The 141,613-nt window shown below is 51.8% G+C and overlaps 2 protein-coding genes across 5 annotated transcripts in view; one reads left to right on the top strand and one right to left on the bottom strand.

Moving 5' to 3' along the window:
• CLIC4 (chloride intracellular channel 4) overlaps window positions 1-19,253 on the top strand; it is a 33,149-nt gene extending 13,896 nt beyond the window's left edge. For both annotated transcript variants that reach the window (XM_055799733.1, XM_027782051.2), the window contains exons 2-6: window positions 5,049-5,158; window positions 10,802-10,927; window positions 12,274-12,380; window positions 14,000-14,181; window positions 15,010-19,253. In XM_055799733.1, the coding sequence (XP_055655708.1) occupies window positions 5,049-5,158; window positions 10,802-10,927; window positions 12,274-12,380; window positions 14,000-14,181; window positions 15,010-15,174 (690 nt within the window). In that variant the 3' untranslated portion in view covers window positions 15,175-19,253. The remainder of the gene's footprint in view (window positions 1-5,048; window positions 5,159-10,801; window positions 10,928-12,273; window positions 12,381-13,999; window positions 14,182-15,009) is intronic.
• Window positions 19,254-53,634: 34,381 nt separating this feature from the next.
• RUNX3 (RUNX family transcription factor 3) lies at window positions 53,635-114,099 on the bottom strand. Of its 3 annotated transcripts, XM_055800279.1 has the most exons (6): window positions 113,832-114,099; window positions 94,107-94,351; window positions 92,941-93,097; window positions 88,093-88,197; window positions 69,457-69,621; window positions 53,635-57,306 (listed from the first exon to the last, which is right to left on the bottom strand). In XM_055800279.1, the coding sequence occupies exons 1-6, from the start codon at window positions 114,082-114,084 to the stop codon at window positions 56,783-56,785; spliced, it is 1,449 nt and encodes a 482-aa protein (XP_055656254.1). In that variant the 5' UTR covers window positions 114,085-114,099; the 3' UTR covers window positions 53,635-56,782. The 3 variants fall into 3 exon arrangements, with proteins under 3 accessions (XP_055656254.1, XP_005234187.2, XP_055656253.1); XM_005234130.3 differs by lacking the exon at window positions 113,832-114,099 and having other exon boundaries at window positions 94,107-95,712; XM_055800278.1 differs by lacking the exons at window positions 53,635-57,306; window positions 69,457-69,621; window positions 113,832-114,099 and adding an exon at window positions 84,628-85,706 and having other exon boundaries at window positions 94,107-95,718.
• Window positions 114,100-141,613: the final 27,514 nt, after the last annotated feature.

Raw genomic sequence — 141,613 nt, 5'->3', positions numbered from 1 at the left:
TACTTTATGTACTTCAAGCGGATAACGCTAACTTGATTTGGTAGTGAGAACTGAAAATTGGCCCTAATTGTTGGAAGGTTGGCATTATTTAGGAATAAAGATTTTTAGACTGGTTTTAGAAAAAAATTGAAATAAAACCTCCAAGTTTCTTGGTACAGAATGAGTATAATCTTGTTAAATTGACAGATAATCTAGGTTGATGTTAGTATAGAGAAGTCAACATTTAATATTTTCTTTACTCTGATGGTGATGAGGATTAGACACTGAAGATCACCTGGAATACTATGGCCTGAATTCAAAGACAAAGCAATGACAGGTTTCTGGCTTCTAATAGTGGGCTTAAGCAACACTGCTACATGATTACCTCCCTGCATGACTAAGTCATACAGAATTTCAGAATATTCTTGTAATATTTAAAGGTTTACAGTTTACTGTCAGCACAGCTGTATTCCAGTGGAGAAAACTGGTCTCAAAACTGACTCTCGCAGGAACATCCACCAGACTCGCCTCCCTCTGAAAAAAATCCTGATGTGATTGAAGAAGAATAATGTGTTGTTGTTGATGATGGGTTGTAACAGATCAGTGCTTTAGCTTTTGGTGCATCAAATAGAAGAAGATAGAAAACGGGCCTCTCGGGCAAACAGTTACATAGCAGAATTCCTTGGCTCAAAAGCACTAAAGCCAAAAGTTTCTTGGCATTCTGACTGCATTCCTTTTCCAGTATGTGCTCAGAATAACTTGGGATTTTTTGGAGCAGAAGTGGGACAAATGTTTGAATGTAGACATAAAAGTCTAGGCTCAGTTTAGCTGTTCACTGCAGCTTTGAAAATGCATTAGGTTTTGTTCGGAACACTTTATATTAATGGACTGTGATCCTTGTTTTTCTGATTAAATAATCCAAAAAGCCTGTCTTGCTTAAACAAAAGCAGATGCTGTTTGTTGTTTGCTCATTTTGAATGTTACACTTGCGTTGGGAGAGAAGCAAAGTTTTGGTACCACTTGGCATTACAGTGTAAATGCATTTGACCTTTTTTGGCCCTCATTGATCACTTTGGTTTTGGCTTAGGTAAGCGGACCTTAATGAAAGCCACAGTTTGGTGCTACACCTTAAATTTTAAACAATTTTTCATTCAGTTCTGTGACGTAAAAGTAGCTTTGCCTTGGGTTCCTGATGGGCTAAGATATTTTTTTTTTTAATTAGAATAAACAAAACTGCCTTCTGAATTTGATTTTGGTTTATTTCAGTGGCAATTCTAAAACCTTCCACTAAAAATAATAAAGCTTCATGGTGGAATTATATTGTATGAAAGAAGGCATGTGGTTTAATCCAATACCCTAACTTTCTTTCAAACTGTATTGTTGTTGCAGTTGATGGATCCCGGGAAGTCTGTCTGATATAAACATGTTTAACATCTGTCATTAACATTAATTTTTTTTTCCTGTGCCCTTGGAACTTTGCTGGTGAAGGGTCACTACTTTTCCCTATCACATTGATAGGTGGCAAAACCTGGGCAGCCTTGATGTTATAACGAACTCCTGAGTTCAGGAAGAACCCTGAAGTTTTGTAATAACAAATCTTCATATTTGGTTCTGTCTGCAAAGAGTTTATTTTGTGCATAGGGGAACCATTTTGCTTTTTCATCTGATGCTATCACCGAAAGTATTTTGGTTCTCTGCTTCTGAGTAATGTCTTACTTTCTATATCTGATGATGGATCATAGATCTTAAAAGCTCTTAATCAGCCCTCTGCAGTGAATTTTTTAATTCACAACTCACAAAGGAACAGCGACTTGTAAGAACTAGTTGTCTTCCAGATGCATGCCTGTTTTACATTAGGACACTATTCATGCATTTTCAAATATTGGCTTGAAATTAGTGGAGCTGACTAGGTCTTATCTAACTTAATATTCCCCTCAGGCAATGTCTCCATTACGTTTGTTGATGTTATGGTACTGAAGCTAAGCCTCTGGACTTCATTTGGTGCTGAGGATCATCTGTACATTGATGGCAGGCAGTTGCATCCCAACGATTCTTTCTTTATTATTTATTTATATTATTTATTATGATTACATGCCTTTATTTTTTCTATTTAAAGGTTTCCTTAGTCTGTATCAGATGAGATCTCTGGCAATGTATGTCATATGGCTTCAGCTCTGGCCCCTGGTTTTGCGGTCAGAAGTGCTAAATAAAAGGTGAAGAGGGAGGAGAGCTGATTAGGTCATGTACTGACTCCTGGAAGCATGGCTTGTGCAAGCAAACAGGCTGAGGACCTGCTGAGTGTGGCAGCCGGCGGCAGCTCCAGAGTCGCTAGAGAACAGCGGTGTGAACAGTACCAGTGAGGTGCCTCAGGGCTTTATGCTCTTAGGGTGTTGCACTTTGGTGAATGCCCACATTCTTCCTCTTACGTCATAGTAAATGTGTGGGAGCTTTTCCATCCGAGGAAGTGAGGTAAAGCTTAACTGAATGGGGACATGCATGCCTGTGCCGTTACTGCGCCGTAACTCATGTGCTTTGGTTTAAGTAGCATTGTTGAAGTTGCCATAAAACTTGAAGACTGAGGTCAGTTCTGAATCAAAGAATTGTTTCCACTTCAGAGTGTGAATTAGCCCAGGCAGTACAAAACGTATTTTCCTTAGATGGAATGAAGTGTTGTTTTTTTCAATATTGTTTTTTCAAAGGTCGGTAAGATCTTGCATGTAGTAAAAAAAACCCCAACCAACCACCAAACCAAAAGAAAAAGTAGATAGATTACTATAAATCTACATTGGCATAATTTACCTGCAGGAAATGTTTGTTCCAGTGTAAACACAGTGATGTAACTGTAGTGGAAAATTCTAAAATATACATTGCTATCTGGAGGGATGGCATTGCAGTTAAATATTAACATCCATAAAAGCATACAGCTATTGGGAATAGACTGCAGAGTGAAGTCTTTCCTTATGTGAGCATCTTGTGAGGTAGGAACACATCAATCCATATAGTAGCTAGAATCCTTACAGCACAATAGAAAACTGTGGATTGAGCTAGTATAAATTACAATGCCTAGAGTAACCAAATTGACTGTTTTATCCTTTTTATAGCTGCTTTTAGAATTTAGTCTCCTGACCACTTGAGAAGTCACATGTCAGTTTTTAAGTCAATCTAGTATCATTAATCCACTGCAAGTTTTACGTTCCTTTCCAAGGACAGAGGTGGCATTTTGAAATTCATGGCAGAAAGACAACTTCTTTTTTCTTTTGGATCTTTGTTGATGACACTAATAAAGGTTTGAAGAAAAAAGTCTCTGTGTATTCTCCACAGCAAAGTATTCAGAAGAATAGTCAGCTCTGACAGGAGGGATATTTGTAGAAATGAGACCGTAACCTTGAGGCAACATAAATCAATTTATGAATACTCATTTTCTGGTATTCATTGACAGCTATTAAGGAAATCAGCCTTATCTGCAGAAGCACCGTGAGTTTTTAAAAAAGAAGTTTCTGAATTTAACACAGTTTCATGGAAAATCTGTTTTCCTGGTTTTTGAAAATCCTGCTGTTAGAAAATCCTACTGTTACTCTTCTTAACGTGCAAACTTCATTCTCCTCATTGTGGTTCCCAATCCGTGTGTGGCTGGGAACTGGCAGAGAACTGAAGAAAAAGTGGAAGAAAAAGTAGTTCCTTTGCCTGAGTGTCTAGGCCTTTCTCTAGTTCTGGTCCTAAAGCTTAGTTCTTGTAAACTCTTACCAACCAGATACTTATAGTCTGTGCTTGGTGAACATAATTGTTTTCTGTCATTTCTCTGAGGAGTACAGCCAGCATATCCTACAATATGTTTTAAAATGGCCTAGGGAATGGGTAATAGTAATGATAGAAGAATTAGCGAGGCTTTGAGAATTGTACTGATAAAAATTATTCCTGGAAGTACTCAAATAAAATGCTTTGAAACTTGCCTAATGTAGAGTACATGTCAAGATAATCTGACATATGTGGCTGTTTTAACTAGTGAACCGGTTTTCTTTTCAGAGGGTTGAATTTTATAACAAGATTCAATGTTTTGCATGTCTAATTCTAGCCTAAAAACTAAGATTTTCCAACTCAGCAATACATACTTCATTGTCAGAGCAATCATGAGATGCATGCCATCACTGGGAGCTCTGGAGCGGCTTACTGTTGCTATGTATGGACCTTTGTTGTGGTAGGACAAAGACTTACTGATAAATTGCCTATAAAAAGTGCCTTTGGAATATAACTTTATTGTCAGTGAAGTCTCTATGTACTTACAGTTAATGTCTTTCCTTACAACACCTGCAATACAATAAAGATTCATAGTTCCTGGTTGCAGTTGGCTCACTGTAGCACTACACAGCAAGAGATACAAGCAATAAACTGGAAGATGACTATGTTTAATTAGCTATGCTTTATAGAAGGAAAAAGAATAGTAAAGAACAAAGAACAACATTGACATTGGAAAACTGCCATCAAAAGGTGGGGCTGCTCAGATGGGTACGATTAGCTGCCCTTTCTTGACTATTAAGAGCGGTTGGATCATCTTCAGTGTGAAAGATAACTTTGTCTGAAATGTTGTTTTGCTACATTTTCTGAGCAGCTGTTGGAGGACATGACAAATAGGTTAGTTGACTTCATAAATATGCAGATTTCACTGTAATAAAATCCTCATTGTCTGTAGCAAAAAATAATTAGAAGGTGCAAGTATTAAAAAAAACCAAAACAAAACACTGCAGAAGTCTGTGCATACCTTGAAGAGTATTTCAGTATTCTGAGGATGTTCATCATTGTGCATTATAGGGAGATACCTTCAGGATATCTGGTCTAGATGTGTCAGCTGGACTTTGAGAGCAAAGGAGTGTTCCTGCAAGGTGATACTAGGTTTGGCTATAAGCTTCTTATAAGGGTCTTCAGAAGAGTTAGTGATGTGAAGGCTGTACAGGCAGTAAAACCCATGGTCTGTTACTGAGTCTGAGTCTGTCTTTAAAGATCTTTCAGTAATTGTAAGCGTGTGTAGGTGGCACAGTCCTGCCTTCTAATTAATGATCTGTTCTCTTCTGCAGGCTGGCAGTGATGGTGAAAGCATAGGAAACTGTCCTTTTTCTCAGAGGCTGTTCATGATTCTTTGGCTGAAGGGAGTGGTGTTTAGTGTCACAACGGTTGACCTAAAGAGGTAAGAAATACCTGGTTTATCTGACAAGCAAGAGCACACAGCACACTTGGTGTAACAAATGTTTGTCTGGGGCTTTTCAAACTTGCATGGCTTATTTTCTGAAACTGAAAAGAAAATCTGTCCTCATAAATACTAAGAGGCAACCTTGATGTAAATGGGGCATTCATTGATGGTTGTTTACAAGTATCTGTAACCAAAACGAATGGGTCTGATAAATTCTCTTGAACTTGTTAAATACCTGTACGGTTATTTAATTCCTGTAAAACTAATAGCTGACATGAAGTCTAATAACTGAATACTGACTTACTAACTTCACACCGAGATCCCACAGGTGAAGACTGCTAGATCATCCAATCTTTGATCAAATCTCCAATGAATATCGGATAACTGTCGCAACTAATGTACAGCCTATTCATCTTGAAAGATTTTAAGATATTGATTATTATGCAATAAGAATAAAAAGTGTGAAAACATCTGTCCATGAGGTAAATATGAGTGAGACAGAAGTGAAATGGGTAGGAATAAAATCTAAAATATTCTCCCTTTGTGTAGTGTTAGCCAGATATGTCACAATGCTGTGTGTCACCTAAACTGGAACTTCTCCATCTAAGAAATGAATATCTTGGTGGCTAAGAAGGGTGAGATGTTAATCCATGAGTCTTAATTTCCTAAATTGGGTATACTTTTATTAGAAGTGGTAATGCTAAATTCAGCAGAGGCCTTATATTTGTTTTTTTGTGTGAAGTAATGTTTTCACGGTGCTAATGTAATGTTAGTTACTGAACTCTGGAGAGAGGAGAGACTGCCAGTGCTTACAAACTTCATTTTCAGAAATAAAGCCAACAGAAATATACAGTGCTCTCCAGCGAACCAAGTGTAAAACATGTTAAGAAAGAAATCACCCTGCTAGACTTAACCTTTTCTTGTAATTTTTTTGAAGGAGGTGACTTGTTCCAATTTTTAAAAATCACTGAAGTTGCTGCTTCAGTGCTGGCAACTAGTTTTAAATACTTCCATGTGTAGTAAGGCTGAGGCAGTCCACTCAAACGGAGAGGGAAAAAGCAGCTTTTGTCAACTGTGTATGCATTTGTAGCAGCTTAAAGATCTTCTCTGGCCCATGTGGGATTTTACTGCAAATACAGTTGTTGCTGCCGGCGTGCACAAACCAAATATATCATATCTTCCATTTAGCACTGCATGTGGTGTGTGGAAACCTCAGGAGTAAAACTTGTGCTTGCGTGCTGTTCGTAGTTTTGGACTTCCGTTAATTTTAATGATGGTGTTATTTAACCTATTGCAGTTATTGGGGGGGTGGGGGTGTGAGAAGAAGGTTGAAAGAGACGTTTTCTGCTTGGAAGCATTTTTACTGCTGAATAGTCTGAGAGATACCATTAAAATGCCAAAGATGCCTGATGAATTGGTTTTATTTGTGTCCCTTTGGCAACTTTGAGTTAATTGGTTGGGGGCATGGGATGTAAGACTGACTTTTAGAACTTAAACTAGTTGCAGATGTTTAAAATTGTCCTTTCTTACACAAGGAAAGCTAGCTTTTCTTTTTTTTTTTTTTGTATTGAGGAGGGGAAAACACAAAATAAGTACAAAATTAACAAACTTCATGGGAATAGGTCAAATAAACTCTTTTGTTGTATACTGAATGTATTTTCGGGTGAAGGACTGCTGAAGCTAATTCAGATTTGAATAGATGTTGATACAAACTTAATTTCTTTTAGACTTTATTTAAAGCTTCATAAATACAAATCCAACCTTCTGGATTGTCTTAATACCTCCTTGTAGTGTTGTTTGTAGAATATCCAGTTCAGCCAACTGCTCAAGTGGAAATGCTTTATACCAGATGGTGTTTCTTTCACCTGTTAGAATTAACAGAATGATAAAGGTACTAGATGTTGCCTTAATACTTCTAATTGTGTCACAAGGAACTGCTTTTACAAGTACATTATTCAATCCAATTGCCCTCTCTTCTTTTTGTTCCTGTTAAAGACACAAACTTGTGGAAGAGCTGGATATTGATGGTTTTAAGCATCTGAATTTATTTTGCTAGCCAAAAAAAAAGAAAATGAGCTTACTTGGAAACCATGCTTCTGCCTTATAACGTAATTTCTACACAACAGTAAGGCAAGCTGTGTGAGGCTTAAGGTCATGGTTGGGTACAAAAGTTCGCAAGCAAGTAACTTGGGCACAGGAAAAACTGAGTCTGGTTTGACTGATTCTGTGGCGTGTATTTTCCCCATCTATAACTGCATTGGACATCATACTGTGCTAACAAAAGAACATTTTGCAGTTCTCAGTTCTACTGTTAAGACACAAAAATATGCACATAGGCAAACGAAGTGGGATGTACCACCCTTTCAAAGAAATCAGGCATTTCTTGCTTCTGTTTAGTCAGACAGAAGCTTTATTCTTTCCCTGTTCAGAAGGAGCATTTCAGTGCTCAGAGATTTGACTTGTTCTGGTGACTAGAACAGAGTTGCAGTACATAAATCATTTGTTGGGCTTGTTACAATATTCAAGGCCAGGCTTGCATTCAGTTAAGTTTTGAAATCCCATTTTAAACATATTGATTGTGTGGTTTCACAATTATGTTGACAGCCAAAGATTAAACAAAGAGATTAGTAAATACCAAAGACTGTCCAGAGGTGAATACAACTTGAGCAGTATAAAATACTGCTTAGGAACTGGCAACGGTTGTTTTTTATTGCTGGCATTTCACACACACACCCACACACACCATGTTATTCTTCAGACACTCATTGGAGTACTTGTGTAATTTATAAATCACTCTAGAGCATGTTACGTTTGGGAGCTGGCTTTTATCTGATCTTCAAGATAGGATTTGAATGCTAGTTGCTCTTCTGGTTTGTGGTAAAGCCATGAAATATTTATACCTTAACTCTGGTGTTAAAGAGCCTGCCCACTTAATTAATGGTAGTCAGATATTTAAGTATGTGGCCCTACCTTCAAATACTCCAGTAAACTTTGGGGCAGGTACTAGTTACGGAATTGTTTTGAGTGGTTAGGGAATATTCTTTTTTTAAACAAAGCTGTCCAGCTTTATCTCTGAAGTAAACTTCACCATAAAATTTTTAATTGCCTTCCTGTTTGACTGTTAAGGGAAGCTGTACTCTTAGCCTTTTAAGGCTATTCCTGTGTACTCCTGGTACTCCAAAGACTGTGGCTTGTTATGTGGTAAACCAGGGTTTGTTTATGATCTACTGGCAGCAGCAGCAAACTGGAAGTCAAACCCTGTATTATGTTTGGGCTTTGGCTGTGGGCTGTTAATCTCTGCTTTCTTTTTCTTGAAAGACACAGGTGGTCTAAGTGGAGTGGCAAGAGGGGTTAATAAAATGCTCTGGGATCCTTGAGATGAACTCTGATTCTTTGGGAAACTTTTGGTTAGTTCATTAGTCTGTTTCTGAAATAAAATCTTTTCTTTGATAGTATTAGTGCAAATCTGGTAGTCTTGCCTGTGTTTGTTTTTAAAATAACATTCCTTTTGAGGAATTTTATCTAGCCAACATGCGAAATTGGAAGTGAGCCACGATGACTTCCTGTAATTGTTGTGCGTTACAACACTGTATTTAAATGAAGAGTTTAAATTACTTAAAGCATTAACCGATGGCAGACTTGAAATCCTAAAAGTAAGAGGTTGATGGCAAGTATTAGTGAGAAATAACTTCTTAGAAGCTTATTGAAAATGATAAAATTCTTGTATTAATAATAAACACCTGCTTTTGGCCAGGCAACGGAATTAACACTGTTACATACGAGATTCAGTTTAACATACGCTGCCAAGTGCTCCTATCTGTTGTTGGTACACTTTGGCACTATAGGCTGTTGCTGTGTGGGCAGGACATGAAATTCTGTCAGGGGTTTCTTAATTTTGTAAGAAATGGAGCATTTCTACAAGATCAGCTTGTAAACTGTGCTTAGTTTATGGAGCCTATGAGTGCTATCCCTGGAAAGACTGCTTTCTCATGCTACCCCAACTGACCATGTTTGTGCTTATTACTCATCTAGTTTCCCTGTCCGGTACAGTCAGGAGGTTTTCTTGAACTGTAGTTCCAGTGTCCAGTAAATCCAGTTTCTGGATGCCTGATGCTGGCTGACAAATGTGGCCACATTGTACAAAGCACAAACCCAGCTCAAAGGTTACGGTCTGGTTTGGATTTGTTCAAACAGTAACAGAGGGGCAACTTCCACCCTGGCAAACTTTCTGCAGGAGCTGATATCTTTTGTTGTTCCTCACCCAGTGTAATGTTAGCAAAAGGTGGCGGTCATCCTGTAGTGTGTGCTCTGGTCAGCTTGACAGAAATGTAATTGTACAGTCGTGCCTCACCTGGATCGTGTGTACTGTCGGATGTTAGGACACAGGGGTGGCTGGGGGAACTAGGAATTGCAGACTGTCCTCTAAAACGTGGAGAAGTTCTTGGAGAAGTCAGACAGGCTGTGTCCTTCTGAGTAGTCATCCTGGACTGCAGTTAATAGCTTCATCAGAGGGAGATTTTAAGTGCTGCTACTGAAGAAGTGCCGAGCAGTACTGTAATTTTATTTCTGCTTGCACTGAGGCAGTTGCACTAGCATGGGACTAATACCATGATGATGTACTGGGGAGAAATTGGCTGCAGCTTTTTTAGATGGTGCTTTAGATTTTGTAGCTTGTAATAGATCCTCATCTCATTATTGACTTCAGCTTTGCATCTGAATCTGCTGAGGCAGCAGATGTGAGAGCTTTACATTAAAGAGTAAGTTAGGCATTTTGGGGTGAAGGAGTAGGTAGGTGTATATGCGCAGCTAACACGTAGGCTCCTAGATAAATGCCTGCAGTGTTGTTCCTTGTCACTTCAGCATCAAGGCACAACTAGAGAAGAGAAGCCAATTGCTTATAAAATAGACTGGCTTAGCTTGCTAAGTATGAGAGAGGAACTGGAGTGAACAACGGGAGGTACTGCCAAAACTGACTTAAGATTCAGAAACGTATGAGTATTTTAGCTTGATTCTGTTTCTCTTGCATCTAGTCATACTAACGTCGAGGATTCTCCTCCCTTTGCCCAAGTGTGCTGCTCTTATTTGTCAATAGCTTTTTTCACTGGAGGAAGCTTTAAGCATCATTTTTAAATGCTTAATTTTAAGCATCTTGTCACCTTGTCTAGAACCAGATTCTGTGTGCACATAATAAATGGCTTATACATAGTGCTCTATATCAGACTTGCTTATTTCCAGAGAAGCTCTGTGTAAAGGGGGAGGATTATCACTGAGTGCAGATTATGCTATATATAAACTGTACTACAGATCTTGGGAGTGTGTTTGTGTGGTATGTATATCCTGCCCCCCCCCCCCCCCCCCCCCCCCCCCCCCCAGTCAACAGTAAATTGACTTGAGAAAACATATAGCCCGAGATAAGAGGAAGCAGTTGTTTTTAAGTGTTTGAAATTAATTGTTATCAAGTATATATTGAAAATGCTAATTAAGCTCTAAAGTCGCTTTTTAAATAGAAAACTGGTGATATCTTTTTTAAAACTGCAAGTATGTGAAAACCTCAGGCAGTGCTTTTGTGATGGTAGCAATGAAAGCTAGGGTCGTGGAAGTCCCATGCTTACTTTTGCGTTGGTTTGTATTTCACCCTAGAAAACCAGCAGACCTTCAAAATTTGGCTCCAGGCACTCATCCGCCCTTCATAACTTACAATGGTGAAGTGAAAACAGATGTGAATAAGATTGAAGAGTTCCTGGAAGATGTTTTGGCTCCACCCAAGTAAGTGTTAAAATGATGATTTGTCACCTTAGATTTAAACAGAGTGTTCTCTCAGGGGTTTTCTGCGCTAATTAAGATGTTCTTCAGCATCAATAAACTGAAGATAAGACATTGAAAATAGCTTGGAGTCCTTGCTTGTCATACCCTTTCTCCCTCTAGCTCCCTCATCTTTATGTTAAAAATTTTCTTGTAAAGATTATTGTAAAATTGGCCTTTGTAGAGTTCTGTCATTCTTCCTGCGGTTTTCAGACTAAATGACTTTTCCTTTTGATGACTGGGGCAGGCTATTCTGATGCTGTGTCTACATAATATAAATCAAGGTGAGCGTGCTAGGCGAAACTTAGGCCTAACTCCGTAATAAACTGTTGTGGGAATCTGTTTTAAGGAGATATGTGGTGTCCTTTTGGAGACTTGTATTTGCGGTCATTCTCCTAGAAGTAAGGAGTTACTTAAGTCTTCAAGAATTTGGCGTGTTCTCACCAGGAATGTCAGTGAACTTTGTATTTAATGTTACATTATTTTTTTAACTCCTTCCAGCTTTCTATAAGCAGAGGGGCAGTTGATGATTGTACAGAACCAGTGATTACTAAATGCAACTTGGAAATAATTTTTTTTAAATTAATTCCTTCATACTAGGAATAGTGATGAGTCCTGGAGATTGATTGTGTAGTTTTTGGAAATTATGGTAGAATACTGAATACTTTTTAAAATAATTAGATTACACAGCACAAGCGTGAGAAATGTGTTCAAACTTTCTCTAAACTGTCGGCTTTCTTCTTCAGCTGGCAAGCAGTTGCAAAATGTGGACACTGCCTTTAGCAGACTGAACTGTTTTGTCTTTTTAGTGTGGCAAGACTCCAGTTTTTTTCTTAAAAGATTTGGAGCCTGTGATATTCTGGGAGAGCTGATATTAATTTAAATGAAAAAAAAATCTCCAGTGAACAGAGGATGGACAAGAGTGTTTAATTTGTTACGTGTTTGGTCCCTAACTATATTTTTGTTTACAGAACTGTGATGAGTCCCCTTGGCAGCACTGCTGTGCTAAAGGGAGCTTGCTCCTGTGACCCTGGGCTGTTTCAGACCCTCTGTGCTTGAAACAAATGCCTGATTCAGAAAGCAGAAACATGCTTTGGTATTCCTCTGAAAAGTGATTGAAAAGTGCTGGGCTTAAAAAAATCTTAAATAGAAGTCTATGATACTACACTTAAAAACTGAGTCTGAAATGGATAAATTGGTAAATACGTAATGTAGAATATTTTTAAAAAGGGCCTTTTTGTGCTAGTTAATATATTGATGAACATTATTCTGCTAAATGTGCTGTAGATCTATTCCTTTCTACTTTTTAGGTACCTAAAACTTTCACCAAAGCATCCAGAGTCAAACACTGCTGGAATGGATATATTTGCCAAATTTTCTGCATTTATCAAAAATTCTAGACCAGAAGCTAATGAAGGTGAGTTGCTTGGGGGCTGATAGCTGTGCACACGTTGTTTCATTATTTTGTGTTTTTCAGAGCAGCTTTACCATGAAGTGTCTCCCTGGCAAATTTTGCTGCCTGTTGATGGACACTTGAGGAAGTGTCATGAATTAGACCTGTGGTTTAAAGTTAGTGGTCAGAGACAAAGATTTCAACGCTTCCCAAGAGAACTTCAGTTAGCGTTCAGTTTCTGATACGGGAGATAGCCAGCATAACAAACATGCAGGCTAATATTGTGTCATAGTTCTGTTTCCACATCTTTTCATACCCCTTTCTCAGCTCTTGTCTCAGATAATTTTGGGACAGGGTCTGTATTTTCTGTGCTTGTTAGAAGAGCACTGGCCATTGCAGAGTTCCAACTAGTGTATCTGTGCTTTATTTAGCGTATGTCCCATGTTTCACACTCAAGTCTCAGTCCTTTGATCTTCCTAGCTACATACATGTTATTTATCACCTGAGATCCCACTCTGGGGTTGTGTTGGAAGGGTAGGAGCCTAAATGGTTCTCTTGTGAAAAAAAAATATGCTAAATTTACTAAAATCCTTTTTAGTAGGATATGCATGGTTTGTAAATATTCCTGGCATTGAAACTTATGCAACAGCCACTCAAAACTCTTGAACTAAGTAGAAATTATTTTAATGTCCAGAGCCAAATCCCACGCAGAATTTGTGTCATGCCCCAGCAGCTGAGTTTCCATGCATTTGCTGTGAGGCCTTTCTGCACACTTGATTATTTGACCTTTCTAGGACTGAGGGCTCCCATTCAGAACCCTGACATAAGCTTAGTTCACGTCACTTTCTTCAAAGGATTAAGACCTTTCTGTGTGGAGACCACATAGTAGATGGATGTTGGGACATCAAGGAGAGAGAAAGGATGCACAATTAGACTTTGAAATAGTTGAGTACAAACCTTTTGTCCTCAGTGTACTTGCAGAGCAAACTTAAGTCAGGGAATCGAATGCCTTTCTGCTGTATTTCAAATGGGGAGGTGCAAAATACTTGCAAAAATTCGAGAAATGCTTTTGCCATTTTGTGGGGTGTGCTGCCCTCTGCCGCTGTATTCCATAAACCTCCTTGGTAGTCTGCCTGTTTAGTTGTGGCTGTTAGCTGAGCATGTGACATTAAACAGATTATGTTTAAATTAATAGAAACCCTAGCATAGCTTAATTCTAATTAGTTTAAGCCAGTTAGGAATAGTCTTAAGAAACTGACATAAGCCACTTTTAAAACCAAAAATAAACACTTGTGGACAGTCTTAGAGTATATTAAATTAGTGCAAACTCATGTATAAACCAGATTTTAAATGACTTGCATCTGTGTGATACTTAAAGGGATTCTAGTTCCGTTTCAGTGTTACTAGTGTCCATGAAGGCAGCTCCAGCAGTAGTGTTGCCACAAAAATTATATGAGGGTTAAAAATCCTTCAGTATGTGGTCTGTTCTGGGCCGTACAGTGATGCGGATTTTTTAATATTTTTTTCCAGATCTGTTACTAATATCTAATTGTAATTGTACACTAATATGTAATTGGCTCTGAAAGTTGTGTGCTGTGGTTTGGCTTTCTTTTTGGTTCTTAAAAGTGTTCCTTTCTCTGTAGCCTTAGAACGTGGCCTCTTGAAAACCCTCCAGAAACTGGACGAGTATCTGAACTCTCCTCTTCCCGATGAGATAGATGAAAATAGCATGGAGGATATTACAGTTTCTACCCGCAAGTTTCTGGATGGCAATGAGATGACATTAGCAGACTGCAACCTGCTACCCAAACTGCACATTGTCAAGGTAAATGCCTAGTATATCGCATAACATGTGATGATGAAGGACAAAATGCTTATGGTTTATGACATTCTGGAGTCCAGCTAATTTCAGCTGTTTGTAAGCTCCCATGTAAATTTAACAACAGTATTAACAGTCCATGAAATGACAGAAGATTTGGGTAGTTCACAAGGGCTTTAGTTTGGGGATAGAGCAGCTGAGTTCAGTGAAGGTGTGAACCAGTGGACAAGTTGGGCAGCAGATGATAAAACGGCACAAGCCAAAACCCATTTTATTGCACTGACGAATGTGGTCACAGGAAGTTGCAAAGCTTAAAAGAATGAGGGCGAAGAAGGAAAGTGAAAATCGTGTGACCAGGAAATGTTTGAAGCAGATGTCTTCTCACATCTGTCTGTTAATGACAAAGTAAATGACACAACGTGAAATACAGAGATTGCATTATTTTTAATTTTTTTTTTTAAAAAAAGTAGTCTGAAGCCTAGAAAGAGGAAGCCACCTAGAATAGCTACAGGAGTGATGTGCCTATATAATCGTGGTTTGATTTCTTTTCACTGTCTCCGATGATCTTTGTCAGTTTTGTACTGCAGATGGAGCCACAGATTAAGTTTCTGCCTGGGTGCAGAAGTAATTAGTTTGGTGAGGACAGTAATACAAATGAAGCAAGGCAGTGTGCTGCCAGGTCCGGGATATCCCAGAGGGGCAGGTAACTACTGACTTTAGAAGTGACTCTTGAGTGTACGTGTTGGAAGGATAACTTAGCAGGAGCGTGACAAGGACTGGAAAAGTGGTTTAAGCTGATTAATGTAAATTCATAATCTATTTCTTTTTTTCTAGGTGGTGGCCAAAAAGTACCGCAACTTTGAGATTCCCAAGGAAATGACAGGGATTTGGAGATACCTGACAAATGCTTATAGCAGGGATGAATTCACCAATACCTGTCCTGGAGACAAAGAAATTGAAATTGCTTACAGCGATGTAGCCAAGAGACTCACCAAGTAAACACCTGCAAAAGAGATGACTTCTTGCATATTCCATAACAATGCTTCTAACAGACTGCTCTTTTCATATAAGATAGCAATTTTTTTTGCATGAACTTGCAGTTATTCAAAGTTATGGTGGATAGACCAGGTACAGTAATTACCTAAAGTTTTCAGACTTAATTATAGGCTTGTTTTTCCTTACCTCCTTTCACAGCAAGTTTGAATATCATTAATGCAGTTATGTTAATATTGCACTGGGGTAACCCTTCAGTATGAAGGGTTATCTTGCCCCTACTGCTTTCCTTTGCAAACATTTGGTCCCTGTCTATGAATTGGTTTAGGATGCTGTCTTGCTATATGGTACAAGGAATATTTATGTATTTTGGAATTTATTGCTTTTCCAGAAGATCTGTAGACAATTGTCATATCCATGACACGTTGAACTGTACCTGCTTGTCTATCCTATTTACATATAGAAGGGAACTTATTATCCAAAAGAGCCATTTGCAGAATATTTGGCAATGTTTTTTTTAAAAAATACTCTCTTGGATTTGAAATCACAGTAGTGGTTGAGAATGGACTCAAATGTAAAGCTTGGATTTGAATGACCTCAGACATCAGGAAAGTTTGAATCTAGGCTTTAGTACTATAGCAGGCAGCTTGCAGTTCAGAGTTAGTGTTTAGTTGTGTCTTCAAGAGCTTGATGAGATTAAGAAAAACAACAAATTTTTAAAAAAATTGGCAATCTATGTTTGTCCCCAGTTCTGAGTTGCAGCAAATGAATAATTGTCAGGATGCCCTTTACCATCATGAAATCAGAAGAACTGGATGCTTGCCATCTGTTCACCTTAAAAATTGCAAGTGGCTTCCTTTTTGGTAGTTAAGAGCCTTTATTTTGTATAGGTCTTTCCGGTGATACTTACTTACAGAATCCGTGCTGTCATAAAGTACATGTAAACATTAGTGTCCTAGTTGATAAATAGCTACTGTATATGGTGAATAGCAGTGCAATGATTAGTGATGCAAGACTGAATGCTGATAGCAATTAAAGTGGGAGTCTTTCTGGGAACTTTTTTAAGCTGTTTCTTTCCTGAAGAAAGCTAAAGTGACCTTCAAAGATAACATTTGCCTTAAATTATAGTATGCATTTTTTCCTGAAAGGAAATCTATTAATTACTGTTGTAAAGAAATGGTGTGTGAAATCCAGTCTTTTATGTTGAATTTTTCCTAATTGCTTGTCTGTGCACCTGGAATTTTGCATAATCGTAATCATTGCACTACTATCGTCTTTTTACAGCAACACTGAGGAATAGCACTACAATCTTTTTAAAAGCAATTTTCAAATATTTCTAAACCAGGGAATAGTTTTCTTGTTTAAAATCATTGATTTTGATGCATGAAATAAACTACTAGGTTATTTTTAAAAGACCATCATAAACAACTCCAAAGAATGCTAGACCTTATATGCCTATTTTTTTGTAAAGATACTTTTATATTTAACTGATTTTAGAAGCTGGAAAGTGCTATTCCTGGTAGGTTGTTCTTGGAATATTTAACATTCTGCAATAACATGGAAATGCTCACGTAAACACTTTTATACACTAATTATTTTTTTTTTGTAAGCACTGGCTTTGTGAAAACCAGCCTGACTTTTCTAAGCATCCTGCTTTTGCTACTTTATATACCCGTGAAGTTAGTTTGACATAGAAGAGGTACAGTACAAGATCCATATTTGTATAACATGGCTTGTGGTGCCTTGTCTTGCCTTTCTAGAGCTAGAATTCCAATATAAAGGCAGTTAGCAATCCTGTTACGTGTCTTTTGAAGACAACCATAGATACACTTAGACCCTATTATGATTTATTACAGGGGTGGTAGGGCACAGAAAGAAAATTCTGCAGAGCGACCTGGTTAGGAAAAACTTAACTGTAGCCTTTTAATAATTACTGTATTCTAATGTCACGTTCTCATCCTGAATAAAGTTTCTCAGCCATAATAATCCTCTGTAGGGGTTCAGTCTTTGCTGCAACGTGACATCTAGGAGGAGGAACAATTTCAGCTTTTTTTGTTAGATAACAGCATTTTTAATGACACAGAGTGAAAAACTCCAGCCCTCATTGCTTTGGTGCTCTTTGCCATTGTATAGTTAGCCTTTTTTTTTTTCTTAAAAAAAAAAAGGAAGCAATGTGATTGTGGGCATATCTTTAAGTTTTTAATTCTACTTTAAAACCTAGATCAGGATGGCCCTTGGAAGTTGTCTGAGGTTGTGATAATTGCGCCTCATTCCTTTTAAAAGCAAATTAGCCATTGCGTGCACACTTTAGTACACCAGGTGATTATGTGCATGTGAGCATGAAAACACTTTCATGCAATTTTCTAGTGTGTGCGCTGCCTGCATATCAATGCACACAAAACTTAACTTGTTAAAATACCAGGCTTGTTGTCTTTTATAGATAATATATTCTCTCTACTTTTTAGGCAATCTTCAAACAATTGTAATACATTATATTCAGCATTAAGTATTTTAATGATTGTGTCTGAAAGCTTGTAAACAAAGTTAAAGCTCTCGCTGGAACTAATGTATTTCTTATCTCAGTACGATGGAGTATTGAACGTCGGAGGCTTTCCCTTATGGGTGTAATTCAAATGAGGACCAGGTTAGCAATTTCTGAGGCGGTTACCATATGATAGCTGTTAACTGTCCTGTGTGAAAGGAGTTGGTATCGTTTAGGCTTCCTATAGCACAGTTCTGTTGTGTTGTGGCAGAAGCTGGCCAGCCTCTTGCTGGCTTCAGCAGGGGCCAGGAATCTAATGGAGAACGAGCGGCTTTCACCTCTGTAGGTGATCCCTTCAGAGCAGCAGAGTCGAGCTAGGGTGGTGTGTAAAAGGCTTAGCGTCTGGTGTGGGTAGAGCACTTTCATCTGGCCCCAGTCACCAGCGTTACGTTAATTAAAAAAGCCCTTTCATAACTATGTAAATTTTTGACTTCTGTCAACTTGTTTACAATCTGATCTTTAAATGCATTTTTAATTTCATCAAACAGCAATTAATCTACCCCCTGTTTAAATTTAAAATGATGCTTCTAGCCCCTTCTACAATTTAAAAACAGCAGTTACCCTTTCAAGTAGGCATTCCAGTTTGCAAGTTGGTTGCATGTATTAGCATGCTGAATAACTTACTTTATTCTCAAGCTGAAATATGCTTAAATTCCCATTAAAACAGGTGACTTGTGTATTTCCTGAACATAAAGGGAAAACCCATCATCTTCACCCAGTTTTTGTGTGGGAGAAGAGATTATAGTATATGCATGATTATTTTTTTTTTCCCTCCGTAACAAAGCTTTCCTTCTTGATGAGATTCCTTACACATAAGAGCTGTCTGTTGAACAAGAGGCATGTGAACTCCTGAAACAATTTCATGCACTCCAGAGCTTTCCCGTCCGTCTACTGTTCACTGCTGGTCTTCTGTGTAAATATCCCACACGGACAGTCACAGCCGTGTAGCTTGTACGTTTGCATTTTCCCATAAAATTGGTGTTTTTTCCGCAATGGGCATGTCTAAACTGATTGAGAGTTGCATGCAGTTCCATGATAAGAAGAGAGATGTAATCAAGTTTTTATGCTAAAATAGCAAATTAGCATTTCGTATCAAAGGAACACAGACATGAATAAATTGAAGATGCTTGAGCCAAACCCACTGATGCCTATCTCAATGTAGAACAAAAAGTGGTGAAGTACAGTCAACTATTTTTTTACTCTTTGCCACTCAGAGTACTATCTGAATACATCCAATTAATATTTTCAGAAGAAGGCTTTATCCCAAGTGAAAAATATTTAATCTGCCTCAGAACCTGTGCCACCAACATTTTGTTTCTGGAGGGGGTGGGGGGGGATGGGAGAATAGTGGAGCAGAACAGGATATCGAAACTCCCATGACAGGACATCAAGAATTGGAGCGTTGTTTGCAGAAATACTTGAAGAGTTCATACAATTTATTGTAGTTTGCTTATGTCTTTCACTCTCTGGAACATCTTTTACAGATATACCAGTATACTGCTGGCAGCTATTGTTAAAAATAAAATTATATTTTCACTACCAAGCAGATCTTTCTCTTATTTCTGAAGACTACAGTTCTCTCGTGTAAGTTACGACTCGAATGTGGTGTGCTAAACTACAGAACAAAACTTCTTAGTAGTAATTATATTTTCAATTTTTGGCCTTTGTTTTTTTCAGTGGTGTCATGATTTGAGGCAAATACATGTTGTTTCTAGTAATACAGCAAACTGTTGTGCCCCTGAAAGTTAAGAACGAGTTGAGAAATAATGACTTCTCCTACAGAAATTATGAAAAGTGGGGGTTTTCAGATTTTAAGTGGAAACTCTTAAGAACATTAATTTTGGTAGCTGTTTTTTCTGTGGAATACTAGGTTTTCGGAGTTTAACTGTGAAAATTGATTAAAAAGACATCAGAAAAATTCGCATGTTTGGTTCAACTTGTTTCCACCCAGGTAATCCACTCAATTGCCATTTCAAGAGTCAAGACTGAATTGGTCCCATCTCCAGGTTTTAGGGATTTCAGACTCGGCGCCTTTATTCTGAGTTTCAGCCACGTTTCCCTACTGTCTTTTGCTTTCAAATATGTCTCAACTAGCCATGGTAAACACCATACACCCTTGCTTTTAATATGAGTATGTTAACTAGGTACTAGGTCTTCAGAGCAAAGACCACCAGCCACTAGTGGAAGTTTTCTTTAAAACTTCCTAAGCATTATCATGTCAATCTCTTGTCTGTCTTAGGAGTGTTTGAGGTGTATCTGGGGTCTGACTTTTGTTTTTGAAAGGAAATTTGTGGAATCCAGAAGACATTCCTGGAGCTTGTAATCAGGGATGCCATCGTCTGAGTTTGAGAATGTGCAGGAAAGTAACAGACGTGCTTGTGGTAGTAGAAATCCAGCAATTAAGCTCTTGGTAAGCGTACATACTTGTAGCAGTATATTATTTTATTGACTGCGAGGCTTGTGATCGGAGGTGGGTTTTGCAATAAGATTTGCAGTCAGTTTGTATGAGTGTGGTCACATACTTCCATGAAATGCAACGGGGTAGACCAGAAGGTAACGTAACACGCTCTTCAGGTGAAGAGCATGCTGAGAGGGAGTAGTCTTGAGCTGTGAAGGTGATGCTTGTCCTGCCTGGCAAAGGCAATAGTCTTAGGATATGCGAGAAGTATTTTATATAATGGCAATTTGCTGCAACAGCTGCTTCTGACTAGGTAATCACTTTTATATTTTTTGCTAGATCATGTTTTTAAGACATCTCAAGTGACTTCCAAGTCTGGTGTGGAAGTTTCCTCCTGAAAGTCCTAGTGAGAAACAGCTGGATTTTGACTTCAGTGAAAGTTACGGAACCCCCTCCCAAACAGTTCTGTTGAGCTGCTGACTGAGCAATGGAAAGAATGTAAGAGCTTGAGGGAAGCTAGGTGAGGCTGAACGTTTCGTACTTGTTTCTGACCTCTGCCATTCGCCCTGTTCTCAGGGACAGCACTGATCCAAATAATTTTGAGCTTGGCTTGATTCCAGGTTTCATAGTTTTGGCTTACCTCTCCAAAAATGTTGCCACATTCCCAAGGAAAACTGATCTAGATACTTGTAATGAACTTCAGTGGTTTAGGATCTGGACCACCTAAACTCTGATAAGTAGTAATTATGAAAATAGTTGATACCTGTTCACCTCAGTTGTAAGGACTGAGAGCAGCGCAGTGTGAGAACTGCAGTGACTACTGTGAAGTGTTGTGCCACCCTTCTCCCTCCTCCCAAATCAAAAGCTTTAGCTAGATCACAATTATATTTAAGGGATCATTTTCCTTTTGTTTGTACTCTGCCCTCTGCCCTGTTCTCAGCGTAATGATACATTGCAAATTGCTGTCAGGCTCTGGTACCAAGGGGGGCGGAGGGCGGCAGCGGCGATTTAGTGATGCTGAGTGGCTGATTCACCTTGAGATGCGTTTTTAATGGCACTAGGTTTGAAGTATCGGCACTGTGTTTGGAAATACCGTCTTAGATCCTTAGATACTTTTGTGATGTTTCACTAAGAAGATCCTAGAAATTAACTAGCATTTTGTTAGCATGGTTCCATATTTTACATAGGGTATTACACACATTTCAGAAGATTGATCTGATTTCTTTTGGTTCATTCCTTTAGCAATTGGTACACTTTATCAGAGCTCCAGTTTTCTTATTGCAAAGAGGCTAAAACATACTATTTGCCAAAAGCTTCAATAGTGTTAATTGTGCTGTGGAAATTCCAGAAACTATTTTCTAATTGCTTCCTCAACTCAGTTTTCATATAAACAGCAGCAAAATACGGTAGCTAAAAGGGTGAGGAGACCCTGGAAGTATCGCTGAGTACTCACTGGTGTAGGAATAAATCAATTTGTCAGAGAGTAGCTGAGATTTTTATGGAAGGAAAAAGAAACCTGGACAAACCTTTGTATTCAGTGGGATAGAAAAGGAACTCATTTGACGTGGTTGCCCGAGGGCTTTTGGACACTTGCTACAGTGGAAGCTAAGTATGAGCTGAATGTCTAAACATTTTTGCTGTCTCTGAAAGTCTCCAGGAGAAAGGGTGGATGTAGTGACTCATGAATCAAGAATAAGTTTAACTGTAGTGGTTCCCAAACCCTTCTGAGTGGATCACAGGTGGTCCAGGAGGCCAAGGAGCGCCTTTGATGGGCTTACATGAAGCCGGGGATAGCGTTAACAGGCTGAATGGTTGAACTTCTCAACATGAGAGGTTGACTGACCTTTTAATCACAAGCGTTTAGAATTGTTGCTCGAGGGCTTTACTTTCTTCATTGAATTCATTCTGCAAAAGCAAGATTCACCTTAAACTGGTGAATAGTTCACACCCAAATGCTTGGGTTTGCGGTGGTCTCCAGAAGTCAGTAGGCATAGTGGTGAGGCTTAAAGCAGTTTAATCTCTGATGAAAAAAATGCAGGAGCACTGGCAATAACAAAGCTCTTTAGTCTGGGTTAGTATTTTTCCAAGACTGCCAAAGATGTGTGGTGGCTGAGCAACTTGGGGTTGCAGTCACAGCGTTCAAATGTAACCAGAGATCGGGGGAGGTAAGTTAGTCAGGTGTCCTAATTTCTGAAAAGTATTAGCTCAAGATGACATAAAGAGCCTAGCTTTTAACCGAGAGAGAAATGAAAAGTCTGGAGGTAAGCAACCCTTCTCCCTGTGGATCCTACTGCACTTGGTCTTGCTGAATTTCTGATGAGCTCTCAAGCTGGTACTGGATGGTTTCCAGAGCTAGAAAAAGAGAACTCATGATTCTTTGACTCAAGAGAAGAACTTCTGTGTTCTTACCACTGGACAGAGAGATGAAAACAGTTGCTAAACAAAGATCAAACGTGAACTTTATAAATAAACAAACAAAACTGATGCTAAGGGACGTCTCAACTCCTTTGCCTACGGCAAAGGGCTTGGCAGGACCTAGAGAATGACTTTGTCAGTTTGCACATGGAATTCTTATTTTAAAGAGTCTGATTAAAGTGATACTGCTGCTCTTGATGAGTTTGAAGGTTATGCTGGTTAAAATGGCATTCGCTGTCCACACGCTGCTGAATGCAGGTTAGAGGAGAAAGTATTTACAGTGCTGAGCTCTCTCGATGTTGAATGTGGCAAAAATTTAAATGTGTGATTTAAAAAAGCTGATTGTGAGAAGCTACACTCAAAGGCAGCAGGTTTGATAGTGTGCCGAAAAGGAAGCTTAGTCATCTGCACAAGGCGCCAGTAAGGCAGAGCTCGGCAGCGGAGCGGTTTGTGATGTGCATTTCAAGCCTCCTGTTCTAGTCCTTCCCATAGGAAAATGGGACTGTGGGTCGCAGAAATGGGTTGGCTCAGCAACTTGTAAGAAGTGGTGGTTGGAGTGGGAGCAGAACTCAGAAGCAGATAGCCATTATTTTTACCTTTTTTCCTTCTCAAGTTTGAAGAGTGACGTGAACTGGGAACAGGAAGCTTGGTCAGACTCTTGCCTGGCATACAGACCTAACAGTCTTGACTCCCCTTCCTGATCCTGGCAGTATCTTCCATCCTTGACAGCTTCTGCTCCTGTTTCTCCTTCGGTTCAATAACCCTACTGCCTGCCACAGCCTTTGCTGTGTGATGCTTTCATCTGGATGTGGAGCACAGCTGCAGCTGGCTCCTGTTTTTAATTCAGAGCAGCCTGCTCCAGCCAGCTGCAGGCAGCCCAGCGCCCGGTAGCTCCCAACACAGCCTTCTCCCAGAGGCCCCGCTGCTCCGTACATGTCATGCCGTGTGCACACAGCTTTCTGAGGCAAACTTGAAACTCCTGGATACTCCTGCAGTTGTTGTGGGATGCTGGGCAAAAGACGAAGATGCTCGTCATCTTCCCCAACAATTTACTGCCCGAGGCTTGAGTCTCATTACAGACTTACTGCCTTTAAACAGAAAGCAGTAGAGCTGGGCCCTGTGAGCAGCTGACAAGTCCAGCTGTTGCTCTGTAGCTGTACAGCCATTGGAGGTTGTTTCTGGGGTGAAGTTCTTGTTGGGAAGAGTCTTGAGAAGGGTGGCCCTGACTCCAGGGGCCGTGAGTTCATTTCTTGTCTGTTGGGCAAGCTGTTCCCATTTGTAGTGTCTCGGTTTTGCTTTCTTGAAAGGCAGATGATTTCCTTTAAAAGATTTTGATAGTGTTTCCCATCTGTAGCTACCAACAAGGAAACTGAAAGACGACAGTATCGTGGACTATCTAAACGAAGACCCTTTGGAGGGCAGAGCTCAGCTGATGTGCTCGCTCTCTGGCAGCAGAGCTGGCCTGAGCACACGTGCAGCTCCAGACAAGTCACGGCACTGCTGCGCTGTGCCTGGTGTCAGGAGGCTCATGGGGTGAAGAGGGGAGCTGAGGCTGCTGTAGTGGAGAGGGGTGCTTGTGGACAAGGGCATGTGCCCTAAGGAAATCGGCTTTTGTTAGCTCTGCTGGTCGCAGTGACTTCTGTTTATCTACTTTGCTGGCTCAGGGGGAATGAAGTTACATCGGTGTAACAAAGCTACGTTAGCGTTCATACCGATTCTGTGGCTTGTAGCTGTATTTTCTCATTTGATCTCGATGGACTGATCTGTATCCATGGGCTCCTGCTGTGGATATGTTTGAAACCAAACTGAATGATGAAGCTGGTGCTTTTCTTCTTGTCATTCAGGGCACTCGGACAAATTAAACTGCTGTTGGCTTGCTGGGTGGCATTACCTGTGACAAACGAGCAAGTGAAGCCAGGGTGCACCAAGTAAGGGCATCGGGTAGGAAAATTATGAGAGTTTTTACAGCTCCTGCTTGTGTATGTTGGTTTAAGGTATAGGCAGGCATATGCTGCTTCAGCTACTTCATAGTTTTAATTTCCTCAGGCAATATTTCTTATAGGGACTGGGAGTTCCTATAGTTTGTGTTTTCTTGTTTGTGTGTTCTGGTGTTCTTTTTTTTTTTCTTTAAAGCAGCGGTTGACTCTTCATCTTGCTGCACCCTCTCGCCTAAGAATCAGATATACAACAGCACATGCACATTTACTGCAGGCATCGTGCAAGAGGTTGGTGGATTTGAAATGTTCCGTGTGATATTTCTTCAAGGGGACTGACTAATTTCAGAGTGTGTTGTGGACTTGGAGCCGCAATGCAGTACAACTTGCCATGGGAAGGAGCGTGAAATAATGCTGCTCTGGCCATTGGGTGAATTCTTCGCTGCTGTGTTACTTAGGGAGAGAAATTTTGCGCACTCGAAGGCAACTGACAGGATGGAGGTTGTCCTGGGTCCCAGCTGCCTGCCCTCCAGGTGTATAGTCTGTGACAGACCAGTTCAGTTAGTCTGAGATCCTTTTGTGCTAGTGGGCAGTGAAAGATGCACATGAGCAAACTTTCTCACAGTGTGACTAGCCCACAGGGCAATGCAATCCACAGATATTAGTGTGCAAAATCCCTTCTCAGGCTCCCTCTGTCCTTCCTCTCCAGATGAGGCTTTTCTTATGGCTAGTTACTCGTTAGATCAGAACTTGCTCAGCTTTCCCATGAAACTTCCTGGTGCAGGCTGGGTTTTGTAGTGGCTACTGCATCGGTCTGAGCCAGCCGGCGTTTCATAGCGTCTTTGGGAGTGAAGGATTTGGGGAAGTCTGGGGTAAGGAGGAAGGTGCTGCTGTGTAACGTGCTGTAGGTGAGGAGAAACCTGCTGGGAGCAGCTGAACGGGGGCTCCTCAGGGCAGAGCCCTGCCTGTGCGCCTCGAGAGCGGAGACGCAGGTGCTTGACTATGGGTCCCAACGGTTAAGCCTGTGCTTAAGGAGGGAGAGGCTCCTGAAAATGTTGGATGGTTGTAAGAGAAGGATCCTGAGTATCATAGTGCGACTCAATGTATTGGAAGTCTTTGAAGTCTTCTCCTGACATCCATCCCGTACCAGCATCTTTCATCCTTCGCCAGCGCTTCCCCAGCTGAAGCTATTAAAGGGAAACTACAGAAGCCATAAATCCTGGCTGTTAACATCTCCAGTGGTAAGATTTCACAATGAGCCCAAGTTGCTGCAAAAGATAAGAGAAGGCCTTGAAACCAAGGCAAGTTGTGACTGGTTCCAAGAATAGCTGAGCTTCACAGCTTCGTTGGGGGTCCCTCCAGGTTACTGGCTTCTGGGTGCAGTAGCTGGCTCTGCTGCTGACTCTCTGGGTGCCCTTGTGTGAGTCACCCAGTGCGCGTCTACGCTGTGCAGCGCAGCCTGGAGGAGAGATCCCCAGCTCTGACCTGACCTGAAGGGGTAAAGCTGTGTCTGGGGTGCTGTATCTAGGTTAAACCACCCAGCTGCAGCGCTGTCCTGCTGTGGTTACGCCGCTTCCAAGGATTGATTTTTATCACGTCCACAGGGAGCTGAGCTTATGCACCCGTTTCAATGGAGCGTGGGCACATACCATCCCCCCCTCCCTCTCTGCATGCAGAGGGTGGAGTACCTCTCCCAGAGTTTGCAGAAGGGCCAAGAAGGAATTCAGGAGTCCTGATTCCCCAGGATCCCTGCTTTGGCCACACCGCCTGGTTGGAAGAGGCAGTGAAAGGCGAGGTCTCTTTGTATCTTTACGCTGCGATAGTAGCCGGAAGGCTCCCTGCTTTATCGGGAGCGTTGCTTCCACAGGGGGAGAAAAACACAGCCTGAGCTGCCAGACAGCAAATAGGAGTGATTCCTGGGAACGTTTCCTTGAGTGAATGGGAACGTTGTTAGTGGGCAAACTGGAATCAATGTTACACTCATAATTTTATTTACACCCTTGCTGCGATCCTGATCTCTGCCCAGCCTAGAGTGTGTATCTGTACAGAGTTCACTTCAGTATAAACACTTGGCTCTGCAGAACGTGTCAGTACATCAAATTGTCTGCCAGGCGCCTTCCTGAATGATTCTTTTTATGGGAGACTTTTTTTCTCATGTCTTCTTCACAGCACTAGTCTAGCAAGTCTCCTCTTTCTAGCAGCAGGCCAGGAAGGAGCCATGGGTCTGAAGGGCAAAAAGTCCAGCTACCCACATGAGAGGGCTGGTGGCATCGTGGCAGAACGGTCAGAAGGTCTTTGACCTCTCCATGGCAGAGGCACTGTTTTCCCATTGGCATTGCTTGTTCCAGCGGTTCCCACCCGCAGCGGCGTCGGGAGAGAGAAGAACCTGCCTCTTGACGTGCCGAATGTTGTGCTGTGGACGCAGCTGCTCCTAAGCCTCCAGAGGAAGGTGGTTGTTACCATCTTGGTGAAACAGCTTTGGCTGGGTAGCTGTGAGGGACCCTGCCACAGCATCCGTGCTGGAACACAGGGCTCAGCAAGACCACAAAGGCTTGGGCTGGACTCGGAGGGAAAGCAGTGGCACGGGGGGACACACGCAGAGCAGCTCATGTCACATCTGGCCAACGTCCTCGTATAAACGTCTCAGACCTGCAAGCCACTCGCTTGGTCCTGCCAGCTTTGTTGGCTTTGCTCTGCTCACTCTCCTCCTCCAGGCATTAAAATGAGCCTAATAATCATCCTTTTGATTTTCTGGCTCTGAAGTCTTCCCCAGCATCACCACCTTAAAACTACCCTTCTTGTGGGGAAATTGCCCGCTGTTCCGGCCACGCACTGCTCCTTGGGGTCATGCTCTCCCGTTCCTGTCACATGCTGCGCTCTGGGGGAGCTGGTGGCTGCTGCTGTGTGCGGAGAGCAAAGCAGATCCACTCGGATGCCGGAGAGCTCTCGTGTTTGGCGCTAACGCCCAGACAAACCCAAGGCTTTGAGGAGGCAAATGCTGCGTCTAGGAATTCAGATCAGCAGCTGTTAGTGAAAACCTCAGTCAGGCCAAGAGGCTTTGGAGCTGCTGTTGCCCTCCAGGGATGACTTTGCTCTGTGTCAGGGCATTCGCGTTGCTCACTCAGACCTGCTTGGAAAAGGAAGCCTCAATATCAGCTACACTGATGAGATACTTTGGGTTTTTTTGTTGTTTTCTGAGCTGAAAACCAAATCCTCAAGTGTTTGCTGCCCTACTGATTAACTGGAGATAGGATAAGCCCTTCCAGGTGCTGTGTTAGTGCAAACGTGCAAACAGTCCCTGCCTGTTGTTGCCTGTTTCGAGTGGATGATGTGGATCTTGGGGAATCGGGACTCCTGGGTCTCCTCCTGGCCCTGAAGTACTGCTTTATCTTCTGCGTGCAGAAGGGGTCCTCAGGGCTCTGGAAAGCCCTGTTAGACCAAAAGCTTAATGAACTGCTGTGAACTTTCCTTTTCTGTAGCACCCATGCCTCTTACAACCTCTTAATTTCTGCAACAAGGCAAGGCAGCAGTAGGGGGGACGCGCAGGAAGAAGCCCTGGCTATATTGGGAAGATGGAGAGGAGAAACAAGCCCTGGAGCTCCTGCATCCTGAGCTGGCAGCGTCCCTACAGAGCCATCCTTGCTGGGACATGGGGCAGGCAGTCCCACATCCCAGAGGTGCTCGCTGCTTGGTAACATCGGGTTGGTTTTGGTGGGGAAAGGGCCCTATTTCTGTGTGCATGGTTAGGAAATACTGTCCTGGTTCTCCTGGTCCAGAGGAAGAGCTGTTATGATCCAGCTGGCCTGTGGAGGTCAGCCTCAGCTCAGGGAATCTCTCTGGCAGCTCCCAGGGACCAGTAGGGGGGCCCAGCTCCTGCCCCTCTGCACCCTGCCAAAGTTGGGGGCCATCTCTGAGGCAGCACCTTTCCCCCCACCCAGGGTTCGGTGGCTCTCGCTGCCCTCCTGCGACATCCCGCTGCTTTTACTTGGTGGTCTAGGCAGGACAATACAGAGACACTGGGGAGTGTTTCTGGAGAATGGATTGAGAGCGGCCCTGAGGAGGACTTGGGGGAGCTGGTGGATGAGAAGCTCAGCCTGGCCCGGCAGCGTGGGCTGGCAGCCCAGCAAGCCACCCGTGCCCTGGGCTGCTGCATCCCCAGCGGCGTGGCCGGCAGCTGGAGGGAGGGGATTCTGCCCCTCTGCCCCGCTCTGCTGAGACCCCCCTGCAGCGCTGGGTCCAGCTCTGGGCCCCAGCATAAGGACACGGAGCCGCTGGAGCGGGGCCAGAGGCCACGAGGATGCTCAGAGGGCTGGAGCATCGCTCCTGTGCGGGCGGGCTGGGAGTGGGGCTGTCCAGCCTGGGGCAGGGAAACCTCCGGGGAGACCCTCGAGTGACCTTTCGATACCTCAAGAGGGTTTGTAAGGAAGATGGGACAGATTTGAGTAGAGCCTGTAGCAACAGGACAAGAGGGAATGGTTTTAAACTGAAAGAGGGTGGATTCAGATGAGATACTAGGGATAAATTCTTTGCTGTGAGGGTGCTGAGGCGCTGGCCCAGGCTGCCCCGAGCAGCTGTGGGTGCCCCGTCCCTGGCAGTGCCCAAGGCCAGGCTGGACGGGGCTGGGAGCACCCTGAGCTGGTGGGGGGTGTCCCTGCCCACAGGAGGGGGCTGGATGGGCTTTAAGATCCCTTCCAACCCAAACCCTTCTGTGGTTCTATGATTGGCTTCTGGAGAGATGGAGAAGACAGGCAATGAAACAGCCGTAACGCTCTGTGCTGACCCCGTTTTAACAGTGTGAGTGCATTTGGGTTTGACTTAAACATTTGTCCCCGTGTTGTAGGATCTGTGCTGCATCTCCAATGACTTCTGAGGGTGCAGGTCAGAGACAGCCACAGATGGACATCGGGACTCTTGGTGTTTTCCTGCACTTCTGGTGTTTTTCAAGGTCCCTCTTCATCCAACAAGCGAAGAACACTGGGCACAGATGAGTGTTTGCTGTTGTATGAGTCCCCATTCTTAAAACGCCACAAACCACTCAGCTCTGTAGCCAGGACAAAACAGTTCTAGATGTGGGATAGTTTTTGAAGGACCCTTGGGAGCTGAAGGCTGTGTGATGCCTCACCCCAAAGCCTACCCAGCAGGCCGGTGGGACAAGCGCCTCTTCTTATGGCATTTTAAGACTATCTCTTTCCCACAAGGCATTTCCTTGGCCCATCCCTAATGGATCCCCACTGAGGATCCTGAAGTATGGTTGGATACTTGGGTGGTTCTTGCTTGTGCTGTCTGTGCGGTGCCCAGTGTTAATTAGCAGAGCTGAGTTTAGGCTCCTGAAATGACCTCTGCTGCTGGGCTCCAGTCCTGCCCACGGGATGTGGCTTTTGTGCCACTTTAGGCACTAATGACAACGATTGTGGTCATTACAGGAATTGGGTTGCCGGAGCTCTGAAGCAAAGGTCCCTGGTTGCAGGTGTGCAGCGAGGCTTTAAGGTCAATGGAGAACCGATGGAAAAGTACCTCTCACTCCTTGATCTTTCCCGTGGTGCCTGTCAGCCCCTCCTAGGAAGGCTGTAACAGCGAGATCTGAAGGTTTCATGTCTCTGTTTGCCTGGCAGTAGATGGGACAGGTACTAAGCCCAGCTTGAGTTGGCACCTGATGCTGCACCACAAGCCCGTGCTGCCTCTGCCACCTCACAAGGGCCATATGGGAGCCCCATCCATGCAGAAAGACATACTTTATTTATTTTTTTTTAGATGTTGTATTAGCCTTATCTATGGCAATACACAATTATCTGACATGGCAAGTTTGGAAAAACCAAAGACAAGGAGTCTATCAAGCCTTTCTCTGATTGTGTTCAATGCTGGACGTTGATGGTGCCCTTCAGCATCATACCGTGGAGGATAAGAGCCCAGTGTAGGACGGTGTTGACAGTCCTGGCTGGCCCATGCAGCAGTGGTTGCTGTCGATGCCCTTTGCTCTGGCCCCAGCGATGATTTGGGATACCAGGTTTTCCTCTGGGTGTGTAGTGAATTCCCCTGGTGAAGGTCCAGGAGTTTCCCTGGAACTGGGCACTCCGGTGTTATCAAAGCAATAATTCTTCCCACTTCCCACCTAATCAAGCAAGGAGAGCTTATAGGATGTGGGTGCTGTCAGTAACTACAGCACATGCTCCAAGACTCCACTGCTCTCCGACTGGGTGACTGTCCTCACTTGGTGCTCCCCGGGCTCCATCACAGCCATTAATACATGGAGAAGTTGGATTCACGTTTTAGACGAGCTCATATTCTTTGCTATTAGCAGGTTTCTATAGATGCCACAGAAAGCATGTTATTAAGGCAGATGAAAGGCCAAGGAACGCGTTTGCTGTGCTTGTGCATGCCCACGGGGTAAGCTTTCTGCCCCTCCCCCATTTTTTTTGATTGTATCCATCCTGCATCAAAGTCGCTCGGAGAAGCGAGCTCCCCCCCCAGAAAGGCCCTGCCGTGGTGGTAATGGAGCAAAACCACAAAGCGTTTTCGCTGCTTGTGAAGCACCAGACTGATCGCCAGGCTGAGCCAAGCTGACAGGTTGATCTTTTGCTTCCTGCAGCCTGTTGTTCCACCAAGAAAAAAAAAAAAAAAAATAGGCAGCCCCCCCTCCTTCCTGGAGACTCCTCCACCTGCCCCGCTCCTTTGCTGACTTGTGCATTCCTCCTTCCACATGTTATAAAGATTAATCGCGCCAGTTGGAGCTTGGTGCGACTGGGCAAGGCGAGACATTCCTCTGTTGACATCGCTGCTTTTGGCTAAGGGAGGCCAGAGGGTCTGGGCTCACCCTGGCCAGTTGGTGTGTGGGCAAGCTCCTGGTGGGGTTTGGCCGCTCCTTGTCTCGGGCACAAAGGGAAAGGAGCCCCCCAGGATGCACCCGGTCCCTGGTGGGAGGGGGTTCTCTATGCAGGATGCGCGGCTGCCTGTTGCTGTTGCAGGTCCCGTGGTTTTTGCTCTGGAGAAGGAAGGGGCAGCCGGGCCCTGAGCTGGGGGGCAGCGGTCTGGGAAGGTCTAGAGATAAATGTGACTCTTCCTGCGTCAGGAGTGGGCGAGTGTGGCTGTGCCGTGGGGCAGGAGCAGCTGCGTTCCGGCAGCAGGTAAAGCAACATCTCCGTAGAGCAGCGGGGAGCCTTGGTGAAACCGTGGCCAAGGGTCTTGGGTCTGCTGCTGCGGCGGTGGCCTGTCCCCGTCCCCCGTGATGGTTTGTGCTGGCTTTGTAAGTGCTGGAGGCTCTTGTGCAGGCTGAGCATCGCTGCTGCAGCTCCCCCGCACCTGAGAGCTTTGAGAGCTTTTGGCTGAACCTCTCTCCAGACCCAAATCAAGCTCACGGCTACACTGGATCTTCTTTCAGATCCATCCATTAGGATCTTCAGCCCTAAAGAGAGGAATGTGGCTCCTGGGAAGAGATGGGAGCAGCTGTGCCGGAGCTTTGGGAGAGCAGAGCCTTTCCCCAGGGTTTTCGCTGCCTCGCACTATCCTGTCCTGTGCACGTCTGCCCCAAGCTAGGAAGTCAGCTGGAGGCTGCAAGGTCAAACCTCAGAGGTAAGTGGCTACTTCTGGAATTTCATAGAAGAGAGAGCAGGAGCCTAGAGTGGGATGCACAAAGATGCACGTCATCTAGAGAAACAAGGACCGGGAAGAGGCGCAAATCTCCCCCACACAGCTGGAAGCCGCAGAGGCGAACTGCTCTCCGGGAGAGGAAACCTGAGGTGCAAATCCAGGTTAGATGTTAGGAAAAATCTCCCGTCATCTCGGCAGGCTGGGGAACCGCCACCACGGAGGGTGAAGGACATGTTAGAGCACTCCAGACAGATGTTTGTCTATGTAAACACCAGCGTGCCTTGGGCGAGGGAACAGGTTCCGCGGCTCCCTGGGCTCCAGCCCTGTTTCTCTGGGATTTGTATGCACATAGTCGCTTGTGAGCCTGTGTGCTTGTCCCACCATAAACACGCGTTTTGGATCTGGAACAAAAGTTCACATACATATTGCTTTTGTTGCGTTTTGTCATCTATTTCTAGTCTCGTTGAGTGCTGCAAAAACAGCTTCTGGGTATGAGAAGGATTATACAAATGAAGCTGTTGTAGGACTGTAATTTCAGAGATTTTTTTTTTTCTTACCATTAGATTTTTTTCTTTCCTTTTCCCTTTACTAAAAAAACCTTCTTTTGTGCACTTTGGACTGAGCTTGTCATATTTCTTAGAGTCTCCAGTGACTCCTTCATAGTACAGACTTTCTGGAGTCCTCCTTGTTAGACCAAGAACTGCATGATTCATTGTGTGCTGGAGATTTAATACTGCACGTAAAACATTCCCGGTTCAAATTTGTTTTCTTTCTTTCCCCCCTCCCCTCTTTTTTTTTTTTCTTTCTTTTTTTTTTTTTTTCTTGGCTTCTCACTTACATCCTGGATTTTTTTTTTTTTCATGAGATATAAAATAAATACCTTCCCAAATATGTCTAGTAGGAAACAATCCACTTGGAGTTTTCAGCTGCTGTTTTAAGGCCTTAAACCAATTTGGTGCTGTTCAGCTTTCTCAAGGGATGGGTGTCTGTGGGGAAGCCCATCTCCCACCTCTCGTGCCCCTCTGAAGATGCACGTCATGTCGTGAGCAGCTCGGCCTCTACGTGCAGCCGGGCTCCTGCATTTGGAGGTGTTTTTTGATTACTGAAGACTTTTGGGATTGTTTTTCCAATGGTGAGATGTAGATTTTTAGTGCCAAAAGGGATGATCTTGGTTATTCAACCCGGCTGAATCCTGTCGTTTCAGGTCACCAGCCCTGTGGTGGCATGTCCCATGGTGGTGTTAATCAGCAGGTGGTTTGCTGGGTCTGTCTGATGTCACCTGTGTGCCCAACGCCATTCCAAGAGCGGTGGCTGGGATCAGCTTCTTCCAAGGACAAAGTCCTCTGATGGGCGGTTTAGTGATGACCTGAACCTGGGAAGAATTAGTTAAACCCTTTAATTACAGGATGCCTTAAGCTTGCCTGTAGTGAGGTGTATTTGTCCTGCCCAGGCTCCTCTTCATCTGCATTTTTGAAATGTATGGTAATGAATTCAAGTCCCTCTCAGCCATGACCTGAGAATCAATTTTTCGAAGGAGCCCAAGGGCGAGTTTCCCAGGACTTGGTGCTGACCATGGGCTCTTGGAGTCGCTCTTGGCCCTTCCCAAAGCACTCGAGGAGCCTGATTTCCAAAGGGCCCTCAGCACCCCAGCAGTTCCCATCACCCTTGCTGTCCAAGGTGCACGTCCCCAGGGTGCAGCATGCTTGAAAGAAAGTCCTGCTCGCTTCGCTGCCCAAGGACGTGCTGCCTGGAGCAGCGCTTGCAGCAGTGATGGAGCCAGATCCCCTCTGGCTGGGGCAGGTTAGCTGGGTGGAGCAGCACATGAAGACACTGACTTCTTGCAGGCCAGGAGCACCCCTGGTTCTGCACCGTGCCCTGGGGACGCGTTAGCCCGCTGGGTGCCGATGATCTTCTGCTCTTTCCTGGTAGGCGCTTGCCTCCATCCCGCTCGTTTCCCGATGGAGCGCTAGTTTGCATCGCAGTTTGGTCTCGGGATGTAAATCCCATGAGACTTCTCCTTAACGTGGCGATTTGGGCCCATGGCGGAGCTGTTGTCTCTGTGCTTGGGTGACTTGAGCAGCTCCTCCATGTGTGTGGAGATATTTGTACAGCCAGGCAGCGTTCCTGCTTCTATTCCTTGTGTAAACACCTCAGGGGTCTAATGCAATTCCTGGCTGCCATCGTTTCTCTGCTCGAGGAACTGCCTGGAAAGGCAGCGATAATCGTGCAGGTTTTGCTTGACTGATGTGTGCTGGGACAGGCTCAGGTTGGAAACCAGGGCTGTCTGAGCCAGCCCACAGCAGGATCACGGGGGATGCTGCCATCAGCCCCACATCAGGCACCGTCCCAGGTCACTGGGCCAGCTGGCACCCAAAACCGCCTTTGCAATGTGAATGTCTTTCCATCCAGGAACTCCTCTCCTGGCTCTCCTTCTCCAGGTGACCCCAAACAAGGCCTTTGCAGCACCTCAACCTTGGAGAAGCAGGTTGCCATCCCTCTCCGAAGGGCTTTCGGCCACCCTGTGTGACCCCTGACACCCCTGTGCTGGAAAGCCCTAGCTCCTGGTCCCACACCAGGCTCCGGACACCTAGGGAAAGGGGGGTCCTGCCCCACGGTGCAACCCAAACCTGCAAAAACCAGGGGAAGGAAGGGAAGGTGATGAACGGAGACGTGGTTTGTACCAGGTCAGTGACGGACCAGAGGTGGTAGGTGCCGTTCCACTTTTTTCTTTAGCTTTGTCTGGGGTCTCGGCTTCTCGTTAGCCGAGGACAGGGTGATCTCAGGGCCAGGGCCACCCTCGGTACAGCCAAGAGGTCGTGGCCCAGCGTGGTCCTTCTGCAGGTGCATCTTCTGCATCCCTGCTGGCCTCACTGCCTTCTCCCGCGCCGGCGGGACCCGGGGGCTGCAAACCCCGCCGGCCGCCGGCGCAATCAGCCAGCCATCGCGCCGTGGAGCCTGTGGATGCGGCGGTTCACAGGCTGGCTGGGTGCAGGAACCCAGCGCCGCTTTCATTCACCAGCCTGTAAACACGGTGGTTCAGGCGTTGCTTCAAGTGTGGTTCAGGCATCGCCGCTGTGGGGGCTGCAGCTTCCCGGCTGGGGTGGGGCCGGCAGCTGGGGGCTGTAATTGCTTCAGCCACCCCACTTCAATCCAGCCCTGCTCGTGAGTCAGTGCCCCGAGGGGCTCGGGGTAACAGCCTGGGCTCACTATATATAGTTGGTGGGGCTGCTGGGAGGCGATTTGGGAACCTGCCCCTCCCCCCCCCCCCCCCCCATTCCCGAAGTAGGGAGAGATACCCCAAGACGGGGAGTTACACAAACCTGTTTTCCTCACCACCAGCCCCAGACAAGGAGCCCGTCTGTGGTCACTTGTTGCCGTTCAGCCGTGGCTGAGGCAACTTCTCAACCCACTTGAATTCACACTGAAGACAGCGTCTGCCGGCGCTGTCTCGTGGTGCGTGGCTCGCGCGTTTTGTCCTCCCACCCCCGAGGTTCACGTACTGGTGCCAAGCTGGGGGGGCTGCCTGTGTCCCCCCGCTTCCTGCAGCCACGTGGCTGTTCCCGTGGCCCCACAGCAGTGCTGGTGTGGGGGACTGGGTGTCCCCATCATCCCCTGGCGTCACAGCTGCTCTTCATCCCCTGCCATTCCCACTTGCAGAGGGCAAATATTGGAGCTCCTCCACCAGCCGTGGCTCCTGCAGGGCCATCGCTGCCCCAGGTACTGCTGCCCTTTAGGGCTGAAGCTCCTGAGCACCAGCAGGGAGGACCCAAACCTCCACCCCACCAAGGTGATGGAGAAGGTGGCTTTAATCCGGGGCTGCCCCTGTGCCCGGCTTTGCTGCGTTGGTTAGCACGCCTGGCTGATGGGAGCGATGTAGCAACTCCCCAGCACACATGTTAGTGGTTTTGAGGGCTAAATTGGACCTTGAGAATTAGCAGCCTTGTAAGTCAACAACAACATGTCCTAATGAATGCAAGATGTCCCTAGGAAATGAAGGCCCCTCCGCTCGACTGGGATCCTGTGACTGGGAGAGGACCAGTAAACAAGAAGGAATGCTTCAATGGGAGATGAGCAGGAGATACAAACTTGACATCTCGATATTTCCAACACGCCCCACATGTGGGTGGCGGCGAGGGGAGCGCAAGCCATGTTTAGTTGTGAAACACGGCAGTGTCTGCCGCCCAGCCGGCCCCTGCGTCTCCCTCGGGTGGGGTGGGCTCCCCAGCCTGGGTGGGAGATGCCAGATCGCCCCTCCTGCCCCTCACTGTCCCCGTGCGGAGGGGATGAGCCCCAGCAGCCCCCTGCCCTCCTGCGCAAGGGCCGCCTCTCCTGCTGCCCCTCTCCTGAACCTGCCTTCGGAAACAGCCGTGGCCACCGTGCCTGTCCTCGGGTCCGTGGGTGATGGGGCAGCCCTGGATGCGGCTGGTGCCGTACGAGAGGGCTGCGAGTGGCTGCTGTGGCGAAGGGGAGGTTTGTGTTTGGGGATGGAGTTGCAGGGGTCTGGGCATGCTGGGGGGAGGGGACTGGGGTGCAGATGCTGTGGTCGCTGCCCTGCTGGCACAGGAGGGAGCGGTGGGTGAGCTCTGTGGGGGGGCACAGCCTGCAGCAAGGTTTGGGGGCTGCTCCTGGGCCATCTTCCCCCCACCCTGCTGCTGGGGGCAGGGGGACAGGGGTGGTGACCAGGGCAGAGCATTGGAAGCAGCGGGCTCAGTTCAGCCCTCCCCTGCTGCAGGCTGTCCCCAGTGGGGACAAGAAGCTGCCAGCTGCTGCCTGTCACCCTCAGCACCCCCCCAAGCTTGCCCGGCCGTTCCGAACCCTCCCACCCCCAGCCCCGACACCGTTTTCCCCATTTAACTGCCCCACATGGGAACGCTTCCCCCTCCGCGGGTTTGCAGCCTTGCTGCCGCAGCCTCCCTGGTGCTGGTGCTGCTCTGGATTAGGGCTTTAATCCTCCCACCACCTCGGCAGAACATTTTGTCGGTCGCCCGATGGCACATGCCATGGACACGGGGCTCTGCTGTGTTGGGAAGCAGCAGGGGTGTCTGTCCGTGGCTCTGGGCCTTGGAGCATTTGCTGCGCCCGGCACCCCCCGCTGTAACGCGTCCCAAGTGTGCCCTGCATGAGGGCCAGCGTGTGCCGGCGTCCTCGTGGCGCGACGATGCTCGCAGGCATGCCAGCTCGCTGGGGTTTGAGCCTTGCTTGCAAGCACAGGCGATGCTCAGGGGTGACCCCGTGCCTCGAAGGAACAGGCGCCCTCCCCCCGCACCCCCCAGGGCAGTGGCAGTGGGATTTTGGGGTGTGGGTGGCCCCGAGCTGCCTGGGAGCGCTGGGGTTCATGCTCTGCACGTGCGGCCGGGGTGAGCAGGTTGCAGCAGCCCAGGCTGTGCCGCCTCTCCGCGTGTCAGCCTGGGCCAACCGCCCCAGCCTGCCCGGCCAGTCAGTGAAGCGGCGACGTGGGGCTCTGCTGGTAAAACCGCTCCAGGAGAAGATCGAGGAAAAGGCCAGCTTGGTTTCACCGCCATCTCCTCCTCCTTGCTGTGAAGTCACCGTAGTTTCAGGTGGGTTTAACAGGTGATTTATATTCACCACCCATTGAAGGCAGCAGTTGCTGCTCCGTCCTGCAGGCTGAGCTGCCTCGCAAACCCCCATGGGTGAGCGCACGCTGCAGGGAATTGCTTGTTGACTCCAAACTTTCCTCTGCTAAATGCTCCCGGTTGGCTTGCAGGTTGCACAGAGGGGCTCATCCCCCTGAATGCCCACCCGCCCTGGTGCCCAGGGTGGGCTCCTGGCCACTGTTGGCTCACACCAACCCTGAAGCTGGTTGGGAAGAAAAAAAGCTCTGAGTTCCTAATGCCTCCCTTGGTGCGGGCAGGCACCGACCGGCCCAGAGCAGCCGGTGCCGAGTGCCCCGCTCTGGCTCATGGAGCGTGGCCAGCGGTCGCCCCGCACCAGCAGGTGACTTTCTGCTGTGGCCATTGGCGTGAGCAGCTTGTGGTCCCTGTGCCGACCGCGTGGCCGGAGCAAGCAGCTGGACCTGAGGGGTTCCCCTGGGAGATGGGACCTCTTGGGTCTCATCCCTCAAACCAACTCTTTTCCCAAAACCCGCAGGAGCCTGACACCTTCAGGACCTCACCCAGCTCCACCAAACCTGGAAATGGGCTGAAATTGTCCCATCGCTTGGTGTTTCCCATCCCGATGCCTCAGGATGGTCGTGGGGGTGAGACCCAAGAGCCGGCAGCGGGTCGGGATGCTGCCGCCGTGCAGCCCATGAGCGGGAGCAGGGAAAGGAACATGGGAACGGCGGCGTTGCCCAATCCACGCGCATGGAAATGAACTGCTTTGTGTGCAAAAAAAAGTCATCGTTTTGCAGAGGTGCTGGGTGTGTGCGCGTGTGGGTGTTCAGACTCTGCAGAAGCAACCTTGGATGCCTGGAAAAATCTTTTTTATGCATTTAATTAGTGGTAAATCCGATTTACATGTGAGATGCCTCTTGGTCTGAATCTGCTCGTTGATTAGCAATTGCAGCCAATTTATATTGTGGACTTTGTTTGCCTTAGACCACAACAGCACTACCTGAACGTAACAGATCTTTTTGCCTTTGCATTTCAAAGCCAGGCTGGGACCGGGGTGTTCTTGCACAATCTGCTCGAGCTGCCCCGGGCTGGGCCATGTGCCCGGGCGGGTTGGCCCGGGCTCCCCCCGCTGCCGGTCTTGCCCCCCCTGTTTTTCCGAGTTGGGGTCGGTGCAGCCACTCGGTGACAGCTCAGCTCCCTGGTCTGATGGGTGGTGGGTCTGGCCAAGGAGACCCAGACCACAGGGCTGTGGGCACCAGCAGTGAGAGGGGATGAATGGGGACAGATGGGGACAGATCGGGATGGCTGGGGACGCTGGGGACCACGCTGCTCCCTGGGTGCCAGCTGATGTCTCACGCAGACGTGCCGCTGCGCTGTGGCCCTCAAACCGAGCTGGTTTTGCTGTGAAATGGTGGTGCTGGGGGTAGTGGGGGCTTCTCCGAGTAGAAGAAGTCTTGCTGAATTCTGGTGTGTGCAGAGGGGATGCCAAAGCATCAGTGCCGGGACTGCGTGGTTGGAGAGAGGAGGGGAACGAGGATGCTCCACGGCTGGGTGTACGTGGGCACAGCTGGAGCGATGGTGCTGGGGTCGGTGCATCCCTCCTGCCTTCCCGCTGGGACCTCCGCATCCCTCCTGCCTTCCCACTGTGCCTTTCCTTGACGGTGCCAACCCTTCCTTGGCCACAAGCTGGGCTGGGCTGGGACCCCCTGCGGCTTCTGCCCATCTTGCCTGCCCGAGCGCTGCCGGCGTGGTGGTAATGGCCCCGCAGAGGCTGCCTGGACGTGTGTGTTATTTCCTGTGGTCAATGCAAACCATTCCCAGAAACCAGCAGCATGTGGTTTTTGGTTCAGGTTCCTTTTTTCATCCTCTCTCCCCTCCGGTGCCTGCGCTAATAAGCTGGGTCCCGACCCCAGGTCACGGGGGGGCAAGGGGGGAGATGGGCTGCCCTTTCCTCTTTTCCTGGCAAACACCAGCGAGTTGTTGGGGACACTTGGGGACAACCTGGCCACTCTCCATCTGCCCCATCCACGTCTGGGTGGTGGGGATGGGTCCCTGCGCTGGGAGGTGGGGGTGGGCGAAGCATGGCTGGTGTGGACCGAGGTGCAAATGTGAGCCCCCAGCTGCAAACCCCTGGGGTTTAGGGCCCAAAGGGATCTGCCCTGCCACCAGCTCCTCGTTCCACTCCTTGATGTAGCCGGCAGGGTTCTGCAACTGTTTCTCCATCCCTTGGAGCTGGAGCGAGGAGGGGGCTGATGGTCAGCAAAGGAGCCAAGGAGCTCCCCTTTGATGCCCAGTTTTCCTCCTGCTGCTGAAAAGCCAGGGTCAGGATCAATTCTGTATTTCCACCTTCTTTTAGAGGAAACGGGGTTTTTTGGGGTGGTCCCAGAGCTGCGCAGTGAATAGATGTGGTGTTTTGGGATGTCCGAGCCCAGTGGCTACTGGGTCTAATGGGACCTGGAGCAGCTCAGCCTGGCCACCGGCCCTACGAGGACCTGGGTGACAGCGCGTGCTCCAGCCCACTCAGCATCCAAACAGGCGAGGAGGAGAGAGGGGAGCGTTTAACCCAGTTCTGCAGAGACAGAGCGAGATGAAAGCAGTTGCCTGAGGTCATTCCAGAAATCTGGGGCAGAGCTCAGATCCCAGCGTGCACCTTCCCCATCCTTCCTCCAGCCCCAGCATGGCCAGTCTGCGGCAGGTTTGTGTCTGCTCATCCTCTCCCTTGGTCTTGTCCATCGCTTTGAAACACTCGTGGGCGCTTTCATCTGCACCGTGCCAGCTCTCGTTGCTCCAGGCCAGCATCTCCTCCGCTCCCAGGAGCTGGGCCGGTGGGCATGAGCCCTGCCTGTCCTGGCAAGGGCCACCAGCTCCTTCCAGCCACGGGAGGGGTCAGCCCGCACCTGAGCCAAATCCTGCAGTGCTCTTTGGGAGTGGGTGGGAAAGGCGAGTCCTTGTCGCCTCAGTTAAAGGGGTGCCCGAGGTGGGTGGGGGGCAGCCCAGGCCCTTTTGCCGAGCTGCAGAGTGACGGGGCTTTCTCTGGCCCTGGTGTCCGAGCGCTTCAGGCACTTCTTGGGGACATGGCTGGGGGGGGGGGGGTCAGCACCTTGTTTGGCTCCTGTTAATTGCCCCTGCTAGGCTGAGTGGGGCAATGGCTCACGAGTAGATGTGCCCCTCTCTGCCCTGAGCCCACATCCCCTGCAGGGAGAGGTGGGCACCGACAGGGAAATGCCGGGCTCCCTGTACTCCCCCGAGGGTGATGATGCTCAGGGTGGGCACCGACAGGGAGATGCCGGGCTCCCTGTACCCCCCGAGGGTGGTGATGCTTGGGGTGGGCTCCATGTCCCCAGCTTCCACGCAGTGCCTGCACCCGAGCGGCTTGTCCAGCTTCCCATCACTGCCACGATTCTCACTAGACGTGGATATTCCCGTCGGCTGGGAGCGGCTGCCTGCCTCCTCCAGTGGAGCGGGTGCCGGTGCGTGGTGCTGACCCTTGCCCATCTCAGCACAGCTCTGCTCGGCAGCGATGCTCCACTGGCTCCCTCCGTGCCAAAGCCACGGGAACCGGCCGCATCCTGCCTGCCTGACTCAGCGAGGTCCCAGCTGGCCCCTGCCAGGCAAACATCCCTCCCTGGTGGGAGGGAAGACTGGGGCAGGGGAGGGAAAGAAGCCTTCCTCCCCCGGGAGCTGCAAACCCGGTGGAGATGAGTAATCCCCTCCCTCACCAGCTGTCCCCAGTCTCGGCGTGCTGGGAAATGGCTTCTCTGCCAGGCTGGTGGCCCTGGAGTCAAAGGGACCAGCAAAGCCACCGTGGTCCAGAGAGGATCCCTGCTCCTGACTCCACATCCCTACTGGCTTCATTCCCGTGGGAGGTTTGGATGCTCCTGCTCCTCTGGGAAGGTGGTTTGGACCTCCACGACACACGTCCGTCCCTCAGCAACGTCCTGGCTGACAGATGCAGGTGTCCAAGTCCTGTCAGTGTTTCTGTCCATCGCTCAGGCGAGGCCAAGGCTGCCGTCTGGGCTTGAAGGGGAAAAAAAAGAGACGAAATGGCCGGTCCCAGCCCCACCATCCTGGCACGGATGTGTCCTTCCTGGTCAGCCGAGCCTCTGCAGGGCAGGTTTCTTACCAGCATCTTGCTGGGCACCTCCAGCATCCTCCTGCAGTGGCAACCAGCGCAGAGGGGCTGGAATTTTCTCCTCCTTCTGGGTCCAGGAGGTTGGTTCCAGGTACAGGGATGATGCTGGCTCAGATTTGGCCCTTACCGAACGAGCAGGGCTGCGACAGTTGGGTTTTTTTTTCCTTCCCCCCACTTTTTCTTGTTTTAAACAGATATTTATTTCCCTTGTGGTTTTGGCAACCCAAGCATTATTGTACCGAGCTCGCTGAAGCCTGGCTGACCCAGGAGGGAAAGGCAGAGCCAAGCGAGCCAGTATCTCCTGGGCATCAAACAGTGGCTTTTTGGGGCAGGGGCTGAGCCGGTGTCTTGGTCCATCACCCATGCACTGTGGCTACATGGTCCCCGAGCATGGCTTGTAGCCGAATACATCGCGACGTGTAACGTGGGAAGCGAACCCAAGACTCTGATTTCGGTGACAGCAGCGGGGTGGGAACAGGAGCGAGTTTTGTCTCTTGCGAAGCTCCTCATGCCAACACAAGGGTAAAAAAATTCTTCATGTGCGCCAGAGCTGGGCTGTTGCGCAGCAAAAAGCTTGTCCTAAAAACCTGCAGCCTAAGCAGGTAGGACGGGGAGGGCTGTGTGCTGCCTTTGCACTCCCGGGGAGGGAGAGCCTTGTCCAAGCCCTGCGGGAGGTGGCTGTGGAGCCAGAGCTGCCTTCTGCCTTCGCCGAGGATCCGAGGATCCAGGGAGCGTGGTTGATCCCTGCCTGCCCCTGCCCTGCCTGCGGGCAGCACCTGAATCCTGGGGTTGTGGGGCAGAAGAAAACCAGAGACCCCCTCGTACCTGCAGCTCCCAGGGTCCCCTTTGAGCAAAAAGCCTGGCTGGCATTTTTAATACATTGTTTTGATTTATATTTTTTTTCCAATTACTATTATTTTATTTGCATTTATTTTGCTTTCCAGACAAGCTTCAGTCAGTGGGGTCACTGGTATTTGTAGGCTGCTCTGGTGGAAATGAAACTGGACTTTCGGTGTCTGGCTTTTCCTTGCCAAAGCGCTGGCTCTGGGCAGCACAGATTCCTCCCTGACGCCTCACCTGGGGCTTCGGGCTGCATTTCCTTCCAGCCGCTCATTTTTCATCTCCAGAGCTGAAGCTCTTAGTACTTTTGTTGGCAAATGCAAAAAAAAAAAAAAAAAAAAAGAAAAAGAGAGAGGAAAAAAAATGAGTCCTGTAAAAACAGCTGATTCAGATCCGTAGTATCTTGATGTGGCAGAAAGAAATTATTTCTTGCATGTGGGCTAAGAAAGGCTGTTTGTCCAGGAGAACGGGGGCGGGGAACGGCTTCCTTGATTCCTTTTTTTTTTTTTTTTTTTTTTTCTTTTATTTAAATGATTGAAATCTCCCTGCTCACTCGATGGGCAGGAGTTGTTTCCTTTAGCAAGGAGACGGTGCTGGGGAAACGTGCCGGGACAACTGTGCTGGCAGCTTCTCCCGACCATCATTGTCCCCGGGCCCCCCAGCCCCGCTCTGTCCCTGGGCACCCATGGGTGGGCTTGCCCTTCCCCCCCAGCCCCTTTGGTCTGAGAGTGGAGAGAAGCCAGCACCAAGAGCCCCAGCGGTTTTGGAAGAGCCCTGGCAGCATCCGAGTGATGGATGGAAAGGAAATAACCAGGAAATATTAGGATTAGTTATAATATATAATAAAATATAATCTAATAGGTCCAAGCCTCGCAGTCCCACAGGGATGCAGGTGGTGGCTCGGGGCGGGGGGGGGTCCCAGCCAGGCTGGCACCTGGTGGGCATGACCCTGCCAGGCCACTTGTCACAGCCAGCGGCTGGGGGCACCTCGGACACAAGCATCTCGCTGAGAGCGAAGCTCTGCCCCACGGAGAAAGGGGTCGGATGGTTCCCTGGGGAGTTTATCCTTCTCCAAAAGTCAGAGGCAGTTTGGTGCAGTGCCCTGGGCAGGTCAGGCCCGTGGGGACGGGGCAGGATGGAGCTCTGCCCACCAAGGACCACCGGCACTGGCGGATGCCTCCCCATCCTTGGGCTTGGGAGAGGTTCAAGCCCAGCATCCCATAAATTATTATTATTACCCCCCCCCCCTTTTTTTTTTTTTTGAAACCAAGAATAAAAATTCCTTTGCAATTGTGAAGCAAGAGCCTTGCAGGGCTTCTGCAAATGTGAGTTAAAGTGACCCCAGCTGCTGCCGGCGGCGAGAGGCTGTTCCGTGAGCAGGCAAACCGAGTCACCCAGTGAAGCAGGGAGTCTCTGTCCCCTCCGTCCTGCTTGTCCCCAAATCCTGCGCAGCGGGAAGCTGGTGCTGAGCCTGATTTCCAGCTTTTTCCTTTAGGCTCAATTCTTATTTCTCCCTCAGCCCATCCCGGAGCGGGGATTTGGTCCACAGCCTGGACCACCAGTCCCTTCCCAAGCAGCCCCAAGCTCTGCGTTAGAGCAGCAACTTTGACTCAGAGGGTGAGGTTGGGGAGCAAAGAGTTAAAATTTATTCCATCCACCTGTATATTTTCACAAGCCTTCAGATAGCAATCAAGAATGCAGGAAACGGTGTATTTAAGGGGTCTGAATTTGCCAAAACTGTGCCACAAGTCAAATTTTTAAAGCAAAGTTTATTTGTAAAGTTACAGAAGGCTGAAGTATCTCCTGTGAAGGGGTAAGTCTCTTCAAAGCTATGGTGTTTTTTTTTGTTTTTTTTTTTTTTCTTTTTCCATCTCTGCTTTTTAAAATGATTGGGCTCAGGAAGAGGGAGAGGATTCATGAAGAGGGGCTTGGTTTTAATCTAATAAGTATTTTTTTCCCCCCCCCTCTGTAGGCAAGTGCTAGAGCTCATCAGATCAGCCCTGCGCCGGGTTATAGAGGGGCCTTTGACTTTGACTTTGACCCGTTTCAGCTTGTTGGAGCCACGCAAGGGACCCGCTGGGGCTCCGAGATGCTCCAGCTCCAGGGGGGCCCAGATCAGCATCCCCCTCCGCTGGCTGGCCAGTGGGATGCTGCTGGGTGCAGGGCCAGCACATGTGCAAAGGCTTTGGTGATTAACCCTGCGTGCTAATTAACAGGGAGCCTCGCATCTGTGAAGGCTCCGCGAGGGTGTTTTACAATCTCTTTACGTGCGGCGTTGAAGTGGCAGCCACAGAGGCAGTAACTGTGCTCCTAGTGCAAGGGTAACACGTTACAACTTCATTATATGTATAAAAAAATTAATTATGTTTGTATTTCTTGTGGTAGGTAGGAGCTGGGCAGCTTTTATTTGGCTGCTTGTTGCCCGGGGGCTCTCTGGGGGCGGGGGGGGGTGGTGGCTGTCAGCATTCACATCTTACAGCGAGGAGCAGCCACATCGCCGTTTGACGATGCCTTTGGCTCCCAGCACTGCCCATGGTGCAAGGGGAAGGTATCCGTCCTCTCCCGCTCCGGAGAGGAGGCAGCCGAGGTCGGCGGCACCTTCTGCCTACGTGAGCTCCGGCAGGCAGGCACGCCTGAGCCCGGCTCCCCCCCCCGCAGCCCCAGCACCCCGGGCAGGGCGCTGGGATGGGCAGGGACCACCACCCCCCTTGGGCAGGGGCTGGGGGAGCTGGGGACAGCCCGGGGAGGGGGTGGGGGGCAAGGTGAAGCTTTAACTCCATGGTGCTTCCCACCCTTTGATGCGCTGCAGCCTGGCAGCTGCCTGCAGGCAGAGCGGGCTTGTCCCTGCCTGCAGAAGAGCCGGCAGAGCCCCGTGGCCAGGCGAGGGGCCCACATCGCCGGCCCCCCCGGACTGCTGATCGGCCGGACCCGCCGGCTGTGTAGGGATGTGACTGGGGGAGCACCTACAAAACCAGCCACAGCTGCTTTTCCGAAGGCGTCGGGTCAGCGTGGCAGGGCTGGAGTGACGATGTCCTCGGGGTTTGGCATCCATCGCCCGCGCGGCGGCGTGTGCACGGCTCCCTCGGGTTTATTCAAATCCCTCGGCTCCCTCTAATCCCTCTGGAAGGAACGGCTGATAAACAGGGGCAGGGAGCGCTGCAGGTGATCCCTCGGCGCGAGGCAGCGGGGCCGGGCACCCGCGGTGGCACCCTGCCACCACAGACTGGGTGGCCCTTTCTTGGGTGGTGGCTAATGACTCTGGTAATTGAGATGAGGCTTTAATGCACACCAGCAGGTGAGCTGACATAAGGGGATGAGGAGGGGGGAAGAAGCAGCGATAGGGGTGAACGCGGTGTGTCTGGGTGCAGCGGGCGCTGCTCAGCCAGCCCGACCAGTTGAACCAGCCCGTGCCGGGGCGCCGCGTTTCGGCACAAGCCACCTAGGGCTGGGCTCGCACCTCCCTGCTGCCGCGTGCCCTAACGTGGCACCGGGATGCTAAGGTGAGTGGAAGCTTTGGGGGTTTCTTTCCTGCAAGAGAAAGCACGAAGCCACCTGAAATGCCAGCTTGGCTGGGGTTTGCACGGGGACGGCGGTGCCAGCTCCCAGCAAGGATGCCGTGACGTGGCCCGGCTTGGCCGCAGCCAGCACCGCGGCATGGCCCCCGAGGACCCGGCTGGCTGAACCACTGGAAAAAAGCTCTTTGCAGAGAACAATGTGGGCAGCCAGGCCCCGGGGATGCGGGGCACAATGGGGCTGCGCTCAGCGGGGACAAGCCCTGGCTCCAGAGGGGACACGTGGCCGTCCCAGCCCAGCACCGGGGTGGGAGCGCGGCATCACAGGGCTTCGTGGGCATCGCTGCGATGGGAGGGGGCATCTCCCTACAGCTGCCTCCAGCCCGTTAAACCTCACCTTCCAAAATGCAAAGGCCAGAAACCGACTTTACAGTCAGTGCAAAAGAATTAAAACAAAAGGCTGATGCCACGTAAAGGGGAGTTTAGAAAAGCCACCAGCTGGTGCGTCCAGGAGCAGTGATGTAACGCAGCAATAAAATAATCTCTTTCGGCAAAGACAATGATCTCCACGAAGCCAGCGATGACTTAGAGGGTTGGAAATGCCTCTGTGCTCCCTAACGATGGTGCTCGGGGAGGTACGTGGGTGCCTGCAAGTGCTGAGTGACCCTGCTTTCTCTCAATGAAAAAAGATAAAAAAAATAAAAAAATCCCCCTTTAAGAAAATTCCTGCAGCGTTTTCCACACATTTCTCTTCCCTACTCCCCACTCCCCGTGGATTATCTCCTCTGATTCCAAAGCCACAAGAAAATATCATCATATTTCTAAAATGAAACCTCAAGGTAAATAAAGGCAAGGGTTTGCATCTGCACTCAATGCTCACCACTTCTATCGCCCGGGCGGGGGGAAACGCCAGCGCAGTTTTCTGCCGATGTAAGATAGAAAGGTGGAGAACATTTTTTAAATGTTCTGAAAACATTCCATCATCTATAGGAATCAAAGCCCCATTGAAAGCTACAGAACCCCTCACATTCAAGGTTTTTAATGAAAACCAAATTTTTTTTCATGCTCTGTGTTTTTCTTTGCAAGGATTTCCAGGGGAATACAACTGAAGCGGGGGGCAGACTTGGGGAACTTGGCTGGATTTTCTCCTGACCCAATAGGGCTTTCTCTGTGGTATTTTTTTTTTTCTTCTTTTTAAAATGGTTTAAAGATAATATGGCCTTCGTACTTTTGGACTTGTCAGAGTGCTCTCTCTTGCCCAGGATCAGGGCTGGGTTATTTTTCACTGGAAAATAAATGATGGGGCAGGGGCAGGAGGGGAGATGAGGGTCTCGGTTGCTTGCTGGGAGAGGAGGGCTCCCAAGGTCAGGCTGCCGGGCTACGGGCAGGAAAACAAAGACCAAATTTTGGGTTTACTGTTTAATGGTGTGGAGCTGGGCGAATCCTGCCGCAGTGAGAACGGCCAGGCAGCGCCCGCCTTCCAAACCTAGGGAAAACATCCCACATGCTGTGAACTGGCCAGCCCTGGGAGCAGCAACCTCCCCAGAAAGTAGCGGGGTTCTGTGTCCCCCCAAAAAAAATTCCAAGTAGGAACCCAGTCGCTTTGGGTCAGCCAAAAGGCTACTGTTAAGAAACACCTTCTTTTTGATTTGGGTGGGGTTTCCCCATTTGCTTTTAGTCTAACGCCACTGGAAGTGAGCCCTCCTCGTGCTGAGGATGCTGGCGAAGAGGGGCCGGCAGAGCTGCCCCGACACCCCCATCCCTCAGCAAGCACCTTCCCTTGGGTCTCCCCTTGGCCACAGGCACCCCAAAACCCCTCCGGCGCCGCTCTGTGCCCTCGGTGGGGTGCGGGGGAGGCGAGCGGGGCGCAGTGTGGCTGCCCACCCAGGCAGAGATGCTGGTGGCTTGGCCGGGGGCCGCGGGCGCTGGACCACACAGCTCCGCAGCCGTGGGAGGGGGGGGCACGGGGAGCCCTAAAAGCACCCGGCAGCAGGCAGGGCCAGCCTGGGGACCCCCAGGTTTCGCAGAAACATTTAATCCCCTCGTTAACGTCCCCCATTAGAACAATCCATTCTTTCACTCTGGCTTAAACACCCAACTTTACTTTACAGCTCATTTCATTTATGACTGAGAAATGAAATTACTGTATCGATTTCATGGCAGACAGTGAAAAAAAACCTGGGTGTTCCCAGTCGTAATAAACCCACCGGCTGCAAAGACAAACAGCAAAACCTGCCAAGGGAGGGGGACGGGGCTGCAGGCACCCCAGGGACGGCCCCAGGACCAGCACCTCCAAGTCCCCTCTCTGCAGCCAGACCCAGGTCTGCTACGGTTATTTTCCTCCCCATCTTAAAAAATTAGCTATATATGTTTGCAGGGACCCGAGGGGCTTTGCAAGTTGCTAGAATGGAAAGGAAATCTGCTGCCTGGTAGCACCGGTGTGAAATATCCCTCCTGGAGCTCAGCCAGAGCCCAGGCTGGGGCTGGGGAAGGGGTTCACCGGATCACCAGAGGGGAATCACCAATGTGTAGTGATGGAGAGCCTGACCTGGTCCTTGGCCACCCACCTGCCCGGCATCACCATGTGGGCAGAGCCAGAATTTGGGTAATCCAGCCCCAAAATGTCACTGGTGGTTTATTGTCACTCCTGCGTCGCTGCGGGGAGGGGGGATGCAGGCAGCCCCATGCCACGGGCAGGAGTTCAGGGCAGCACCCCGGTGCTTTCGCTGCTCTCCCCATGACCGCTTTGCTCTCCCTGGTGCCATCCCAGCGTTGGTTTGGTTGCCCACCTGAGAGATCGGTGGGATTCCCAGCCCCGTGCTCCTTGGAGTGAGGTGTCAGGCCGGAGGTGACTGGTGCTGCTTGCCAGGAGCCTGGGGCATGTTATAAATGTTTAAAAGCAGCACCCATCGAAGCACCGGCAGGACTGACCCCGCAGGGGCTGGAGTAGCGGGGGTTGATGCTCCTGACCCGCTCCCAAGGCCAGATCCTGCTCTGCAGGACCACAGCATCCCCAGGACAGCAGCACATCCCCACGGGGGTCCGGCCGGCTGGAGATGCCTGAGTGGGGCTAGTGGGAGGGGGTGGGTGCCGCTGGGTGCCGCCAGGCACGCGTCCCCCCGCCACGCCGACATGCCTGGTCACGCGTGTGCACGCTGCCCACGCAGGCAGGTGCACGCCCAGGGGTGCTCACCTGGGGGGGGGGTGCGCCGAAACGGCACCGCGCACACACACGTGCTCCCGCCGGGATGCAGCCTCGGCTCCCCTGCCTGCCTCGGCTGACCTAATTAAAGCCCGCTATCGCCCCAATCTAACGCAATTCCAAGGTTAATGAGTCCTCACTCTCCATCCTCCTCTGCCCTGGCCCTTTGAAGTCGAGGTGCTTTCATTGCCCGGTGTCTGACGGCGGCGGGAGGTGCTCGGTGGAGCGAGCCGGGATCCCAGCACCGTGTCGCTACCATCGTTTTTAGCCTCTGTGGGTTAAGCCAAGAATAAAGACTCACCGGGCATGAACCTATTTTAATTTAAACTCTTCTGATCTCCCAGCCCAGCCCAACCTCTGCACAAGACAACACCTTCCCTGCATCTCAGCCTGCTGCTGTCAGGGAATTAACAGTTATACACGCAACTTTGCTTGCATGGCTTAAATAAAAAATAGTGTAGGTTATTAAGCCTCGTGCAGAATGGCACGTCAAGTGCTTGGGGGGGGGTTGAGATGTTGCTGCTGCTCTGGGTGCAGCTGCTGCCCCGTGGTGCAGCCAGCACTGGCGTGCGGGTGCCGTCAGGATGCTGTGCCCGGTGACATCCCTGCAGGACGGGAGGGATTCAAGGAGGCTGATGGGGATCCAGGGAACAGGGTTGAACTCTGGCACTGGGAAGACTCCTGACCTGTGCAGAAGTATTTGGGTGCTGAATTCCCACCAGCTTTTTTGCCTGTTTTAGCCCCAAGCACAACCTCCATCCCAAACCGGCTTTAGGGAGCCATTTCCAAGGCGGGTACCATGGCATGGCAGAGGTGCCCCAGCCCCACCACAAATGAACACCTAACCCTCCCAACTGGACCATTCCCCAGCCAGGAGAGCCACGGTGCACCCCGGGATGGGGATTATCCCTCGGAGCCCCAGCTCCCCTTGCAGCCCTGGCCTCAGCTGCCCCTTCCTCCCCACAACCCAGTGTCTGAAGCCGTGCCGTGCCGTGCCATGGGGCCAGCTCTTACCTACAGCCATGCCCTAGCCTTGTTCCCTGCGTATGGGCTAGGAGCAAGCAGGCACCGGGGAACACAGGCGTCCTGGCACGAGCCGAGCAGCGAGGGTTTGTTGTTGGAGTCCTATTTATGGGAAAACACAGCCTGCCTTTTTTTTCTTTTCTTCACCCCCCCCACCCACCCCCCCCTTTTTTTTTTTGGAATTGGAGAGTCTCCTCTGTAATACATGGAAAGATTTGGGGTTGACTTTAGCTGAACAAGCTGTGGTTCAGGGCTGGATGGTGGCACCGGGACTGGCCGAAGCTGGGAAGAAAGAGGAGCTATAGCAGATCTGAAAAACGAAACATCCTGGCTGCAGTCGAACAAAACAGCTCTTGTGACCCCAGTGAAAAAACCCCAGACCGATGTTTTTATTGGGTTGTTTTTGTATTGCACCAAACTTGAGAAATTCTGAGCGATCAGGAATGAAGGATTGTTTTTTTCGGGTTTTATAGTTTGGGCATGGACCCAGCCCTCCACCCTGCCTGCTCTTCTCCCAGCTCCCATCCTCGCCAAGCCTCTTGCCAGCCAGCACCGAAGCAGCAGCCAGCCGGGGCTCGCTGCCAGCAGGTCCTGGCGTGGCTGCGTGTTTGCCCTTTACGGGCCTGGGTTTAACTGCTCCCACCTTTTCCATGCGGGTGGGAACGGCAGCGGCCACCTCGCAGAGATGCTGAGCAGCAGGGCTGGCACCGGAGCGCTGGGATGGGGACAGTGCCCAGCCAGGCCAAGTCAAACGGGGCAGCTCTGCTTTGGGGGGGGGAAACCTGAAGATTGAGAAGCAAAAGGGGTCACTTTAGTACCTGTCTGGGAATTGAATGGAGAGAAACCCACCAAAAAACTCCTATATATAAAATATATATATAAATACATATCTCCCCCAAGGCGCGAGGTCCCGCTGAGTAAGTAGATGTGAATGACATGTAACCTAACACTTTCCCAGACACCCTAATGAATTTTCCATGTTTTCCTCCATTTAGCTTCTAAATAGGCAGTATTCAAACAAACAACAACAAAAAAAAAAGCCCAAACCCAACAAACCACCCATCCTTTCCAGCAGGACAGCCCTGCGGCAGGATTAACCCCCCCGTGGGTGCCCAGGCGAGGGTGCCAAACTGGGAGCCGGTGGTTCTGTTTCACGCTGGTCCAGGTGATGGGTGTCCACCGGGGGTTGTTTGCAGGTTCAAGGGGTCCTGGGTTGTGCGGGAAGGGTGCTGAGCACCTCACAGAGCCATTTGGCCCCACTGTTTCATAGGAACATAGCCTTAATGATGCTGGTGGCTCATTTGTGCAAGGTTCATTAAGGGCTCGATGACGGAAAGGGCAAGGTGAGACCCTGCGACGGCAAGGCAGGCTCCTTCCCCTATGTCCCATGTAGCTTAGAAACTTTTTGCAAATTAAAAGTTTATTTACTAAGACAGGCAGTTTGGACACAGCACAGTCGTTAAAACAGAGGCTGGGATTTAGAGTTTGGTCTGGAAAGAGAATGTAATAAGATTTTTGCTGAGACTTTTGTTAGCTCTGTTCTCAAAGGAAATATTCTTCATTTTTCCTAGGAGCTTTTTTAGCCCAAACTCCACTCAATTTAATATCTGAAAAAAAAAAGAAAAAAAAAAGTCATCCAAGCTCCAGTGATGGTTTTTTTTTTTCCCTTTCAGTTTTCATTTGCGAAAGAATCCCCAAACATTTCTGCTCTGAGTGCCCCACACCACTGCCTTCAGCCCTGTTTTACAATGGTCCCCTGGACCAGCGGGAGCCCTCGGGTACTTGGCTCTGCTGTCTGGCACCCAGGGCCGGCATCTGTGGCTGCTCTCAGGTCCCAAAGGGCCTTTGGGAGGGGCTGATGCACCCCACATCCCACGCTGGGCTCTGGCTTTCCCATTTAAATTCATTAAACTGGTGCAAAAATTGTGTATCAGCAAGATGCAACCCCAGCATCCCCCGCATCCTGTGCTTGGTAGGTGCCCATATAAAAATAATGCCCATATAAATAAAAATAACGCCCATCTGGCCCTCAGGTGTTGGGTACATTTAACACCATCGGCTCGCTGAGCTACCTGGGCCTCCCAGTTACATTTTAGCCGCTGTCGTGGTCCCCCCCGGCACTGGCTTGGTCCAGCATCGCCTTGACTGGCAGCGCCTGCCCCATCCCCAGCCTCACTGCCCCGACCAGCATCACCCAAACCCACTTTGCAGAGGGGCTGCACCCCTCAAAAGCCCTTTTTCCATGGGCAACCCAGTGCCTGTCGGTAAAACAAATCCCGTTTTATTTGTCTTTTTTTTCTTTTCCCTTTCCTTCTCCTCCTCTCTTTTCATTGCAGGCCATGGGTAAAGCGCGGATCAGTTTGGAATGGAAAGTTCCTGTAAATAAAAGCTACACCTCGGGGGTGTTTCCTCTCCCAGGAGCTGTGAAGAAAAGGCGGGTATGTCTAGGGTTTGACTTGAAACATATTTCCGTTGGCCAGGGCTGGGGAATTAGCATTTATTGTGGTTTTGTCTGGGCTTTTCCTTTTTTTTTTTTTTTTTTTTTTTTTCCCTCTTTCCTGCACTTACGGAGATGCTGCAAAGAAGAGGAGAAGCATCAGCTCCAGCGTGCCTGCCCTGCTCCATGGGCAAGGCGCTGGCATCAGCTCGGCACGCTGCGGCTGCTGCCTTTTTCAGGCTCATGAATAACGCCTGCGTTGAGTGCCTTGGCTCCTTGGGAGCCCCCAGCCTACAGTGCACTGGCATCAGGCGCTATTGTAGGCTGGGCTATTTTTTTTTTAATTTATTTTTATTTTATTTTCTGCTTTTCAGCTGTCATTTGGGTTCTGGAGGCGAGTGGTGAGTGCTAAGGGGTTTGGGCTCGCACCAGCTGGGAATTTGGGTCCTGTTTAATATTTGTCTCAGAGCTTTTGTGTCTCGGGAAGCAGCGCAGCGATGACAGGAGGCGGTCGGGGTGTCGGATGCTTGGCTGGGGATGCAGGGATCACCTTGCCAGGTCTAGCCCAGAGCAGCGTTTGTGGCTCAGACTCACCCTGCCACCCTTGGAGAAGCCTAAAGAGGTTTTCTCAGAGCCTGGGTTGTGCGTCTCCATCGTCTCCCTGCATCCCACTGCCTGCCGTCCTCCCCAGACACCCCCGCAATGCCTGCTCAGGCCAAACTGTGGGCGAGAGCAGCTGTGAGCTCCCCCACACACGGGGTGAAGGCACCGGGATGAGCCCCTGGTGAAGGAGCAGCGTGATGAATCTTCTCATGTACCAGGGCACAGACCTGCTCCCCCCCCAGCGAGAAGTGAGCAGGCGGGAGGCACCAGACAGACTTGTAACCGTATGTTTATTATTCCACATGGAAAGTCATTAAAATGATTACACGGAGGCCTGACGATATAATCACGTACATTGGATAAGAACATCGACACCGATAAGAGAAAAGCAGAACTGACCACTTTGCTGTGGCTTCGTACCAACACGACTTCCAGCCGCTCACCAGGGAGCCCAACTCTGTTCTCACTGAAGCCAGCGCAGCAGAGACCCCTCCAGTGAGAGCTTCTTCCAATGACTTCAACAGGAGCAGACCCTCCTCTTCCTCTCCCTCCCTCCCCGCCTCCCCCCTCCCCAGTGACAAGTGCTACAGGTTAAAAAGATGGGCTACATATTAAATATAGGGCATTACCTTCAAGTAGGGCTGGTATATTACACAAATAACCACATTATTTGGTATCACTAGCATTTTTTTTTAATGTCCATCATCAGACACCATTAAAAAATCAACAACTTTAGCCTTCTTTATCTACAAAGATCTTTGTTCTCACCTCCTTGGTTGTTTGTTGTTATTTTACCCTGCACATACAAGTATTAGAAGCATTATTAAGAATCGGATCCTTCAACACATTTAAGAATTATATTATTATAACAAATAAGACCAAAAATTAGATTTTATAGTTAAATATTCTGTGAGCCAGACAAAGGGGTTTTACTGTACAAGCGATTGTGCATTTTTTAAAAAAAGCAAATTATAGTGCAAAGCAAAAAACGTTGGCCTGTCTCGTGACCATTTGCATACAATAGAGGTGCATATATTTACACCTTCACATGACAATATGTCATAAGAATAACATCGTTGCCATTCTTTTTATTATTATTTTTTTAAAATTCACTACAAACAGTCTTAAATTAACCTAGTACTACGAATGCCTTGTCTTCTTTGTGCTTTCAATCAGTGGCGCGATCGGATGATAAACGTAAATGCATCAAAACACAGGCTGCCGTGGTCCAGTTTCTACAGCTGGCAAGCACCAGAGAGGTGCTCGCTGTTGCTAAGGCAAGTAAAGATTGCAGTTTTGCTGGGGTAGGGCTTTTTTTTTTATTTATTATTATTATTATTATTATTTAAAAGAGTTGTTCTTCTCGTTGCTTATGTAACTCATGAGTGGTCATTGCAGCTTTCCAACTAAAGCCAGGATGTCTTGCTCCAGTCTTGACGTGGTAGTGCAATTACAACGCTCTGTACCTCAACCGAGTGCTGACAAGCTGCCAACTGAGATTTGGTGATAGGCGGCGCGGCTGTGATGGTGTAACTTAGACAGAGGGGCCGGGAGAGCAGCTGTGGGGGTTCCATTTCCTTATGCTCATGCAAAAAAAAAAAAAAAAAGAAAAAAAGAAAAAAAGAAAAAAGGTTTGGTTACTGGTGGCACTGGGGGCTGGGGACCGTCCGCATCCCCTTGCTGCAGGGCAGGCTCCAGAAGGCAGTGAGTACTGCAGTTACACGCTCCCCGCAGACCTGCCCATGCACCCTCAGCCCTGCCAGCACAAGGAATCCCGAATCCAGCCCGAATTCCCACGCCAGCAGAAAGCACAGCCGGCTTGCGGGAGGCGACGTAACCCTGCAGCGTGTGTCAGAGCCAGGCGGCTAACCCAGCCTCGGGGGAGCCCCTGCGCCTCTCCTGCTGCCTGCGAGCTCCCGGCACGGTCCCGCTCAGGTTGCAATCTCTTTGGTATCAGCTACGAGGGCGTGTGGTGCCTGGGAGACCCGGTTCCTCCAAATGCCACATGATGCAACTGGCTACCGATGGGTTGGCAGGACCTTGAGTGCCCCTTCTTCAGCTTAGTCATCTACAGCAAGATACCCATGCTCTGGGTCACTTAGGGGAAAGGAAAGGGGGTGAGGGGCCAGAAAAGGCTAGATAACATTGCTTCACCATATTCCCACCACCAAGGGACTGAGTAGAAATTGCTCCTTTCTCCAAATCTCAGTTAGAGCTTTCAGTATGAACTGACAAGTGTAAGTCGTTTCTTAGTAAAAAAAAAAAAAAAGTCATCGTGTCAATCCACTCTGGGTGAAAACATGGGAAAGAATCAGAAATATGATGCTTTGCCACCAGCTGCGTGTGTTGCCACTCAGAGAGGATGAATGGAAGAACCAGAGAGCGGTGGCAGGGTCATGCCAAAGGCTCCCGAGTCCCTTTTGCAGCTAACGCGCTTGGAAGTGCATCTTGGATTGTCCTGAACGCCGCCTTCACTTCAGCCACCATCACTGAGATTTGCTAAGAGGAGCAAAGAATTGAATGGTGAGGTCAGGACAAAAGAGCAAACAAAACAAAACAAAACACGTCTCATAAAAAGTACATCTCATATGTAAACATACAGGAAAGGGGGATCTGTCAGGCACAGGATCAACCACGTTACTGTTTTAAAAATGACGACAATGACAAAAATGAAGAATACAACCTCTGTCGTCAACAACAAATAACAATAATCACATCACAGCTCTTGTTCACATGGCTGATGCCGGCTGAGCCACGAGGAGCACGCAGCCCCCGCGCGTGCCCGAGTCCCCGCGGTTGTGCTGTAAACCAGACTCTCACGTGCCGCATGTGGCTCTGGCGTCGTCCCGGAGCTCTTTGGTGGTCAGGGACCCTACACTGGTGGGGAGGGAAGGAGACGAGACAATGGGGTTTTTTTTCTTTTTTTTTTTTTCCCTTTTTTTTCTAAGTTCAGTCTTCCTGCATTGACAGAGAGGTGGCTTGGACAACTCCCTGGTCTTTTCTCTTCTCTGAAACATTTTGCAGAAGAAGGGTGAGGTTTTTGTAACGTTTGAATGCTTTGTGTGAGGAAGAGGAGTGAGATGACTGAGAAGTGTTCTGTAAGAAACAAACATCTGATTCCACTTGTCCTTTTGTTTTTCCCTATGTACAATCCACATACTTAAAAATGTACAAAAGGAACCACATCAAGCGACAAATTCAAGCCTCGTGGATGTTCATCTTGAAATGTAACGTAGGTCCTGGTCCGTCTTCGCTTGATGTTTGCCCACGCTTGCATGCAGAAGATCCTGGTTTGCTTTGGTTTGGGAGACTTTGGTTTACCTTTTCCCTAGGCATCATTTTGCTTTATTCACTACGAAAAGGAGTAACGTAACAGTGGCTGATTAAGTTAAAGATACCGGTGCCCCTTTGAGTTCCTCCTAGTAGGGTCTCCAGACCGACTCATCCATTCTCCCAGTAGTCGTCATGGTCGTCGGCGAGTTACTGTGGCTCCCGTCTGCATCCACCCCGTCGTTCTGATTGCCCAGGTTGGGATTCATTAAGTTGTTCCCCGCTGAGGCACTTGTACAAGAAGAGAGCATCCGGGTGGGCGAGCGCTCGCCGCCCGCCACCATGGAGAATTGGTAGGAGCCCGAAGACGTGCCATAGTACAAATGGTAGGGAGAGGGGTTGGCCTGGAAGGGTCCACTTTGGTTTTGCGTGGAGCCGGGGTAAGGGGGTGGCAGGTAAGTGTGGTGGAAGCGCGTCGTGGTGGGCATGCTGGTCATGCTGATGCCCCCGATGCCCGTGGCGGAGGGTGTCGCGGTGTAAGGGAAGGCAGCGGACATGGCACCGGGGTAATGCATCCGCGGGTCGGAGAACCTGGTCTCGGTGAGAGCTGGCAGCGTCGGGAAGGAGCGATCGAACTGCCGGGGGTCAGAGAAGGGGCTCAGATCTGACGTGCCTGTGGGGTGGAGGAAGAAAGTGGGTGGTTAGAGCTCTATCCTTGAGGCTTGGCGAGTTTGTCGTATAGCCTGGGCCATCCCCTGCCCAAAGAATTAAAGTCAGAGGGTAAAGCATCTCTTGATCTGCCAAGGAAGAGAGCTGGGGAACTTAAATACAAAAATCCTAAACCCATTTGTTTAAGTTGGTCCCATTTCCTGTTCTAAAATTTGTTGTTTCCTATCCAAGAAGGGACATGACTAAGCTGACTTCTCTAGGGGTCTATTAATCTCTGGCAGATTAAAAAAACACACCCCATAAACACAGAAAAAAAATGTTTAGCCATTACATCAGCTGTGTAGTAAATAAATGGATGCAGGCCCCAGACGGCCGGTCCCTGGGATAGTCGGTGGTGTATATACACACACACGGAGACAGAGAGGAAAAGCTGGAGTCCAGACCAGCCTGCTAAGCCTTCTTGTGGGTGGCCTGCTCATGCTGATACCATCAGGGGATGGAGCTGATAAACACACGGCTGAAAACTCCCAAGCTAGGAGCCACAATATCCCTCTGCTTGATTTCTCTGTGTATTTTTCTCCTTCCAAGAGGATAAAGAGAGTGAGAAATCCAGGCTTTCTTCTGCTGGGGGAAGGGAGGCTTGGGTCAGCATGGTGGGGATGTTACCCAGCTCCCTCGAATGCTGGAGCCCCCCAGTGCCTTTTCTTGGGGGGGAGGGGGTGGTGTCTAAACCCACAGGGGGTTGCAGCCAGCTTGTAACTGCAGAGGGATCTCTGCCCGGCGCTGCCGAACCCCAACGTCCTGCAGAAAGCCCAGGTTAGAGATAAGAATCCACACCAGCAGATCCTTTGAGGACCTCAGGGCTTTTCAATAGCTCTCTCAGCTGTCCTGAGGCTGCTGCCGTTTCCTTACAGAGCCCAGCACACCTCTGGCCTGGGCACATCAGAGATGGAGAGGAATGAGTTTTGCTCTCCAAGGAGAGATACAAAACCTCTGTTCTTGAGACCTCAGCCCCACATCAAGCTCTGGTGCTGGTTATGCTGGAGGGCACGGCTAGAAACACTGTGACTGCGCCTTTCTCAGCCTTTTAACACCCCTCATGAGATAGATGTCTCTAGAAACAACAGTTCTAGATCAAAGTGCCTGGCTGGGGGACCAAGCTCAAAGCCTTGGCCAGCTGGAGGTGGCTCCTCACCCTTTCCGTTTACTCCCAAGACCTTTATTGTTCCCTTGTCAGGAGCAGGGGGATTGCACCCTTCTGCTTTGGTGGTGGGATGCCACCTGGCCTCAGTGACTTCTTTTTGTCACATCGGCTGGATTTTGAATCGACTCAGAGCAAGAAAATGTGTGAGGTGAGTGTGATAAACACTTGGGGCTTTTTAGATAAAAACTAAAAGCTTGTTGCTTTTAGATATGCACATATATATATATACGGACACACTCATTTGATTGTATATTTGCTATGCGTGCACAGGGATGTGTGTTTTATATATATTTATTATGATGAAGCATTTTTTAACATCTCAGGGTGGGTGTTCCAGGCCTTACAGCGTTTCCCCAGGAAAAAATACTTGAGCTAATCCCTTCCAGCTAACTAGTGGCAAGGGCATGCTCTGGAGGAGCAGATAGGGAGGGGGTTTGATCTGAACCCTCTTTCTCATCCCAGGTGAGTCCTGCAGCCATCAGCCGCTGGAAGGAGAAGGGCAGGGGAGGCTCCTCCCTCCCCTCCAGCCATTTTGCGGGCAATCGGCAGCGCCTGCCTTCCCACGCAGGCTCCACGGAGGAGAAAGGTGGGGGAGCACCTGGTTTGTGAACGTGGCTGCGGCTTTGGTGCGAGATAAGAGAGGAGCTGCTCAAAGCCGTCACGAACCACACTGCTCTGCACACACCCGGGGCTGGATGCAGCCGAGCCCAGCGTGGAAGCGGCTGCCGGGCCACAGGGCCTTCCCGGTTGCATGCTGTGCAAAGGGGTAGCGTGGTTGGGTTGGCTAGAAAGCACAGCGCTGTGAAAAATGCTCACAACTGACCAAGCCAACCTGATTTCGCACTGCAACCTGCCAGCAGGACGCTCTGCCCCATCCCAAAGCCACGCTACTGCAAAAGCAGCACCACAACTCCAAACCACAGCATCACAGGCGCTGTGAGCTGAGGTCTGGAGACCAGCTCTGCAAGCAGCAGCTTGACCGGAGCCTGTAGTTTTAGCAATCCAGCAGCATCACAGCATAAGGTAGGATCATGGGACAAAAATCCTGGCTGACCCTGGACTGGAGAGGAACAGTGCTATTTTCTGAATGCCTCCTCCTTACACGCACGCAGCCCTGCCACTGCAGCCCCAGCAGCTGGACTGTTTTGCCATACACTGAGAGAAAGCAGTCTTGAATTCCCTCCCAGCCCCCAGAAAACACAGCTTGCTGCTCACTACCTTCCCAAAAGCAGATGACAATCTCCAGCGATCAGACCGCGCTCCTTCATTAGCTTTCACATGCCCATAAATAATATTCCATAAAATGCAAATCGAAATAAAACGTAAGTGCTCAGGGCACACTTCCCTTTTCCTCTATAACACACTCAAAGGAGTTCTTTTTTTTTTAGTGGCCACGTTTTATTGGCTTGAACTTGCAACGTTTGGCAGTGGGTCCCTGCTCCTAATTTAGACACAAGTGTGTAAGAGTGTTAATTACAGGCTGCGTGCGTGGCGAGCAAAGCAGAGCGATGCTGGTGGGTCCGGAGACGCTCCGGCTGTGCGGGCAGCGAGCAAGCTCTCCCGGTGCCAGGCCACATCTCTCTGCAGGGCTGGGCTCCTGTAAATCGGAGAGTGTGGGGGTGCGGATGGATCCCTTGGAAAGCAAATCCCTTCTAAAGCCGATCCCTCAGCTGTGCCGGAGCGCATGGGGCATCCCAGCGACTGGCACCAACTCGCTTTCATCTTCCCTGGGCCCTGGGCTTAAAGTCTGGGCTGGAATAAAGCTCCAGCTTTCCCCCACCGGTCTGTGGCTAAACCAAAGCCCCAGACAGCCCCAAAACCACATGTGTGCTTTGCCTCTGTGTTATCTCAGGGGGTTCGGCCTCCCCGGGCTGTGCGGGCTGCCCCGCCGTGTAATGTCGGCCCCTGGCTCCTCGGGGCCCTCAGCAGCCCGGGGAGGGGCAGGCCGTCCCTGCCCGCTGCCCCCGCCACCCCCGGGGCCAGAGCCGCCCTGGCCGACCGGCTACAGGCACCGAGCTGCCGGCCGGAGCGCGGCTCCCGTCGGGGCCCGCAGGTTACGCGCCGCCACGTTGCCCAAGGCCGGCGGGGCGCGGAGGGGCCCCGGCTCCCCGCAGGGCCCAGGCCGGGGCCGGGGCCTGTCCCGCCGCCAGCAGCGCCCGGGCCCGCGGCGGGAGGCGGCCGCTAGAGGGAGCCGCGGCCGCGCCGGCCTCGCTGCCGCCCGCGCTCGGCGTGGGGAGCCGCCAGGCGGGGGCCGGCACCAGCCCAGCGCCCGCGCCGCGGGGAGCGTCCTGCGCCTCAGCCCAGCACTGCGGGGCCGCCCCTCCGCCCCGGCTCCTGCACCTCAGGGCCGCCCGTCTATCGCAGCCCCTGCCTCAGGGCGGTCCATCCTGTCTCCTTCACCTCACAGCTGTTCCTCCATACCAGCTGCCTCACCTCAGGGCTGCCCTTCCATCTTGGCCCCCTCACCTCAGGGTGCCCCTCCATCTTGGCCCCTTTGCTTCAGGGCTGCTCCACCACCTCAGCGCCCTCGCCTCACGGCTGCCCTTCCATCTTCGCCCTCGCCTCAGCGTTTCTGCTCCATCCCATCTCCCTCACCTCACAGCTGCCCCTCCGTCTCAGCTCCCTCGCCTCAGGGCTGCCCCTCCACCTGATGGATCCCCACAGGTCAGAGCCTCATGTCTGCCGCCCCAGCCAGGGCCATCAGCCCTCCTGCCCTGCGTCCAAGGAGATCTCTGCTGAAACAGCTCCAGCAAGGTCCAAATAAACCATCGCTATCAATACCCTCCATAAGCACCTAACTCCGCAGCAAAGCGACCCTCCATCACGCTCAGCCAGCCATCAAACAGCAACCTGGAGCAAGAAACGTGCTAAGCAAACACCGAGGAAATAGGAGCGGGTGAAGCAGTGCCCTCGGGCCCCAGACTCCCATCGAAATCACAACTGGCAACGGGCTTTAAAAATCACCTCTCTGTCCCCTTCCCCAGCGCATCTCACACACACATCTGCGTGGTGGTACTGCCTCTGAGGATTTACTACGGTTTGCCTCGCTTACTTGCCGTACAGCCCCCATTTGCTTTTTTGGACCCTGGCAATCTGAGCTTGAGTATTTCAGTTGTCCAGTTGCCAATCAAAATATTTGAAGGAAATGTTTATTTTCTTCTCGAAATCACACCAGCTGCTGCACTAACTGAATAAGCCCATTTAGCTGTAAGAATTTAACCATTGTAAGAGTGAATTGAGTCCCCCAACTACTCCAAAATCTGACCCAATCTATCAGCGGAAATGTCAATGTTTTGGATGGGAGTTTGGGGAAGTGTGGAATGTGTATTAAATAAAAGCCATGTAAAGGTCAAAGCCCTGATTAGTAATGCCACTGTCTCCTCGTTAGGGCTGTGCTGCCCAGGGGACCGCGGAGGCCGGGACACACCCCGTTATTTAATTGTGCAGCTGCAATTTGCACCTTTTGAGGACCCCCAAGCCCCCCCCCCCTGCATGTGGAGCTGGATAGAAACAGGCTTTCAAAGCCGCTCAGCCCCTTTCCAGATAAAACAACCGTGCTCAAGTGACACAGCAGCTTTCTTTTTGCCTTGGAGACAATATGGGTCTTTTCTTGGGTGGACGGCAAGGAGATAAATGCAAAGAGCCGCCTCTGAGCGCCTGCGCGGCCATGGATGGGAGCTAAACCTCGGCTGGTTTGCGGCAGAGCCAGGCAGGGTGGCGAGGGCTGGTCGTGAGCATGGAGGTGGGGAGGCTGGTTTGCGAGGCTGCCGACCACAGAGGTTTCTCTGGGTGTGTTCAGCCACCTCCCTTAAGACCATGGATGGAGTGAAACTGGTCCCTGCGCCCTTGCCGGGCCAGGACTGGGTGGATCTGCTCACTGGAAGCCTTTGTGAAGCCACGGCAATGGACCCTGCAAGAGGTTTTAGGGACTAAGAGCACTGATGTGCATCCATCCCAGCAAAGCAGTGGGGGCTTCCACTGCCTCCTAACCCAGGAAAATATCTGCTCTGCCTGGAGAGAGGCAAGGGCAGCAAAAGCGACATCAGGACGTCTTCAGTGCTGCAGCACAGAAAGAGCTTTGAGGGACAACTGAACAACAAGCTCACCCAGGGCTTGTGTGCAGAGCACATCACTGGGGCTCAACATACAGCAGGAGGAAAAGATCATCAGATCATCTGGGGCTGTGCAGTGATGTATGGAACCTGAACAATTCCACAGCACCCATGATATTGCTCTCTGGTCCCTGTTTTAGAGACATGGGGAACATGCAATGGCTTATTAAGTCAAAACCCAAGCATGTGTGTACATTACACAACATGCACAAATACTCACAGTGTGTGGTACACGCAAAGAGAATAAAGGAAATTTAAAGGGAACCTGATAATGTGGCACTCTCCAAGTGTACAGAATACATAAATATCTTCAGCCTGGCCATATATTACCATTTTATTTATATGCATATACGTGTCTTGCAAAATTGTCATGAAAAATCTAGCCTGGGGGGAAAAAACCCTCCTTTCCTGTCTTATGCCACGATGATTGATGACAATGTAAACACTAATGATACTTTATGCTTATGTATATAATACGCATGCATGTGCGAGGCAGAGCAGGGACAGAAATTCTCGCTGTGTATATACCTATGGCTATTTTTTCTCTGCTAGTTTCTGTGATGCTTGGACCTCCAAGTTGTCTTTCAGCATTTTTCTGACCTCTCTTCCTCTCTGCTTCCTTCCCCTGGTCATAATGGCTCCATCTGGGAGCACGGTGAGGCAGGTGGCCAAAGATGGAGAGAATCTGCTCTGTACGGGAAGGTGCACGAGATTCATTTGATCTCTGAAGACCCGGCTCATCTCTAGAGTAAGCACCGCTCTCCACCCCACCCACGCATGCAGGCACGCTCTCACGCCTCTGTCACACATGTTAACAAGTTTGTTCCTTCCCAAGTCAGAGCCAACTAAAAAAGAAAACAGCCCCTTCCTCCCACCCCACAAAAAATAGAGCAAAATTTATTTTGGGGGAGGAGGGGAGGTGTTGAAAAAAAATGAGGGTGTGAACAGCATCCGTTGTTACACGCCCATGGTGCAATTGTTCTGTATCTGATATAACCAGCTCACAAACTGGGTGCAAGTACTTCCTCTGCAGTTTTTTTTTTTAAAAAACTAAAACCAAATCAAAACACAACAACACACACACACACACACACACACACACACACACACGTCGCTTATCACAGCATCGCTAGGCACCACCTCAAGATTGCTGAGCACGTTTGCTGCTCAGTTTTCTAATACTCTTCAAATACCATGTGCTGCCGTGCAGACACACACTCAGCCCGCAGACCTGCCCCACTGAGCATCACAAATCTCAACTCCACTCGCCGGGGTCCTCTCCCAGCACCTTCAATCAGATACGCTGGGCAACAGCCTCCCTGTCTATACAGGCAGGGAAATTCCCAGATATTCCCAGCTCAGTGAATCATGCACCGCATCTCACCCTCCCCTGCAAACTCTTCCAGGTCCATTGGGATGCTCCTAGCCATTTGTTGGATCCATCCTGCCCTTCTGGGCAGGACCCTGCTTCCAACATCCAGTCTGGATTCATTCAGGGCCAGTTCAGCCCCATCTCCTGTGCCAGCACTGTCCTTCATAGCTTACATTAGCTCCTCTCCCTCCCTGATGTTTACCCCCTGGATGTATTTACACAGAGCAATCAGCTTCACCCCCAGCCTGCCTTTTGCCTTTTGCTAGACTAAACAAGCCAGGCTCTCCCAGCTTCCTCTCCCGTGACAGCCTCTCTCTTCCCCGCACCATCCCCAGAGCCCTCCTCTGCCCGGCTGGTACCGCATCAGGCTCAATCCCCACCGATCCATCCCACAAAGCTAATGAATAAGCTAACGGTGCTAATTGGAGCAGGTGGGTGGGCTGAACGGGAAACGCTCCCTTGATTGCAGGCACTCCCTCTGGCCTGCCTGCACTTTGCTCTTTACCTGTATTCAAAGGGTATTTAAAAAAATTAACAAGCCCTGACTACATAAAAGGAAGTTGCTGAATTTACAACCCAGCCTGCAGCTAGACCACCTTGCCTGCCGAGCAGGTTTGGACCAGGCCAAGTCTGCCATGGGAAACCCACTGCGGAGTGGCAGGCTGACAGGGGCGGCCGATGGGGTGAGAGCAGAGGCTCCAGCCCTGCTCTGCCGCAGCCCAGCAGCCTGGCAATGCCAGCAGTGCCCTCCTGCAGCGGGACCCCGGGCTGGAGGCTCCCCAGCGGTACTCTGGATCTGGCAGAGCGAATCCCAGCACATTTGATAATCCCAAGTCAAAGGCAGGATGGCATCCCTGGAGCCTCAGGCAAATTCAGCCGGGCTTGTTGCAAGCTCGTCTGCAATTTCGCTCGTCTGCTGTTTCGTCGGAACTGCAGCGCTTCGGCCCCCCGAGCTGTGGCTGGGAGACGGAGGTGGCTGCACGTCAGTGGCAAAAGCAGCGGTCGTGGGTGCTTGGACTCTGGCTTGGGGGATGCTCCCATCCAGCACTGGCCTGCGGTTCCTCTTTGATGGTTACAAGCCAAATTCATTTAAGGGACATCCAGTGTGCAGCGGGCAAACGTAATTGAGAGGAGCAGAAAAGCAGTTTAAAGATAGGCACAGCAGCCTGCGGAGCCGGAGAGCAGGCAGGAAACCCATCTCAAGCGTGTTCCTTCCTTTGAGGCTGAAGCTGAATCCCACAATATGTTTTCTTCCCACTAATGCTTGCCTAGCTTCCTTTGGAAACAATTTAGTCTCTGCCCATGGTAGAATGTTTTTATCCATTAAGAAACGGATATTTTAAAGAAACCATAAGTCGATCTGGACAGGGATTAGGAAGCAGCAATTCAGTGTATTTGCTGGGCCCATAATTCAGGACTTAACCTCAGAGCAGCCACGTTGCATTTCGGAAACAATAGGGCACTCACTGCTTATGCCAAGAGGCTTCTTAAAAGTAATGTAATACTTTAAAAATGTATATTTAAAAAGAAAAAGAGAGTGATATTTTGCTTTAAATGCGTATGGTGAAGCATTCTGCTGATGACTGGCCTACATTAAAAATGCTGCACTGGCTTTAAGTAGTGGACTGGAAATCAAGCTGGTTAAAGCTGAGCAGTTTCCAGATCAGGAGATCTGAAAGCTCTTCACCAGCAAAGACAACGTCTCCCAGACCATTTAGCAGACACTAAGGGCAGGAGAGGCAGGATGGAGTTTGCAAAAGGATCCAGCATTTACTGTTCTCCCTGTGAAGTCAAGGGAATTCGGTTTCGCTGGAGCAATATGAAGAGTGTGCAAGGGGATGTTAAGTGCATTAATCAAAACAACTTGCTCTGTTACTGAGTAGATCAAATTTAAAATCACTTTGCAATTGTCCTCGTGCACACAAGGCCCCTACATGTTGCCGGACAATGCACACAATTGCTTTTGAGTGGTTGAAGATGTTTCCACCACAAAGCTAGAATGCAGGAGCCGGCTGCGTGGGGGGTCCCCTTCTCTGTTGCAACGGGAATAAAATGGTTCAGCATGAATCGCTGCTGAAACATGGGCAAGGGCAAAGGGTCGCGTGGAGAATTGGGGGTTGCTAGGACCATCCTGGTTCTCCCCAGGAAGATGTGTGTCTGTCACCATCCCATTTTCCCAGAGTAAGGGGGCCCCGAGAAGCAGCCAAAGGCAGGCAGAGGCAAGTTCCTTTAACATCTTGCTTCACTTTTGGGAGCTACTTGATTTTTTTAAGCTAGGAGACAAAACTTGAAGCAAGCACGCAAGGCTCTGGCTTCGCGTGCCCCGTAATAAGGAACCATTTCAAGCCATCCTAATGACAGCTTGGTGTCTCGCTGTGGAGACGGGAGAGCCGGGATTTCAAAACCTCAGATTTTCCAGACCTCGCTGGAGAAGTATTGGGCCAAATCCTCAATGGCAGCAAACAGCTCGGTTCTGCTGAAGCCAGGGAAGCAGTGCTGGCGGAGGCGAGACGAGGGTCTGCCTGTCCTACCTGCCTGGCTACCAGGCCAGATTCTCACCACCGCTACACTGAGGTGAACCCAGAATTACCCTGTTTTCCCCGCAAAGAGGTGTAAATAGGAAGGAAATGGGGTGTGTGGAGGATTGCAAATGCCCATCCATTTGTGGACAGCCAAGGGAAGGGATTGATTCTCTGCCCGTCTGCATGGGGTAAGGCAAGACCGAAGCCACTGAAATGCACTGACACTGGGCAGTGGGAAACCAGGGCGAGAGCAGGATCTGACCCGCTCAGCCACGGTGCTGAGCACGCTCTTCTCCCATGTTTCCTGGCATGCCCTTCAGAAACGATCGGTTTTCTCTTACCGGGAGGTTTTTGGTTTGAGACCATTTAACCTCAGGATGATCGTTTTACACAGGGGCTATTTATAACCTCGAGGGGCTGCTTTACTGAAAGTCTTCTGCAAATGGCTGAGGGCCAGATTCTTCTCCCATTTACACCAGCGTCCTTGCTGTGATCTCCACTGTGGCCACAGCCTTTGCTCCGAGGAGGAAAGGTTGGACTGGGCCAGAGCAAACACATCTCCAGAGGACCGCAATTCCTCCCAAAGATAAATGCTGTCTCCTACGTGCCTGTCTGCTTCAAAGCCCCAGCTCCACGTGCTGCATTCAGGAATCTGAGGTGCCTGAATCCCCCCCTCAGTGGCCGAGGCTGTTTCTGAGTGTCTCAGCTCCCCAGCCTTGTTTTGCCAGAAGTGGATTAGGAAGCGTTTATGCAAACTGCTCAGTCAGCAGAACTGGGAGGCCAACCACCTCCAGCACACGAGCGGAGGGATGCCGGGCGTAGGTGACCGTGGAGGGAAAACTTGCCTCTCTGCCTATGACTGGCCCCCTTTTAATCCCTGCACAGGGATGCAAGGATGCTAAAAACATTTGGGAAGCACCTAGGTAAAGGATAGCGAGGACCGGATGAACTCCAGCCTACCCCGTTCGTCCCTCCTAACCGATATCTCGTTATGCTTTTTGCTAATCGTCTTGTGTGTGTTACCTAAGAACGTGCCAAGTCGTGAGAATTACAGGCCTGTTAACTCCTGTGTTATTCTTGGCACAGGCCAGGCTCCACTTGCTTGGGTAAAAATTATGATCTTTGTGAATAAGCCATGTGTGTGTGAGAGAAAGAATATATTTTTAAAAATTATTATCATTATTATGATTATGATTGGTTATAGTCAGCGTTGTGTCAAAAGGACAGGGCTGAGATTAAAATTACTGAGCTGATTCTGCTCCCAGTTACGCTGGTAAGAACCCACAGTAATTTTAAGACAGTGCCTCCGACTTGGGAACAAGGAAGCCAAGAGCAGAGCGTGCATGAACTGCCTTTTGCAGCATTCCTGGTACTTTGGATTTACTCCGCAGGAATGATTTTAGATGGCTAATTTTGTGTGTCTCCACTCCTGCTGTCACTTGACATTTGGGAATTTGGCACGGACAGCAGATTGTGGCCAGTTTCATTTTTTTTCTTGTTGAATTTGTGTCATCACCTGATTCTTTGCTCCAAACAGCCGCTCTTTGGGTTTCTGGCACTACAGGGGACTGAGCTAATTTAAAATACGCATCTTTTTTTCTTCTCCCAAGAATCTCTTTCTTTATTATGCAGCCAATGGGGTGAGCCTATAAAACTCTTTCTCTCCCTCTTGATTCTTTTAAACAAAAATCAAATGATAATCCTACACAAAATGCCCGGGTTCTTCTCATAAACTGTGCTAATATCAATGAAAATTCCAAGCATGCAGATTTGCATTTCAATGAGAAATAAATTAAATTTTCACTGTAATTTGGGGTTGGGAGGAGTGGGGCAGCTTTTACAGTTCAGGTAACGTTTTCAAACATGTTTTTGCACCTGAGACACCCTCTTTGCCAATGACACTGAGGTTTTCAAACATCTACAGCACTTCTGAAAATGCAACCCAAAAGCTTTTCAACCTTTTCATACGCAGCCTTCCAAGAAGGGCCACTTCTCACCAAAACTCAAAAAGCAAACAGCTCTAAATACTAACCCCTAAATCCCCGTTAGTAATTCTGCTGATTTTCAAAGAAAAACACCACTGAGATTACAAATGCATGGAAAGGGAGCACCTCGCACGCATGGACAGGAGAATGGTCTCCGACTATATCCTTGTGGCATCTGGCTGGGCTAAGAAGCGTAGGAAGCAAGTGCACGGCACTGGGTATTTTCAAACGCAATGCTTAGTGTGGGGCTGGAATTCAGGTGACTGACCTCTCTTGGGTAGCTCCGGTGGCAATTCCTACCTCTTTCCTGGCAACAAGCTACAATGCAGATTCCCAGGGAATGCCCGAGGGCTCAGCTATGCCAATAGCAAATACAGGAAGAGCAAAGCCTCTGTGTGTGTGTGTGTGTGCGCACGCGTGCGCCCATGCAGGTGTGCATACGTGTGGGGAATTATGCTGCAGTTGGGTGATGGATCACCAGACTTGGCATAAACACAATGCAACAAGATAAGAAACCATTTGGATTAGCATGTAAAGTATAATACACCCTTTCTAGTTGATGCTTAACCGTCTACGCGGGTGCCTTCATGTCAAAGAAGCTACTGGATTCAAAGTATGTTGCTCTGATCTCCCTCGCGTTCCTGCTGAAACGGCTCGGTTTTTCCTAAGACCCTGTATCTCATGGTGCACAAAGCGAAATGGCCTGGGTTTACGATTCAGCAGCCATCTGATGATTTAGTAGGAGCAAAAAGGCTTCCAGGGTCAAGAAACCCAAGCAAACCTCTCGCTGGCTTGTCCCCCAGGCAGGGCTCTTCACCCAGGGGAGAGCTGGACTCCAGCCCTAACACACGCCCCGGGGGGGAGCTCGCTCTGCTGGGACGGCTCCAGCCCCAGCCCAGCTGTGTGGGGAGCACAAGGGTTCAGGGTGCGACGCCAGGCTGGGACACCCAGCCAGTTACCTTGTATTGGAGTTTGAGCCTGGGACCCGAAGTGGCTTGGGGTGCTGAGGGATCCACGGGGGTTGGGTGTTGTTGGGGTGACTCTCATGGACTGGCGCAGCCGTTCCAGCTCCCCGTAGCGGTCGGTGAAGGGTTTGGCTTGGTCTTCTAGCTTTTGTCTGTGCCCTGGAACACGATAAGAGAGTCTGATATCTAATCAGTTACCCTTTGGCTAGAGCACCCTGGTTACACACAAAGTCAGCGCAGCCTCTGTATTTGTGGTTTGCTATTATTCGCACGGGGGTAATGCGTGGTGGCGCCAGCAGAGCTCGGCTCCCTGCGGGGCTTTGCACGGCACACACACGTGGGAAGACCTCGCGGTTTAGACAGATGAAGCCTGCCAAAGAAGGGACACAGACTGACCCAGTGCAGGAGGCCCCAGATCATCTGGCAAGTCAGTATCTGATCACGGAGCGGGACGTGGGGGCCAGCGTCAGGATGCCCCGTGCCGTGCCCAAGCGACCAGCCTGCACCAGCCCTCACTCACTCTGAACAAGGAGGGGAGACAGGTGCGAGGCAGGAGAAACCCCATCTCCTGACAGAGGCAAAAGAAACACTGAATTTTAAGTATTTTCTACAGCATTTGCTCAATGCACAAAGAAGAAACGCTCGTCCTACTCCAGTCCCCTCCCCAGCTCTGCCCACCCAACAGGGTCAAGGCCAGGCAGGGCTGGAGAAGGCACAGGAGGAGGGATGGGAGCAGCCCGCCCTGGTACCACACCTTGGCCATCTCACTGCTGCTTTCTGTTCCTCTTTTCCTACCCATAAAACGGGGAGACTATTCACCTACCTCCCCCAGGCAGGGTAGCAACTAATAAGCATTTGTAAAGCACTCCCAGCTCCTTAGGTAGCAGCTGCTGGCACAGGGCAATAATTATTAAATTTATGCTAATTGTCCCGAGGCAAGAGGCGCATGAAATACACTTGATACATAACTTTTGCATTTTACTATATTAATCATCGCCAAACGGCTTCACTCTCTCTGGGCCGGATTCCAGTCTCAGTTACACCCGCACAAAGCTGGAGGGACTCCAGAGAAGCTGGAGCTGCTTCGGTTTTACACCCGTGCTGGGTTCAGACCTTGGATTCTCCTTGCTCTTTACCTGCCGCAGCCAGACAGCCATGCAACACCCCCAGCTCTTTGCACCTGCCATGAAAGGACCTTCCCAAGGTGTCAAATGCCTTATCCTGGCGGAATCGAGAGCAGAGCTCGGGGGCACTGGAGGTGTGCAGGCATGCCGAGGAGATAGGAGAGGAGCTGGGAAGAAACCCTTCTCCAGCTCTTTTGAGAGCTGGGCCTTATCAGATCCAGCCCGACGGCCTAACATCCACCAAGTCAAGTTCAGGTCTTGGTGGCTTTTAAGAAGAAAAGTGACACATTTAAAAGGCGAAAAATGCAGCCACCTCTTGCTCGCACCCTCTCTTCCCTCCCCCCTCACATCTGCGTAGCGTGAGCTCGGTGTCAATTTATAGCGAAGTCACAGAAAGTCCCCAGACTTCCCCCTCTTTAAATCTGATGTCTGGTATCTTCTGATCTCGCATTCGCTTGGCTCATCGCTCTCAGGCTGCCCTTGCCAGGCTGTCTGTGGAGACGCTGGACGGCTCAGACGGGAGACGAGAGCCCTGACTCAGGAGGGGATCTCGTGCTCCCCACTGAGCTCCCTACCACAGCGTCGCTCCATGGGTACCCCAACAGCAAAGTGCCCCCAGCCACAGTTTTTGAGGGGCTTCTACCCTTCTCTGGGACTTCCACATCCAGGTGAGCCCCACCATCCCCCTCAAACTCTACAGTCCCCCAGCTCCCAGGTGTGTAAAAGCCCAAACGTGCTGACGCCAGAGAGCAAAACTTGGTAAGGACGAACTCCCAGCAGAAAGCAAAACCCAGCGGTATTTTGAAAATATATTTTCCCTGCTGTGTGAAGTAAACCAAGAAAACCTCAAGTTGACACCATAAACAATCTCTTTGAATCTCTGTGTGTCCCTAGACCTCTGGCATCTCTGCGTTATCTGAGGGCCTTCGGAGACGCAAGCGGCATCTGTCACACAGTATTTGTGCTTTCCCCAGGGGGGAAAGCATGTGCAGTGAAGTATCTTGTTTTGGTCCACATTTTGTTATTTCAGTACACGTTTGAGCACAGAAAAAGAAAAATAGGTTCATGGTTTACCTTGAACCAGTTTTCTCAGGCAAAGCTTAGCAGAGGAGCCAGAAGGACTTCAAAGACCAAGTTCCACAGAAATTTAATGGCAGTGAAATCCTCTGCCTCTATCTCAGCTGAAATCCTATCCTGCAGTAGTATCTGGCATGTGACAGAGAAAATCCTGAAAACTATATCAAATGATGCCTATGCTGATAATGTTTTTAAGGATTATTCAGCTGTACGACTTAACTGAGGGCTTCATGTGGCTGCATCATGCTGCGCTGTGGTTGCCCAGGTCCTCACGCTGTCTGAACGCAGGCACAGCCCCGTGGGGGTTTTAAGCCTCAAGTAAATAGCAGTGCTGTACTTACATCCTCTAGAAGGGGCTGGTTTGCAGGGAGACCCAGGAAAAGCCCTCAAATCCTAAAACTATCCCGATAAAAAGAAAGTAGAAAACTTGAGGCAAATATAAAGTCAAGGCAAATGCATTTAGAAGTGAAAACTCAGAGGAAAGCAGTGGTGGGATCAGGACCCTTCCCATACTTCCCAGCCCAGTATCCCACCCCATCTCCACGGGTGGGACCTGGCAGTGCTAAATCATACGAAACAAGGCAGCGAATGAGTTAAAACCCAGCAACTTGGGCTGCCAACCCTCTTTAGCACAGGCTGTCTCCCCAGAACTTCCTGCCACTTGTCACTTAGAGCTAGAGACGTCAGACTTTGTCACGCAAGAGAGAATCACTATTAATGGGTTTCTTTCATCAGAACAACCTGAGCTTTTTAATTTCTGCAGCGGTTGGCTTCATTAAAAGCCCTTCCCCATCTACCCACAGCTGTCACGGAGAGGAAACCAATGCCGTCAAGTGAACAATAGCTCATACCTTAGAGAAGAGGAAGGTGGTTTCTAGCTTAACCCAAGGACTGACTCAAAGCCTCCCGAAGCCAGTGGGTGGATTTTCAATCAACTTCAAACAGCTCCAGACCTTATCCCAAGAAATCTGGCTGAGAAGTCTTTTCATCGCCTTGACCTATGAATTTTGGGGCATGAAACCTGCTGTGGGCTTGAAGATCCTGCACTGCAATTCCAGCTGTGCTAGCACTGGCTTGCAGGTCAATATTTATGGAAACAACAGCCCTTAGTACTATAAAACGATGGCAGCTACTGACCTGAGGCACTTCTTGTCAACAGCGCAAGGGTTTTAACGCTGGATCGGGTTTCTGCATCAGTTAAGTCCGATATTGAACATGACATGATGTAAACGTTGACAGATCACCTACGATCCTGATGCAATAACAAGATCTGTATCAGCATATCAAAGGAGCGATCCCATTGAACACTTCCCAGCTAGACGAGCCGATGTGAATTTGAGACTTTAGGCCAGTAATAAGAAGCATACTGGAAGTTTTGGGTGTTTCCTTGGAATGCAGACAGCGAAACAGTGTGCACCGCACTGAGGCTTAGGCCCTCAAAGCTATGATTTAAAGACATGTTTTCTGCATTAAAAGATTTCAAAGACCAAAAAGACCCTGCTCTTCCTTCTAGGAGTGTGCAACCTGATGTGGCTTCCAGAGCTGGGACCCTGGATGGGGTTTCCAGGCAGTGGGGGGGGTGTGTATCTATGGTGTTCACCAAAAGCAGCTTATTTCTCCACATTACTGAGATGCAGAATATAAAGTTGATCAAAGGTAGAAAGGGGCTCCAGGAATTTAATGGCTTGAGTGATACCAAAATCTCAGAGCTGGCAGATTTGATTTGAAAAAACACTCCCTGGGGTGCCTGGGGGTCCCAGTCCCCTGATTTATCTGTGTTTAGGTGTAGCTGAGGTTACAGTCAGGAGAGCCAAGGAGCTGCACAGCCTGCTCTCTGACCTCGGCGGGCTCGGATTTGGGTGTCACGTCTGCCTCCGTCCCCCACCACAGCACCGTGCTACCAAAGGACGGGCGAGCAGATGTGGGAAGTGGCTTGGCTCTCCCCAGGCGTCTTGCTGTGAAACGCTGGCGGCAAGCTGGAGTGAAGGAAATGCGGAGCGTTTCAGCTCGGGGGGGATGTTCATTAACACACACATTTGCAGATCATTTCCTCAGCTCCGCTGAGGGGACGATGAGAACCAGGAGATGGTAGTGTGGGCTGGGGCAGCAGCTCGAGCCGAGCCGTCAGCGGCCACAGAGGCCTCCATTTGTCCACCTTCAAAGCAACCCACCGGCAAGCTCCCCCCATCCTCCACCCGAGACTCTGCTCAAATAATAACAGCCAAACTCCACGGCTTCACCACGAAGGAGCTCACCAGGAGCAGCCCGCGCAGCCACGCTGCGCGCAACCCAGCGGCTCAGTCTCTACACGTCTATGAGAACGGACCACAAGAAAGCAATCAGCAGTGGATAAAACTCCATCTCAATGCACAAAAACACCTTTCAAATCCCTCTTGTAGCCCTCAAAATAGGTACTTCAGAGAGACGCGCCAATCCTCTACAGAGGGTTGAATTTTTTCCCAGTCTGAGAATCGGCGAGACTATCAAGTCCCAGCATGTGCTCCAGAAACAAGCCACATGTGAAACGCCCGCGTTATGGGAACAGCAGGTCTGTCCCTTACAGCAGATGTTGGGGTGGTTTCATCTTTGCATACCTCTAACACAACACATGAGCATCCCTCAGGTCTTCCCTGGAAACCCACCTCTGGCTCGAGACTCGCCATGGGGAATTCCCAGCCGAGAAGAACTTGGTGGAACCCCACAGCCAGTGGAAGAGGGAGGGGAGGACAGCGTGGAGATGGGAACTGGGCTGTCCACAGCTGGAAGGAACTCAAACATGATGTCTCCACAGAGGATGGTGGAGATCTCCACTGAGCTCCGGTGAGCAGCAGCAGCCAGCAAGTGCCAACGCTACTTCAGCCGGCTTCGAAAAGCTGAAGCCCAGAAGTTCACAGGAGGAAAACATTAGAAGGAACTGTCTCTTCTGCTGCCGAACAAAGTCAAGCACAGATAACTCGTTATTCACATGTTTGAAGTTGGCCTGCTTACGCCATTTGGAAAGAGAATCAGTCACGGCGAGGCTTTGCTTTGGTTTCCTCTGGCTTTCGTGAGACACTACCGCTACTGTCTTTCTCCAGCTTGGAGAGAAAGGGGAGTGTGTCGCAATGCGCCTCGGCTCGCATGTCCTGGCAGAGGATTTACACCGACTTGAACAACGAAAGGAAAATAATATTTAAGGGGGTGGGGGAGAGAATTACCAAAAAAAAAAAAAAAAATGCAAGCTGCTAATTTATAAAGCTTTTTTAGCTGGTGGTGGTCTGAGATGAATTGGCTGCCTCTAAAAGGATGAAAATAAATATCCCTCTTTTTGAAGGAAATAGGCTGGCTCCCAGCCAGCTGGCAGGAAGCACAGAGATATGTTGCATTTACAGTAGGTTTTTTACTGTCTGAAGCTCCAGCAGCGGCAGAGATGCTCGCTCTAGGCAGCCTGGTATTGATTAGCTGCCTTTGCAAGCCCCTAATCTCGTCTCGCTTCTGGGTTAGTCCCTTGACTTTGCCTCTGCCTCTCTCCCTGCCCACCCTGCCACGGGAGCCCTTGCAAGTGGGGCAGCTCCTGCTAAATCCTGTTGTGGTCCTTTATTGCACTGGGACACCCCAAAACTAAGCCCTCTGGAAGGAAAACAAAGCAGGGCATTAATTCAGTTATTTAAACAGAAATCCAGTTCCAGGTAGCAGTTCCAAAAGCTCCTGGGATGCGAGAGCTGTGGCCCATGTTCAAATCAAAAGGAACATCACGCCCAAATTTCCAATCACCTTCGGCACAAATTCCTGAAGGACACAGCTCCCCATTCCCAGGGTTTCAGAAGGGAGACGGAGTCTTTCTAGATATGCAAAGATACCTAAAACACTTCACAGCACAGGGAAAGCTGGGGGCACTCTCGGCGATACACTCGGTAAAATTTGTCAGGTTTAAGCATTTAGCCCACTCATGCCTTGCAGAAAAACCCCTGCAAGTGCTTTCCTGCATCTTTCCATCCTTAAAGACCTCTGAAAGCCTGACGCTGAGACAAGAGAGTGAATTAGGTGGGTTTTAAAAGTTTTGATTTGCAGACCTGAAAATCTCACGTCGAGTGTCACAAACCAGCAGATTGGTGCAGATCTGTGGGAAATACAGCAGCTTTCATACCAGGGTGCAAAAACCACCAACCTTGCTGACTTCTCTGCAGTTGCTCCCATTTCCAGGAAGGCAAAATTCATTTATGGGCTGTGGTCCAGTTCTCATGGAATTAGGCAAAACCCCCCGATTCAAAGATTTCAAAGCTGGGTGCTTGGGAGAAAGGAGATGGATCTCAAGTACATCCATCTGGTATTGCCTCAGTCACGTCTGAGATCAGATTTTCAACTGCATGTATTAGCTGTCACTACCTAGATCAGTGGAGTGATGCCAGTTTACAGTGAGTTAATGCCTGCTATCTAACAACTTGAAATGGAACCTGCGTGGCACCAGTATAGCTGGTTTTTCCCAGTTAATAACCTGTTCCATTAGGGCAAGCACATCAAATTCCTTCGGGTGACACTGGCTAAGGATACTCTGCCCAGGATGGGGAGGACCATCTGCTGGGTTCAGACCTGTGCAAGGAATGTGGTACAGCTAATGGGTATGAGCTGTACCTGACGCTGCGAGGCTGCCGGGCAGCCAGCTGGCTATGGCAGCTCTCAGTAACCCAGATCAGACCCAAACTTTCTCAGGGTCTGAGGATCTCGAGTGCTGGGTTTCCCCTTCACCCTAGGACAGAGCTGGAGCTGAGCCCTGACATTTGAATGCTAATATCCCCCGATCCCAGGATTAAGCTCCAAGCTCCATCTCCAGAGACTGGCTGGTATGTCCGATAATTACGGCTCCTGCCGAGCTTTGCCAGCACGCACAGCACAACGTGGAAGCAAGAGCCCAAGAGCAACGTGACCTGCACAGCACCCTTCATCCTTTCTGCAACACCGCTCTTCCAAAGCCAAAAAAGCGGAGCTGTGCACGAGCTAACTGCAGGCAGAGGGGCTGTGCCAGGCTCCGGGGCTGCCGAGCTGCTGCCGGCTCCTGCACGCAATTTCGGGATGTGCTCAGCTGGGAACCTCCGTGCGGGGAGGCACAGCAGCACGGGGCTGAGCTGCTCAGCACCTTCCTGCTGCCATCACCTTTGGTGCAAGGGCTCAGAGGATGAGACAGGCACCGGGGATGCTCTCTGCTTGCTCGGTCCCTCTTCTTCCTCCCCTGTCCCCTCCTCTCACACTACAGCGCGTAGATTCACTGGAAAGAGTAAAATAAAATAATGCAAAATCATGTCTAAGCACCTTCCGCTGCAGGATATGATTTATCTCTGGCTGATTGTAGAACAGGTGACTGGTCTCCGGCAGCGGAAGAGAAGGGTCTTAGGAACTACATTTCGTCTCACTCTGAGTCAAATCCTCTTCCTCCCTCTGCCACATCATTAAAGTGATTGGTTGTGCTGATAAGCCCTTTCGAGAGGGAGAAACAAGATGTGTCCTGCCCTGACATCTGATGTGATCTTGTGGTTTTGTTTGATAGTTCTGGTCCTTTAGCTGTTGTCTTCCCTGAAATGAAACTTGCCTTTTAGCACTGACTTTTCCCCCCCCCCCGCTCTTTTCCAATCTGTGACCCTCCGCACCGTCTCTCCGAGCTTGCAAATCCCACCCGAGGGAAGCAGGGCTGCACTTCATTGATAACCCTGCCACATGCAGTCTCAGCTACAGCATGATAAATTCTCACTGACAACAACCTCCACACACATGCAGTGCTCCTGCATCACCTGTTGCCCACCAAATTATTAGATCTGCTTTACAAACGGGTAAACTGAGGCACAGGGTAAAACATTGCCCCTTTGCAAAGGAGTGAAGCTCACCAACATCCTTGCCGCAGTGCTTACAAATACTCCTTTTTAGTGCTGACGTGTCCCATCACTTGCAAGCCATCCCAGCCCATCTGCCCCTTTGCACAGCTCCCTTTGGGCCGTGCTGCTGGACCCAGCGGGAATTTCTTTTGCTATTTATTTGTACAACACCTGGCACAACTCACCCTTGTGCCCAGCATCGAAACACCACCGACATCCTTCTGGAAGAAGCCTTCAGTGAAATTTAATTCTCCAAACATTCCCCATCTACCACAGGATCCTTTTGCTCCATTTTAACCTCTTCCAAATACACTATCAATGCCCACTTCTTCAATTCTGATTTATTTTCAAAGCCAGAGCAGAGGCAGGTATGCTTCTTCCACCCCAGCTGAGAATTGTGCCCTGGGGTTTTCCCGAAGCTTTCAAAAGCGGGAGGTGTCGCAACCAATTTCAACAAAGATTTCTTTGTACAATGCAAGCAAAAATAATTTCCCCATTCTGACTCCCAATAGTGTTTCGCTTAGAAAATACTGGTCATTTTTAAGTGAAATGATCTTGAAGTTATTATGCACCAAGTGATTATAAAAGGAGAGGTGGAATTTACTATATGGGGCAAATAAAATAATTAGAGGAGTGAATTTACCAGAGCCCATATAATTTTGGTTGCTCTATTAATACTTCTTTTGAGGCCGGGATGACAGCCTGGAGCTGTAACACCAAAGGCTCAGGTGATGCACACCCATTGCTTTGAGCACTGTCGGGCAACCTTTGTCCCCGCTCTGCTTTCCCCAGGGAATGCTGTGCAAGCCCCTGGCACCTGAGCATCCCCTGGGGCTCCCTGAGCCCTGCCAAGGGGCGAGCGGGTCCCGCATGATGCTGGGGGGTCTTGCAAAGCCCGACCCACACAAACCCAGTGCTGGGCTGCTTTTCTCCCGGAGGGATATTTATCCACCCACCCCTAGAGCCCCAATTCCCCCTCGTCTTGTCTTTGCAGGACTGGACCCCGAAGGGGTTAACTGGATAGCAGTGCCTATAAGAAATTAGAGGAGGAGGTAGTTTAACATAATTGCTTTCGATGCATGTATCAACAGCGTCCGAACTGCCTCTGCAAGAAAACAATGCCCTGGACGTCTCGGCAGATACCAAAGGGTGCAAATTTCCCCGCTGGGATCAAAACACATTAGCGATGGGAATACAAACAGAGAAACCCTCCTTCGCAGCAAGTACCGATTTGCAAGGGCTCCTGCACCAACGCAGAGCCCCGAGCCTCGCGCCGGCACCTCCTCATCACTCCCCACCCTGGGCCAGCTGCTGCCCCACCACTTCTGGGCCTCCTCCGTGCTCGTGCTCCGGGAGATGCGGGTTCAACCCTGTCCTCTGCCTCCTGCCCAGCCGCTCACTGCCAGGGCCCTGGTTCACAGGGTGTTACGGAGGTTTTTCAGGGATCTGGCAGATGGGGGATGAGAGCAGGCAGCGCACCGTGCCCCCCTCAAGCTGCCTGGGGGGGTGCGCAGTGGTGGCACCGATGCCGTGCCACCCGCCCAGCCCGCTCACGTTTGCTTTTCATTTGTCTCCATCCAAAATGCAAACGGGACAGGGAAAGGTGAGATGGAGCTGAACAGTCCCCGTGCAGGAGGGACGGAGCGGCCAGGGCTCGTGGGCACCGTCCATGCAAGTGCCCCATCCCAGGCGCCAACAACCCTAATGGCAGCTGAGGGGATAACACAAAAACCAGTGATAAAATTAAAATATTACAATCCCTTGCATTCTCACTGAGAATTTCCTGTGACTGCCTGGTTTCAGCACACCCCCAAAAAGCCTACGGCCCATCCAGAGCCCGTTGCTCTTCCAGGTAGGGCCCCCCACAGGGCTGGAACAATGTGGGGAGAAGCAGAGACCCACAGGCTCCGTCTGGCAAAACTAAAGGCTGGAGCACGGCTGGGATTAGCCTGGTATCCCCACGGATATCACGCCTGGGCCACGATGGGGAAGCACCATGGCAGGTGGCCCACCAGCCCCCAGGAGCAATGCCGAAGCCCCCAGGCAGTCGTACGGAGCCCCCCGGGTTTCTTCAAACACCCACCTCAGACGGCTGCAGCACACCCAGGGCAGAGAGTTCACGAGGAAGTGAGAAAGTGTCACTCAGGATTTCCTCCTCTTCCTCCCCAGGGAAGAGGACTGGTCTCCAGAAGTGGGAAATCAGCGTATTTTAAGCACCGCATTTTAAATTAGAACAAATTATAGTAATTTTACATCGACAAATAACTGTCCAGGAAGTGGTGAGGACATTTATTTATTTAAATGATCTTGTTGGTTTGATTGATTTAGCTGTCTTTTTTTTCCTTTTTTTTTCCCCCTCATATTTTTCCTTTTTCGTCACCATTTTCCCCCCCTCCTCTTTTATTTTTACTAATTCCCGGACAAACTGGGAAATGTCTGTGTATTTATATCTAGCTAAGGACAAGCAGGGGAATAAAACAAAAGACCCTAATAATACCCAAAACTATCACCCCACGGGAGCACTTCAGCACTGAGCCTGCTTTTAATTACAGAAACATCTCAAGTTCAAGTTTTATGTATCCCCACAAGGAAGCCTTTTTGCCAAGATAAAGATCTGAAGTCGTACAATACTGGCACAACGCAGCCCCCGTCCTGGGTCTCTATTTGAGCTTCTGAGAAGCACAAGACCCTCTAATAATTTATTCTCCCTTCTCCAAGCACTTGCCAAAGCCGTATCAAATCTCTGAGGGTAAAAGGCGCAGCAAAAACAGGATGTCACTGCCCTAGGCACACCGCAGACTGGGGGGGGTCTCAAAATTGCCTGTAGGACCACGGCAGCAGGGGATCATTTTGCCCTTGCTCCTCTTTGGCTCCCATCCCATAATCCCACCCACCTGCCCCACTCCCTGTTCTTCGTCCTCAGCTATTTTAGACTGTCCTTCACTGACTCGCACCTGCGGCTGCTGCTTGGTAGATCCTGATTTCCCCGTGTCCCTGGAATGGGAGAGCTACAGATTTTACTTTATTTCTCCAGATTCATGAAGCTGGCATCCTGGAAAGCCACGATGCATTGCCCCACACCTTCCCACACCCCACCGAGCTCTTCCAGGTCCCCGTCTCCTCTCAGAGTTGTTTCAAATCATAACAAAACTGTAAGACAGCCTTTTTTAGCCCCCTCCTCCCCTGCCCTGCGGAGGAAGCACGGTGTGGATTTACACAAACCTACAAGATTTACGCAGGTCCACGCAACAAAGCATCCTGAGACGGGTCGGACAAAACCCCCACCAGGCTGCGGGGGCAACCGACAGCTTTGCCGTGGGGTTCCTGGCATCGGCTCTGCTCCTCCCCGAGAGCGGCTCGGTCTTTACCAAAAGTGCTGCAATTTCCCCTCCGTGAAGCACAACGGCAGGGCCAGGATGGGAACTAATGGATCAGTCACTTTCCTCAAAGGTAACAGGCATGTTTCTGCTCCATCTTTCTTTCCCCCCCCCTCAAAACGGTGCAAACGAGAGAAGCCCTAAAGAGATGCTCTCAGTTACAAGCAATTACCAAGGAGGCACAAATCTCCCCAGAATCCATCAGTGCTTTTAAAGACATTGCAACCCCAAAGTGAGCAAGGAAATAACCACTGCTGCAATATATTAAACACATCATTTTATACTTTTGATGGCATTTAAGCCATGAAGGCATGAAAATACGATACTGCTAAAGGAATCGAGTTTGCTGTATCCCAGGAAAAACAAACAGGAGCACAGAAGTCCATGCCACGGGGAAGCCCCCACCTCTGAAACCCCCCAAATCTGAATGCTGCCACAGCGAGAGGGGCTGACTCTGCTCTTCAGCCTCCCCCAGCCACAGCACAGCCTCCGCTCTGGGCAAGCTGCCTTCGCCTCCAAATAAACACCCCTGCCACGCTTGGGGGCTGCGGAGCAGAGCGGAGCTGGTTTGGGGGTCGAGCCCGGTGCCGAGATGGTGTTGAGGAGTGACTGCTGACTGCGTGGATCAGTTCCACACGAGCTGACCAATTCCACACGTTTTGACCAATTCCACATGTGCAACTGTCCCGATTAAAGCACTGAAGCGTCCCAGCACATCCCACGGCAAATGCAAAACCCAGGTGCTTGGCCCCACATCTGCAGATTAAATTTGGCAGGATGGGAGGCTCAAACTAGGGCAGCATCATCTTACAGGGGATGCCTGGTGATTTCTGTTTGTCAGCAGCATACTGGGGTCTCTGTAGAGCTTATTCTGATGAAATATTTCACTAGGGGTGAAATATTGCACCTCTTTTCCCTTCCCTAAGTAAAACGGGGTTTCAGTTTTTGCTGTTTCTGGTAGTAAATCTCAGACTCATCTACAGCCACGAGGGATGGGGAAAGCAGCGGGGGGACCACTTGCCTTGCTAGCACGGTCCTGCGCACCATTTTTCTCTCTAGCCTCAAACTGGAGCATCCACTAGGAGTAAAAGGAAGAAAAAAAACCAAAACACCAAACCCACCGCACAGACTCCTCTGAGCTCAAGAAAAATGAATTCAGATACACCTTAATTAAAAAAAAAAAAAAAAAAAGTGAGAGAGGCTTTTCAGGGTGGTTGGCAGATGCACCTGGATGCGGGGAGCTGGGGCCAGCGAGGCGCTGGGCGTGGGATGAGAACAGAGATGGAGGCAGCGAGATAGGGGTGTGTGGGCAGCGGTGCCGAGGTGTGTCCGGGCTGGCGGGTCCGACACAGGACCGGGTGGTTCAGGGTGCTGCTTTTATCAGCACGGCCTCGAGATGGATAGAGAAGCCACAGCAAGGTATGTGTCATCCCCAGTAAGTGCTGATACAACGCTTTCTCCTCCCTGATTGCCACCTGGGCAGTGCAAGCGCTGCTGGAAGAAATGCCGTTGCAGCAGGTGCCCCAGCTCTGGGTGCCCCCTCCTCCCGCAGCCACCCCAGGACGCTGCTGTTGAGTGACAAAGCTATCTTCAGGCTGGATTTACAGACAGGATTTTCCCCTGTACAGTCAATCTTTCTTCCAGGTTTGGGTTTTTTTTTTTTTGTTTTGTTTTTGTTTTTTTTACCCCATACTTGAAGCCAAGACCCCCAATGCATAAGGCGCTCAAGGGCAGCCAGCACCCAAGCCAAAGCCTCGCACCCACTGCCTGCCAGCACCCTGGGGACACAGATATCACTAACACCTTGCACAGGCACCGACAAGGGAGTTTCCACCCTTTGCAAATCCCAAACTCTTAATTTCCCAGCCGAGAGCATGGGGCCAGGCTGCAGCTCAGGCTGATGTCACATGCAGGGGTCAGGTGGGGAGGGAAACCCTCACCCAGCTGAGGCTCTCAAAAATATGAAAGCAAAAAGCAGCGGTTCTTGGAAACGACTCAGAGCCGTGGGAGGTGAGAAGCCTTTCTACCCGCTGGCTACGTGCCGCGCGAGGTGGCAGTGGGTGCTCAGGGCCACGCTGGGAGCAGTGGCCGCTGGAGTGTCCCCTGTGGGGTGGCACCACTCCTGGCATGGCCCCATTGCTCCCTCCCCAGGGACATGGAGGGCAGGAAACCTACTGGGGAGGGAAGAGCGGCACGGAGGGGATTTGTGCCTGTGCAGGATGGGGACCCACCAGAAAAACCCTGCAGGGACAACACGGTGGGAGAAGGGGATACAAAATGCTCTTGCCTGGCTGGTGGTAGCCCAGCCACAAGCCCCCTCCATCCTGCTGCCCGAGCCAGCAGATGCTGCAGGGTGGGGACACACCGCTGGTCCTGTCACACCAAGCGAGGACACGACTGAAAGCACCGAATCTGGGACACACACCTGAAACAAGCAGGGCAGGAAGAGACCAAAAACCAGCACCGCCACAAGCATTCGCGCTGCTGCTGTGGCCAAGTGGGCAACAAGGGGGGGATACACAGGGACCCTGCTGCCCCATGCTCTTCAGACAGGGAAACCCAGGCTACAGCCCTCCCTTCCTCACACCTGTTTCATCATTCAGGACAGGACAGGAGAAAATTAAACCGCAACGTAAGAGCGGGGAGGTCCGTGGTGCCAGGCAAGGGCTGCAGCACCCAGTGCCTCGCTCCAGCATCCCGCTCCCTCCTCCACTCGCCTTCTTTGCTGGCCAGGGGAAGAAAACCAGCTCTGTTCACCCAAACTTCGGCAGCACTGAACCTCAGAAAGCAATTTTAAACTCAACGTGGTCCAAGCCCTCACCGTGTAAGCAGAAAAGACTCTGCATATCCTAGCGCTGCTGCCTTGCACCCCTTCCCACCACACCGGCATCGGCACACAGGGCTCCGTGCATGCTCGCAGCCAGAGGGATGGGTTTAGCCCAAACGAGCGTGGCTGAGTATAGATGTGCTTCCCCACAAGGGTTATGGTGAGTGATCAAGTCCTCCTGCTCTGCCCTTCCTCCTCAACGCAGCGGCCAGGACAGCAGGGATGGGATAGAAATCAGAAACAAGGGGTTAAGGGAAGAAGAGATTTCGGAAGGAGGGAGAGAGGTTAAGGAAGATGGAATGGCAGAAAAAAAAAAAAAAAAAAAAAAAAAAAAAAGTCAAGGATGGGGGGAAAGGCATTTAAAGAGAGGAAAAAAAAATTAAGAGAAAGAGACTTTGCACAAGAGTTCCCAGGAGATGGGCAGAAAGGGGCTGGTGCTGCAAAGGGGAGCCGGGAGGAGGAGAGCAGAAGTGACAGCAGAGAGAAGGCGAGAGCAGTGGGAAGGGAAGGGAAAGGGAAGGGAAGGCAGCCAGCAGGTGGGTGTGATGGGGGAGGCCCTGGAGATGCTCCCATTTACCCAGGAACAGACTAAACATCCCTGTATAGCTTCCAGCTATTCATTTTTCCATGTTCTGCTTCTTGTGGATTATTTTGCAAGCAGCTGTGGATGCGAGAGGGCTTTGCACCAGGGCTGCAGCTCGGCTGAGTTGGGTTCTTGCTAAATAAAGAACTGCAGAGAAAGGGAAAAAAAAAGAAGGAAATTCCACAGGAAGTTCAAATATTTTATTACTTCCTGTTTGTACAAAGTATGTCAACACTTGGCACCCGCTGCGCTATTTGTTTAGAGCTAAGGTGCCAACTTGACAGAATGTCCTTTTTCTCTCCAGATCTAACCCAGAAAGAGCTTGAGCATGCAAAAAAAAAAAAAAAAAAATTATATCTGGGAGGGAGCAGGACTCTGGGAGGGAGCTGCTTGATGGCTTGGGGATGCTCAGGGACTGTGGCAGCGCAGCCGAGAGCGGCTTGGCCAAAGCCACCGCTTTATCAGCCCTGGCACTGCTCCTCGCTTGGCTGTGGGTCCTTCAAAGGAATGTGCTTGGGGGTCCTCAGCACCATGGTCCAGCTCTCCTGGTCCCCCCCCCCCCCGGCTTCATCCCCCAGCCCCACAAGGGGCTCTGGTTGTTCTCCGCTTCCCTGCGATTTCTTCCCCATCTCAACTCAATTTAAACTCCTCAGAAGTTTTTCTGGGTGCAGCTTTAGTTAAAAGACTTGCTCAAGGGCTGAGATGAAGCGATGGGACAGGGGTGGAAGATGAATGGGATGCTCAGAGGTGGGGCGTGGAGCCCAGCCGCCTTTCTGGCCCAAAAACCCCACAAGAACGTTTGCTGGAGGAATTTCACTGCATCTGAGAAGACGATGCCCAGGGCTTTCCCAGGATACCAAGACAAATGGCCAATTCTTTCCACATTAAGGGTGCTTCTCTGCCCACTCACGCCAGCCCCACATCCAGCCTACAGTCCCAGCCAGCACTGATCCTGCTCAACAGGAGCCAACACACACTGTGTCCCACTCATTTGAGCACTACAGCCGAGAAGGGTGAAAAAAACCACATATATTTCTATGCATACACATATACATGCAGATATATACACACATACGTATGCGTTTACATACGTATATGCTTAAAAGTGTATACAATATATATATACACACACATAAAAATTGCAATTCTTCCTGGCAGCTCTCGCCTCTCAAAGCCAAGCAGGGGATGGCAGCGCGAGCCATGGTGTTTGGCCAAAGGTGGTTATTACTGGTTATTACTGGGCTCTGTCGGCTCCCATTGCTGGCGAGCCTGGTGGATGCCGGCGCACCAAGGGGTGCTATGCCGGAGAGCCACCCAGTGGCAGGATAACCAGGAAAACCACGGTGGTTTTCCATGAAGGAGCCCAGGTCATCTTGCAGCCGGTATTTCCACACCAAGGGTTTCTGCAGAGGACTGCAGAGAGGGAAGGGCAAAGGGCATTATGTAATTATATGTTTTAAAATTTCATGTTCATTAGAAAACGCAAACCAAACTGTGGCACAAAAAAAAAAAAAAAAAAAAGACTGTTTTAAATTATTTTTTTTTTTCATCTGGTGCAAGACACTGCATTTTCATCAATCACATAGTCAAGCCCCAGGGACAAACTAGGAGTCAAAATATGACCTTCACTGCCAACAAGTCTATGATCATCTGAAAAAATACAAAAAGCCCCACAACTTGGGTCTAAACTCCTTCAATCAGCAATTTATGGGCTGTAGGGATGGGGGAAGAGATCAACCTTTGGTGTCCACACAAGCTAAGGGCATAAGCAGCAACTAACCACCACACAGTCCTCCTCAAGGTGCCTACAACCCCAGCACAAACATTTTGAGGTCCACAAATCAGAGAAAAAAAAAAAAAAAAAGAAAAAGAAAGCAGTAAACTGCTGACCTTGCAGGCCAGGACGGCATCCCAGGGAGGGCATCCCTCAGGCACACCGAGGCAGAGCCAGGGCAAGCTGCTCCATCCTCCAGTTTTGCTTAATTATGCCAAACAGAGGCATGGCCCCAACCCAAAGAGCACAGGGCGAGCATGCCCACGGCTCAGCCCCCCAGCTCCCCGTCTGGCTGGGAAGCCGTCGCCTCTGTATCAGAAAATGTAAATGAAAGATCGGGAGCGATCAGCCGAGCTGTTGAAATTCAGGAGGAGCAGGTATGATTCAGCAGGGGTTTGGCGAGCACTGGCTATTGGTGAAGTCAGAGCAAACCAAACGCTCAGAGTAGCGACTATCTTACCTTGTATTATTATTTATGTATTCCTGATTATTATTATTATTAGAAAGGCGATCTGATGCAGCAGATAAAGGGCTGAGCCAAGAGTCAGGAGACCTGGTTTCTATTCCTGACCTGGGAGAGTTGTGAAACTCCCTGCCCAACCCTTCCCTGCTTTCCCCTCCCAGCCCCAGGCTGAGCCCATTCCTGGTGGCTGCAGCACCCACCACGACCCACGTTTGCTTGTTGCCACAGCCCCACAACAGGGACCTGCCTTGTGTTTCTGGCTTAAAAGAAAAACCAACAGCACAGCATCGCCTGGATTCCAGCTTTGCAAATCCAGCCCGGCGGCTCGACAGGCTCCCGTAAAGCTTTTCACGCTCCAAAATAAAAATCAAGGGGGAAGAAAAATCCAACAAACCCTGAAGCAAATAAAACTCCCTCACCGAGGTAACAGCCTCCACCTGGCCTGACATCAAGGGGCACCGATGGCCCAACGACAGCATCAACAGAAAATATTTTCTAAAGCATATTTAGAAGGATCAAACAGTTTCCCTTCAATTTGGGCACTGACAGCTTTACACGCAAAGGGAACAAACTCTGCTTTATAGTCCCCAGGGTGGTGCTGAGTGAGCAGGAAGGCAAAGTGGGAGCAAGAAGCTGGAGACTGAGGCCCTGGGGACAAGGCCCCACCACACAGGAGGTTCCACAGAGCAAATCCTACTCGTGGCAAAAGGAAAACTCCCCCACTGATGCCACCGGAGCCTTTCCTTGCACTCCTCGGATCACGGGCGATGCCAAGGTGAGCTCCAACCAGCCCAATGCCAAAAACCAACCCAGCGAGGGCGATTCACAGCCACCTTCACCAAGAGCCACCCTCAACCAGGAGGCACCGTCCTGCACCCAGGAGCACCTACTCGATCAAAACAGAAAGACATTTCTGCGGTTGACTCGTCTCTTTGGTTTTCTCAAGCAGCGCAGCCCCCGGCCGCGGGCACTGCCGGTCAGAGCCTTTGACAACCCAAAAACGAAACCACCGCTAACCAAAAGGGGAAGGTGCTCTCCTGGGCCCGTGCGGACAGACAGGCAAATACAAGCACAGGACGAAGGAAACCTGCAAACATTTTTAGCTTAAGAATCAGCAAACCAGCCTCCAAAGCCAGGCACAGCACCTCTGGCTTTGCATCCTCGCCAGCGATGCCCTGCACGCCACCAGGTGCAAGCTCTTTGTATTTTTGCTGTTGAAGCCTGAAGCGTTTTCCCTACATCCCACGTCCCACCCGTTTATAGCGGACTGGACCTATAAAACCATCCCTTCACGATGGGATACGGAGTGCAACAAGAGCAGGCAGCAGGCAGGGACCCACGCCGTGCTCTGCCATGCATAGAAAATAAAAGGAGCCAAGTCACACGGGCTCTCTCGGCCACGCCAATGCCAGCTCGTTAGCCCTGCACGCTGCAAACGATGCCTGCCCTGCCTGGCTTTGCCTGGCTGCAGGGGCAACCTGCATCCTTTGGCCACAGAGAGCTCAGCCCCCCACACGCCCCCTTCGCTGCTCAGCGGCTGCCAAATAAAACACATCACTTACTTCGTGGCTCCCGGGGTCCGTCTACGGTCACTTTAATGGCTCGGTGATAGGTAGCGACTTGGGTGGGGTTGGTGAAGACGGTGATCGTCAGGGTAAAGCTTTTTCCTAAGGAGGGCGAAGCGGGGAAAAAAATAAAAACACACATCAACGAGAGAAATGAGGGTATTCATGTGGGTTCAGCCCTTGTGGGAGAGAAAGGCTCCTGCTGGAGCAAGCTCAGACACAAATATCCACATCCACCGAACTCCAACACACACATCATTTAATTTTATGAGACATTATTGCCGAGACACAAAGCTCGGCCGGCTCCCGCTGGGGTTCAGCTGGCTGCAGCAGAGACAGGCTTGGACCCAGTTCAGAGCGGGAGCCAAGACCTTCCTGGATGGAAAAGTCACTTGTGTCCCCAGTCCCCCCTGCCCTGTCCCCATATCGACCCCTCCACCCACAGCAGCTTCCTGGTGCTTTCCCGGATGCTTCCCCTTTTCCCATGGGAATCCGACACACAATGCTGGATGCGGGACCCCCTCTGCAGGGGACTGATTTGGGTCCTGGCACCCATGGGATGGTCCTGCAGGAGCAAGCTGGTGAGATGGCATTGGTCTGCAGGTGATGGGTGCTGGCATCCGCAGGGGAATCCTGGTGGCTTTGGCCCTGTGGCTGCACCCACCCCGGGGACGTTTGGTGGGGAGCTGCGCCGCGGTCACATGGGCACCCACAACCCATGTATGGGGGCCAGAAATTGGAAACAACAAAAACCAGAATAGAGCCAGCCAGCTTTGGCCACCAAAGTGGCCACCAGAGAGGTGGTCCCACTGGCTGCGGGGACCATACCCTGCTCCCAGCCCTGACGAGAGAGCAGGAACCCACTGCTGGGAAAGAGTTCAGATGCCATCACGGGGGCTTTTGGAGATGCTTTTGAAGCACCGAGCTTGTAATCTTTTTTTTTTTTTAAATAAAAAAAAATAAGAAAAAATGGTAGAGCAGCTAAAGGCTCTTGGGAGCCCAGTTTTGCAAGAACACAACAGTGACCCCTTGCCTCAGCAGAACAAGTTTCCACCCGCAGCCCGAACACAGTTTTGGCACTGGAGGGTGTTATCACACCTGCACCCTGGTACCACCCTGCTCTCCTCTCCCAGCACCCACCCCGACCCCAAACCCATTCACCTCCTGCGGCCTCAGCACCCCCACCCCAGACCCTCTGCCCTCTCCTTGCCCATCATCGGCTGCCATCGCCTGCTCGATGCCTCTGCTCTCCCGCAGCCTCCAAGGTTCAGGAATCCCTTGGTAAAGGTAAAGGGTAAAGGGGGAAGGTTGCAAACGCTAGGGAGCAAACCACTCTAACCAGCCCCCCAAGAGCAACCACTGTGGGATTTCAAAGGTATCGAGTATTTCAGAGGTATAAACCCCAGAAGGAATACGGCTGGAAATGCCCGTGCAATAGCCCTCAACTCCTCCAGCCTTTATTTCACAAATATATGCAGGAAGAAACCACCTCCTTTCCCTTTTCCCTAAAGGGATTAGGGGTTTTCAGATCCTGACCATCACCTATCTACAGAGTTGGACCTGAGAATACCCATAGCAAAACAAAATCGTATTTATACAGCTAGAAGGAAAAAAAGAATACACATAAAAATGAAATTATCTCTGCTGGAGAACATCCTGCAATTATCCCAGGTGGGAGAGTCGTGGGGAAGGGAGCAAAACAGCAAAAATCTGGCTTTAAAGGAGAGAGCAAGCATCAATCCCTCCCTAGCCTCAGCATTTAAACCAGGACTAAACAGCGCACAAACCTTCAGCTCATTTTTCTGCACAAAAAGGACTTTTCCTTTTTTAACCTTCCCAAATACAATTTTAATCCCCACTGTCACGCTGACAACCTGCACGGAAGAGCCGTGCTGCCACAGCCTGCGGAGCACGAAGGCTCCCAGGCGCCTGCACGGCCACATAAAACCCAACCAACACGAAGTATTTGTTGGCAAAACGTTTGCAGAACCAGAGCACAGGGATGAGGATTATTAGGAGCAATTATTTAGGAAATTCCGCGGGAGGAGAGGCAAGGGAAGGAGCCCCTTTGCATGCGAGGGGAGCAGGCAGCGTGCAGGCAAGCCCAGCGTGAGACACAGAACACGGAGCCCAGCAGCTCTGTGCCCGGCTCCCCTACTTGCTGCTGCATCTGATTTTTTTTTTTTTTTTTTAAATAATTTTTTCATCCTCCACGTGAAATAATTTCCCTGCATTTCTGTTCCCCACCCCTGCACGCTGCAGACAGGAATCCCTCTCCAGGGAGGACGGCCGCTCCGTGGAGCCAGCCAGGCCGTTTCTGTGTCTCTGAACAGCTCTCAAAAAAATCCTCCCACGAATCGAAAATGACAATTATTACTTAGCATCATTTTTACTCATTTCCCGCCTTCTCGGGAAGCTGGGCTGAAGTTACTCATTCCCACCCTGCCCCGGCCGCAGTTCGCTGGCTGCGTGGGGCTGGATCCCAGCTCCTGGGTGGGTTTGGGAGGACGCGCGACTCTGGGGGATGCTCCGGGGTGGTGGTGGGGGGGGAGTGTGTGAGGTTATTCCAGCTGGGAGAGCAGGTGGTGGGGTGCAGCAGCATCACAGCACCCCGCTGGCCTTGGCTTTCATTTTACACAGTACAATGAGCAGAAAAGGGGGGTTAATTTTTTTTTTTTTTTTTTTTTTTTTTGTGAAGCCAGGGGGAAACTGGTCCTTCTTCCCTCCCTTTGTCTTCCACATGGAGATGGTAATTTTAGGGGTGGGGGGTAGGGCGTAAGGACTTGTTCTTCCCAGCTCACAGTGCCGGGGAACAATCCCAGACACGTTACTACTAAAAAATACCCAAATCTGAACTATTTCAAGTCCTGTTTTCAAAACGAGAGCCTCTCTGCTTCCAATTTTCCAGGGCTCCTGCAGCTCAGGCACACGTACGGGCTGCTCACGGCGGGCAGACCGCATGTGTTTACAGATGCACACGTCCACACATCGGATTTACACAAACATTTCTACGCAGACACACAGAGCTCTGCTCCACCAAAACATTTTGCAACGAAGCCACATTTCTGCCAGAATAAATTCAACCAGCACCAGGCTTTCAGAGATTAAACCAAACAGGGGAAAGCAAGTGTGACACCCAGAATAAAAATTCAATAAAAACGATTTTTCACACTAAATCGGTTTGAAAGAGCCCGTTCTGGGCCAGCACGGCCGTACGCGGGGAGCTAAGCACACGCTTCACGCTGCGAGAAAACCCCACTGCGCCGCCTTCACGCCAGCCCCAGGGAGCCCTGACAAGGTTATGCCTTTGCAAATATTACACAGCCTCATTCCACAAGAATATGTATATAGAGATATAAAAAAAAAATATTCAACTCAGCACTTGAGTTACGCTCCCCACGCCAAAGCCTGTTAGCGGCAGCGGAGGTTTTCCACTGCTGTAATGAGTATTTGCCCGGACTCTGCCGGAGGAAGGAGACTCTTCACCCAAGTGCTTTCCAAAACTGTAAACTACTGTTAATTCAGAGCTTGGGAATGCAAAGGAATTAAGTTAATAATGAATTCAAGAATCAAGCTGAGATTGGGTTGCATTCAGTTTGGAAATTTGTGTAAGGAGGATGAAAAAAAAAAAAAAACCAACCCAACACACACACACAGAAAGAAAAGAGTCTAAGAGAATAATTGATTACAGAAATGAAAGCTTAATTCATAAAAGAAAAACATTTTCCATCCATCAACCTGCAACCAGTTAAGTGCAGAGTTTTAAAGAAACTGCAACATGGAGAAGGAGCCAACAGGAAAAAGGAAATGTATGAAAGAATGTAAACTATTCAAGTTTCATAAAGAGGAACAAGTAAACAGTTATTACATGCAAATAATTCCTAACATCACTGCTTTTAATTAATGCAGAGAAGTCAAAATATATCTGACATTGTGCATGTATGTTCGAAGCCGTTGAGAAAATGCTGCCACATGGTCACTGAAATACAGTATTCTTATTTTGGTTTAAATGAACAGTTAAGTGCTTCGAGCTGCAGCGTTTATAAGGCTGATGAAACGCTGAAATTCTATTGATACTCATTGAAATTCAGGTCTGCGAGGGACCAGTCAGGAGGGAAGGGCACCCCGACACCCATTGGCGTTCAGCATTTTGGGGATTTATTTCCCTCTCCCCCGATGGCACAGCCCGACCCCCTTGACGGTTTGTTTTGAAAAACCCAGCAGTGTGACCCGTTCAAAGCTGGATGACAGAGCCAACCTCTACAGCCCCAAAGCTCCGTTTCTGTCCCACTTCTCCATGCAACAAGCGTGGAGAAAACGAGTGAAACTGCCCTGCGCCCGCATCTCCCGACCGACCGAGCCTCTCCGCACCCTGCCCACGGCATGCCCCTCATGCCAAGCACCAGGCTATTATTTTACTTGAAAAATAGTGAAAATCAAATTTTAAAAAATTAGAAAACAACCAAAACCCACCGAGCTGCCCAGGTGGGTTATTGCCCCTGAGCACATTCACCTGCGGAGGGGACACACCGAGCACACACCGCCTCCTTTTATCTCGCTGAGGAGAGAAATTCGGCAGAATTTGAGTTTGGGCTGCCTCGCCCCACCGCCGAGGCTTTATTAATAAGGGGGTTTTAAGTTTTTTTTCCCCCGCACCACGGCAGCAGACGAAGCACCGCTCCCGCATCCCTCCCGCATCCCGCGCGGTTCCTCCCTACACAAGCCCAATCCGCAACAACGAAACCACCAGCCGTTAAAATAAAACAAAACAAAACTCAATATTGGTTTTCTTTTCTAAAAAGGCAAATAATAAAAAAAAGCAACCATTTCCTGGCCGGTACCTACCCCTGCCGCTTCTCCCAACAAATCTGAGGTCGTTAAATCTTGCTACTTGGTTTTTCATCACGGCGGAGGCGTTGCGGAGCTCTGCCGAGTAATTTTCATCGTTCCCTGCCATCACCGTGACCACGGTCCCATCGGGCACATCTCCGAGGGCTACGACCTAGGGCAGGACGAAAGGATTTTAGGCTAAAATTAACTGCGGGCAGAACTAACCTGCCCTACGGTGTGCGTGTCTCCCCCCCAGCCCCGTCTAAATCCTTCCCCTCAAAAACCAAAGCAAAACCAAAAGCAAGCCGAACCCCCGAGGAAGGCTGAAAACTCGGAGGGGAACGGGGAAAATGAGTTAAAAAAGGGGTTAAAGGGAGAGAGGGGCTTCCGCGGGGGAGGGCGGGGGGGTCAGGCCGCGTTCGGCCCCGCTGGGGGTGTTTGTGCTTTTATTTTTGTTTGATTTTTGGGGGAAAAAGCGCGGCCAAGCGCGGAGCTGCGCGCCCAGCCCGGCCGCGGCGGGGAGCGCGGAACCCGCGGGTGAGGGGGTGGGAAAGCCCTCACCCCCCACCCCCACCCCCCGGCCCGGGGAGCAGCCCCGAGCCCCCGGCACCAGGACCCGGTGGGCAACCCCCACCTCCGCAGCCCTGCCGGGCTTCCCGGGCCCCCGCTGCCGGCCTGCCCGGCTCCCCCCACCGCTGGGTTTCGGCTTCGCTCCCCCCAGCCCCGCTGCCCCCAGCCCAGCCCCGGCAGCGCCCGGCCCGGGGGCGCCCCGTCGGGTCACGCCGTCCCGCGGGAGCGGAGCCGGGGAGCCCGGGCAGCGCAGCCCGGTGCCGACGCTTCAGCTCTTCGCTTTCTTTTTTTTTGCAGATTAGATCTGCCTTCCCTGCCTCTCTCCCTCTCCCAGAAAGGTAATTAACCTCCACTCTCATTAAACTTCAAAGTTGCCTGAGAGCTCCTAACTGTACGGAATATCTAAGATGCTGTGACCGCGGGGCAATGCGGAGACGATTAAAAATAATAAACCGAGCTCCCTTGAAGGTGATGTCAGGAGCGAGCTGAAGCGAAAGGGGTGGAGGGAAAGAGGCGAGTGGGTCGGGGCAGAGGGCAAGCACAGAGCCGGTCCCTGCGAGCCACCGGGGCCACCCGCCCGGCAGCAACTCGCCCCGGAGCTCCCGGCTTACCTTGAAGGCGACGGGCAGAGTCTTGTTGCACCTCCAGTGGGACGGCAGCACCGAGCACAAGAAGTTGGGGCTGTCGGTGCGCACCAGCTCGCCGGCGTGGTCGGCCAGTACATCCACGACGGAGCGGACCTCGGGGCGGGCCCGGGCTCCCGGGGCGGGCGCCCCCAGCGCCCCGCTGTTCTCGCCCATCTTACCGCAGGGGAAGGCCGTGGAGGGGGGTGTGAAGCGCCTGCTGGTGCTCGGGTCTACGGGAATACGCATCACAACGGCGGGCGTCAGGGAGCCGCCGCGGCCGGGGGGGACGAGGAGGGACCCGGCGGGGCCCGGTGCCCACCGCTCGGCAGCGGCGCGGCTCGGTGGGGGGGCGCGGCGGGGGCAGCGGCGGCCGGGCCCCGCGCTGCCTCGCTCCGTCCCGGCAGATCGCCGTCCTCGGCGGGGCGGCTCGGGTAAAGCGGGGCGGGGTGTCCGCTCCCGCCCGGCTCCGGGCTTCGCTCCCGGTGGTTTCGCTGCGGTCCCGTCCGCCCCGCCCGGGGAAAGGCGGCGCGGAGCCCCGGCAGAGCCACGTCGCGGCCGGGCGCCCTCGGCTGCTAGCGGGTCCCCTCCTCCGGGCGGCCCCGAAACCAGCTCCCAAGTGTCAGCCGCGCCGCCCGGTACCGTATTTACTGCCGGCCCCGGGGGGGCGGGCCGCGCCCTGACGGACGGGGCGCCGCGCCAATGGAGGGGCCGCGGGGGGCCTTCTCCCCGCCCACCACCCTGCTCCTGAGGGGCGAAGGGGCGGGGAAATGCGGGGAGGGGCGTGGTCTCCTCGAAAAGGGCGTGACCAAAGGGACCCACGCCCTCCCCCTGAGCTGGACCGGCGGGGCGGGCGCACGTCGGGGCCCCGGTGGCTTCTAGCCGCCGCCGCCGCCGGAGGGCTGTGGGGCGCGATGGGGACGGTTTGGGGCCGAGGCCGAGAGCGGCCGGGGATGCAGCGAGGCCCCACCGCCTCCCCGCCGCGGAGCGCTCCCGCTGCCGCCTCCCGCGGGGGCTCGACCGTGGCGGGACGGAGCGGGGGGGAGCGGGGGCCGTTGGGGCAGGCGCTGGGGACCATCGGCACACGCGTGCCCGACGGAGGGGGAGGGGGGGCGGCAGGCCCCACGGCCTGCGCTGAAAACCGCTGCTCCCCAGCTTGCCCCCCCCTAAAAAAACCCCAACCGTCTCCATCCCCGGCCGTCCCGGGGCGCCCGCAGCGCCCAGCGCCTCCGGCAGCTCCACCGGGGCTGCGGCTGCGGGCAGGGCCGGCGGCCTCGGCCGGAATCGTTGGCGAGAAAATTCGTGGCGAAGCCACCGGTTCTGCGGGAAGAGAACGAAAGTGGCGGTTCGCTCCACTCCGCGGCTGCCCGCGGAGCCCCGGCCGCGGCACCGCCGAACCAAGGGGCGGGCGGGGGCAGAATCGGGGGGGCGAGGCGGGGGCAGAGCCGGGGGGGCCCCGCTGCCCGGTTGCTCCCGGCGGGGCTGAGCTCCGCCCGCCCCTGCCGTTCAGCGACCGGGACGGCCCCGTCTGAGCGGAGCCGGCCGGGCTGCAGCGTTCCCGGCTGCGCGGTGTGAAACGCAGTTTTCCTTAAGACAAGCAAAAAAAACCCCAAAACCCTAAAACCAAACCCCAAACCCCAAAACCCCAACAGCAAAAATATCCCCCTTTTTCCTGAATTCCCTCCACAAACTAATGAAGCATTTTCCTCCGCAAGCCGCAGTGCCCGGAGGGGCCAGCCCGGCCCGCGCTCCGCGTCCCGCTGCTCGCCAGACCCCGAAAAAACTCGGTTTTGTTAAAAAAAAAAAAAAAAAAGGTAGATATCTCTATATATTATTATTATTTTTACCCAAGAGGAGGGGAGATTCTCTGGCTGCTCCCCCCCCCGGGAGAGCAGCCGGGCCCCCGCGGAGCCGCGCCGGGCGAGGCGGCTCCGTCGAGCCGGTGCCGGGGGCAGCGCCGCGCGCAGGCGGCCCCGAGGGGGAGGGGGCCGCGGCCGCCAGCCCCGCACGTCGGGCGGCCCCCGCGGTTACCGGCGCTGGATCCTGCCCTTTTTAGGTGAAAGCGGCCACGGGTTTGGTTCTATTTTTCGCCCCCCTTTCAGCAGCGGGACGGGGGCACACAAAACCCAGAGCCTCGGGCGGGGAGAACCGACCCATGGTCCCACGGCGGGTTTTGCCGCCGGTTCGGCACGTCCCCATCCCGGTGTGTCCCCCCACCCCGCGCCGGTGTCCCCCTCCCCCCGAGGGAGGGGACGGGGAGCAGCACCGCACATGCGCGGCGAGGGTGTAGTGCGGCGGCGCAGCCGCTAGTTGGCGCCAGGGGTCCGCGACGGGGCGGCCCGGGCGCTGCTGATCCCCCCACGGGCTCAGCTGAGCCCCCCACGGGCGCTGCTGACCCCCCAACAGGCACTGCTGACCCCCCCACGGGCTCTGCTGGGCCCCTCACGGGCTCTTCTGACCCCCCCACGGGCTCTGCTGACCCCTCCACGGGCGCTACTGCCCCCACCCCTCACGGGCTCTGCCCGTCCCGTCCCCCCCCCCCCCGCGCCGGCCTCTGAACCGACCGCCCTTGCCCCAGCTGCACCCCTGGGCAGCCCCAGGGGTGTCACCCACTCCTCCTCCCCCCCCCCCCCCCCCTTCAGAGATGCAGCCCTGGGGTGGTACAGGGTGGGGGGACGATGCTGGCTGCCCACCCTGTCCTGCAAGCATCCATGGGGTGGTTTCAGGCTCGGTCCCAGCAGCGCAGCTGTCTCCCTGCAGTATGGTGGTTGCTTCCAGGTTTAAATTCCCTCCTTCTCCTGCTTCGGTGGCTTTGTCCATTCCATGTCCACTCACAGCCCTGCTGTCTACAAATCTCTCTAACCCATTTTTTATACTGGGAGCAACCTGTTGGAAAGGGCCCCTCATTACATCGCCTCGGGGTCCTCGAAGCAACATAGCACTCCCTGCCAAAGTACCCTGGCTGAGGATGCGCCTGCATCCCCAAGTACCCACGCAATCCCAGGTGCGCAGGGTACTGCATCCCGCTCTATCCAAAAGCCGCCCTCTCCAGCACCCTCTGGCCTCCCACCCCTGCTGCTTCTTGACTTCAGGGTGCTGGGATGCAGACTTACCCCCATAACCCGCTGCACAGCCCCCTGCTTCCCTGTCGTGTCGGTGCAAAGCCAGTTGCCAGCTGGCAGCGATATAAAACAAGACGCCAACCACACCGAGCAGTGGCGAACTGGGCTTCCCCCAGCCCCAAACTGGGTGGTGACCCCCAGAGGTGCAGAGCTTGCTTCTGCAAGGAGGGGTTGAGGTGAGCAAAGCTACCCCAGAGCCACGGGCACCCATCCTGCTGTGCCCTCACGGGAATTAGCTTTCCTTTGGATCATCCTTTCCAGCAGAGCCGGAGTCAGAGACTCGGGCAGGGGGCAAACGTCACACCGCTCTGGTCCTCCACAAACTACGAGACATCGACACATGGGGATTATTCCTCCGCTACCCTCCCCGTGCTCCAGGGGAGGTTAATAAGAGGATAAGACCCAGGATTTGTATGGGCCTCTTTGCAAATACTTAAAAGCTACTGTTCGCATTGCGGGGAGGTCAGCGGCTCTTTAAATCATTACTCACTGGGACTGCTTCCCTTACAGGCTCCTCTGGAGTTTTTAATTCATTTGAGCTGCTCTTTAGCAGCAGAGCCACTCGTTTCGACGGCAAGGAAGTGAGCGCAGAGGCTTAGAGGAAGCTTTCTATTAAAAATTCATCGCAAACCCTGCCTCAGAGCTCTCAGGAGCACAGCGCTCAGTAGGGCCATGCGGGTGTCTGGATCTGTTTTGTAGCGAAGGGAAGGGGATCTGAGAGCAGCACGCAGGGAGGGAGCGTGCTAGTCATTCATAAATCAAACAACAGATGCTGGGTCCAATGGGGTGCACCATGGTGACAATTTTTAACCCCTGATCGTCGCCGCTAAAACGGGCTCCCATGGGGCAATTATGGGCACTGCAGGCAGAGGTTCCTGCGGGAGGAAGCTGTGGGGCTCAAGGGAAGAAATAAGGGGAAACGGGGGAGGGGGGGAGAAAAGGCAGTGGCTGCCCCAGACATAAATCAGGGGAAGCCTGGGCTCGGGCGAGCCACCAGCAGCGGGAGCAGCCTGTTGACGACTCCAGCAGGGCTGCACCGGGCTCTGCTCAGCACTGCTGGCCCCGGGGTTGGGTGATGCCCGTGGTGGGGGAACCCATCCCAGCACCCGCTCCCAAGGCCAGGGCTGCAGCATGACATCAAATCCTGAGCCGGGACATCCATTAACCCCACGGGAGCTGCGGCTGCCAGGTTCCACCTTGCTGTCTGCCTACGCAGCCCCAGCATCCAGGATCCTTGCTTGAGGCAGCAAGAGGAGGAGGAGAAGCAAGACTTTAGCAAGAGTTTCAGATCCTGGCATGAAATGCTGTCACCGGGGAAGATCAATGTTAGATTCCCACCTGGTTGCCCGGGGCCGAGTTTCATTCAGCTTTGTTTGAATGACTAGAAAAGGCCATCGCAGGAGAAGTGCCCGTTGACTCTTCTTACAGCTTTGGGGCTTGCCTGTCCTTCCAGTTCTCCCCATTTTATACCAGTGTACTTTATTACCAGCCCTCATTTCCATCAGCGTCCCCAGTGGGACACTCCACGTGTGTTGCACCTGCACCCACATCCTTGGCCACGCAGTGACTGGAGCAGTGAGCCCCAGGCACAGGCGCTGGAGTGGACCAGGAGCAATGCTGCTGCTCTGGGGGGATTTATCCTCCCTCCCACAGTGTGCCCAGGGAGCTGGGACCCACACTGTCCTGGCACCAGCCTTTGGCTGGCACCCTGCACTCTGGGTGCAGAGCAAATACTCGAGCGTGTGCGGCACCGACGGGATGAGACGGCGTTTTCACAAGCTGCAAAGTGACTTAGGAGCACGAGTGCAATTGACGTGAATCCTGCGGTTCTGAGGTCACGAAAGTGCCTTTCTTCATTGTTCAGGACGGCGATTCTCCTCTCCCCACACCGGCCCGACAATGAGGAGCATGCTCAGGGCTCACATCCTCTGTGCTATTGATAGCATGGACGAGCTTTTTGGAGCGTGGGTCCCATCTGCCACTTCCACTCCTTTTTAAAAGATCCTAATGACTGTCAGATCCTTTTAGTTCTTAATTAATTTCAGAGTTCAACTGCAAATAGGAAACAAGGCAGCTTTTGCCCTTACGCATATGAATATTACTGTTCCATTTAATGTGGTTACTGGTGGAATGCTGTTATTCATTCCTGCCTGCAATAAAAGCCACATGTTTTTAAAACTTTGCACTTGAAAAAACTTTTAGGAAAGAAATCAAGTATGTTTTGTATGCATGGCATGAGATAAAAACTAGTCATAAATATTCAAAGAACAGTTAGAGCTTTATGCTTGATTTAAACAAGTGAACAGAGAAGTACGACGGTTGGAGTAAGTGGAGAATGAAAGCCCAATGCTCCTTTAAGAATGTGCTTATGCAGAGAAAAGGAACTATTCATGCAAAGGTTATGGAGCACCTAAGGACATCCCATCTCCTCCAAAAATGCCCAAAGGTGGATAGAACAACTGGAAACATTGGGCTTTGTTCAGAGCTGTTCAAGTTCATGGGAGTTTTTCTCTCTTCAGGGGTTTCGGAGGGGTTTTAAGGGGGCACGACACCTCCTGCCAGACCCTACGGGCAATGAGGACTCTTCTTGCATCAAGACATCTCCAGCGTGTCCATTCCCTATGCTGGAAAGCAGATGGTTGAAGTCATGGTGAGCATTTTGTGGGGCTCCTGGGACCCCTGGACAGCCCCTTCCCCAGAGCCCCTGGAGCCCAGCCCAGCCAAAACCAGGAGGGAAGGGACCGAGCACCGGGGCCAGCGGTCGCAGCCATCCCAGGGCGGTGCCCAGCCTTTCAAAACCCAAAACGCGACAGGGGGAGAAATAAAAAAAATTCCAAAGGAAAGAAAAAGGGGAAACGTCTGGATGGTGGAAAGAGGAACTGAAAGGCACATGACGACGAGAAAAGTACAACGGGGTGGATGCAGGAAAACACGATATAATTTCTAATTGCAAGGAGAGACGTTCACAGGAGTTGCTGTCACGGAAGGGGTTCCGAGTAGAGCGCAGAGAGCCAGGGCACAGGGAAATCCTCCTGCACGTGCTGAGCAAAGCACTCTTGCGACACGAAAGAGGCTGCAGAAAGCCGTTTCTTGCCTCGGAAAATCGCTGTGCGTTCACTAAACTGCCCCATCGCTTGTCCCCATCGCCAGTGGGGTGGGAAAACTGGCCTCCCGTCCCCGTGCAGTGGCTGAACATCCAATGGTGTTTCCCTAAGAGCATTTTTCAATGCTGCTCCCTACAGCCTGGCCCAAAATGTTGGGGTGATGGTGGGTATCAAAGGGGTGCTCAGCGCTCCCTGAGGTTTGCAGGACAGCAGGGAGCCTGCAGGGACTCTGGGGAAGGGTCTTGCATCCACACACAGAAACAGCGGCTGGGGTACGTGCTCAAGCCCTGACGGGGTGAAGCGAGGCTGCACCGGGCACCGGCTGCCAACGGGTCCCTTTGGGGATGTCAGACATGACGAGAGAAAGCAAAGCTGGGGAACCCCTCACGTTCCCACACATCCACCTGCCGCCCTGCGAAGGGCACCCAGCTGTGAGCAGATCTCAGCCGAAGGTGTAGCTGCTTCAGGGCTGCAGTGTCAGCAAATTCCTCTTGGATGTGGGGACAGAAACGGGGCAGGAGGGGGTGGCAGCTGCCTGCGACCACCGCTGGCATCAGACAGGGAACTTGTTTCCTTTTGGGGTCAGGTCTGATAGAGCATCTTAGGGTCACGTCTCAGCAAAAAGCAGCTTTACAGGCAAGTGCGAACACACCGTAGCTGTTTAACTTCCCTGTTGGCCATCAGCACTGCAAAGAGAACCAGCCTGGTCACGCTGAGGGCACCCCACTGATTCCAGACCACACCGGACACCCCTTTAACCAGGCAGACCACAGATGTGCTTTCTGCAGTAGCCTCGTGCATCGTTTGCATCTTGCTCCGGACAGGATGACGGGGTCGTGCCGCCTCACGCTGACCGGCCACAGGGCAACGGAGGTGCCTCGTGGCAGCTTTGCTGAATTTCCCAAACCCTCCCTGGAATGTCTTCTTGCTGGAGGTGGAGAGTTTCTCCCCAAACCTCAGCCTGTGACACCTTGCTGGGAGAGCTGCTGGCATGCCTGTGGTGGCTCTTGGTGACACCAGGGCATCTCGTCCCCACCCGCCTCAGCCCCAACACTCTCCCCATCTTCCCCCCAAGGTGGTCACCCCATTTCTTTTCCCTGGGATGGGTTGAGCCCTGACAGTGGCAAAGCCGGTGGGTTGGGAGGAACGCAGATCACAGGAGGTGACTTATAAATGCGCCGTTTATAAACGTGCCTAATCCAGCAGCTTCCATCCGCACGAGGGTTTTCCCCACCTGTCTGCAGGCAGATGAGCTTTGCAGAGTGGTGCCAGCACAGGGTGGCTGCTAGTTGTTCTCCAGCAAAAGAGTGGTTTGGAAAAGCCCCCCAAAACTGCTATTTAAAGGGAGGGGTCAGACATGAGAAGAATGGGACCGACTGGAGCCAGGGAGTGCGATGGAGCTGCGGGGTCTGCACCAAGCGGCATCGCATACAGCTGGAGAAACGCAAACAGGAGTGCCAGGACTGCACCTCCAAATTTACAAATTGTCCTTCAGGTCTGCACCATTTCTTCCAGGTTCACCTGCTTTTTGCAATTATTCAATACTTTCACATCTATGAATAACTCTGGGTGATGCTGTTTCGCAGCAGGGCTGCCGTTGGGCTGCTTTGACCAGCTGGGCTCTGAGTTGCGCTCCTTCTGCTCCCTCCTCAGACTATTTTCTCCAGTGAAAACATTTTCTTTCATAAAGACTCTCATCGATGTGAATTTGCCTGACACCCCCCACTAACAAGTCTGGCGGTTGTAGAGTTGCTCCAGAAAACAAGCCCCCAAGAGGGTTCAGCCTGCAAATTCACCCGGCATTTACGCATCCCTCTAGGCACAGAACAAATCCTCGACTCGGAGGAATTAGTCAGAGGCCAAAAACGACGCAGAAGGTACTTTTCTGGTTTCTGGCGATGAACTCAGACAAATCAAACGCAACATTATTTAGGGACTGCTGTTAAATCACTGCTCCTCATCCATCTCCAGCAGCCTGGAATGGGAACTGCGCCTGCTTGCCTCCATCAACCCTCCAGCCCTGCGCTCACTGAGCTCATTTTTTGTCTTTTTTTTTTTTTTTCAGAAGATTCTTATAAAAGTTCATATGCGAGCAGGAGGTGCTTGTTGCCTGGGTCAGCTGGCTGACACCACCAGCAGGCTCCTCGCCCCAGCCCAGACAGCAGCCCAGGAAGCTGGAGCAGTTTGACAGCAGGTTGGGGCTGGAGACGATAGAAATGGAGAACTTGCCCAGACAAAACGGTAGCGGCTTTCAGCCTCGCAGGAGCAGCCAGCTCTGTGCGGAGAGAGGGGATCTTATCTGCAAAACACAGCCTCAGCCATGTCCTGGGCTCTAAGCCACTCTGTGCCTGCCTGACCCTCCGAAACTGGTGGGTTTGGAGGATGTTTTTCTGTTTTCTCCTCCCACCAAGCAGCAGCCCCCCGCTGGCAGAAGGGTGGGCTCTGGGAGAAGGAAGTGGGGCAAGCGAGACGTCTGGGTTCAAGCTGCAGCTCTGCCTCTGCCTTCCCCAAGGACCCTGGCCGCGCTGCGGCAAGTGCTTTGGGTCCCCCATCTGCCCCCCACCAGCCGTGGCAAACCCCCCGCACCAGGCCCTGCCACACAACGTGGTCCCAGCACCGTGTGTGCATCCCAGCTCCAGCAGTGAGGAGCCCCTGCTTTCAACCAGCCCCACAAGACGTGACGATAGCCCGAGGAAAGCCCTGTGAGCCCTGGCAGGCTGGCGCTCGCATCCTCGGTATCTCAAAATCCAATGGGGACGAGCCCATCCTGCTGTAGCCGGCACTCCCTGCGTCCGTTGCCGTCGGTGGGATTCAGGTGGGGTGGATCTTGGCAGGATTGGCGTCTTCTCATCTCCCAGCAGCGAGGGTCGGCTTTGCTCACCCGCCGAACCGCAGGAGAGGGACCCCAGAGGTGGTTGGGGGCGGGAGGTGGGATGTCTCCGGTGAAAGTTTGGGGAGATAAGCTGTGAATTCCCCAACTCAGGAGCATATTCCCATGCCCCTGCTCTTGTTGGATGTGTTAAGGGTATTTCATCTCCTCCAGCACAGGGTGGGATGGTCAGACCGCCTGCCCGAGCAATGGTTTCTGCAGTGTGTTGGGTTAGTGCCTGCTGGCTGTCAAGGTAGAAAGAGGTTTGAAATGACTAAAAGGTGCCACCTTCAGGGCTTGGCTAGTCTACCTCCTACACCAAAGCCTGTGTTGACTTTCCAGGTGGGACAGGAGGAATCCCAGCACTGCCAGTCCCATTTAACCCCCCCCCCCTGCAAGGGGTGTTCTGCTCCTGGTGCAGCCGGGATGGAGGTGCTGGCAGCTGGCATCACAGGTGACCTGCTTGTCCCACCACGGACCCAGGGCTCTGACTTTGTGGGTCCCAATCCCTCCCACCATCACAGATACAACTTTTTTTGTGGGCTCCTTTCATCACCGTTAACCAACCCCATTTGTCTTCCACCTGGCCAGATCCGACCACAGCATGTAGAGCCACATTTCTCAGGGCTAACACCCCTATCAAGGCTAGCAGCCCCTCTGGCATGGGCTAGTTGGGCAAAACAAGCCCAGAGGCTGGCTGGAGAGGAGAGGAAAACCCCAGGAAGGCCAGAGCTGCTCCCAGACCAGGGATCATCACTGGCAAAAGCTCTCACAGGAGAGGGAGCAGATGAGGACACTGCTGGAAGCCGTGTGCTCTACAAGGTTGCTGCACATGAGGGACATTTATGGTCTTCCCATAAAAACCTAACCCCCTTCTAATAAACATGACCAGCATTTTTATATGTTGCTAATATCTTATGTTTAAATAATATCCTATACTGCTGTCTCGGAGTAAAGGAAGAACTGCAGTGCCACAGCAGGAATGAGCCCCTGCAAAGGACAGAACAGCGTCGGTGGTGCTGGCTAGCACAGTTTGGGCTCGAAAGAGTTAACCAAAGCAGGGCCTGATCCGGAGCTCTGTCTTTTGCATCTGCTTTCCCACCGACCTCCATTTGAGGGAGGAAGGTGCTGGGCAGAGTTACAGGACGGAGGACTCAGGACCCAACACCCAGCCCCAGCTCCCAGCAGCACCCTGATGCCCACCGAGGTCCCACCAGTCCCCCTTCCACCAGGTGACAGCTCCGTCACCCCCGCCCAGGCTCAGCCCTTCCTGCAACAGACCAAAAGTCCCCAAATGGACAAGAGCAAGCGAGCGGGGATGGGGTTCAGCAGCCCTTGGTCTTGCTGGTGACCTCAGGGCTGCCACGCTTGCTGCAAGCAGAGCTAAGGAAGCCATGGAAGCTCTGTGCCCAGCTCGAGGCGTAAAAGCAAACACATGACACTAATAAGGAGGAAATTTGGGTCTGCCACTCAGAGGTCCCTGCTAGCTGCAGGGGTGGGGAGGTTTAAAGCACGTGTGTGGGATCCCAGCCCCACCGGAATGGGGCTGAGACACGGGTGGGTGTCCCACTGTCCCGCTCGGGGCTGGGGCTGCTCCTCCCAGCCTAGCAGTTTTGCTGAGTTTTATGGAAAAAAAAAAAAAAAAAAAAAAGGTAGGCTCATTCATTCGAGGAGATTTTTTCCAAACCAACCCAGGGCTAATAAAAAAAGGTGTTTAATTACAGGGTTCAAGGTAATTGGGCACAAAAGTGGCCAGTAAAATGCAGCACAGTGCAAAGGAGCTGCAGAACAAGGGCTTAATTTTGGAACAGCACATCTGATTTAGTCTTTACATTCTCTGGCCGGCACGTTCTCTCTCCTAATGAGGGGAAAATGGCACGACCTTTTGCAAATCCCCACTAAAGCAGTTTATTCCCCACTTCAAGTCAACTGAAATCACAGCACCGTGCTCTGTCCTTAAATTATCTCCATGCATATGCTTCCAGTTTAAAGGGAAACAGCGCAGCCCGTGTCTGGCATTTAATGCCTGCCAGGCTGTGAGGGAGCAGCCACCCTGGCTTCTCCGTGCACCTCATCGCTGCGCGGCCCCGCTCCCAGCCCCAGCATCTCCTTGCCACTCACTTGCACCCACCGGCACCGAGCACGGGATGCAGCGAGCAATAGTCTTTTCAATATTTTGTAAGCAATACGACCAGGCATGGAAATAGGCAATTTTTGCAGGAGATTTTAGTATTTGTAATTTGTAGCTTCCTCCTGGGTTTTTTGGCTTCTCGTTGGGTGAGGGATTGAGCTACAGCTGGGGATATTCCTGTAACAGCCCCGCTAGTGGCAGCGGCTGGACGGGAGGCGTGCGCGGGCTGCGATGCTGGTTAGGAAACGTGCCGCTCCTGGGAATAACCCACGTGCTTGCTCCAGAGATCAGAAAGCCACCGCTCCAGTCGCTCGCTGAGGTTTTCCTCCAAGAAACCTCCCCTCCAGCCGCCAGAGAAGCACTGTGTCACCAGCACCCATCTAAGGGACACGTGGACCCTGTGCTGGTGGCTCCATCCCGGGATGCTGGTGCTGCACCTGAAGCCACGTGCGAAACCTCTTGCAAAGCCCTGACCAAGGTTCTTTAAGACAATAACTAGCTTTTAACGACCAGCTCACCCTGCCCTGCAATCGCAGGCACTGGCAGGCTCTCCATCAGTTTGCAGGGAGTTTGCAGCACCCTTCGTCTGTCTGCCTGTCCCCGTGCCAGACTGAGCTCTGGCCGGGACCCAGGAGGCACAGAGGGTGTGAGAAGCCAGGGCAGACTTTGGTCCAGGGTTGTGCCGCTAACATCATTCCTACCATTTTGTTTTGATTTTTTTAGAAGCTATTTTAACAAAAAACATGCCGCCTTGTGAAATCACATCCCAATATAGCTGCCATAAACACACACACACACACACAGAGTGACTGAAAAATAATAAAAAAAAGCAGCCCCAGAGCCTAAAATCCCATCATTACCAGGAGAAAAGACCCTTGGAAGGTGTCTCCTTGCAGTCAGGATCCTTGCGGAGCTTCCCTGCGCCAACAGCTTGCGGCTACAAGGTCAAACCCCATGATGCCAAAGGCACTGGTGGAGCCCCAGGGAGGGCAGTCGGGGCCCCGGGTGGGCTGGGGGGAGCGTGGCCGGTGCTGGCGATGATTTGGGGCACCCATGGGCCCCGAATTGTGGCTGTGGAACTGGTGGCATCTCAGGGATGCAAGTCCCTCGTGGGATGCTCCTCGCTGGGGAGATGGAGCATCCAGGGTGGTCCCTTCTCAGCTGTCCCTTCCATCTCCCCAAGCGCAAATACAAACCCAGGAGCCTCTTATCCCTCCATCCAGGATCAGGTCCCTACGGGCTCTCCTGCACGACAGAGATTGTTGAAACCCCCCCCATTTTTCAGTGTCTCCCTTCCCAGCTGAGGGCTTTTTTTCTTTTTTAATCTCTCCCTTCTCCTCCTATTTTGGTTGTTTTTATATTTTATTTTACAATAGCTTGAGTAATATGTTCCTCATGTTCCAAACGCACTCGCTGCTTCCAGTGGGAATGGAAAATCATTGTTTCTTTTTATTTTCCCTTTTCTTTTTCTTTTTGCTATGTTTATGTTATGGAAAATACCCCCAGATTGCAGACGCGTCGGCTGTCCTGCTTTCTTGAAAAAAAAAAATTAAAAAAATTAAAGCAGTTTTAGAAAGACAAGAGCCAAGGAGAAGGATAATGCTGCGGTCGGAGGCTGTGCCTGGCACCCCCCAAACGGCTGTCGGGGCCAGTCTGGGTGTTGCTTTATGCTGTCAGTGAGTTGCAGCATCACGATGGTCCCTACAGCACCCAGCGTGCTGGGGCCGCATCCTGCCCTCCCACAAGCAGCCGAGTGCCCTGCGTGGGAGGTGCGTGCTCTCCGTTCCCCCCTTTCCCATGCACCCTTCTCTGCTGGGGTGCCCAGGAGGGAGCTGCCCCCCAGGGATGCTTCTGCAAAGGGCTTTGCTGTCCCTACCAGTTGGGAAACCACATTTGCCACCAGCACAGCAGCTGCCCCATCGAGGTCAAAGCAACAAAAGGAAGACACAGAAATGGGTGGAAATGGAGAGAAATTTTCCCAGACAAGGCACAGAGCAGCAGCAGGTCTGGATGGTGGAGGAGGGTTTGTGTTTGCAACCAAAAAGGCTGAAACATCCGTGGTTTTAGTCAGTGCTGGGGATGCTGCCCCGTGCTGCAGCAAATGTCCATCACTGGCGTATAACCGGGGACCACACCAGATCTGCGGCTGGTCTTCACTCATTTCTCCTTCCCACCCTGCACCACCACCGTTGGCACCCACCAGCCAGGTGCACTCAAAGACCCTCACAACACAGGCACATCCCCCCCAAAAAGCAGCTCTTCCTCCACCTCCTGCTCCCTGCAGCTTCCCCTGCAGCCGCGCATCACGAATCCGTCTCCAGCAGGACACTCAGCCGCAGTTTTGGAGCGGTGTCAGCAGAAGCCGACCGGTGGCATGGGCTCTCGCCTTGCCCACGGTCACCGGGGGGGGGGGTCCACAGAGCCCCCACAGCTGCTCACCGTGGATCACTCCTTTTGCCAGGGCAAGGGTGCCGGGTTTTTTTGGCCAAGAATTGAAGCTAAAGGCTGCCAGGATCTCCGGGATGAAAGGGCTGGGAGTGTGGGTTCAGCGCCAGCCGTTGCACCGGCTCGGTCCCTGGCACGTCAGGGATGAAGCACCGGAGCTGAGGAAAAGGAGGGAGCGATGGGAAGCCCTGGGGGAGAGCTCAGCCCTCAGCACCCTGCGCCACTCGCCCAGCCGGTGGCCATCACCCCTGCATCAGCAGTTTCTTCACACCCTGGCCATACCCACGAGAAAACCCAGGTGCAAACGCACCGTGCAGCAGGAGGGAGGGGACACGTGCACCCGTGGGGCTGAGCCCCAAGCCCCCCGCCCCCCCCCAGCGCTGCTGGAGCCCTCCTGGCAGGTTGCTCACTGTTCTCCCCTCCACCGCTCAGCCTTGCTCAGGGAGTATTTGCGGTGCAGCCCGTGGTTCGGGCTCATCCCTTTGGATGCGAAATCACATTCTTGCTCCTAATGCCAACCATGTGCGGATCGGAGCCGGCAAACATACAGCTCATTGTTTGTTTCGCAAACCGTACGCGGCCAAAACAGTGGACCACAAACACTGACGACATATCGGAGGAGATCAAGTCTAAGAAATCATCATGAATTAAAGTGCTCAGCAAAGGGGAATGCCACTGTCTCTCTGCCCCTATTAGATCATAACAAGGTGATGAGAGACAATGGATTTATACTCGTTCACACAGACACACACACACACAAATATTTAAAAAAAAAAAAAAAAAAAAAAAAAAAAAAAGACATGCCACCAGTCAGCAGGGTTTCCTTGGAAAAGGCAAAGCCACTGACAGTCAATCAGGAGCCGACGAGCTCCGAGTGCACAAGCCTTCCCCGGGAGGGGAGGATGAATGGAGGAAAACCAGATTTTGTGGCCATGTGGTGCTGTGCACCAGGGCCCCGGCACGTGGGCAAGTGCGTGGGCTGGGGCGGCACTGGGGCTCCCCATGGCCTCCACCCCCAGGGAGCTGGGGGGGTGGGCAGAGGGTTTGCACAAGGGTAGGGGGGTGAAGGGACAGGGGCTGCTGGGTTGCTGGGTGGAAGTAGGGTCTGGCTGCGTGGCTATAGGGGAGCTCCTGGGTATGCAGTGCTCAGGGGTGTACAATGCTCAGGGGTATGCAAACATCTGCAGGCATTGCAACGCTCATAGGTGTGCAAACATCTGCAGGTATTGCAACGCTCATAGGCGTGCAAACATCTGCAGGCATTGCAACGCTCATGGGCATGCAAACATCTGCAGGCATTGCAATGCTCATGGGCATGCAAACATCTGCAGGCATTGCAACGCTCATAGGTGTGCAAACATCTGAAGGCATTGCAACGCTCATGGGCATGCAAACACCTGCAGGCATTGCAGTGCTCACAGGTGTGCAAACATCCATTGGGAGTGCAATGCTGATGGGTGGGTAAAGCAGCCATGGGGACTGCAGTGCTCATAAGCACGCAAACACCTGCAGGTATTGCAGTGCTCACAGGTGTGCAAACATCTGTGGGTATCACAATGCTCATGGGCATGCAGGCATCCTTAGGGAGCGCAATGCTCATCCCTCCTCTCCCCAGCATGCAGACTCTGCCTTGCTTTTCCCTGCAGACACAGGTAACGTATCTGGCCATGGGCAGGCATGGTCCGTACGCTTGTCTCTCCCACCTCAGCACCCAATCACAGCAGACCCCTGGTGTGATGCACTGTCACCATGCCGGTGGGGGGCTTAGCTATCCATATGTTAAAACAAAACCACAAAAATCCCCAAAATAAATTACATAAGACAAAACACTTCAGGGAAACACGATGGCAAAGCTCGGTGATGCCGTTACACGTGCATAGTGTTACCCAGTGGTGGCTCACCCAGCCTCAGCTTGCCGTGGTTAGGAAGAAACACAGAAATCCATTAAAAGGAAGTTTGCTGAGCAGGAGTCCTGTGGTGGCCAGTTATGGGAAGGGTGGAAAAAGAAAGCTCTGCTTGGGGTGAGCCGAAGCCATCACCTGCACCCCACAGGTAGGAGAAGTCACTGGTGACTTGGGGATGCAGCGAGGAGAGGCAGGGTGCCAGCTTCCCTGCACCCCAGGATGTGCCAGCCCCAGAGCACAGCCCCCGGCGCAGGAACCGTGCAACTCTGACGAATGTGGCAAGCGGGGAGAGGCGCGGGTGCAGCGACCTTCCAGAGAAGTGGTAGCCACTCACCACACCAGGGCAGTCAGCATCACCCGCTTTCAGCGGCCAAAGGCCACTGGCACCACAGGGTTTCATCCTGATCTTTCTCCAGCATCTGCTGGGGCAGGTCCAGGGCCAGGACAAGCCAGTTTGTCCATCCAAACTGCCATGTTTCGGGGATGCGGTGGGTTCCCCATGGGATGATGGCTCAGGGGGATTTCAGATCCCCCAGCAAGGCTGCCCAGCGCAGACCCCACTGCCTTTCCTGGGGGCAAAACAGCTCCGCAGGGACCCTCCAAGCCCTGACGCCTTCCCCTTTAGGCAGAATGCTTGTTCATTAGGCTAATGAGGCCATGGGGGACCCCCAGGCTCCCCACACCCACATGGACTGCCTGCTCCCTTTAGCAAACCAGAGAAGAAGGTGCAAAGACAGGAGGAAATTTGCCACCATCACCTGGCGGTGAGGACTGGAGAGCCCAGGAGAAGCCACAAATGGGGGCTAAACCCCAGGCTCAGTCCCAGCAAATCTAGCACAGCACCGAGCACTGCGTCACGGCCAGACAGGGCTGAAAGCCTGCCTACACCCCTGCGACTGCAAAAGAAACAGTAAAATTCCCTCCTTGGATGCCAGGGCCGAGCCTCAGTGCCCTTTGCCTCCCGTGCAAGGACATGAAGCCACCTGGGGAAGGCAGGGGAGGGGGGGTGAAGGCAGCTGCCCATGAGGACACCAACAGGATGGAGAAAGGCAAACCCAGTGATACAGCAGCATTTCATTTTCACCGGGGAGCATGGATGGACGGTGAGTTTATGAACAGTTCCTGCATGTTTTCAGATTTATGGAAACCAAGGAAAAAATGTTGAACACCAGCAACCTGAGCTTGGAAGAGGCAAAGAAGCCCAGCATGGACACCCCGCACAGAGGAGCCAGCTGGTGCCACCAGCCCACCTTTGCAGGGCTCCCCCTGAGGCAAAATAACTCCCAACCCTCAGCCAAAAAAAAATCTGAGAGCATCTGAGCTGCCAACATCTTGCTCCTCCCTCGGTGGACCCACGGAGCATCACACCTCACAGAGCATCACACCCCACATCTGTCCCCATGGAGCATCACACCCCAAGTCTGTCCCCACGGAGCATCACAACTCTTGGCTGTCTCCATAGAGCATCACACCCCATAGCCATCCTCATGGAGCATCACACCCCATAGCCATCCTCATAGAGCATCACCCCCCGTGGCCGTCCCTGTGGATTTCCACTGAAGACACAGCGGTGGCTGTTGAGAAACCAGCCCCGTGGCTGACGCCTTCCCGTCCTGATAGCCATCGGTAATGAAGAACTGACTCACGGATGTGACATTTGTGGTTTGATGATTTAGAGGCAACCAGCTGCCACCAGGATGGTGGCTCCAGAGGTCCCAGGAGAGCATGGCCAGACCCAGGAGCCAAGCCACAAGGTGCTCGAATGGAGCAGAAAAAGATGCAGTTATTTTTTTTCCTTGCAAAAAGGGGATAGAAAGTGTTCGGCAGCCCCACAGAGGAGCGTGGCCATGGCTCGGACCAGTCCCATGTGCTGTGCTGGGCACTGGGGACGTGGGGTTGGGCCATGAGGAGCAGCAGTGGAGAGTCTCCCTTAGCTCAGCCCAGTTTATCCTACAACTTCTGGCTAGGCTCTGGGAGAAGCCAGGAGACACAAAGACAGCCCCCAGGCTGCGCCAGCGCTGGGCACCAAAACTGGGGTTTATACCCCCAAACCCATTGACTGGAGGCAAATTTATTTCAGCCCCCACCAGACATTTTACTCTGATATGAATCCGACGGGCGAGCAGGGATTGGTGCCATTCTCCCACGTGGGGTTCCTTCGCCTGCCCCATTGGAAAGCTGAAAAATCCCTTTTCCATTTAAAAAAAACCAAAAAAACCCAAAAAAACCCCAAACATCTCCAGATTAACTAGTGAATACCTTCGGGATTTTTTGTTTCATTCCTTAAATATTTGTGCAAACAAACACCCATTTTCATGGATGTGCCCAGAAAAGCAAACAAAAACTATAAATGCCGTTGAAGCCCCCAAAGCCATGAGGAATTTAAATGAACGTTCGTGAATATTTTGCAGCGCTCACCCAAATCTAGCCGGGCAGGAGAAGACACACTGAGCTCCTTAAAGAAAAACAAGGATTTCTTGTCCTAACACTAAACAAATGTTTCACCATTTGGCCATATTCCATCCTTGGTGCAATCATTTAATTCTCCCCCATTTAATAAAAAATTATGTCTGAAACAAAGATGTTTATTGCTTTTATGAGTTCCTATTTGTATGGAAATTGCATACAAGACGTGATATTTCTGTTGCTCGTTCTCTTTTTATTTTTAAATGAGCAAGCCCAGTTAAAGCCCAACATTTCTTCATCTGGCTTGTGGAGGGAGAAGTATAGATTAAAAAGAACTGTGCAAATGTTTTTTATAAACTTCTCCCATTTCTTTGCCATGGGACTGCCTTTAATTAGCTGCACGGAGTACAAAGGACACATTTATCATGCCACCCTCTCTGAGCGGAGGGCATTAAGATGAACGTGGCTATTCTGCCCCTTTGCCCTGGATGTATCGGTGATGGGGCTGGGGTAAGCCAGTCTGGATTTACCCCCCATCCCATCTCCATCCCATCCCCATCCCTTTCTGCTGCCTCTCCCACACCCTCTGCTCAGAAGACAACTCAAAGCCACGGTGGTGTCGTGATGCAGGGTGACAGAACTGACCTGCCTCAAAAGGACACGTAACCTTCTGTGTTCTCAAACCCAGGCCAAACCCTGGTCTGCAGCGGTGTGTTTCGGGATGACCCACTGCATTTTGCCCCTTGGGTTGAGGCTTTGGGTTCCCTTCCCTGATTCGCTCACGTTCACAGCCACATGCCGAGCCATCGCGCAGGACCTGGCTCCTCACGGCCGCGATCAGCTCAAGCTTTTGCTCCTGAACTGCACCAGGAAGGGGAAAGGCAGGGGTCTGCAGAGCTCTGCCCGACGCCTTAGCCAGCACCCAGCTCCTTCCCAAAAAGATCTCAGCACACGCCTGGGATCCATGGTCCCAGCAGCTCCAGCCTGCCCAGCTCACCCCCAGCAGCCTGGCTGCAGAGGAATTCCGACGAGCAGACGGCAGTCGTGAAACGAAGGTGGGTTCAATTCTGGGGACACAAGACCCTGCTGGGAGCTGGGAGCGAGCGCAGGAGAAATTTGGGGAGACACGACCCCTTCTGAGGGGCAGTTTGCCCATCCCAAGGCAGCCGGGTGGGATGGGAGCGGCGTGTCCCGGGGTGTGCAGAGAGGCCGGGAAGAGCAGGTTGAACAAATTCATCACCCAACGGAGTTATATATTTAGCCAAGCACTATATAAAGTCACTGCATTTTCATATTTAGAGTATTAAATATAAGTAAACATATACAATGGTAAACTTTCAAGCAGCCCTTATCTCCCCCAGCTCTTCTCCCCTTGCAGACCAGTTTCTCTTCAGAAATAATTTACATTTCTGCAGATTTTTTGCTCCCTCCACGAGGCATCTCCAGCTGCACCCACCCAGCACCCAGCTAATGACGAGGACAAACACATCAATTAATCCCAGCATCACCATTGCACGGGAAAAGGGAAAAAAAAATCCCTGGGAGCAAATGTGCCACCAGAGCTGGCAAACACCCTTGCAGGGCTGGCAGCGGCGAGGAGCGAGGTGCCAGAAAAACTGTATCCCAGCCTGCTGCTGCTTTGCAAAAATAAATAAATAAATAAATAAAATAAACACAAACCCCAATGACGTTTCCTGCTGCCAAGGAACAAAAAAGCTTGGTCTGTACTCACCACGCAGGAAAGCAGAGGAGTAGGTGGTGAAGGAGTCAAAGATGCTGTTGGATGCCATCCCCCTCATCCCGTATCCCGGCTCCCGGCAGGAGGAGGAAGAGGAGGGATGGGAGAAGTGGCAGCGAGGGGGAGGAAGAGGAAAACCCCGCCGGTGGCACAGGTAGCCTTGGGCTGGCTGGTGGTTCTGTGGTTGGCATGGCAGAGCCGCCGGCTCGGCATCCGCTGGGTGGGAGAGCGGCGTCACCTGATCCATGGCGTCAACGGGCCGGTGACGGCGCTGCGGCTTTGGGGTGCTGGGGTTGGTGTGGGTATGGGTTTCCCCTCTGTATTTTTGTTTGTTTAACTTGTAATTTTATGGTTTGTAGTTGGTGGTTCATGGAAGGCTCGCTCGGACTTGCGGCTTAGTGACAGACAGGAGCAGGGGAGATATTTCTCTTTAATTAATTATATTGTTGCCTTAGAAGAAAACGAAGGCGAGAGCCCATAGATCCCTAATTGGGTGAAGGAAGTCATAACCCATTTACATGCCGTGGTTTTCTCCTTTTAACTGCCTTTTCTCCCACATTCACCACTTGTCTGTATCCCAATTCTGGGCTGTACGCAGCTTTCCAACCCCCAGCCGGCTACAGGACTGCGTGCCGAGACTGCTTCCATGTGTGTAGATGGGTGGTTCTTCTTCACGAGGATTTTATGTGAATTAGTATTAAGCAAAAATATGAAGCACATGGGGCTGAATAAACAGTGCTGGCTGCGGAGGGGGGACTGGGAAGGCGGAGAGGGCTGGCAAGTAGGAGGAAGGCAATGGGTACGGCTGACCTCCTGCTTTGCTAAATTGATAGCAGATTAAAAAAATAATAAATTTAAGCAATAAAGCCAATCCAGAGATACAGGCACAGCAAATTTCCAGGAGCACCTAAAGATGCAGTTTCTGCTGGGCTAGGGAAATGCCGGCACCCAACGGGTACTCGCGCCTGGAATGGGAGCCACCATCAGACCCTGCCTCGCCTGGGGCTGATGGGTTTTCTCATAGAAAATTGCTATTATCACCCTGGGAAACGAATTTTCCCTAAATGGGAAAAAATGTAGAAATGAAACATGAGATGATATTTGTCCTTTTTTCTTTTTTCCTCCTTGTAAGAAAAAGCAAGAGGAGCTCTCTGATGGAGTAAAGCAAATACAAACTAAGCCTAAGCGACCAAAACCCACCGGTGAATGGGACCCCAGGCAGCAGACACCAGCCATCGGGGCACACGGGCACCATTCCAAGGCGTTCAGCGAGGTGGGCATTCATCGTGCCTTGCTGTCATCCTCAGTTGAGTTTTTCATCCCATGGATGTTATCGGCGGAGATGCTACAGATTCCTGCAGCATTATTAGAGACTGGAAAAAAAAGAGCTGCTTGTGTTTTACTGCAGCTGCAAATGGCTTGTTTGCTGCTTTTAAGGAAAGAGGAGGGGGGGGGGGGAAAGTGGCTTCAGAGCAGCGAAAGGGGCAGAGGTTGTGAAAATGCTGGCACAAAAGGAAAGGGAAAAGCAGCCCAGCCTAGAAAACACCCACTGCTGCCCGGAGCGGGGTCTGTGGCACCCACCAGCATCACCTTGGCTCGCTTGCCAGACACCCACCGCAACCACAGCCCCAACACAGGACGTGAGGCCACAGGCACTGAGGTGGCTTCTACCAGAAGAGTGGCATCACTCCCCTCCGGCTCCCCAGCAGTGGGGGGATGTGGTCCCCTGGCCCCCGCCATGGTCCTGAGGGGAGTGGGGTGGCTCAGCATGGCAGCATCCCACATGCCACCCCTGCCCACTTCAGCCTTACAAACCTCTCAGGCAATATTCAGGTTTTTCAGGCTATTTTTAGAGTTCGTGATGCCTTCTCTGCAGAAACAGGGGAAAAATCTCAGCCCTCACCTGGCTTAGGTCCTGCTGGGGTTGGTAAGGAGAAAAGTCAGGATGAAGAAGAGGAGAAGGAAGAGAAGGGGAAGGTGCTTTTAAGGCATCTTCCCACTCCCTACATTGTTAGTGCCAGGTGGGAGCTCTGGTTCAGCTGCCCTGATTTACACACTGACCACATCCTTCAGCAGCACTAATCAGAGGAGGCTTGGGGTGGGGCTTTTCTTCTCCATCACCCTCCCACCACCCCTTTTCCCTAAATCAGGGCTGTACCACCCCACAGACGTGGTCCTGAGCCCCTTTGGCACAGCCATGGCTTCTCATCCTGGTCATCATCCTCGTGTGATCCACACAAATCAACCTTTACCACAAAATTTTTTCCTCCTGCCCCTTTAAATCCTGGTTTTTTTCCTCAGGTGGAGCTTTACATTGAAATGTTCCCAATTGCTCCTGCAGCCAGATGTAAGGGGCCTTATGGGGCTACAACCTGCTGGGCATTCCATACGTTATCTGGGCACCTATGGGGTGCTGGCACTGCTTGTCAGGGAGCTTTAATGACCAGCACGGATGTCGTACTTAATTACAGACATTTATCTGCATCTAGGTAAGAGTCACAGGCATCCCCAATGATAGTGTTTGCTGATGCTCGTGGAGATGCAAAATTCTTCCCCAAAGCACCAAGAGTGATTTGAGGACCAAATCCACGTTAAATTCTTGCCCTTTTGCACCCATTTCCAAACCTGGGTCCTTTTCAGCAGCGGTGTCACCGCAGGGGCTGCAAAACGGAGCCAGGATGTGGCGAGACACCTACCCTGCAGAAAGCACAGGGGAATAGAAACTGCTCGAGGGAGCTCCTGGGATTAAAGACGCTGTTCTGTTTGTGCTTGCAAACACGGCTGGGGAGTGGGTACATTTGAAAAATAACTGATTAACAGCTCTCGTGCAATTAATCTGCTTGTGAGATGATCCCCCTTGCTCAGAGCCTGGTGCACAGTTCTCCCCCCGCAGCTGCAGTGTGGGGTCTGCTTTTGGGTGGGTTTGTTCCCTGCGTGTCCAGGGAGAGCTCCGTGACAGCTAGAGGCATGTTGCAGGGGATGAATATTTCCTGCCAATAATTATATTGTTAGGAAAAAAAATTAAAATATTAGAGACCCTAGGGTGACCCCAAATCTTCCGCCTTGCTCTCACCACCCTGAAGCTCTGGGTTCATTTTGTGGGTGTTGCTGCGAGTGAGGGGTAAACCTAAAAATCCCCCGAGCCTTAATGTTCCCCTGCAAGCAGAGCCCCAGCCTGGAGCTGCAGCTGCACGCTCCCAACCAAAGCACAGGTACGGCAACCAGCGCCTGCACCCCACTGCCTGCACCCCACCGCCTGCACCCCGTGCGAGCCGCAGACCCACCCAGGCAATTCTGGTTTTAGCAAACCCACCAGTTTTACCCCCAGCAAAGAGCTGCTTCTAAGAAAGATGTACCAGTGCCTGCAGCTCGTGGGTGGCTGTACGTGCAGCCGGCGCAACGCTGCCATGGCAGGGGGGCTTCACACTTCAGCCGCTTCCTCCATGGCTCAGCCGAAACTACGGCTTGGTGCAACCTCCTGTCTCACCCCACGCCGACAGCTCTCACCGCTGGGAATGGGGTGGCCAAATTCAGCTCCTGAAGGTGCAGGCAGCAGGGCCGGCAGTGCCATGCACACACACACGTGCACCCACCCCGTGCAGCCCAAGCGTCAGCACCCAGACACGGAGAAATGCAAAAATAAGGGGCTTCAGCACCCACGGGGCTGCTCTGCAGGGAGAGCGGCTGCAGCGCTCAGTGCTTCCCAGACAGCTTGGCTATGTGCAAGGCAGGGAGGCGAGATGGGGATTCCCATCACTTGAGAGATGGGAATCAGAGGCATGGGGCGATGGGGACTAAACCGTCCATTCATCTGGGGAGATGACTGAGCGCAGATAAGCCATGCCCTTCGTGGCACACAGCCTGTCAGGGCTGCACCACACGGGATAGTTTCAGCACGCAGCATGTTAGCCAGCCCAGCCGTCAGCATCTCACCCAGCCACCCCAAAACAGCGGGGCTGCTTGTGACCCTCATGACCACCCTGGGCTGATGGCAGTGCCCAGCCGAGCCTGGCTGGGGCAGGACTCGCTTGCCTGAGCCGTTAGGCCACCACGGCACATCCTTGCTCCACCATTAACCCCAGCACCCAGTCCCACGCTGCCTCTGCCCGAAGCCATGGGAAAGGAGGCATGTGATCAGCTCCATAAAAACTGTTGTGACCCAGGAACAACTCAGGGTTGTGTCCGAACTTCACCCTGGCCCTTCCTCGCTGGCGCCAGGATGCTCTGGGAATGCCCACGGTCAGTGCACAGCACCCGGCTGTGCGGAGCCACGCGGGCACACATGTGTGGCGAGCGGCACAATGCCAGCGTTGTAACCCCAACGCCGGTGGAGCCATGCCTCCCGACCCCGGAGCAGGGACCGGCCACGGGATCTTTCCTATCACGGCTGCCTTGTTTTCCCTGTGCATCCCAGGGATGCCAGCCTGGGAGCTGTGTGTGCCTCTGTGGTGGTCCAGGGCGCTGGTGCTGAGCTGCTGGCGGTGCTGGAGCTGGGGAGCAGGTGAAGCTGATGCGGTGGAGCTGGTGGTCTGGTGGAGCTGGTGGTCTGATGGAGCTGGTGGTCTGGCGGAGCTGGTGGTCTGGTGGAGCTGCCGACTAGTGCCCGCAGGAGCAGGGGAGGCAGTCTGCAGCGGGTCTGGGTGGTTGCTCACAGAGGTGACCACAGCCCTGGGTCAAGGCAAAAAAACCCCAGAGAAATGAAAAAACAAATTTAGGAGGGGACCAAGTGTCCGAGGCAACTCAGTGGTGCCCTTGGGCACAAACCCCAGCGCCAGCCTGGACACCAGAGCCTGGAGGGGCTTTGGGGACAGAGGTGTTGGCAGGGCAAGAGGGTCAGGACAGGCTGACTGTGCTCCTCCCCGCTCCCCCAGGCCCCCCAGACTGCCGGGGAGGGGGGGCAATGCCAGCAGCCCCGTGGGACGATGAGCAGCACCTTGAATCAGTTTGCAACACCCATCGGCGCCCCAGCCGAGCCGTGGGTGACCCTCTGCCCCCACAGCGCAGGGACCTGCCGGGTCCAGGGGCGCTTGGTGGGGCAAGGGACATGCAGCCCTTGGAGACCTCAGCCAAGCAGAGACATTTCTGCACGAAGGAACCCAAAGGGAAAACCCTGCAAGGGTTGCACCACGCCGGCTCACACAGCAGTCACACGCTGGTCACACCAGCACCTTGGTCTGACCCTGGTGACAGCCCTGTCCTCATGCAGGCACTCACAGCCAGCCCCGCAGGGGGAGAGAAGGTCCAAAAATCCCCCAGACCTCAATTTTTCCCTGGAAGACAAGGAAATCCACTTTCTTTTTTGGGGTTTAAATACATCTGCCCGTTCTGAAACACCTCGGGGACCGTACGGTGATCGCCTGCCCATTTTAACCCGCCGCTCTTGCAAACAGCAAGGCAAAACCAAACAATTTGTGGCAAAGAATGTGGATTTTTGTGTCTGGTCTGTGGTCTTGGAGCATACGTTCTCCAAGAGTTTCCTGCAGAAGCCGATGAAGCCAGGATGGTCGCTGGTGGGTTCTCACTTGACACGTCTCCCACCAGGGATGACCCCGTCAGGAGTCACTCCAGATCTGCCAGCACAGAGGAGCCCAGGAGCAGCCTGAGGGTCGTTCCCATCGTGCTCGGTGCTGCGGTCCCACCACGACCCCACCGCACTCAGCGCTGTGGTCCCACCACAACCCCACCGTGCTTGGCGCTGCGGTCCCACCATGACCCCACCATGCTCAGTGCTGCAATCCCACCATGACCCCACTGCGCTCAGTGCTGCAGTCCCACCATGACCCCACCACACTCAGCGCTGTGGTCCCACCATGACCCCACCACACTCAGCGCTGCGGTCCCACCACGACCCCACCGTGCTCAGTGCTGCGGTCCCACCACGACTTGCACCAAGAGCAGGGTGGTCCTTGGAGCCCGTGGAGGGAGGCCCCAGGTGTTTCTCTTTAAGAACGTATTTTGCAAGATCGGGCATCAATAAGGAAAACCCACCAATTCACAGAGGCTGGGAGGAACTGCTGTCACCCTGCAGCTTCCCCACCTCCCCTCCCAGGAGACAGGGTTGGATTTACTTCGTTAAACAGAAGCGATAATTCACATTTCAAGGGGCACCTGAAGCAACTGGGTTGTGAGCAGGTGGGGGAGGCTGGGGCTCGTTCTGGGGCAGCGATGAGGATGGGGGTTCCCAGGAGGGTCAGGATCCCACTTTGCCCCCCATGAAGGACCCTCTGCCCTTCGTGGGATGCGCTAGGTTTGCATTTCGCGGCCGGCTGCTGCATCTCTCCCTGCTGGCGAGCAGGCAGCGCGAGGGCACGCGTGGGCTGCAGCTCGTTATCAGGGAGCTTTTGAAGTGGTTAGAAAAATGAGTATTATCTCCACAGCCTGTGGGCAGAAGTGGATTTGGAGATGGTTTCCACCTTGAAAAAAAAATAAAGAAAAAGAAAAAGACAAGAAAAGACAAGAAAAGACAAGACAAGAAAAGACAAGAAAAGAAAAGAAAAGAAAAGAAAAGAAAAGAAAAGAAAAGAAAAGAAAAGAAAAGAAAAGAAAAGAAAAGAAAAGAAAAGAAAAGAAAAGAAAAGAAAAGAAAAGAAGAAAAGAAAATAAATAAAGAAAAAATAATAGAAAAGAAAAAAATAAACCCAAATCAAGATGCAGGGACTTTGCCACCCACAGGGGAGCTTGACAGAGCTGCTGGGCTGACACGGCCTCGGTGGGTACCGAGCATCCGTCCATAGGTGATAGAAACTGCCCCGCACGCCCCGCACTGCCTGGAGAGAGGAGGATCGTGTAAAATACTGAAATAATTAGTCTGGACTTCAGGGAAAAGGTGGAAATTGCAATCCCTGAACACTCAGTAAATCAAGGAGACAGAGGAAGGGGGACCCCTAAACATGCACATATAGATACACACACACACACACGTGTATATATATACATATATATGTTTGTCCCAGTGCCCCCCATGCTCCTGCTGTAAGGATCAGATCTATCAGGCTTGTTCTTTCCAGTTTTAAGGTCCACGACTAAATCATAAGGCAAAGATGTGCTGGGAAAATTTTTGATGGATGGTCGCAAAATAGTAGAAAATACTGGGATATTGATGTAGGCATGGAATCGTGGAAAAGGGGACCTTGGGGAGTCACCCAGCTCCTTCTGATAGTGTGTATTTATATATATATGTATATATATGTACACACACACGTGCATATGCATGTGCACATATCCATCTATCTATGTATAGGGTTGGGTTTTTTTTAATTTCCACAGATTATATAAGTAAGCCAATTGGAATTATTACCTGGCTTTTATAGAGTGTTTCATAACGAAGGGTATCTCCATAAATAAGATTCCCATCTTTCTTCATTACAAACTTTTAGCTGAAAATGGCTCATTTTTTTTTTTTTAAAAAAAAAGCACAAGTTGTAGTTTGGCTGAGATTTGGGTTTTTTTACAAAAACCTCACCACCACCACCACCACCACCACTCCCTTTTTTTTTCGCTTTTAAGTAGAAAGTTTCACCTCTGTAAACTGAAAACTGAAGTTATTTTTCGTTGGTCTGAGAAAGCCAATTAGCTATCCCTCAAGTCATTAAGGAAACCAAGCCCCCCCGCAGGAGGACACCCCCCCCCCCCCCCGGGGGTGCTGCCTCCTGCATTTGCAAGCCCAGCCCAAGGCAGAGGGGCTGCAGAGCCCCCAGATCACCAAGCTGGGGAGGGGGGGGGGACGGGATAGATACAAATCTGGCTTTATGGGTAAACCTAACAGAGAAACCTGCCCACGACCAAGGTGCTTTGGAGGGGGGGCACAGGTCTGCCCCCCCTAACTGCCCAGGGAAATCCACCGGCGCTTGCAGGAGTCCCCCGGGGTTTGGGCAAAACATTGCTCCTGCTTTTTGTGGCGGGAACAACCTGGAGCGGAGACATCCCAGTGTGCAGAAGAGGCGCAGCTGGGAGGAACCCCAGGTTTTCCTGTTCCGTGGGGTGATGCCTCCCCGGGCAGGGTGTGCAGAAGGGCTGGAACAACCCGACTCTGCTCCTGACAACAGGAATCACGGTCAGGCTGGATCCCCATCCCAAATCCAGGCACGCCACAAGTACTGGTACAGCACCGTGGGGAATGCAGCCCCCTGAGATACCCAATGCGGTGGACTTGGTGTCACCTCAGTTTTACTATCTCCAGGTTTCTGGGTACTCCAGTAAAACCAGTACAGGAGGCAAGCATGCTGGTAGAAGTGCCCGGGCTAAGCCACGAGGATCCTTTGGGATCCTACATTGCACATCACGCTCTTGGCTCACCAAAGGGGCTGTCCACCAGACAGTGCTGTTATTTTGCCTTCCAAAATACGGCTCAGCCCAGTGATGCCAAGGGAGGAGAGCGCGGTGGGGCAGGGAGGTCCTCAGCTGCCCTTCGCCGTTGGAGTGCAGGGGTCTCTGCTTTTAAGCTTAAACTGGGGAGTTTGGGAGGTTTTCTCCTGGCCTGCTTCAAAAGCAAACCAGGGTGAGCTGTTATCAGGGTGGTGGGCAGGGATTCAAGAAACTGGGGTCTGACACCCAGCCGTGACCTCGGGCATCTGCTCACAGAAATAAGATCCTCTTCCAACCCAGCCTGCAGAAAGCAACAGTGGACGGGGACCGGGATGGGGTCAAAGCCCTGAGTCTCAGGGAGGGTTGACCATGACCAGCTCCGAAATCCCAGTATGAGCCTCCACCACAGCAACTGGCTGTGCCGGGGGTAGGAAAAGACCCCGACCCCTCCTGGGTGGGGGTAAAAGCTACTGCAATGCCAATAACACATGTAATTTATTACCAGCTGGTCACCGATTCTCTCCTGCCATCCATATTGCAAGTACTGTGTTTTATTTTAGAGACAAAAATCTTTATTAGGATTACTACTGAGTTACTTACTTTCCTCCAGAGAGAAGAGATTCAAACCAGAAGAGCTAATGGCTTAAAGACCAGGGATGAATTTAAATGGCTTCGTTGTGCTCTGTTCCCATTCACGCGACACCCCTTTTGCTAAACAAAATAACATTGCCTCTGTTTCTTACTTTTTTTTTCCTTTTCTTGTCCTTTTGCTTCCCCCCCCACCCCGAGGCAGCTGTTTCTCTTGATTACATCTGTAGCAAATCTGCACTTAATCTCCCACTGACAGTGCAGATGGAAAAATTGAGGGGCTGATCCCAGCGCCCGGGATGTGGCAGGGAGGGAGGGAAGGGCCGTAACAGGAGCAGGAGGCTCCAGCCGGGATGGGTTCCCAGGAGCCATCCCCACTCCGGACCCCGTCTCCCCCCACTCCATCCTGCCCTGACTCCCAGTCTGCAGAGCAGTGGGATCCAGCTCCCCCTGCCTCAGGGAGCCCCGGGGCCCCAGCTGGATGCTTGGAGAGATGCAGCTCGAGGTATTTACTCACTGCTTTCATTTTATTTTCCTTTATTCCACCTTTGGAATGGTTTTCCACTGGGCCATGCCAAACACAGGTGGGCAAGAGGTCCCCCTGCACCTCTTCGCCACGGTGGGAGGTGACGTCCTGGAGGTGATGGAGAGCCACCACTGCCCAGAGGAGGCACCCTGGGGTGACCCACGCTGCACCCCAGCCCGCAGCCCTCTGGGGCACCCCCACATCCCACCGCTCCGTGGTGATCGCTGGATCACCTCGGGCAGGGTTGGGTGGGAATGTGGTGCCTGGGGCTGGTGACCCAGCGGTGGTGGTGGGGGTCCTGGGTGCTCTTTGCTGGGTGGCTTCTGCAGAGACCTGTTTGCTTGGCACCGGGAAAGCATCGGTCAAAGCTGCCTTTCCCTTGCGCCAGTGCAAAGTGGCCGTAACGGTGCTGGAGGTGACAGGGACCTGCTGGCACGGGCAAAGGTGACTCCAACCCAAAAAGCATCTTTTGACCACAGAAAATAAAAATCAAGGACTGAGTCTGTCTGCTTAGAGGACGCCAAAGCGTGCACGGCCAGGGTAAGGAGCTACAGCGGGGGCAGCCCCCGGGGTTGCAGAGATGGCGGATTTCACTGGCTCCTGCCAGCCCCAGGGATCTGCCCGGAGCACGGAGCATCCCTGCCAGGGAGCAGCCAGGACGCAGTGACACCAGGAGCGGAGACCTGTTTGCAGCAGGACTCTGGCACTTCATCACTGTCTGCCCAGTTCTGCAAAATTTCTCCCTCTGTAAATACATGTAAAGTAGTTTGTGGCCCAAGTTGTGATTTTTATTATTGTTATTGTTGGCATCTCGCTGTAGCCAGCGCACGGAAGGTTTAACACTTCAGCTGCAGCATCCCAAGATGTGGGCACAGGTAACACCCCAAGACCCCCCAGTCCTTCCCCCACGATATGGAGGGTTTTGCATCCACACCACGGCACGTGGGGCAAAGGGCCTTGGAAGGGGCCGGGGTACCCGGGGAGGGCTGGGAGTCCCCACGAAGGGCTGAGGCCCCTGGGAAGGGCTGGGGGTCCCTGTGGAGGACTGAGAGTCCCCATGAAGGGCTCTGGGGTCCCCAAAAAGATCTGAGGTCCCTGGGAAGGGCTGGGGGTCCCTGTGGAGGACTGAGGGTCCCCACAAAGATCTGAGGTCCCTAGGAAGACCTGGGGGTTCCCATGAAGGGCTGAGGGTCCCCATGAAGGGCTGGGGGTCCCCACAGAGATCTGAGGTCCCTGGGAAGGGCTGGGGGTCCCCATGAAGGGCTGAGGGTCCCTGGGAAGCACTGGGGGTCCCCAGCACCCATTGGGGGAACATCCGGATTTTACCTTTCATGCCCAAAGAGCTTCAGAAGAAGAAACGGTGATGTCGGGGGGGCTGTTCACTGGCAGGAGGGGGCACAGCCACCCCCACCTCCCATCACTTGATTTCCCCACCGGCAGCTGCTTTCACAGAAACCCTCCAGCCCCCGGGTGCCCCCTCCACCTCCCCCAGCACCACGGGCTTCTCAGAAGGGCCCATCGCCCCCCTTTGCTCACCGCTCTTGCTTACTGGAAAGAGGTGCGGAGAGGGCCCCTGGCACGCTCTTTCCTTTCTCACCACTTTTTTTTTTTTTTTTTATGGCTTGCTTTTTTTTTTGCTTTTTTTTTTTCTTAACTTTTCGAGCAAGAGCTCAGCGGTGTCATGAGCGAGCCCCTGGCGGAAGCAGCACCGCAGGGTGCTTGTCACGAAGGCAGTGGCAGGTGATGGGGATGCAGGCAGCACTGCAGGCAGGATTTGGCCGGGGATGGCTGCTGAGCACCGGGGCTCGGCCACCAACTTGGGCTGGAAACCTCTGGGCAGCACCGCCTGGTCCCCAGGGGGCTTCAGGGCACCCCTGAGGGTTTGGGGATGAGGCAGTGGTGGGTTTGCACCAGGAAAAATTCCCCCATGGGGTGTTTTGGGGGTGATGGGGAGAAAGGGGAAGGCATGTGGGAGAGGAAGAGGATGGGGGAAGCGATGCTCGAGCACCGTCGTGGTCCAGCCACGGCTTGCGGCAGATATTTCAAGAGCAGACCGTGGGAAACTTCTTCAGACGTGTGGTTTCTCTAAATGGAGGGACTTGTGTCTTCAGTGCCGCTGGGTGAGTCACAGTCAGAGCAAGAGAGAAGCAGGGGGGGAAGAAGCAAAAAAAAAAAAAAAGAAAAAGAAAAAGAAAAAAAGACCAACCCCAGCCCCCAGCAGCGGCAATTAGTGCCGCTGCCTTGGAGGACTGGCAGCACCATTATCTCCCAAGCAGCAGATCAAGGTCAGATCTTTTAAGAAAAGGAAGCTCCAAAAAGGTTTTTTTTTCCCCCCTCTTCAAACAGGAAAACTGTCCCTGCCTCAAAAAAACAAAAAAAAGAAACCCCAAACTCCTTATCTGAAAATGTATCACAAGGGGGGGGGGGTGTGCGGGCAGGAGGGATGCTAAGGGCACCTCTGGCCTGGAGGGAACCCCTGGGGGGACCCTGGATGTTTCTGGCACCCTGGGCAGCTGCAGAGGTCGAGCATCCCCATCACCAACCACCCCCCCCACCCCCATCCCCATCCCCAGGGAGGTTCCCTGGAGGTCCTGGCCACCAGTGTGGGGCTGCATCAACTCCCTGAGCCGGGAGGCTCCCAGGTGTCCCTGGAGAAGCCCCAGACCCTCCGGGAGCCGAGCAGGGGGAGGGGGGATGTGCACCCAGATTCATAAGGGCCTTTTGCTCTTTCCTTCAGAAGTTGTACACTTCCCCGCAGAGGGTTTCAACTGCCGGCTTATAATAAGGGAAACTGAGGCATGACCCAACTCACGTTCCCAGTTCATCACAGATTAGCAGCAGCTTTAGAAACCCGGGGTGACTCTAAGCCGGGGTGATCCGGGCATTCTTCTGGGTGAAAAATACACATTTCTGGCTCCCTTGATGCCATCCCATGTGTAATGTGAGATGTCTGGAGCTCTGGAGCCTGGGAGCAGGATCAAGCAGGTGGCTTTGACCAGCGAGGAGCCACGGCAGGAGCTGGGAGGTGGCTTTTCCTGGGGACAATGTCAGCACAGAGAGACACACAGCATCCCTGGGGCTTCAGCAGATGCTGCTGACACACAGAGGGGGGGGGCACAGGCAATGCTGGGGGGGCTCCCACCTCCCCCCAGGCATCACCAAGTCCCCTCCTGAAACCACAGGGCGCTGAGATTGAAGTTTTGAATTCTTGTAATTTGAATCATTTTGGAACGGCCTCTGCAGGTGACTCAGCCTGGGGGGGAAAAACCTAAAATCAATCACAAAGTCACATTCATCCACGTTTGGGAGGTGCCAAGGGAAGAAGGTCAGGGCACAGGCAGTGGCAGCAACGGGTGACGGTCACCCCAGCGTTGCGCCAGGGCAGCAAACCGGCGCTGGCTTTTCCCCAGCCGCTCTAGGTACAAGAATCCACCCAAAAAACGTTCTTTTTTTCCCAGTTCCTGAGCAATTTTAGGAACTGCAGAAAATATTGAGGGTCCAAAACCAACAAAGCAGATCAGAAAGGGAGAAAAAAAAAAGACAGCAAGGTTTGCATTTGGGTTGGGGAGGAAATGCTGCATTTCAGGCACCAATTTTTCTAAGGTTTTAATTTAGAAAGTAACAAGTTTTAGTGTTAAAGCTACTTCTCCAGACTGTCCCACCAGGCTAAAGGGAAATCCAGCCCCTCGCTGCAAGCCCATGGGGCTCGACCTGCGCATCCCACTTGGCACCGGCAGCCGAGCCACCCCAAGGTGCCACAGGGCGCTGGGGGGACGACACTGGGGACAGTGGCACGGCAAAGAGCAGGCATTGTGTGGGGACAGGGACGGTGGCTCCAGCTCTGCGCTGCTTGGACAGATTCAAAACCCAGTGGCCGCAGACGCTGCTGAACTTTGCAGGAACCCTGCGGTGACACAAAGTCATGGGCCAAGAGTCACCGTAGCCGTGACCCAGATAACTGATGTGAAACCAGCCTGGTGCAGGGGCCGTGCAGCCATGCAGCCCCCCGCAGCCATGCAGCCCCCCCACAGCCATGCAGCCCCCCACCAGCCATGCAGCCCCCCGCAACCATGCAGCCCCCCCACAGCCATGCAGCCCCCCACCAGCCATGCAGCCCCCCAGCTGTGCAGCCCCTCTGCAGCCATGCAGCCCCCCTGCAGCCATGCAGCCCCCCCGGCTGCAGGCACACTCCCTGCAATAGAAAAGGGTTGTGGGAACCCCAGCCCTCACCCAGGGTGTCCCTCTGGGGTGACACAGGTGCCACAGAACCAGTGAGGAGATGGCTTTGCACCATTTCTGCCCCAAAACCACCAGGGGTTTTGCTCTGGGGACCACAGAGAGGAGGTGAAGGGGATGGGGGAGCACCCCAGAACGGCGGCATGCAGGACCCCAAGGCTGAGCATCACCCCCCGCCCCAAGTGACCTGTCACCCGCTGTCCCCACGGACGGGAGGGAAGCAGAGGAGGGTGTCTCCCACCCCCCTCCAGCAGACAGAGCTGCTACATGAAATCATGAAATGGCCTTTTTTTCTCAGCCGTGCAGCAGACACAACACGCAGCAGCTTCCGGCAGCGGGGGGGCCATGGCGCAGCAGCTCATGCACCCCGGCTGCCCGCCGCACTCCCCAAGCAGAAGTCTGCTCCACGCTGGGGAAGTGGCCGGTGGCCAGTGGCCCAGGGTGGTTTGCAGCCCCCCAACGTGTCGGGGCAGCCGCGTGGGAGAGGATGCTGCTGGGGTGGTGGTGGTGGGGGGGTGGTGGGAGGGAAGGAGACGTGGTTTCCAGTGACCCCCGCTGCCACCTGCAGCTCTCTAGGGCTTGAAGAAAAAGCCAGCGTTGCAACCCCCACGGGGGATTTTTCTTTCTAGCGAGGATTTGTGCTGAATTACCGGCTTTCAGCACTTTGCTTCTCTCTTCCCCAGCGCGTGGTGGGGGCCAGTGGTTGCGGTGTGTGTGGGGGGATGCCAGCCCACTGCCCTTGCTGGCCAGGTGGATGCGGTGTCGTAGCCCCATGGCACTTGGGGTGGCCCTTCCCAACCACTGCAGGTCCAGAGCTTTGGGCTAGCTGAGAAGTAGGGAGGGAGGAACAAAACCCTGTGCAGCATTGGCTTTGCAGGAAAAAGCAAAAGGAAAAAAAAAATATCACAAAATAACCCCCACCACCACTAAAACCAACAAAACAACAATAAAAAGAAGCCCAAACAAAGTGAAATAACAGTTTCTGACGGTTTCCAAACCCAAGAAACACAGCAAGCCTGGGCGTTCTGCTCCTCCTGTGCTACCCAGGAGCATCCTGGCGCTGCATCCCCATCACCAGAGATGGCAGGAGCCAGGGTCCTCGGGGTGGGCGCTGGGGCTGGCTCCGCTGTGGCAGTGAGGACAAACCCACAGCTTTTTTAGCCCAAAGCACAACCGATCCCAGTCAGCTCCAGTCCCCGTGTCCTCTCTTCGGACAGATCCCCAGTCAGGTGACACGGATCGTGGGTGAGGAGTTTTTCCGCCTCGGCACAAGCATCCAGCCCAGCCCGCCCCTGCACCACAGCTGCAGCCACAGCAGCACGCCAACACCGTAGCAGTAATTCACTGAGAACCTCATCAACGCTTGCAACCATGGCCAGTGCATTTCCTTGGTTACCAGCCCCAAACTTTTCATTAGAAATTACTTATTAAACAGGGATCTAACCTTTCTCCCGGCTGGCAGGGGATAATGAGTGTTTTATTAAGTCGTCAAGAGCAAGCGGCAGCTAATGCAAGTTGCATCCGCTGCATCCGCAGGCCTCTGTACTTCATTAGCCATAGATTATTATGCCATTTATAATTAAACGTTCAATGCTTTAAATTACGGTGTAGCAAACAGTGGCGGTAGCCACCGATCAGGTGGAAGGGTTGGGGAAGGCTCCTGTAAATGGCGTGTGCCGCGCTGCCGAAAACACCTTCCCGTGGCTTTGGCTGCTGGGCAATGTGACCGATTCTCCAGTTTTTCCAGCTCTTCCTCAGCAGCCAGGGAGTCTCTGGAGATGCAAGGCCCACGGGCTTCTCCAAAGACCATGGCCGTGAACTCAGCGGCCAAATCCCTGCCGGCTGCTGCGGCAGCGGGCGGTGGGACGACACGGAGCGAAGCCCCAGCCTTCCTCGCCCGCTGCACCAAGGGCTTCGCCCCCAAACCCATGGAGCAGCCGCTCTCCGGCAGCACCATTCCCACCACGCAGCCGTTCCACAGCAGCGACCCCCTCCAGAGCAGCCTGATGGTTTCGCTTGATTTTAGCCCCAAAGAAATGTCTCACGGCTGACATAACTGGAAGCACGTTTCCCAGGGCAAGAGCAGCCTTCTCTGCCCCACCACAAAAAGACAAACTGCCTGGACAAGCTGATGGCTCACCCCACTCCAGATTTTGCCAAGCCCTCGGCGCTGTTATTTTGACCTAGAAGTAGCTCGGTGCTCGTGCTCAGGGAACTGCCAAGGGTGAGGACAGCCCAAGGCCAAACCCAACCTTTCCCTTGACGTGGGTCCTCACTGTCCTGGCAGCTGGCTTCAGATTTGGGGCTGAAAGTTGCATCTGGACCAGCATTTGCGGACGGACACCAGACCCTTCCCAAGCAGTGGGCAGAGCAGCAGCGGCCACAGGGACAGTCCCGGCACGTTTGAGAGCAGCAGCAGCTTAAGAAGAAACAATGAGGAAGGGGAACTGGGGTAGGCAACAGGCTGAGTTTTTCTCTTGCCTGGGAGTAATCCCAGAAATTTCAGCTGGGTGGATTAAGTGCAAATTGATGCTCAACTTGTTACCCAGCTCCAGTGTTTCAGTCTTGTGAAGAAAGACGGTATGTGAGAACAGAGGAGGGATTTCATGATTTTAAGGCAGGGAAGGGAACGAACGCTTCCCTGGTGGAAGCTGAGCTGCAACACGTCAGCACTTACCACGGCACAGAAACGAACCCAAACCAAACCCAGACTCATCCTGGTGCATCCCAGACCGGGGCAAAACCTCTCGGAGCAGCCGCTCACCCCGAAGGAAGAAACCTCTAATGAAAAGCCCAATTAACAGAAGACTTTATCCCTACGCCAGTAATTTAAACCTGACGAGCGAGGAAAGAAAAACCACACTCCCATTATTTCAGCCTCGCTAAGTTTGGTCAGTTGTGTTGTGCTTTTTCATTAGGCGCTCTCTTGCAATAAGTAATTTTCCTTAATGCCTCGAATCACTCTTGATACCGCTGTGGTGTGCCTGTGGCCAGCGTGAAGTATGAGGAGGTCACAGCTGATGTGTCTTCGTTGGGATGGGGTTTCATTAAATGTGAGTGACCACAGAATTTAACGGTGGAGCCCGGCAACACTGCCCACTAATTGCTTTAGTGTGCTTCTGGTACCACCACAATTTCCCCTCCTCGGTATTGGGATTTGTCTACTTAATCCAATGCCCTTCGCCAGGATTATAGGGAGATGTGGCCTCATTATGTAAATATGGCTTTTCCTGAGTCTCCCATATTTCTTTGGTGTTGGGAAGAGGGAGACAGCCCTGCGCAGGGAACGTCTTGGTGCCAGAGGAGCATCAGTGCCTGGAGGACCTCCAGTACTTTGAAGTAACCTGCCGGTGATGCCGCTCGAAAGCGTAACCCATCGCCAAGTGTCACTGAGCCCATTTCACAGATGGGGAAACTGAGGCACTTGGCAGGGAATCACCCGAGGTCACCCCACAGCCCGAGGGGTGTCTGGAAAAAGGCAAAAGCCAAGGAAGCACACCAAAAATTGGGGCATCTCCTGGGTGCTGGCAGCACTTGCAGAAAAGCAAACGCCTTGCAGGTGAGCGGAGCTGAACACCCCGCAGCATCCCCCCGAAGCAGCAGGGACACCAAGCAAAGCCCCATCGCAGCCAGGAAAGGGGCGACCGAATTGGGGAGCGAACACACCCCCCCTGTCCCGCATCTCCAGCGGCTTCAGCCCCGCTAGCGGCTGCTTGGAGTCGTCTCTATTGAGCTGCGTTACGGCTTGTTTTGCTTTAACTAAGTAAAATCCATCTGCTCTATTGTGCTATTTCTATTCCTAAACCTTGCATTACATTGAAAGTCTTTTAAACCGTCTGCACAAGAGACTCTATGTGGTTTCTAGGGCATTTTCTGTTTAACTTGCATTAAAGTGTACCAAAGAGTTACAAGTGCATTAGCTGTCCTGCTCCCAAATTGCTGTTATAACCTTTGCCCCCAGCCAATCAATCTTGCTGACACCCATTAAAATGAGCTCATGGTGCCGTTTTTATGGCCGGATTAAGTGGTATATCTGTAGCTCAGGCGGTTCGGTAAGGGCGTCACACTGCTAATGATTTCTTTATTGATCTTTAATGATTTCCTACATTAGTACAAGCAACATTAGCCTCAACAACATGCTCCAGGACAGATTGACTAAATAATTCACTGCAGCAAACTGTGATCACATAACTGCAGCTTCCTCCTTTGTGTTAAGGAACAGGGGGTGGAAAGCACATAATTATATTCTCTGAGATAAGACAGAAAGCCGTTGCCTCCTCCCAGATTTATCCCAGCCACCCCCTGTGGTGCTGACCCACAAGGAGAAGAAACTTTCCCATCAGGGGCCAGTGATTTGCCCCAAATCACTTACCAGGAGAAGAAACATCAGGGTGGTCGAGGCTTCCTTGAGCTTCTGCCCGAGGAAACGCTGCACCTGGGGGGCTCTGGTGGGTCTCGGCATCAGGGCTTAAGGAGCTGCCACTTCTCTGGCCGTACCCTTCCCCACAGGACACCCCACGGTGGGTGTTTAATGGGCAACTAGTGTTGAATCTTAAATATTAAGATCCCAAACCCCAGGGCTTGGTTTGCATCCCATGCGGGTACTCAGCAGCTGGGAGAACATCACGCTGTGGCTGCCTGCCAGGGCAGGACCTGCCAGACCCTGTGGAGGCAGAGCTGTCCCTGCCTGCTCCGCTTCACCTCCGAGCATGCCTGGAACAGCAAATGGGACAAGAGATCCTCAGTTTTAAAATCTCTGGGATGAGTCTGATGTCCATCATTACCTGGAGGATGGATGGGTGGATGAATGGATGGATGGATGGATGGATGGATGGATGGAGGTCTACCTGTGCCACCAGCACACACAGGGTGGATGGGATGGTTTGAAGGAAACCTCTCATGGAGCCCAGCCATGGAGGAAAGCCTGGGGCCATGGCCAGCACGGGCATCACCTCAGGCAGAGCACTCTGCCCTGCGGCCAGGAGCAAGAGCAGTGCCAGGGCCGTGGCAGAGCCCTGGCACTGGAGGATGTGTGGAGCTGCCACGGGGCTGGGAGCTGCGCAGCACCAGCCACACTCCTCTCCATCCACCTCCCAGCTGCTAAACCCCAGGGAAGCCCTTCAAAAGCTGATTTTGCAGCATCGCTTCATTATTTCCTTGGTTCATCCTAGCCGGGAGCTCCTCCCTTTAACGGCACACAGAGGACAGAGGACAGGACGGGGACGGCTGCTCCCTGCTAGCCACTGGCCACAAAACCAGCCTGCGTGGCTCAGGATGCATCGGAGGTCTCAGGTGCCGCAAGAAACTTATCTGCAGCCTACAGCCTCTTCCACCTGGGAGGGAACGGGGAAGCGCCGGTCCCGCTGCCGCACTATTTAATTGGGGAAAGCACTCAGCGGCGTGGGTCAAATTCTCCACGGGTGCTGGCATGGAGCCAGATGAGGCTGGGCATGCCACAGTCTTCATTAGCGTAACTGGTTGCAAACCACAGCTCTTGACCTGCAAATAGAAATGATTTCTTCATTAATGGAGATGTCAACAGTGGGGAGAACCTGTGGTTTCTAATGACACAGCCATTCTCATCAAGTGTACAAACAAACTGTGAAGAAAAGAGAAAACCAGAGCCTTCTCCCCTCTCCCCCAACTCCGCGTGGGAATTTTTTCCTTGAAATGCGAGGTGATGCTGCCGAGGTCCCGCAGTGCAGGAGCTCTCTCCTACAGAGAGGCTGAGCTGAGCATCACCATGACCGACTGGAGTCAGCTGGAAAACCCCTCCCTGTTATCACCAGCATGTCAGCAACAGGGAAGACTTCTGGGTGGCACCTGCAGATGTCACAGCTTGGCAGTCCCGTAGAACAAGAGCAGAGGGGCACGAGGACATGGCATGGTCAATTTGGGCTGCTTTGGGGGACCTTGGGCTGTGACTAATGAAGTGTCTTAATGATGCTCCTAGCCCCACTGCCCCAGAGAGGTGCTGGGGGAACGACCTGTGTGTGCTGCAGGGACCTGGGGCTCTCATGAGGCTTTTCTAAGTGCCCGAAAAACTCAGAGCTGGCAGCAAGTGCTGGGGTACCGGTGCTGGAGCAGCCACCACAGCCTGTGTCCTCCCCAGCCGGCACTTGCCTGGCACTGAGCCCACAGGAGCTGATGGCTTCACTGGGTGATCTCAGCGCCTAGGAAAAACGTCCCAGAAAAAAGATTTTTTTTTCAAGCCTTGGTACAGATGGGCCGTCTAAACAAATGAGGCTGCTCATACGAGTCCAAATTAGAAGCCAGAAAAAGACAGACTGTGGCTCTAAACAAATAAACAAACTAAAGCAAGAGCTCGTTTGCATCCCTCAGCCCTCAAACAAACCGCAGAGGATATTCTCGGCTGAAACGCAGAGAACAGCATCCAACACCTGGACCGAACCCTGCCATCAGGGTGCCCCACGCTCCCACACCCACCACCCCCAAAAATCTTGCTGAGGGCCATTTCCACCTCTCCTGCCTGGATGCCGTGGCATGGAGGACGTGCTCGTTGCTCTAATTATTATTTGCAGGAGTGAAGCCACATCAGCAGTGCTTGGTTTCCGTCGTGCCAAGCAGAGCCTCTGCGACCTGGTGCTGCAGGCGGTGGAGCAGGATTTTGCTGTGGACCCAGAGCAGAGCATCACCTGAGCATCTTAACAGCAGTTCAGAAATAAGAGCCGGATTCTGGCTTTGTGGTCATGGGCAAAGAGTGGAAAAAGGAAGGGAAAAGCCTCAGCTGTGCTAAGGAGAACAGCCTCTGCTTGTTTCATTTATTCTGTTTTTTCTGGGTGATTTTTTTTTCTTTTAAGGCCAGCCTGGGTGGCTGGGCGTGCAGGGTGGCAATGCTGCGGCCTCAGGAAGAGAAAGTGGGTTTTCTACGGAGCAGAAATAGAGCAAAAGGCAAGAAAACAAAGTGACCCCAGTGAAACAGAGTACTCGGGCATGGGACGGGCTCAACCCGAATCCAATGCTACCAGCCCTCAACCCCAAAGAGATTCACATGGAGAGCTCAGAACAAAGACATGACCCTGATTTCATGGGGTGCAGCTCCAGACATCCCTGGTCCCTCCGGGAGCCTTTTCCTGATGGTATCCTGCCCCCCCCCCCCCCCCCCCCCCAATCAGAAAATGGGCTCTCGGGAGCTGGCTCTGCTCCTTCCCAGCCCAAAACACATGTGGAGCTGAGCCCTGCCCGTGGCTTCTGGCAGTGGATGTCCCCGCAGACACGATTCACGCCTTGGACCTGCCGTAAAATGGGCTGCCGGCACGCACCACCCGGTGAGCTCATCAGCAGGAAGATGTAAAGGATCTCGTTAAAGGATCCAGCCGGCAGCCAAGGCCTCCGCTGGGAGGAATCAGCATCCCCCCCGCCTTGAAGTCAAAGCAAGCGATGTCCAGTGTGACTCACTGAAGCTCTGGATTTACATGCATGCTTAGGGGGGGCCAGGAGCGCTGCGGTTGGGAATGCCACCTCCTTGAGGAATTCCAGATCAGGCTTTGGAGTTGTTGGGGTTTTTTTTGTGGGGGGAGACACACAGAGTACAGAAATAATGACAATTGTATTTAACCGCATGATCTACACACAAGCAAACCAAGCGCCGGGTAGGTGGGCAGCCTCGCTGCGCCGGGGGGAGGTGATGGGTGGAGATGGAGTACAGCAAAAAATCAAATATTTTTGTTCTCGCCCATAGCCATTGCATTTATTCGGAATAAAATATACTCTGGAAGAAGAGCATCCCCTTGGCAGAGCAGTCATAAACCATCACTAGGGGACAACCTGCTGCCAAGGGACTGTCCTGTGGGCTGAGCAGAAACCCAATGCTGTGTGTTTTCAGCCCTGTAGATCCCAGGAGAACCTCACTGGTGTGTGGGCAGGACGGGCAGGGTGGGCAGGCAGGGATCTGTGCCCTGGGGGAGCAAGGATGGCTCTGGTGGCTGTGGGAGCCCCAACCGCGCTTCCCATGTGGCTTCAGAGCCCTGAGCCACTGCCGGCCACAGCCAGCGTCTCCCACGGCGAAGCCACCAATGGCCCCATCTCCCAGCCCCTAAAGCCTATTGACTGGGGGCCCTGTGAGGTGCCACCGTGGTTGGGGACATCAATCGCCATTGCAGCAGAGCAGCAGTCAATGCCATGCAGGGCAGTACGGGGAGCACAGCACAGCCCAGCACCAGCACCGCAGTCTGGGCACCAGCACCACAGTCCAGCACCACAGCCCAGGCACCAGCACCGCAGCCCAGTACCAGCACCACAGCCCAGGCACCAGCACTGCAGCCCAGTACCAGCACCACAGTCCAGGCACCAGCACTGCAGCCCAGTACCAGCACCACAGTCCAGGCACCAGCACTGCAGCCCAGTACCAGCACCACAGCCCAGGCACCAGCACCACAGCCCAGGCACCAGCACCACAGCCCAGGCACCAGCACCGCAGCCCAGGCACCAGCACCACAGCCTGGCACCAGCACCACAGCCTGGCACCAGCACTGCAGCCTGGGCACCAGCACTGCAGCCCAGTACCAGCACTGCAGCCCAGCACCAGCACCGCAGCCCGGCACCAGCACCGCAGCCCGGCACCAGCACCGTGGGGTAAAGCTGCGTGCCATCACGAGTCCTGCCAGGGGACCATGGCGGCGGGTGCTACACCGTCCCTGTCCCCAAAGGTGTGAAGAGGCCAGGCCCAGCTCACCCACAAATCCAGACCCGAGTCCTTGAGGAGCTCCTGGCCCCAGGCAGGAGCATCCTCGGTGTATCCATCACCAGGTGTTTCATTACTGGCGTAAGCCCCAGCAGCGCTCGCCATGTGTCTGCGGCAGCAGGACTGGGGGTCCCACCCCATGGGGCACCCCGTCCCCGCACACCCACCAGCGGAGCGTGGGGCTTTGTCTCCCTCTAGTGCACATCGCTCCGGAGCAGCTCAGCAATGGGACACGATGGCCAGTGCACCCCTGGATGTGACCAGTGCCCCAGGGCCAAGGCTTGCCCACCGGCTGGCCACTGCACCCATGCTGGTTGCATCCCGCGGCACCAGCCGGCAACGCCACTTCCCCAGAGCGGCGCTTGCAGCAGCGTAACAGCAGTATTCATGGGCCACCCGGTGTGTCCCGCTGGTCCTGACGCAGGGCAATGCGTCCCAGCAGTGGCTGCCATCCTCTCAGGGCACAGCTTGGACACAGGACCCCAAGAAATCGCCCGCCTGAAGCAGCAGCTGGGGTTTGTTGCCTAGAGCGACGCAACCGGGAGAGTTTTATCATGTCCCCACGCACCTTCTGCATTGACTTTCCCAGTTTGTTCAGTTAAACAAATAATCTGGCGGGGTACAGGGTGACTTACTATCCCTGCATTGCAATATCTAATCCACTGATATATCTATTATTCATTTATTTTTCTATTATTCATTTATTCACTGGGAATTTAGAGGCAATCAAAAAGGCACTCTTGGTCATTTTGCTATAAAAGCATTTTTGATCCTCCTCTCTGCCAACGCAAACTTGTCTCTCTCGCTTAAAATACATTAATGACCCATTACAGGGATGGGATCTGATGCCCTGCTTATATATAGGAACGTCTTCGGAGATTTTGAAATTGATATAAATAAACAGGGGCTTGTTGTTAATGCGTTCATTAAGCAAGGGGTGGGCTGGGATGAGGAACACAATATTTTCCACTCCGAGCTCCCCGGGGACTCTGCGATAGTAGATGTTAATGTCTAAACCCAAGCGACAAGCCAGGCTTTGCTGCCCTGACCAGATCAGTGCTGGGGAACACCACGATCCCTTCAAACCCCCAGGAATCACTCACCGGGTGCTGGGGGCCATATCCAGCATGCCTGGAGGATGAAGTGATCACCCAAGTGAGCAGGAAGGTCCAATCCTGCTGCTGTCCTGTCCATCTGGGACCGGCAGCCATGGTGGTGCTGCAGCTCAACTTTCAAGTGCATAATTACAATGACACAGGTAACTAGCAAGGGTTTCTCGCCAGAGAGTCCAAACTTTACTTACCAAAAAAAAAAAAAAAAAAAAAAAAAAAAAGCCAAAATTCACAAGGTAACATTAACAACCACTGATGATCTAGCCAGTGTAGCTCTGCCCCAAGTGCTGAGCGCTGCTCCATGCTGGAACCCTGCCTGGTTGTACTGGGACCAGTACCTTATGGTGGGTGGTCTGCCAGGGCAGATGTGCCGGCTGGCACCGTCCCCGCCACCGGTAAGCAGGGGATCTCGCCATGGGGGAGCCTGTCTTCAGCACCTGGGGAAGCTGCAGCCACATGGGAAGGTAGAGAAGCACCTTATGAAGAACCAGCCTCAATATTATTCTAATTACAGAGCGAAATTGTGTGCAACAGCATGAAGTACGAGTGCCAGCCTGTTTGTACCAGCTGAGAATCATCTTTATTCACCAGCATGGAGAGCAGGCAGAGCCCATCCTCTTCTGAAAGCCATGCACGGCCATGGCCACCGCTTTCTGCCCCCCCTTCAAGGATCACACATCCCTCCAGGGTCCACATCGTGCCCTTTTCCCAGGAGCTGGAGGCCCTTTTGGATAATTAGGGGTCGGATGTGAAATGGCATCACCTGCTGCTGCACGGATGCCCATCTGCAGAGGGCAGGGCTGGGTGCACATTGTCACCAGGTTTGGAGTCGTAGGGACTTGTAGGGGAAACATCAGCCAGGAAAAGCCAACGGCAATGGGAGAGTGAAGAGGAAGAACCAAACTAAACAAGGACTGTCTCTGCTTCTGTGCCACTGCTCCTATTGCCTGTCCCCAGCGGTGCAGGGTTCCTTCCCCAGGGCTGGGAGAAGTCACCAGGATCACCGAGCTGGACCAAAGGCTGCCCTCAGCCCTGGGAAACTATGGGAAAGCACGTCAGTGCCCACCTGGCACCAACCCAGCCTTGCCACCACACTGCTCCTGGGAAGGGCTAGCCACAGCCATGGCCACTGAGCTGTCCCAAACCCCATGCCCCGTTTGCTGGAGCAGGGAAAGCACCGGCACGGGGACTGGGTCCCAGCAACCCTCACAGCCATGCGATGGCCCCTCACTTCTGTTTTCCTGTTCCCAGTAGTGGTCACCCCATGGGGTGGCTTCTCCCCACTTCCACCTTCACTCCTGGCCTGAGATGATGCCGGTCCCTGGCTCCACAGGTGCCATGACCTGACGGCTTCCCTGCTCCCAGCAGCTCCTTCCACACAGGCGAAGGGTGAGCGCCGATGGCAGGGCACCCTCTGCAAAGGGCTTGTCTCCTCTCTTTGCAGAGCTCCCTCCTCGGAGCTGGCCCTGAGCATCACCCAAGGCAGCTCAGCAGGGCAAGGGCACAACGGGGCCACTGCAAACCCAAAACCTGTCCTTGACTACCAATGCGACCTCCCTCAGCTCCGCGGCTGAGCACACGGCGTAGAGGGTCACCATCACCCACTGCACAGCCATCCCTTGGGGCCGCGCTGTGAGATGAAGCCAGACGAGGTGGTTTGCCAGCATCCTACTTCTTCTTTAGTGTCTCAGCTCTTCTCCCACTTCCATAAGCAGCATCCTCTCTGCTCACAAGGAGAAGAGGCTCGGTGAGTGCCTCGACCCACCATCTGGTCCATCTTCTGGGAGAGCAGCAGGTCACATCTGAACATCCCTGTGTCTGGGAGGAGCCCCCCTCCCAGGAGGAAAAATAGAAGCAGGGAACAGGTTGAAAATGAGAGCTTGACCCAAGCCCCTGACATCAGCTGGAGGTTTTCCATCTCTTCCAAAGGGTGCCGGATCAGGTGTCCCCACGCCGTTGCCATCATCCGGTCACAAGCTCTGGCAGTACCAAGCCAGGGTGGAGCTGAGAGCAGCTGAGCACCATGCCGGGGGACAGCCCAGGTTGCGCACCCTCCTGTGAGCCCGCGGGATTTTGAGATTAAAAGAAGCAATAAAACCCCAAAGAGAGAAAAAGCGGCCGGGTGAGAGCCAGGACAGGCGGCTCCCTCTCATCCCAGCTATTAAACGGATGCAGAGCCCTTGCAAAGGGCAAGTCCTCCGTGGCACAAAGGGCCCAGTATGGATCAGGGACAGGGACAGCTTGATCCTGCAGGCTTCCCAGGGACACCGAGCTTTCCCCAGGTACTGCATGCTGACCCCAGCAAGCCCAAACCTGTTCTGCCCACAGCGCCGTGCCACGCTGCAGGCGATGCTGCTGCAGAGCATCCCAGGGGGCTACCCGCGGTGTAGCTGGCGGCACAACATCCCCACCAGCATTTCGATGGCAGCTCCCATCAACTGCAAACCCCAAAACACCTGACGTCTTGTCTTTACTCTTTTCCATATAATCATTTATCACCCTCCTCTGAAGCCGATGAAGGGCACAAAGGCTACAGCAGCAAATCCCTGCAGCAGGCACAAAGCCTCTGGGCCACAGGCAGGGCCAGGCAGAAGATGTTAATTACAACATTAGTGAAACACATTTAAAACAAAATCACCACCAACAAAAAAACAGACCATCACCAAAACCCCTCAACCAAAAATGAAAACAAGCCCAAACCCCCACCAAACAAGTGGCACTGGCATTATGGAAAAAATAAAGTTATTACTGGCTGCAAACGTTCAGGCTCCTAAGCAAGGTCTTTCATAGGTAATTTCTGTTCTAATTAAAATCTCTGGGGTTAATGGATCTGAGTTTCAGGGGATAAAGAGCCGCATTGTTAACAGTCTGTGCTCCTGGCTGCGTCCATCCAGGCTGGGGCTGGACCGACCAGGAAATCTCTCCTTTCATCTGCCATTAGCATCAACCCAGCTGTTATACCCAGGAAATTAAAACTATTCACTGCAGTAAAGTTTTAACGTCCGTGGTTTTATTTGACATCCCATGACTTATGGGCTGGACTGGATCCCCCTGCTCTGATCTCTTGGATTTACGAGTCTGAAAAAAGCACCAAGCGATGGCCCCCGGCACTGAGCCACCAGGCAGGGAGTGACACGCGGCCCTGAGGTGCTCCATGGCTCCTGGCTCGGCAAACGTGGGGCTGGAGGCCGCTCGGTTTGCAGCTCAGCTGCTCAGTGCTGTCTCTGTCCTCAGGAAACCTCCCCGCTGCTGGCCACGCACCGGCTGGGGCGATGCTCGGCTGCAATCGTCTTTCACATCCATCAGCCCTTCTGTGCAGGGCAGCTGACTCAGAGCAGAGCATCGTGGGGACACATGGGAGAGGGGACAGGGATGCCTGGGGAGAAAGGATGGGGATGCCCTGGGGACAAGGGACAGGCTGGGGACAGCCCACTGCCAGAGAGAGGAAACCCCGTGATGGAGCTCATCCCTGTCTCCAAATGTCCCGTGTGTTTTGCAGCCTCCTGGTCACAGGTACCTCCCTGCAAATTTCCCGGCTGCTCCATCCATCAGCAATTTGCACATTTGGGAATAGAGGAAACAGGCAGGACCCTGCACCAGCCTCCACCGACCAGCGTTTTCACTGCCAGCAAATCAATACTGCATCCGAAACCTGGGGGAGGATTACACTCAGTACCCGCTCTCCTCCCACAGGGACAAGGAGCTTCAAGCTGCCGGCGGGGAACATGCGGTTCGGGAGAGCCGGAGCAGCTGCTCGGTGCTGCTGGCCACGCCGTGAGAGCCGCTGCAACGGGAGGCTGGAGCTACTGCAGCAGCATCCTGGATTTCAGCAGGCAAAGAAATGCTTAACGGATGGATTTTGCATCCATCCTTGTGGCTCCTAGAATACCTTCATAAGCCACAATGTGCCCTTAATCCCACAACAAAATCAAGTCAAAGAGCAATTAATATTCTGATACCTGTGGCTAGCTGAAGTGATATAGAGCTGAAGATTTCTTTTTCCATTTCACTCCAACTGTGGTTTTGTTTTTTTCCAGCCATTCTCTGGTCAGTGGTTTTAGGGGCACCAAGGTTCACTTTTGTGGGTAACCTCCACTGTTAGCTGTTGATTTAATTAACTCAGGCTCCTCTGCCTTCTTGACCATACCAACCCCAGCAGGCTGGATTTCAAATACAAGTCCTGAGTATTTCTCAAGGCTTAAAAAAAAAAGCCCTGAGAAATTAAAAAAGGCGACTGAACGACTGGGCTCTGCAGTTCCAGGGTAGTAATGTTGGTTGCTTAGTCCTAAACCCAATTAGCAACAAG

The sequence above is a fragment of the Falco peregrinus genome, chromosome 3 (genome assembly GCF_023634155.1).
Source record: "Falco peregrinus isolate bFalPer1 chromosome 3, bFalPer1.pri, whole genome shotgun sequence".
NCBI lineage: Eukaryota > Metazoa > Chordata > Aves > Falconiformes > Falconidae > Falco > Falco peregrinus.
Note: the sequence above shows the minus strand (reverse complement) of the source record. Positions and strands in the feature narration are given on the sequence as shown.

Bases quoted from the DNA above. Each gene is read 5' to 3' on its own strand.
- RUNX3 (XM_005234130.3), bottom strand. From the start codon at position 95,309: ATGGAGACGGTTGGGGTTTTTTTAGGGGGGGGCAAGCTGGGGAGCAGC. The intron at 69,622-88,092 runs GTAAGTGATGTG...ATCGTGTTCCAG, and splicing joins CGGACCCCGGGAGCCACGAA to GGCACAGACAAAAGCTAGAA. The intron at 57,307-69,456 runs GTAACTGGCTGG...TCCACCCCACAG, and splicing joins GGCTCAAACTCCAATACAAG to GCACGTCAGATCTGAGCCCC.